General features: G+C 42.8%; 4 protein-coding genes across 4 annotated transcripts; 3 read left to right on the top strand and 1 right to left on the bottom strand.

Annotated features, from left to right (window-relative positions):
- Positions 1-7,735: 7,735 nt before the first annotated feature.
- On the top strand, positions 7,736-14,022 carry LOC309402777 (regucalcin-like; the record flags this gene model as incomplete). The annotated part of the gene is made up of 6 exons (XM_081996708.1): positions 7,736-7,901; positions 8,400-8,582; positions 10,024-10,239; positions 11,734-11,865; positions 12,543-12,697; positions 13,972-14,022. The coding sequence occupies 6 exons, from the start codon at positions 7,736-7,738 to the stop codon at positions 14,020-14,022; spliced, it is 903 nt and encodes a 300-aa protein (XP_081852834.1).
- A 26,972-nt stretch (positions 14,023-40,994) lies between these two features.
- PLCXD1 (phosphatidylinositol specific phospholipase C X domain containing 1) lies at positions 40,995-56,913 on the top strand (the record flags this gene model as incomplete). Its single annotated transcript, XM_082014272.1, is given in 7 exon segments — positions 40,995-41,106; positions 44,456-44,592; positions 47,833-47,961; positions 49,106-49,261; positions 55,369-55,552; positions 56,536-56,789; positions 56,791-56,913. Coding segments are annotated over 7 exon segments (1,095 nt in total).
- A 2,197-nt stretch (positions 56,914-59,110) lies between these two features.
- Positions 59,111-69,828, bottom strand: GTPBP6 (GTP binding protein 6 (putative); the record flags this gene model as incomplete). The annotated part of the gene is made up of 10 exons (XM_082012671.1): positions 68,795-69,828; positions 66,631-66,768; positions 66,147-66,217; positions 64,318-64,448; positions 63,536-63,606; positions 62,931-63,089; positions 61,719-61,927; positions 60,207-60,355; positions 59,744-59,896; positions 59,111-59,252 (listed from the first exon to the last, which is right to left on the bottom strand). Exons 1-10 carry the CDS (start codon positions 69,183-69,185, stop codon positions 59,111-59,113), a joined length of 1,614 nt encoding a protein of 537 aa, XP_081868797.1. The 5' UTR covers positions 69,186-69,828.
- Positions 69,829-70,150: 322 nt separating this feature from the next.
- Positions 70,151-134,551, top strand: LOC309409865 (cohesin subunit SA-2-like; the record flags this gene model as incomplete). Its single annotated transcript, XM_082006113.1, has 31 exons — positions 70,151-70,194; positions 75,248-75,332; positions 75,958-76,104; positions 77,541-77,637; positions 78,646-78,722; positions 84,083-84,154; positions 86,781-86,985; positions 88,069-88,229; positions 89,515-89,579; positions 90,057-90,180; positions 95,178-95,276; positions 97,290-97,369; positions 107,742-107,849; positions 109,844-109,952; positions 110,790-110,898; positions 111,802-111,905; positions 112,345-112,437; positions 112,523-112,612; positions 113,657-113,860; positions 115,291-115,367; positions 116,331-116,418; positions 117,442-117,519; positions 119,396-119,488; positions 120,203-120,371; positions 122,280-122,431; positions 126,520-126,621; positions 127,922-128,076; positions 128,172-128,300; positions 132,053-132,243; positions 133,242-133,416; positions 134,428-134,551. The coding sequence occupies 31 exons, from the start codon at positions 70,151-70,153 to the stop codon at positions 134,549-134,551; spliced, it is 3,606 nt and encodes a 1,201-aa protein (XP_081862239.1).
- Positions 134,552-136,327: the final 1,776 nt, after the last annotated feature.

Below are 136,327 nucleotides of genomic sequence, written 5' to 3'. Positions count from 1 at the left end.
GGACAGCATCAGGCATTCTTGGCCATTTGTGTTTAAAAGAAACCACCACCTGCATGTACCTCCTGCTGGACCAAACCCCATCCCGAGCAGCCAGACAGGCAGGAGGAGCCCACACGCCCCGGTGGCCACTGCTTCTACGAATGTGCAGGCAAGGGTTAATTTCTCCATAGCACTTCTTGTCAATGGCAAGCTTATTCACTGGATTGCTTTTTTTGTTGGTAACTTCAGGCCTGCATGTGCTTAAAAAACTGTGCAGTAGCTCAGTCGGTTTTTAAACTGCAGATTTTGCTCTTGGCATGGTACGTGTTCCCATGCTTGTGCACCTCCATCTGCCTGTGAAATAACTACCCATCCCCGTCCCGCTGTGTGAGTGTAACCCACTGACTGCCGCCAAGAGAGCCTGTGGCTATGCGTTTCCTCTGCAGGTAGCGCCAAGAATCGGTACATCATGGTTTCCAGCCCATCTCTGCAAGCCTGCTGGAGTTAGTTTCTCTCTGCTGGATCTGCCTGCGCCTGCTCTGCCCCCCAAGTGTGCAGTGGGCGACTCAGTAGCCGCCTGGCCTCCGTGCTGCTTTGAGCCAAGGGGCGTGCAAGTCACCGTTTGCCGCCTTTAAAGCGTGCGGTGTATGTCTCGGCAGCTGGAAAAACAGGAGGTTTAGGCAGCCCCACTTCAGGGCAGAAGACGACCGTGAGGCGGTGAAGGAAACCGGGGCTTGCTCTTTCAGTATCCGCTGTCCTGTAATGTGCTGCAAAGTAATCTCAAAGCACGGTAAAGGGAAAGTTTATGAATTGAGGGAGATGGTGGAAGTGGCAAATTCAGGGCTCTGATCTTACTGAAATCATGAACCTGGTGATTACTGCAGCTCAGCAACCATGCTGTAGGGCTGCTGCGGCTGATAGCTAATGGGCACTCAGAGACGCAGCAGAAAATAAGTAGGCATAAACACAGATAAGCTCCCTCTACCATCGCTGTCATGTGGCAGAAGTTTCTGCACCATGAGGTTTTGTACCTGTGCTCACCCTCACCTCACCGCGATGGCAGTAGGGTGATTGTCAGCACAGTACAGGGCATCTGCCAATCCTTTTCATTTCTTGTTGCTGCACTAGAAAGGTAACTGCAACAGCTCATATGGGCACAAAATCGCAGAGTTGCAGAATCACAGAATCATCAAGGTTGGAAAAGACCTTCAAGATCATCAAGTCCAACCATCAACCCAACACCACCATGCCTACTAAACCATGTCCCGAAGTCCCATGTCTACATGTTTTTTGAACACTTCCAGTGATGGTGACTCCACCACCTCCCTGGGCAGCCTGTTCCAATATTTGACCACTCTCTCAGTAAAGACATTTTTCCTAATATCGAGTCTAAACCTCCCTTGGTGCAACTTAAGGCCATTTTCTCTCGTCCTATCACTAGTTACTTGGGAGAAGAGACCAACACCCACCTCACCACAGCCCCCTTTTAGGTAGTTGTAGAGAGCAAGAAGGTCTCCCCTCAGCCTCCTCTTCTCCAGACTGAACAGAAGTTCTGGTCAAAGATTAGTTTGTCACCGCTGGCCAAGAGGGACCCGGGGACGCAGGGAGGATGTGGCTGCTGGAGCCCCTCATGCACACCTTGAGTGGGTGGCCCTGGGCAGATGTCTGCGGCACGCATGTCTGTGAGTGTGGGAGCGGGAGCAGGTAAAATAAGCTTCTGTAGAGAATTTACGAATAAATGCCACCTACTCCTTCTGTAAGATCACTCGCTTGGGCTTCGTCACGCTGGTTTCACAGGCATCACATGAGCAGGAAGAGCCAACTCTGCCAGGAGAGTTGTATTTTTAATGTTGCCAAAATGTCCTGGGAGCGCGCCTTGCCGCAGCCTCCGGTGCAGAGGCCATGGCTGCTTCCCGCGCCCCAGCCCCGAGGAGCCCAAACAGGCGCTGCTGGCGTATTTTGACTTGAGTCCCATGACGGAGCGCTGGATCTGGCAAACTGGAGCTGAGTGGTTGCCGGTTCCCTCAATTAGGAAGGCTTCCTGACTTTTGTTTAATCCCTCGCTTACTAATGGTGCTCACCTCTTTGATCAAAGACTTGCACTGATTTCAATTAGGGTTGAGCAAGAACCCAGTGACAGGAAAGGCTGTATCAGGAGGAACAGCTGCTGTGCCCTGAAGGGTTTCTTCACCCTTGTGACCAAAATCTATAGTCATAGGTGAAGCATATTTATTCCCAAGCAATCTGAAGAAAACTCAAGTAATCCTTTGCTGGCAAAATAGCTCTGCCAAAATAAAAGCAGGCTCCACTGACTGCCCAGGGAGCTCCTGTTCTTCGCATCTCGAGCGCTGGGGAGGGACCAGGCCCTTCCTATAAAAGGGCGAAGCCACAAGAAGGTAAGCCTTGGCTTCACTTTTGGCCAACGCTGTCAAGTGGGACATTGCTGGGGTGAGTAGCTACACCTGTGCCTGCCTGGGGTTTTTAATGACTGTGTCTTCATTAACTCTAACTCATGTCTGTTGTTGTCTCCAAGAGGGAGACAGCCACAGAAGAGGACTCTCTCTAGGTGAAGAATGACTTTAGAAGATCAGGACCACCAAATAATATGCAAAGTTGAGTTTTTAGAGTACTGAAAACTGGGATGGACCTTCAAGGGGAATAAGCGACACAAGTGTAATTTGGGGCATTGTGAAAAAAAAGAGGGGAGCAACGGATTTACTAAATATTTGTAAACCCACAGGCACAAATTCAGAGCTACTGTCCGAGAGCATGCCTGTAGGTAACAGAAGACAAATACAATTCTTTAAATACCACATTAATATATGTGGTGTGCTAATACCTTGATACACTCTCCCAACTACCCTATGTTGATAAAAAGTAGGGACTATAAAAAGAAGCGGTAGGAGTTGCGTCAGAGGAGAGCAAAGCAGTGGGAAAGGAGGGAGGGAGCCACCCCAGAAGGAGACGCTATGGTGGGGCATCAGCCAGAGGTACAGGGGCGTGTGCCTGCCTTTGGCCAACTTTACCTGAAGTTTAAACTTCTTTGCAACCCAGCAACATTAGAAACAAATGAAGTACATGGCGGGGGCAGGCTCTGTATGTTGTGGACAGAGTGCTGCTGCGGGGTTGCACCACTTGTCGACAGCACGTCCACAAAGCCTTTGAGATGTGCCTCCTCCTAAAGTGACTGACCTCTGGAAAGGTAGGCTCAGGGGATGCTGAAGTGGGGTGCGGAGGGTGGGAGATGTGATACTTGTCCTGGTAGTTCAGCAGTCGGTGAGGTAGGAATAAGAGATGGTGCAAAATGCTGTGGGGGCATCCCCAAAGCATTTGCAGCCACCCAAGTAAATCAGAGAGTCGTGCTCTGGTAGTGGTGTCCCAGCTGCTATCCTGCCTAGCGCCGCCACCGATCCAGCATCCCAGCCGCTCACCAGGAAAGCAGCGTCTGCTTTTGGTTTTTGATTGCGGCGAGGTGAATGCTTCATCCCTCTGTGTGACTTAATTTTACTTCGCCACGGTGGGGAAGTCAGTCAAGTCACCAGAAGAAAAGAGCTGAATGAGAAATGTGGTTTTCTCCATCAAAAGTCCTTTAGAAAAAATGCTTTGGGAAATACTTTGCAGAAAAAAAAATTACTCTTCTGCACCTGAGAACCAGTTGCTTTTCTTTTTAATTGAAAACAGTTAAAATTATTTTAGACCAGAATTTTCCTTTTGAATAGGTCTTCCAGCTGAAAATGCTGTTAAAAAAATGCATATTGTTCTATATGAACCTCCCTTCAAAGTTATCACTTAGGTTAAAAGAAGGAAAGCAGAGAGTAATGTGAAAAATGTTGCGAGAGCAAGCAGAGACAGAGGGTTTGTGCTGCAATGAGAGAGCCGACAGCTCAGGCTGGGAGCCCAAGGAAGGCTGAGAAGGGCCCTCAGGGCACCCACAACCACTTTGCTTGTAACACGGCGACCTTGGCAGGAGTTTGACTTGGAAAATTTATGGGCTTTTTTTGCTAGAAAAGTCTAAATTTGTTTCTGGCTTAAGGCTGTAATTTTTTAATCTCCAAATTTGGATCGATGGTGACTACGATGGGACAATGCGAGGTCTATCTTGGCTATTTGCTTATTTGGGAAAAATGTTCATCCCGTGAATCGCTTGAACATCACATTCAAATGTTTATTGAAGTCTTGCACGAGTAAAGCAGCGCGTTGCTCTCGCGGGCAGCTTTGGGGCCGATTCCTCCCCGCTGGCTTCTGCCCTCGCTGAGGGCGGTGGGGGCAGTGACCCCCACAGCAACCTGCCTCCCCCCTTCCCCCCTCGCTGCAGAGGCAGGACCCGCAGTGTCACCGAAGAGCTGAGGGTGGCTCTGGCTCGCTGCCCGGCTTGGACTCTGTCCCCACGGCGAGCCCCCCCTTGTCCCCACCTCGCTGGGCCAGCCGCCGGGGTGGACACCCGCCGTCACCTACCTCTGCTGGGCGGGGCTGGGCGGGAGGAGGCACTTGGCATCTTCTGCCTTCGCCTTCCACATAGGAAAAAAATGGCAGATGCCAAAGAAGGAAAAAAATGAAAGTCTTAAAAGCTGGGCAAGAAATCGCCATCCTGCAGCGCCCGTGGCCATGGCCGGGGCTCCCTGGCCAAAGCCCTTCCCCGGGCGCGCTGCGGGCAGCAGCTCACAGCTCTGCGCCGAGGCGGGCACCGGGCTTTGCGGATTCGGGGTGAGGAGCGTGGCGAGGAGAGCGGGTGACTCTGCACACCAGAAGGTTGTGGCACAGCTGGGAATAGGAGCCGGGTCTTAATGGCGCTAATATGCCTTAACGACAGGAATATTTCTTTCCTTACCATTCGAAGCGACTTGTAGGACAAAACCCTCCCCTGCACCTTTTATTAACCTCCCCTTTTTATCACCCGAGACGTTCATTTGCCACTAAATTTGGGAAGGCTGAGCTAGCCCTCGGGGCGACCGAATGGTGCAACATCTCAGCCTCTCTCTCCCACTCTCATGACATGAGAAAAATCCTGAGCAAGGGTTTTTCCCTATCACATGTTCTCTGCTGGCACCGCGAACCAGGCCGTTCAGAAGGGCTTTGGTCTGTGCCTCACCATTCATGTGACTGCTGACCGCATACGACATGTAGAAGGTTACCTGCTCCCTCCAGATAACATCGGCTATTGCACCTTTTTAATCGTCGCCGAAAAGAGCAGCCGGTTGCATTGGACCAGCGCTGGAAAAGAGACACCAACCCAGGTCTTGCAATATTTTCCTCAGCAGGTGTGTTTGCTGTTGTGATGAGCTGCAGAGTTTCGTACAGGTGTCCTCCAGCTTGGTGTAATATTTGGCTGTCGGACCGAGGGAAAATGGTTCTTAAAATTCCTCGGTTTACACAGATGGTTGTTTCACTGTGCATACGCTAAAAGCTTTAGCCGTCTGCCTGCTTATTCAAAGCTTCAGCTTGAAATTAAAAATTAAATCAACCGTGCTTGCACAGGGGAGAGAGGGAGAGAAACAGCAAAGAAACCTTTTAAGGCCAGTCATTTGTTTGTATTTCACCTGTATCTTAGGGGCACCGAAATGACCAATTTTTGTCAAGATCATTTGAAAAGGGATGTGGGCTGAGGGTTAGAAAGGCTATTTTCAAATAGCTACCAGAAAGAGGTTGTAGTTTTTATAGCAGACTAGATGTTTTTACATTAGTTTTTCATTCCTACCAGGACATTTTTCTTACGGTCTCCAAATTCTGGTAACTTTAAGCAGTTTCACTCGTGCGGCGGGGGCAGAGGGGGGTAAGCAGGCAGCCGGTGCGGGCGGGATGGCTCCTCCCCTGCCTGCGCCCGTGCAACAGCAGGCACCGGCGCGGCTGCGTGCGCCCCGCGGGGCGCGCGGGCCGGGTCTGTTCAGCAGTATTTCACCACGGCTTATCTGCCAGGCCCCGGGTTTGGTTGCTGCAGAAGCTGGAGAAGGGGCAGTAAATGGAACGGGAGCTGGTGGAAAAGTTTAATAAGGCTCGGTTGGGTCAATGAAACAACCGACGAGACCAACACACACCGGCTGCTGCAGAACCGGAGACTTTCTGCCTCTGTGGGAGCCGCGGGGGTGCCGGGCTGCCGCCGAACCCCGTTTTCCCACGGGAGCGAGAGCAGCTCTGTGTTTTCTGGATCACGATACAATAAAGCCTAGAACTCCGTGGCTCTATGAAAGTCAGTGTTGTGTCTCCAAGCCTCGGGTCCCAAATACGGCAGCCACGTGACACGAAACTTTAACCCAAGAGAAACTCCGGCTCGAGCGTATGGATTAACAGGTTTTAGGAGGTTTTGTCGGCGTCCCGCTGTGTATCCTCATTTACAGCTAAGACGGGTGCTGTTTGCCTGCGTGAGGCAGCTTGCTGCCCGGCCTTTCGCAGCCATTTTCGTTAGAAGGGAGAAACATACATTCGATAAATGGGTTGTTTGGACCTTAGCTTGGCTGCGGGACTCCTTGTCACGCGAGCCTGGGGTCGGGGAGCGGGGAAGATCCCGGGTCACCAGCCCTGGCGTTTCCATTCATGGTGATTACTGGCTCTTCCCACGTACTTTGAAGCGCATTAGTACTAATTAATTATCTCTCAACCTTTATCACCAGCTCACCTACTAGGCAACAATGCCCGCTCGGAGACAGTGATCCGTAGGAAGAGCGTTATGTCAGGGACTGGCTGCCTCCCAAGAAATATCTCTCCAATCTGTGGAAAAATTGTGCTGCGGCGGGTGGGTGTAGCAGCCGCGTTGCCGCCTCCATTAGCGGCACTGAGGCAGCGAGCGGGCCCCTTTCTTTTCTAAGAGCCGAACGGTGGAGGCTGTCGCCCACGCCCCACACCGCAGCAGGGGCAGGGCGGGCCCAGAGGCCGAGCTACCTGTTTTGGAGGGCATCAATGGGCTCCGAACACAAAGGCGAGGGACTGGGCACCCTGTGCCAGGGTGGTGGCTGGTGTCCCCGTGGGCACCCTGCCTCAACGGGGACGGGGGGACGGAGCAGCTGGGGCATGAACAGCCCCCCGGCACGAGAGCTTCACAGGCGGCTTTGCCCCCAAAGTAGCCCCTGGGGTAACTGCACCCTGCAGCCTGGCAGAGGGTGAAATCCGGAGCCCGTGGCAGGGGTTGGAGCCGTGGCTAGGGCGGTGAGGGGGTCGACGAAGATGAAATGCTTGGAGGGAAAACAAAGCAGCAGGATTTCAAAAGCAGGAGCCTTCCCCCGTGTTTGCATATTCGCACTGACTCGGTGTGGGAACAGGCCACCGCAGTGGCCTCGGTGGCAAATTGCAGTTGGTATTATGGGCGTGTGTATGTCTTCCTACGGAGCAAGTCAGTGCATCTGCGTTAATAAGGCAGAGCCTCGCTTTTCCACAAAAAGGCTCCTGACTCATCAGTGCTGCTGCCCACCGGTCCCTCCCCATGGTCTGGGAGACCCTTGGGATCACTGATCCCCAGCCAGCAGCGTGGTCCCGGCTCCGGGCCATGTCCCCAGCACTCCCTGCCTGGAGGCAGGTGCCTCATAGGCAGCTCTGGGTTGAAGCCTCTCACCTAGGAGGTTTGCTAGGGAGAAGCCTTGGCGCCTCGAGCTCAGTTCCAGCCATGAGGCCACGGCAATGTCACAGGAACCTCCTAAATTAGCTTGTCATGTGGGATTTGGAGGGTTTTGCCATTTACAAACTCTGCTTTTAAGCATTGTAGGCATGAAAAATCCACACAATGAGAGCTTTTCATTAAATCTGTTATCAGCTCTCTTCCCCTCAGATCATGTCCTCTTCTATCAAAATCGAATCCGTTGTGAAGGAGAAGAACAGGATGGGAGAGTGCCCGGTCTGGGAAGAAAGGGAGAACGCACTCGTCTATGTAGATATTAACTCACAGAAAGTTTGCCGCTGGAGCCCACTCACCAACGAGGTGCAAAGCGTGTCCGTGGGTAAGAGTCCATACTCACCCTTTCATCCTGGGAGTCTTCTCTGTCTGCTCCTGCCCATCCCTCCTGGTGGGAGTCCCGTAGCATGGTGGTCTCCCTTGCTTTCCATGGGGCCACACACCCTGTCCTCCCACAACGTGTTGCTGAGCATGGTGTGGCCTGAGCCAGCCGAGCAGAGGGGACTGTGCTCAGGTGTGGAGGGCCATGCGCATGTTGCCCTTGCTAAGCCCAAATGGGAAGGCACGTTTCATTTGGGACCTGCAGAGGAAAAGGTACAGTCCTAATGGCTGTGTCTGCCCAGAAGGTGGAAAGATCTGGGGAACTTAGAGCCAGTGAGATGTGCTAGCAATCCCAGGGGAGAAGGATCTTAGCATCAGCTCAGCCTTTCCCAGGTCAGGGATGTCCCAGTCAAGCCCAGATGCCCTCAGTGAGGTGGGGAGGGGTAGGGCTGACTGATGGCCCTGGAGCCACCCGCCATCTCCCACGCCCTCTCGCTCACAGATGCTCGTGTCGGCTCGGTGGCACTGCGGCAGTGCGGGGGCTACGTCATCGCCCTGGGGACCAGGTTTGCCTTCCTGGACTGGGACACCCAGGAGGTCACCACCATCCTCGAGGTCGAGCAGGATAAACCAAACAACAGGTTCAATGATGGGAAAGTGGATCCAAAGGGGAGGTTTTTTGCTGGTAAGTTCCTGGCAGAAATTTCCCCTGGAGCAAAGAGGAACTAATTATAGTGTATTTTTTATAGTGCATTTCATTCCATGGTCTCGATTCCTCTGTTGAGTTCCCCACAAAAATCACCGTCACGAGTGTGAGCTGTCTTGTGAACGCTCTGCTCGGTTACTGCCCAGTGGAGAAGGACAAGGGACCACACATCCTCTGACCTAAATGAGGACAGAGGCTGTTGCCAACAGCTGTCTGGCAGGAAGGCTCCCTTTCTACTTGGTGGAGGGTGTTTTTCAAACATCTGCCTCCGTGGGAGGTGAAAAGCTGGTGAAGGGCTCATGCAGGTGGGAAGGTTTCTGGAGGTGTAGAGGAGGATGCAGCTCCTACAGCAGAAGATGAGCTGTGGCTTGCACCCTCCACATACAGCCTCCCCCGCTTAGCCCGTGGGAAACAGGGATGTGGGGAGGGGTCCTCAGCCTCCTGAAGGCAAGAGGGACTTTTGCCACCAGTTGCAATGCAGCCAGGATGCCCCCATGCTTTTTCTCCTCCCGTGCAAATGATAAGCCAAGCATAGCAATCCACGCTGGAAGCAGAGAGTGACTGATGGGAGTGAAAACGGTTCTGGATTTGTTTTGCCAGCCAGCCTTTCCCCCTTACTTCAGATTTGCCAAAAATCAGGAAATTCGTTTGACTCATGGTTATGCTCGAGGGCTGACGTGTCACCGGAATTAAGGGCAAGAATAAGAGAGAAAAACCTGCTTTGCGCACCCGTTCCCAGCTGTGCATGGTGAATCAATGATTTCAACAGGGGTTTTGGCCAAGCATTGTAAAAAAAACCCATGAGGTCTTCTAAAATGGGAGGCCAACAGAGAGTCTGTCACAGTTAAAAGAAGGCATAAATGCCACCCTTGAGTGCTTCCCGTCCGGCCGCTGCAGAGCGCTCTCCTTTCTGGAGAAGAGGGAATCAGAAACTAAATAATGAGCATAACACTGAGGCATATATTCGTTAAGAAAAAGTCTCACTTCTGTGGTGTTCTCCACTTGCTTCTATGACAACCGTGATTTACAGCACCTGTATTTTAAGGTCACAATCCATTTAAATGATGAAAGTAGCCTACAAAGAGCAGCAACAGAAAGAGCACACGATGCTTGCCTGCATCTTGTCTCTTGCTGTGAGCAAAACCTCAGCCCCTGGCGTGTTGTGGTGCTCCTTTGGGTCTTTGGTGTCTACAGCTTAAACCTCATGGCAACGCAGAAACTCGTCCTTCTGTTGGCCAGGATCACCTCTGTGGGAGGCAGCTGCTCCTGACCTGCTCCTTTTCCCCCTTCTCATCAGTCTGATGGGACCTGGTTAGCCCCTTTCTCCCTAGGACCTTGTACTAACACTTAGAGGAGGTTTTTGATCAAGCATGAGGAACAAGCTTCTGCTTTCTAGCCAGCGCTCCTATTTCCCTTTCAGGTACGATGGCTGAAGAGACGGCACCGGGGGTCCGAGCGAGGCGGCAAGGCGCTCTCTATACCCTTTTCCCCGACCATTCCGTAATAAAGCAGTTAGACAAGGTGGACATCTCCAATGGTCTGGACTGGTCCCTGGACCACAGGACCTTCTTTCACATCGACAGCCTGGCGTATGCTGTGCATGCCTTCAGCTATGATGTGCACACTGGAAAGATCGGTACACATGGCTTTTCTAAATTCAGGGACAAGTAACACTATTACTCTTTCTGCAACAAGACCTGGGCATGTAAGATGTAGTGGTTTATTTGACAGATCTCATATCTTCTGGTTACAGCTTGTCAGCAGGCTCATTGTGATTTTTCTCAAATTTAGTTACACAGCAGGTGTGTTTGATGAACAAATTTTTGACAATCCTTTGACTTACTTTCATCTGGATAGATGGCTTATATTTAGACCCACTCAAGGAGTTTCAAGGAAGAAACCATTTATACAGCAGAGGGAGAATTAGCTTATAGGATGCTATTTATTCTTGAGTGCCATCTGCTGGAATACTTCAATTGTACTAGGTCCATAAATAATACAGAATGTGCATGTTTGTATATCACAGAAACTTGTTTAAAGAATCAAGTTATCATTGTGACTGAGATTTCACAATTCTGAAATTAAAATTGCGTTCAGATGTTTGGCAAATTTCACTTAAATTAATTTTCTGGACAAACATTTTTTATTGTACCTGCAAAAAGGAAAATTTAAGTGCAAGCAAAATGGATGTAACCTCATTTCAAAACTATGTGAAATATTTTTGTGCTGTAGCAACCTGTTATACTCCATGGGAATTTAAATGGAGGAACTGCCTTTGTACTCTGAGTGTGGACCTTATGTAAGCATGGGTGAAAAACCGTACAAAATAATTACATTCACTCAGATTTCATTTTGCTGAGAAAATCTATTTCTACAGATTTTAGTTTATAAGATTTCTAAAGAAGACTTATGCAACATTTTTTCCCCCCCAAATACAAAAATGTAATGAGTTTGAGCTTCCTAGCCTTGGCTCTATGCTGGTGACAGTCTATTTTTGGGTGGTGTAGTGGCCATAAAGCAGTGGGTCAGAGCAGGCAGACCGCTGCCCGTGAGTGCTGCTCCATGGACCACGCACGTGCCCACCACCCCATCAGCACTGCAGCCTAGACCGCTCGTGGTTGGTGTCCAGGCTTAATCAAAACTGGTAGCTTGGTTGGCCATTAAAAAGTAAAGTTTTTGATCTTTAGCTGGCAGAGATTGCTTATCACCAATGTTTAAACCCAAGTCATTATTTATGTGATGTATAGCTCATAAAACGACATCCAGGCTGCCAGGAGCAGTGAAAGCCCAGGAAAAGTTATTGCCCTTGCAGCAGTCGTGGTGTGGCGGGCAGCTAGTGGGTTAACAAGAGGGACAGGGGCGTTTTGTTCTCTTCCCTTGGGAAAATAATAGGAGCCCTCATTCAGTGCAATCGCAAACCGCGATGGCTTTACCGGGGGCTTGTTTCTGCCAAGCTAAGTTAGGCTTTTGACACGCCTGCGAAATGCCTGCGTGATAGACCCTTTGCAGTACGTCTTTCTCGCAGAAAACGAATCTGCCCGCTTGCAAGAGCGTGGAAGACGTTCGACTGGGATCTGACACAGGGCCGGTACCAGCCCATGTAACACCGGCTTTGTAACTCTCCCGGCAGCCTGCCCCACACTTTTGTACCATCTCGAAAAGGAGGAGCAAATGCCCGACGGGATGTGCATTGACGCGGAAGGGAAGCTCTGGGTGGCCTGTATTGATGCCGGGAGAGTCATTCGTATAGACCCAGAGACAGGTAAGGCCTCCAGCAGCACGTGCATGTTGAGTGTCACCTACGTGCTGCGAACACGAGAGGAAAGGCAGCCAGGAGGAATGGTTTGAAGGTGAGATAAGGAGGTGTCATTTATTGCTCGTTTCTGCCCCATGGGTTGCCATGAGCATCGCTGGTCCAGGCCCCGGTCACGTGGAGAGCGCAGCTCCCCGTGCTGCCTCCCAACGTCGGGTACCCCCGCGCCTGCGGTCTGCTGATGCAGCACACCCACTTCTTAATAATGCCACTAAAAAAAAAAATACTAAAAGGACTGCACATCTATCGTGAGAAATGTTGTAAACCTGCAATTGAAAAAGAAAAAAATCCTCAGCGTTGAAATGTTTAACTGGGAAACGCTGTTAGGGAACGACAGCCATCCCAGGCCAGGTGTCTCTGCCCTTCCTGGCTTCTCATACGGCATTGCTTCATTTTGAGAAAAGGAAACGAAGCCTCGCAGATAGAGGAGAGATGCTGAAAAATAGATGAGGCAGATGAAAGAATGTGATTTCCCCACAAATGGTCCTTTAGAATACGGCCTCCCTCTGAAGGGGAGATGCCTTCTCAGTAAACGCCACATCTGTGCCATGTGCACTAACAGTACATTTGTATTTACATGCTTCCTAGACAATGGACAATAGGAAACAATTGCACATTTTTCCTAGGAAAAAGAATCCAAACTGTGAGGCTGCCTACTCCGAGGATCACCTCTTGCTGCTTTGGTGGAAAAGACTACTCCGAAATGTATGTGACTTCTGCATATGATGGACTGGACGAGGCCACCTTAGCCAAGGAACCTCACGCAGGAGAGATTTTCAAGGTGAGCAGACTTTCTTTCTTTCTGTACATCAGACCTGCCAACCCTCGCGTGCCGTGAGATGCCCCCGGCTGCCCTTGCTCCTCCAGCACGCCTGATGTGCTGGCCCACACGTGTTGCTTGTTCCCTGGCCGGGCACAGCTGCTTTTGCACAGCTGCTCATGCATCTAGAAGGAAGACTTGGAGAAACTGCTAGTAATAGTGTGGATACGTTGGTTAGCCAAAGCTGGTACCCAGTCAGTGGATCTGGGTCTGCCCTGTATGGCGTATTCCGTGATACACTGTAAGGAATTGCGTCTTGCTCCTGTATCTTACTATACTTTCATTAGTTTTGGAAATGTCACTCCCTTAATTCTAATTTTTTAATTGTGCCAGGGTATCTAAATATTTACAATGCAGATTGCTCCTTTAAAAATTAAATGCTTCAATTCACCAGGGCAAAGCTTTGCATCCCAATCCCAAAATGTTGGGGATTTTTTTTTAGTCTGTTAAAAGTGATTGCTACATTCTAAGAATCTAATAATCCACATTTTTGTCCTGGTCTCTTGAATCCAAAACTTGTTTCTCTCTTCATTTTTCAGTCTATTAGCAAAAAGTACATCAGGAGAATAAAATGCAGTTCTTAATCAGCAATTACCATCATTCCCTGAAAGCTGACCACAGCATGAAAGGGAAGGGTTGTAAGTGAGGGAAAATGATAAAAACTGAACCATATTATCAGTCTGGCAATGGGATGAAGACATGTTCCAGGAGGGATGGGGATCTAATCTGGGATCTGGGACCTTCTAGTTGAAAGCAGTTCTTGGAACAGATTTCCCATGGCCGAGAACTGACACATTTCTCAAGCAGTGGAGTTTAGGATCCCACAGAAAAATTAAATACCAAAAGGTCATTATGAGCCTTGCCTTTTTTACCTCTGTTCCTCAGTTCTCCAGTTCTAGAAGAGAATCGGTATTTTCCAAACTCCCATTTATCTTACATGGCCAAAGCGCATTAAAAGACTAAGACTTGTTTGGTTAATATGGAGGTAAGGGCCACAGATAATGTGTAAATTAGCAAAAGTATTAAGTGGTGCCTGATAATCTTAAAGAATCTCATGTTAAAATGTTCTAACGAGCTCCATGTAATGATTCTTCTTGGGCTCCTCTTGAAGCTGGGGACCCTCCACGTAGGGGCAGGTTGCTATGACATTTGTTGTAAAATGTTTCAGCGTTTCCGTTGTACTCAGTTGGGGATTTATGTTTTTCCTTTTATTTATTTATTTATTTATTAAACAGGTAACAGGCCTGGGTGTGAAAGGGATCCCACAGCATTTCTTTGCTGCTTGAACATTGACGATAAGTAACGAAGAAGAGATGCTTGCATCTCGTAGTAACTCTGACAAGGAGAAGCCCAATGAACTACAGACTTTGTCTGTGTGAGGATTTCTAAACCCACATTTGAGAGCGTATCTGTCTGGAATTGAAGATATTCCTTCTTCTGTGGTCTTGTGGCTTGATGCAAAAGGTTAGAGAGGTAAAGTTAATCTCTGTTACACTTTCATAGCTTTTGTGACTTTCCAAAAACCTCTTCAAGCTCGAGCTTAGTTTTGTTGAACTTTCTGATGACCAGCTCTGGATTTTCAAGTCTGTGTCGTTCCCAAAGCAGAATCTGATTCCTGATTTGTCTTTTCATGTTACAGTGATGTACCAGCAATGATATGGCAGATTTTAGTAAATATTTTAAGAGTGATGACTTGAACTGGACTGCTCCTCTACTGTGGGACTCCCCCTGAGGTGTTTTCTTGGTGATCAGATCTATTTGTAGTATCCAGACTCCATTTTTGCATCCTTGCTAGCCTGTTTCCATTTGCCTTGTCATGAATTCTTCTGTCTTGTCTTTAGGACACCATTTATGCTGCTGAAAATAAACTATGCAACCATATTTAAAATATGCTTATGGATTTTTTTTTCTGCATTCAGATTTTACCATGAAAATGCTGAGTGACCACACACAGTCAGGGTACAAACAGGCTGTGGGCTACCAGGATGGCCTGTGATACCCAAAACTGATGCTCCGTAGAGTTGTCCTGTCGGGTCATATTTGCACCCACATGCATGGACTTCCCTTTGCTTTACATATGCTCTTAATGCATGCATGGCTTCACCTCCTTATTCCCCTTCTTATAATGCTCTTCCTCTCCTATTTCAAGTATTTTCCTCCTTTTTCCCTTTTCCCTTTAGATTCTCCTCTCCCCTCCCCTCCCCTCCCCTCCCCTCCTCTCCTCTTCCCCCTGAGCTTCTCTCTCTGCTTAGAGTAATCTCACTTTTTGTCAGCTTTCTTCTGTCTCTTTGTAGTCCATATTGCTCAGTACTGAGTTTGAAGTCCTTGTCCCTGCTGTCAGTGCTGTATATATCTGCCCAGGTTTCTCGCGGCATTACCCTCACCTCCTCTTTCTTCTCTGGGAGGCAAATCTGGCCTTTCCACATTTCTCCCTTCACCCAAACTGTGCAGGGTTTTCTCCCACATCAATGACTACACCAAATCTGACTCTTGAATTTGGGGTTTCCCCAAAAGCCTCAGCACACCTGCAGTGAGCCAGGTCCTGTTCCCAACTTGGTCAGGCTGAATGGGTGAGCAATGGAAGTGGAGAAGTTGCTCACCTCTTCCCACTGCTTCTACCGCGTGGTCTGCAGACAGGGCAGCATCTTGCATGTAAGTGAAATGCACTTCAGAAAATGCTGGCAGATGAGCCTGTGTAAAAACAGAGTGCTGTGGAGGGGGTCTCTCAATGTTTCCTGGCTTTGTGCAAACCTGGGCACCGACAAGATTATCCTTGCCTCCTACAACTCCATGACCTTCAGTTCTTTTCCCAGTGAGCAGGAGCTGATTATACCACAGTGGTGCAGAAAGCACAATGTCAAGGTGAATTTTTAGGGGCTATTTAAATAACGAGCCAACACTGTGCTGGATTCACCGAACCATTGTGATCCTTTCATTCTCTGAGAATGCTTAAGACCTGTAGATTTCCAGTGAAATCTAGCCTTTGCATTGAATTTGCTACTTTTTTACTGCCCGGAAAGATACGCAGCACATAATACGTTTTCAGATCCTTAATGCTGACACTTTGTGATGTTACAGAAAGTCAATAATACTCATCATTTACCAGACCAGATGTTTCAGCTTCTTTCTCTGAGGGATTTGGCCTTTCTACCACTGCTATTCAAAGCCTTGAGTTAGCTCTCAGACACTATGAGAAGGGAGTAAATACTCGATGCCTCATGAGGATAATCTCCCACAATAACCCATGCATGGAGGAGCAGAAAACTGTGGTTAGCCATTGAGAAATGTTAAACACAGTTTCCCTGGGGGTGTATGCAGAGTGCCCCTAGGACTAGCTGTTTTCTTCAGAACCAGCACGCCTCTCCCGGCAAGGGGTCCTTCCTAGCACTTTTGAAAGAACAAAACTGGGTTGATTTCTTCCTTTTAAAATACCCATAATGACCAACTCTCTGATGTGGTAGCCTTCTGGCCTGTCGACAAGCAGGAGATCTGGTTCTGTGCTCTGATCACGTGGAGGACAGGTCAAGCCACGTGTCCCAGGGCAATAGCCTACCCATTTCAAAGGGGGATGTGACATGGGGGAAGTAGGTGGTATATTTGGCCCATCCAGTTGAACTGGGCCACAGTGCAGAAAGAAATTTGAGATCCAAGGTGCCAAGAAAGGAACTTTACTCACTAAGCACTCTTGAATATACTTGGCCATTGAACAGGTTTTCCAAAGTGCATTGTTTCGATGCAGTTAGCTGAAGTCTACTGTAAAACCTGTGTGAGGTACTTTTTGGACACTTATTTACATGATTAATTTAGGTCATTATCAAGCATTTTGCTCCTGTGCTACTTGACCTGATAATCGGTAAAACAGGCTAGAGGCTCTTGGCTCATTGCTCTGCTTCAGTCCTACCTTGCCCAGGAACCAGGGAGGTAAGTCCATAGAACTGCACAAAGACAACTTGTTTGAGAAATAAAACGTTCAGCTCATTCTAATGTTTGCTCAACAACTGTGCTGTTGTTTATTTCCCTGGTCATAATTCCAATAGTAATTAATCTGCTGGGGGTTCTTAGAGCAAAGGTGTTAAATGCCCTCTGGCACCATGTCAATGCCAAAGAGGTATGAGGAACATTGACAATTATGCAGGATTTCCTGTCTACCCAGTCTGGAGAGGAATGTGAAGGCAGGATGTTTGGAGGCAAGTCAAATGTCCTAACCTTTAATTAAAAAAAAAAGGTAGGAAGTGTGTGCAGATACCTTATTTAATTAAAAAGACCCAATTATTTACAGAATTGCCTACCCACTAGGCTATTTGCTCTGCCAGAAAAGGAAAGCAGATCATTTTGAAACAATTTGCTCTTGAGAAATCCTTAATATGCTCATAATTTTTTTCTAGCTCTTCCCCAGGCATGCAGGCTCACTGGTTTGTAATTCTCCAGCCATTCCTTCCCTGATCTCTAAACGGAGACACTGTGTCTGCTGCTCTCAGACTCCAAGGTCCGAGTGCTTTGGGATCTCTCTCATCGTAGCACAGCTTCCCAAACTGAAGAAAGATTGGAAGATTAATTTCTCTCTGCTGCCCAAAGGCTCACTACTTCACTTCTCTTCAGATTTCAGAACTTAGTGTTTTGTGATTTTGCTTCCTAAGAAAAGTGTTGATTGAAAACCATGGTGGGACTATTCTCCAGCCTCGTTAATCAAAGCAAGGCAAAGGCCCTTGGCCTTGAGCAGGACAAAGGCATGAAGAAGGGGGTGTGGGACTGGGTTAATTCCCTTTGTGCGTGTGGGGAACAATACAGTGTCTGTAGTCCTTGGTGAGGATACACGCTGAGGCAGTTACTGGGTGACTGAGTACTTGGGTTGCTGTGGGTCAACCCCACGTGGTGGCAGGGAGGATGCTGCCCAGGGGGTGACCTGCTGACAGGGTATATCCCCAGCGCGGGTCACAGGCAGAACGTAGCACACAGCTTGTCAACAAGATAGCAGTGACTGATGGGAGCTGGCCTCCCTTGTAAGGGATTGCTCTCTACGTCCTGCCTTTATAAGCTTTTCTAAGTATTTACTATGCTTAATTTATATTTTATCTATAGCAGGCTGGATAAATCTTACTTCTCTTGCATACTTTTGTGTGTGTTGGCAATAGGCTTTCAGCTGGGAAGATTTTGGTCCTTGTGTTTTCTAGCCCTTGTGGGACAACCTGACTGCTTTTTCTTGCCTTCCCAAAAGGACATGTCTTTGAGAAAACCTATTACACCTAAACCGAGGGTCTCCAAATATTCATAAGTGCAGCTACGAAGTGAATGAAGCTGGTTAAACATCAGAGTTGTGCTGGCATTGCTGCTGTGCCCACATGCTGCCACAGGCCTGGAACTGGCAAATACAGGGATGTAGATTTTGTTCCACCGGCTTTCATTGTTGTTCCTAGGATGGCGGGCAGGAAAGAAGATATAAAAATATTTCTTGATCCTGGATAAGGAGACACAATCATCTTTCTAGCAATTTTTGTTTATCTATTTCTTGTTCTGATTATCATCTTTGTCTTAAAGAGAAACTGTAAAGATGGTCTCTGCTAATGAGAGAGGGGCCAGACACAAAGTAGTTGACTTTTTATTTAAAGTTCACAAGTGCTACTTACCGTGAGTAAATAGGTCCCTGGCAGAACAAAGACGTAGCTGCCCTGCTGAAATAACCTGGCTTTGCATAGTTTGTTTATTTTACCTTGACCCTATTGTGCTTCATATTCACATCAGTGTCAAACTCACAAACCTAACTTTGAATCTGGATCTTTGCTACCTTCTTGCTGATATTTGTGTCAATGTGGATTGAGATTTCAGAGGGTAATAATCCTTAAAAAGGACAGACATTGAACTTTGACCCTCTATACACATGAAAACATTCTTGGAAAATGAGAAGCTACTCACCCTACGAACTATTAACAAGACTACTGGATGACCTGCGGGGTGACTTTTGTGAGCAGAAGGGCCTGACAGGGAAAATGGCTGCAGGAGCAAGAGGCACCTCCTTAGGAGGTGTATGAGTGGGAACTGGGTGTCCTATAAAGAACAGCCGAGGGGCAGAAATAGCTGTAGATTAATTCATTTTGTCTAGGATTGTAGATTGCTTGAACTGCTTAAAGTACCGGTTTATTGAGCTTGTGCTGTGTGATGCAGTATTGACAACCTGGAAGCCTAATAAACACTTGGTGTTGATGTTAGGTTGTCCCCCTGCACCAAAACAAGTCTCACCTGAGCTATAAATGCAAGCAGCGATAACCGCTGAGGAGGTGTAAGACCTTCATCCTCATTCAGCTGCTGTCTTCTTAAAGAAGAAATTGTTCAACTCTGTGTTTAGCAGTACCCAAGTCATGTTAAGGAAGAGAAGATATGGGTAAATACCCTGTCAAGAGTGTGGTACCTTCTGGAAACAGTTGATATCACTGCATTGATATACTGGAAAGATTTTAAGATGAAGGGAAGGGAAAGCTATCAGAGGTGAGACTTAACATGGAAGCTGAGGTGATGATGAAGAGAAATGTGAAGGGGACATTTCAGAGATGCACAAGAGAGGGGAAGGACATGTTGCTGGCAGATGTGGGAAAAGGCAAGTGACAGGAAGGTGTGCTCCATAATTTGGAGTTAAAGCTTGAACTAGAAAAATTGTAACTGGAGCGACATTTAGGACTCGGATGAAACTGAAGATGCTTGTTCCATCCTCCGCAGGGCTTTCATTGCATGCTGATAGTTTCTTGTATCAAAAAGGGAGAGGATGGGGGGGAAAAGCTGAACTGCCCTCTCTCAATACTCTTTGCAAAGAACTTCCCTCTTTTTTAAATCACCTCAGACCCAAGCAGCTGGGCTGGTCCGCAGTGGACCCATTTGTATCTAACATGGTGAGGAGTGTCAGTGCAGAGTGTGGGACTATGGAAGATGATGGAGTTATCCCCATGTCAACACCATTGGGGTGACATGGACACATTAAGAGTTTGGAGAAGTAACAGGCAGGCCACAAGAAAGACAAGGAGTGTGAGGTTGGTCTGGAGCAGTTAAGGGGAGCCTTGCCTGTATTATGAAGTGCTGGGCTGGTTTCTGTTTTGGAATGCTGGGCATCTTGGGAAGCATTCTCCGGTCTAAGACTTTTGTTCTAGGAAAATGAGGGTGTATATGGACCCAGAAGCTTTCCGTGTTGCAGGCGCTACCAGTTCCTGCAAGAAAGCCTGATTGGTGGCCTTCGTCCTCCTGCTCTTCCCCATCTGTAAAGGCTTATGGGTGGGTTTTGAACTATCATCTCCTGAATGCCTTGCCAGATGCTGTGTGGCAGGGAAAGGGCAGATTAATTCTGTCCAGTCGTGCCTTATGCCATACTTTGTGCCTGTACCTGGATCTTCCTTCATCCTTCTTTCTACCCTCTCCTGCCCCAGCACTTGCACATGCTTCTTTGGTGCACCTTGGACTTGCTTATGTGATGGGAACTCAGGAAAGCCAGTACAGCCACAATCACTGGAAATATGACATAAAATAATCTTTTCAATGCATGTACAGAAAGCAGGTATTCCCTTTCTCTTAGGAGCTACAAACCAAGGATGGAAGCTCCAGATGACCTGGGATATTTCTGTGGAGAAAAGGAGTGAAAAACATGAAGATTAGCTTCAGATGACATTGTAGCATGAATGTTTTCGGGGACAGTGGGGTTTTTTTGAGTGATTCAGCATAAATTACTCCTTCTGTCAACAAAAAAAAATAGAGTTCTATGGACAAACTTGACTGTGCTATCTTGGCTTGGGGAAGGTTGTACTTTTGCTGACCTGGAACAATTTGGGATATGGAACTGTGTCTCCCAGTGTGGGATCACTAAATACTCTGCAGACAGTGCTCCTGGGATGACTGGCCACAGCTGTGTCCACTTGTCCCCTCTGCCAGTCTCCCACCTGGTCCAAGGCTCTCTCCCCTCCTCCAGACAACTTGTCTGTGCTCTTTGATGAAAGGTTATTGCTTTGAAACCAACACATTCTTCACTTTGTAGAAGAGAGAAACAGGCAGCTCTAGGTTGTAACTCAGCAGACTGACTTTAGATGTCTACTTGAGGCTAGTGAATTGTACTTTTTAATTATTTACTCCTTTTGATTGCAAAAGGAGTCTTAACTGGGTTGCGCAGACACCCGTAGACATCTACAGTGCGGATATCTGTGGAGTTGGATGAGCTGAATCCCACCTTAATGTTCTGGTGACCCGGACTCCCCTCGCAAAAGGTAGGTGGCATTGGTCACAAAAATAAAGTTACCTGGAACATCACTGAGTGATGGTGCAGGCTTGTGCCTGTGGGCAGTGAGGCTGAATAGTGACAGTGCTCATAGAATCATAGAATCATTTAAGTTGGAAAAGATCTTTGAGATCATCAAGTCCAACCATAAACCTAACACTGCCAACTCCCAGTAAACCATGTCCCTACACGCCACATTTACACTTTTAAATACCTCCAGGGATGGTGACTCAACCAGTTCCCTGGGCAGCCTGTTCCAATGATTGACAACCCTCTCAGTGAAGACATTTTTCCTAATATTCAGTCTGAACATCTCCTGGTGCAACTCAAGGCCATTTCCTCTTATCCTATCACTTGCTATTTCAGAAAAGAGACCGACACCCACCTCGCTACAACCTCCTTTCAGGTGCTTGTAGAGAGTGATAAGGTCTCCCCTCAGCCTCCTCTTCTCCAGACTAAACAACCCCAGTTCCCTGAGCCGCTCCTCAGAAGACTTGTGCTCCAGACCCCTCACCAGCTTCACTGCTCTTTTTTGGACATGCTCCAGGACCTCAATGTTTTTCTTGTAGTGAGGGGCCCAAAACTGAATATAGCATTCGAGATGCGGCCTCAGCAGTCTTTCTACCTTCCCAGTGCTTAGAGGTCTTCTGTAAGCTCTGTTCCCAAGAGGAGGTTTTATGTAGGTTGGCACAGGAGTCCTCTCAGTTAAGGGATATCGGAGTCTGGCATTACTCAATTTTTTTCCCCTCATTTGACAGGAGCCTAATTTTTTGTGATTAATAACCCTCTCTGCAGCATGTGATGTTCATTATACTGCTTGTATGAGAGCGGGGTGTAAAGGACGCCAAGGACAGTTGGTACCCTGCTAGGGAAAACTTGCTACAGACAGACAAAGACGGTCTGCCTGGAAGAGCTGGAGAGAGATCAGCACTATCATCTCTGCTCTTGGGTAACTGAGGCACAAAGAAGATGATTGCTTAAGAAATCTTTAGCAGATTTGGAGATCCCCAGCAAAGCCTCATCTGCTGCCTCCTACTCCACTAACACGTGGTGGCTTTTGGCGACGCGGGGACTGCAGTAGGGATTGGTAATGGGAACCAGTGGGAGTAACTGCTGAGAGAAGGGAATACAAAAATTAATGCCCAGGAAAGCCGATAGCAAGCCCTGCAGACTCCGTCTTTCCTCCTCTGGTTGCTGCTGCTGTTGCTCCATCCTCCTCCCACTCACTGCCGATGCCAATGAGGTCTGTTTGCACCCACTTTCACAAGAGTGAGTGGGAGTGACATGAGTCAGCTCTAAGTGTGTTCTTACCACTTCTTCAGTGTAGGTGATCTCTGCTCAGCATGCAGGCACTGAACCTGCCAGGGGCGGTTTTGAGGTGGCTGTCCTAGGAATTTGCTCTTGATTTTCCTTAAGAGGCAGAGAAAGAGTTGCTATTTTCTACAGTCTGACACTAGGGATTTCTCAGGAGGGCAGAAAGTAAAAACCTCCTCTTTACTTTAACAAATGGCTTTATCCATTTCAACTGCACATTCCCACGTACAGTTGCTTGTTGATGCAAAGACAATGTCCTAAGGTGAGCTGTAGTTCATAGGGTAATTTTCCTGTCACGTTAGTGACCTTTCTAAACAATTAAAACTACATAGGGTGATCTCACAAACTCCTCATTTATTTTTAGCATCTGCTTTAAAAGTTTGTGTGAAGTTGAGGTGTGGAGGAAGAAGAAATGTCAAAAAATGCTAGGTTCACTAAAGTTCTTTCTTTTCCTTTAAAAATAGGGAGTTTTGTTGTTCTTTCTTCTCCTACTATTATTCTTTGGATGGGCTAATGACTAGGATGATTCCTCTTAAAAAATGTTACTTGCAAATATGTTTTAAATCACTTAAAAAAAATCGTGATCTACAAGGTGACCTACTTTTACCAGATGAGATTGAGAGAGACTGAGTTATGGTGATGCACTGACCTCTGTTGGCATCATCCTTTCTTACCGAAACTCCTTTTAAATGCTGAATTTGATACTCTTGAAAATAGATGATACATCTGAGACAAGACTTGAGGCAGAATTGGTTCATGATGAAGCCATATTCTGATGCCACAGTAAATCTAACAATGGGACTCTTCAACCAATTCACGGTTGTTGGGCATAACGACACGCAGTGCCATTTTCCTGAAAAAAAACCCCTCAGTTAGATGTTTTAAATGTGACAAAAAAAGCTGGGTGGTTTCTCTTGTACCAGCAGGCTCTGTGATGGACCAGGTATTGGCTGTCTCTCCCTCTGTGGCTGCCATGAAGGCAGGCTGTAAGGAAAAAGCATGCACAACATCTCTGTCAGATGCTCTGGCTAAAGGCGAACTGCGTGCCCATGCCTGACTCCAGCGTGTTTTGTACTGTCATATCACCTCGTGGGATGTTGATCCAACGTGAACTGTCAGTCATGACTGTTCATGCAGTGTTGGCCTGCTGTCAGCAAACTTCTTCTCTGCAACACCCTAAAGCAACTTTGACCAATTAGCTCCAATTAGACCTTCTCTCCTGAAGATTGCTTGTCAAGGGGGGATAGTTGCCATAAGCATTACGGGAGCCTGCTGGAGAGAAATGGGCATTTCTAGGCTGCAGTTTGTCCGATTTTAGTTTGGGATGGGATGATGTGCTCTCTAGAGGTTGCTCTCTACAACAGCCTCTGCCGTGTGGCTCCGACCCTCCGGCAGGAACTACTTCCAGGCGCATGCTAGGTTTGCCTCAGCCGAAACTCCAGGTGATGCCAAGATCTGATGGGTGAAGCAATCAAAATACTGATAAAGAGCATAATACCCTCAGGAAAACGAAGACTCTGTGTGTGTAGGGAGGGATGACAGTGGGAGATGGCTATGTGAACTTTGGCTGCCCTAGTATGAGGAGCTTTCCTTTGCTGTCTACCCATACAAGGACTAAATACTCCGGAATCTTCCATTTAGGAGACATCTGTATTCCTCTCCATTCCCCTCGGGGCACCTGCAAGCACAATGTGGGGGTGTGTTGTGTGTATTTAAGAAACTCCCCAGAGACTTCTAGCTTTACTGAGTAACTGTCAGAAAATACATGGATCCATATTTCGTTTGTACTTCTGTCTGCACGCATTTCAAAGAGAAGCTGTGCCTGTTGCCCATGCGCTAGCCTTTGGAGACAAATCTTAAAGAAGAGTGGAGAAAGAAACAGGGTCTCCAGCCTGTGTTTCTCATGTAGCGAGCAAAATTGTTAGCTTTTGTTTTGGAAGGAAACCTGCCTAATCAAGACAAGAGGGACAGTAATATGCAGTGACATGCCTGCTCATGCGCTGCTCAAAGTGAAGGCTGAGACTCAGCTGCTCTGTCAGAATACGTGAGTCATGTTTTTATTTGTGTTTTTCTCAGTCTGATTCAAGAAAGCTCATGTAGAGAAATGTTACTGCCCTTGACATCACTCTGTAGTTTTGCAAGACAATAGCCTGACATTTTGCCCTAGGTGTTGGATTAAATAATAACTGGAGATTGTGCAAATACTTCTGCTTAGCCGTGATTATCATGCCAAGGCCTTGCGCAAGCTGGGGACTTCTGCTGTTGGGGTGGTTCCACTAATACATGCCATTAAGATAGCAGCTCTGTCTGTCTGTCTGTTGTACCACTTGTGGACACAACAGTGGTTGTACAAGTTGGCTCTTCTTTGAAAGCACTGGTAGAAAGCCCACATGGGAGGAACTGAGGGAAGAACCACATCCTGACCACCAATGCTTGCTATGAGACTGGTTCTGGGTGGCATAGAAAGCCCGTAATTAACACCTGAGCAAAGGTAAGCTGCACGTACGCTGTTCTCCTCTTGTACACAAGCATTTTGACCCAAGCATATCCCTGGTCTTGGCGCTCTAGGGAGTCACGCTCTGGTAAGCAAGGCAGTGAAAGGGAACATAGACTGATGCATAAATACTCTGGTCCAGCTGTATCCTACATTTCCTCTAGAATTACCCTCCCCTAAAGTCTGTCTGTCATGGCAAAGGGATTTGAGACTGCAAGAGCACAGGGACTTGCATTTCTCAACCTCATGCTAACAAACAGCCACAAGCCTGAAATCATTTGGGGGATTTTATGCTCACTTTCATTGTAAAAATGTGGAAGCACAGGACTGCTGGGTGAAGAGTGAGTGAGCCTCACATATTTTGATGTCTTATGGATATATTCTCAGAAAATTTTTTATCCTTTGAGGACCATTGTTTTCTCCTTTGCCCAGCCCTACGGTGATTTCATAGCTTTAACTAATGATACCACAATCTTCTTTCAAGCTGCAGTAGTAGGAACATGGCACCAGCACTTTCCCTTCCCAGTAGTCCTCTTGGTGGGTAAAATGCAAACGCAAAGTCAACAGAACGATGTTTCATTTTCAGCTGTCTACTTGCTCTCCAACTGCCAGCTCTCGCCTGTGCTCCACTCTAGCATGGTGGTATCATGATGCCTTGTTTCCCTACCTGCCTTACCGTGCCAGTGTGAGCCATCATGGGTGACTGTTTTAAATTTATCATACTTCCCATCATGGGCAAAAATCTTGCAGTGTCTTTGGCTGCCTCTGTCGTGAAGTACAGGCTCTTCTCTCCTGGTTGTCCAAATTAAGGGACCTGCTCCAGCTCCTTGTATAGGAAGGAGAAGCACACAGGTTTGTGTGCATGGCTGGATCTCCCCTGGACGTGGGTCTGGAACACAACCCTGTTGTACTCCTCAACCCCAGAGCTGAGAAGTATCTTTGTGTCCCAAGCTGTAGACATAGTCCTTGCAGATCACAGGATCCAATGGGAGAAAGCAGGTTTGGAAAGGAGCAAGCTTACATGTATAAGGCATCCTTTGGTCAATTGTACTAAGGAAAGCAGATATTTTGAAAGATGACAGAGTTTCCTTGCAATGAAAATGAAAAGCAGCAGGAAGAAAAGTGAGGTTGGAGATCACGGTCATTCCACTGAAAAAGTAAGGGCACCTGTAATGTAAGTCTTTCTTTAGTGGTGTGCTTAGGAAGGGCTTCCAGGGGTTGGAAACCAGTTGGAAAACTTTGGTAGCAGTATGTCTCTGAGCCAATCTGAAATGGCTTAGCTGAATGGCACGCTAGATGTGCTTTTATCTCTGTTGACTTTAGAGGGAAGTTAGCTTGTATTCATAAATTGCTGGGAAGAAAGAGAAGGTATGATGGGACGAGAGAGAGGTGTACGACAGAGCGGCTGCATATACCCCACCTGCTAAAAAGAAACCCAATTTAAAAATCAAGTTAGTCTGGCAAGGTGTCTGTCCCATGAGGCTAGGATTGTTTGGCTTTAACTGTGTTAGCCTCCTTCCAATTCTGTTTGCCCAGTCCTGTCTCCTGGCCTGGAAGGTGGCCGCAGGCTCACAGCGCAGCTCTGGCTGGAAAAGCCCTTGAAGGGGCCTCCAGTCCAACGTCCTGCCAAAGCCAGGTAGCTCTGGGGTGGGATGGGCTGCTCAGGCCTTGGTCCACTTGGTGCTGCAGCACAACTACACGAGGAGATGACTGCAGGATCTCAGGTGTAAAGGCTGATAAGCAGATGTTTAAAGCTGAATCACTGGGACCTCTTTCTAGACAGAGTCCCAGCAGCAAGCACACACTATGGTGTACAGCTGTCTGCAAGGCGATCAGCCCCCTCCAGCTATGGCAGAAGGAAGAAAGAGAAAATAAACTTTCTTGAACTTTCTGCCCTCTTGGTCCTACTGTGTGACCTCCACAGGAGACAAGCAATGTCCGCTCCTCTGGATTTGGCCCAAAACCCAAGGGTCTGTTCATAGAATCATAGAATCTTTGGGTTGGAAAGGACTTTTAAAGGTCATCTAGTCCAACCCCTCTGCAATGAGCAGGGACAACTGCAACTAGATCAGGTTGCTCAGAGTCCCGTCCAACCTGACTCTGAATGTTGCCAGGGATGGGGCATCTACCACCTCTCTGGGCAACCTGTGCCAGGGTTTCACCACGTTCATTGTGAAAAATGTCTTCCTTAGATCTAGTCTAAATCTGCCCTCTTTTAATTTAAAACCATTAACCCCTTGTCCTACCACTACAGACCCTGCTAAAACGTCTGTCCCCATCTTTCTTATAAGCCCCCTTTAAGTACTGGAAGGCTGCAGTAAGGTTGGTCTCCCTGGAGCCTTCTCCAGGCTGAACAACCCCAACTCTCAGCCTGTCTTCATCAGAGAGCTGTTCCATCCCTCTGATCATTTTGGTGGCCTCCTCTGGACCCGCTCCAACAGCTCCATGTCTTTCCTGTGCCGAGGGCTCCAGAGCTGGACGCAGGACTCCAGGTGGCGTGTCACCAGAGCCGAGTAAAGGTGCGAATCTGTTAATCAGGTTATCAAAACATTAAAGGAAGACTTTTTTCAAGAACCTCATGCTATGGCTGATATAATTTTGGTTGAACTCAGCTTGTGGTTTAAAAAGTGCTGGGGGTAAGAAAATAGGAAGAAAGACAGTACAAGATAAGGCAACTGCATAAATCTCATTTCCATAAAAAAACAAAACCAAAACCCCCTCCCCAAAACAAAAAACAAAACCCCTAGTTGCAAATTCTATTTACTATAAACCACCAATTGTTTGGGTTTGTGTTAACCTCCTTTCCCCACTAGCTGACCCCTGAGCTTTATATGAGTTTCCTTTCAGCATGGAGCAGAGACTGAAACTAAGGGTCTAACCCTGTAGCCTGATAGAAAGGTTTGTCTCTATCAGAGGACCTGAGGACCATTTCAGGATCGGAAATGCTTCAAATATATTTATAGCTGTGGTTGTTTAGCCCCAGCCGGCAACTAAGCCCCACGCAGCCGCTCGCTCACTCCCCCACGGTGGGACGGGGGAGAGAATCGGAAGGGTAAAAGTGAGGAAACTCATGGTTTGAGAAAAAGACAGTTTAACAGGTAAAGCAAAAGCCGCGCACGCAAGCAGAGCAAAACAAGGAATCCATTCACCACTCCTCATGGGCAGGCAGGTGTTCAGCCATCTCCAGGGAAGCAGGGCTCCATCTCCCGCAACGGTTTCTTGGGAAGACAGATGCCATCACTCCCAATGTCCCTCCACCCCTTCCTTCTTCTTCCTCTCAGCTTTATATACTGAGCATGACATCATATGGTATGGAATGTCTCTTTGGCCAGCCTGGGTCAGCTGTCCTGGCTGTGTCCCCTCCCAGCTCCCTGGGCACCTCCAGCCCTCTCACTGGCAAGGCAGCACAAGAAGCTGGACTGTCCTTGACTACTTAGCAACAACCCAACACATCAGCACGTTATCAACATTTTCTCATCCCAAATCCAAAACACAGCCTCACATCAGCTTCTATAGAGAAAATTAACTCTACCCTGGCTGAAACCGGGACAATAGCAATGTCTGTATCTGTAGCTGATGGTTCTCATCACACCCATGAACTGTATGAAATTATCTCATCTCAGTAACACAGCTATTCATATAAAAAAACTTAAGTGCAACAGTGAGCAGTGGGCACGCAATCATATTCTTCATTTGTAACCAGGAAACAAGAAAAACTTGCATTTCAGCTTGCTGCAAATGTCCTTGCTCCCTGCAACTTCTAACATGTGTGCTGTAATAAATGTGCTCATATGCTCCTGTAAGTGAGATTTCTTACTCTGCTTTATTACTATGAATTGACACATTGCCATTGCCATGATCACTGCAGGTAAAATAGATATGAAGGTCTATAATTGTAAGAAAAACCAGCTTTGTTTTTACAGCAAAACCTGACAACCTGGAACATCCTAATCCATGGAAAAGCCAATTGTCAAACTAGGTAGTCTTCAGACTTTAGTGTTCTGTAGGATTTGATTTGTTTATAAGATGAAGTGGTTTTTTTTTTTCCTGACAGGACAGGGGGTGGTTAGAAGAGCCTTTGTGCATCTTGAGTCCAACTGGAAGAAAATTGCTGTGGAAAATTAACTCATGGGAGGAAACAAATGACAGTCAGGTAGGGTTTGGTCACTGCTAGAGCAGCTCCTCTCTTATCTGCTTGTCTCTCCTTCCTCAAACACAAGCAGTGACATTCATTGACAGCTGCTGAGCTTCCAGTGCATTGGGGTGGCTTTTTACCACTGCTTTTAATAGAAGGTGGTTTGTTAACATCGTATTTTGAGGCTTGGCAAATCTGCTTTTGTGGCCAGCTGTCCGTATGTTGCACACAGCAGTGCTAGCAACATCCCCTAACTAGGAATGCCATATAACAACTTGAAGGGTACTTATTATATTGTTTGTATAAAGTTTGGGGAAGGTGGGCAATGCTGTATATCTGGATATTGATCAATCAGTTCTGGCAAAATAAAACATAACACAGACTTGGTCTGTAGGTGGGAAATGTTAACTGGAAAGTTTCTACATACACTTCCAGCAGAGCTGCTGTCCTGAGTGTGCAAGAGTGGAATTCCCCCAGTAGCTGCAGCCCTTGTGAATCTTGTGCAACTTTTCAGTTCCACATTCCTGACACAAGCTTTCTGCAAGTACCAATGCAAAATAATCCACCAATAAGTGGTGGGGTTTAGGCCACATTGATAGAAAAAAAGGTGCAGTAATATATATAGTTTATAAATAACTATGCTATAAATTACTGCCCTGTGGTAGTGTGGGAGGTCACTCTGGTGCTTTGTTACTCTGTAATAAAATAAATAAATGTTATAAAACATAAAGTACTTTCTTAGGTTATCTGTCCCCTTTGGAAACTGCTCAATATGTCATTTTTCTGTTGTAGATCTTAGCCTTTAATAGTAGCAATGTTTGACCCAAACTGACATCCTGAGCAAAGCTGCTACCAGCCCGGCACCTAAATTTTCTGCCACAGATGATGTTTGCAGTTCAAATTCCTGCTGGAGGATGAACCTCTACGCAGGTCACTGCAGATCACACCTGCACTGCCCAAGACATTCATCCTTGCATGTTTTTGCTCATCTGCCCAGATACGTAAGAAATGCACGCAGAGGCCAAAGAGAAGCCCCAAGCCTATGAAACTGCAACGGTACAGCTTTGCAGGGCATGGAACAGGGCTGGTTCTGCACTGAGGACCCAGCTTAGCTGACCTGTATCAGCCTGTGAGTCGTCTCTGTGCTGAAGTGTGGCCCTTAAAAGGACTTGCTCCACAGCGGGCTATGGTGACGTTTGACAGTACAAACCAGTACTGGGTAGGGGAAAAAGAACCCACCAACTTCAGAATAATATTCACAGTTATTCCTCAATGATCCATTAGAAGACCAGAGCCATCAAGGCTTAACCTACATGAGATCCACAGGAGTTAAGGTCTGGATGGCTTAAAGACCCAGGCACTCTTAGGAGTGTCCACTCTTAGGACTCTTTGCCCTATGTCAAAGGCACTGGAAATTTGTCCCTGAGGAACAGACACCTAGTTTTCACAACTGATCACAGGAAAAAGGTGGGATGTCATTCATGGCTGCTGAAGGACACAAGATCTGCTCCCTCAGCTTCACCATACTGATGAATGTAAGCATAAAAAGAGTCATTCCTCCTCCTCCCCATGGTCTGCCACCAAGTTAGGAGCTGCAAGCAGGAAAGACATGGGCAGGGCACAGTGTCTTGGTGGCCCTGCCTTTCCCAGGGTAATGCTGCAGCCACTCTCCTGCCCCGGCTGCTGCCACTCTGAGAGCTGCCTTCTTGAAAGAAAGGTGTTGGTCTACATTGTCGCTTCAGCTTCTCCAGGGATCAGGACATCACAGCAGAGGGCTTTGTTTCTGACCTGCTGCCAAAAAAAAAAAAAAAAAAGAAAAAAATTAATGCAGAAAGGAGAGTATGGTTAGAAAACAGCTCAGGAATTTCTCTCGTTCACACAATTTTGAAGGACTAGGTAAATTAACAGAGGAAAGGGAGGAATGAGAGGAGGATAGGAATACATTTATTTCTGTGTCTCCACAGTTTCTCTCTCTGTTGGAATGGATTCTACCAACAAAGCCTTGTCCTCCTCTTGCTCATATCTTCTCAGACACTGGGTTTGAGGAGAGAGGTTTTTTTATCTCCCCCTTAAGCTTCTCATTTTAGCAGGACATTATGAGCAGCTCTCCTGTGCTTCCATGTGCCGTTCCTTTGTGATCTGCTGATGTGATGGCCCAGTGGACAAAGCTGATTATCTGCTTGCAAGATGACAAGAAGAACCAGTACCTCCTCATAGTTCCTCTCTTTCCCTGACTAGTAGAGCTGGCTTCAGCTGTGGGACTCCTGCAGACTTGCTATCACAAAGCGACTGGGGATGAGGAGACCATCAGGCAATCAGCCCAAAGGCTAGCCCTGCAGACCTAACGTGGCCATCTCAATCCCTTTCCCCCTGATTCTCCAAGATTTACTTCTGTTCCTGAATATATTGACTGGTCTGTTGCAGGAGTTTCTTGCTTTTTTTCCCTGAAGTGCAAATTTTTTTTTCCCCTGCCACCAGTCTCAAGGGCAGCCAGTGTGTCTGTGGGGCAGCGGAGCCTCAGCCATCTCCTCCTGCTCATTTCTCTCTTCCTCTTCTCCTGTCTTCCCTCAGCTCTGAAACCACAGAGGGTGCCTTTGCTCATCAGTGGGCTATCAAGAAGAGGAATCAGTGTTTGTGAAGGGCCTGCAAGCTCCTAAAAGGGTGTGCCACAAGAAAGCACCGTTGTAACAAGAAGGTTGCAAGAGTCTGTCCCACGGGGTGACAAAACATATGTCATTTCTCCAGCCCTTCCCCTCCTCGCATCACACACCTCCAGTTCTCAACCCATTTTGTAGCTGACCTCTTGGAAGGACTTTTAGTGTCTTGTTTTAAACACTGCTTGTGCCAGACATGAAGTAAACTGGCTTTACTAGATGTTTTTTAGGGCATTTTAACCCCTCTTGTCAACACTGGTGTAGTTAAGTTAAAATTAAAATCTCAGTTGCTTCTGTTTGAGAGAAAAATTGTTTTGCCTGGACCTTGCTCTAAGCCCACTGAAGACTCAGTTGACATTGGTGGGACTCTATCAAATCGGAGGAATTTGAGGAATGTTTTTCCAGATATTTTCCTTTAAAAAAAAGTCAATTAAAATTTAGCTAATAAAATTAGACTCTATTTTTTCTTCTCTGTTCTGTTAAAGTAAGTCAAAACATTTCCCTCATCTTGCAAAACTCTGATGAGAAAAAACACATCTCACATAGCCCTGGCTTTCAAGAATCCACTATGTGAAGGGAGCAGTATTGTACCCCTTATCTAACCATCACAGCAGCATTCTTACCAGCCACTGAATTTTGTCACTGAATTTGCCTGTTGAAAATAAACCAGGGCTGTTTCTTCATGATGGCACTGGCATGCCACAATGTGTTCGGGCAACCGAAAATCCATCCAAACCCTTCTGCCTCAGGTTCCCTGCTGGCCAGTGCCAGGTTGAGAGGCATCTCGCTGACAGACAGCCCGAACGTGGGGATCAGGTGCAAAGGAGGACTCCAGACTGTGCCTCCCAGCCTCACCGTGGTCCTGCTCACAGTGCTGCAAGCTTGGAGTAGCCATCGTGCTCCGGTAACCCCAGAAGCAAACGCGGGGAACCAGAAAAGAGCTCCCAGCAAGGTCTGGGCTGCATCTTTCTTCCCAGGTCTTTTTATCGCTCAGAGTGACCTCCCCGGTGCTGCCGGCTGCCTTCTCGCCGATTCCCCCGCTCTCAGGAGCCATCGTATATTGTGTATCTCAGGAGATATACAATCTCCTCTCAGAAATATTAAGCTGCCTGTTTGTTCCCAAAGACAGAAATTAGGTGAGGGTTGAGAGGACTTATCAGTAAGTTGGGGCAGGAGCAAACGCACGCATTGCCAGGGTGTTGCAAACATCCCTAGAACAAACACGCCAAATCCAGGGTATTCAGGTGAGGTTCTTTAAATGCTTAATGGCATGCTACAGTATAAAGAAAGGAGTTTCTCTGCTGTGTCTGAAAATAAAAAACTGGGATGGAAAAAAAAAGTCCCCCACAACATCCCAAATATTGTAACCATTCAAAAAAACTCATAAATCTCTAAGTCCTCTGAAAAACCAACTGATTTCCCTCAGTCTGGGTGTAGCATATTTTAGGAAGCCAAAGCTGTTTAAATGTATAAAGTCCAGTTTAAGGCTCTGTGACTGGTGTCACTGTGACTAACAAACCAGAAATATTCCACTGTGATCCACAGCTATACGTCAGACCTGCATTTCCATCAATGCCCACGCTGAAGCTTCTGTATCTGCCTCTATTGACTGTCTCAGATGCTACCAGCTTCAACCCTTTTCACTATGGAATGCTTCAAAATCTGACAAGCTTCTTCTGGGTAAGTTCTTCTTTGTCCAATACTTTTGAACCCCACTATCAGTCTTTTTAATGTAGACATTTATTTTGTGATTGGGGTTGAGAAATCTCGGGCTTTTTCATCCCGCTGCTTCCTCATCCTGAAATCTGCTTACCATTATTTCTGCAAATCTTGCTAAAAGTTATCCTTGCCTTGACCCCTCCTCAGGAGAGATGCTTATTTAGGGCTTTATCGCTTGCTGATTAATTTCCTGTCATCCCTCATTTTATGGACTTCCTAAATCCCTCTAGAGAGATTGTGATCTCAGGACTAAACCAGGAGCAACTCTCTTGACATCTCTAGTAATTCCAGTGCAAATGAAGAAGAAATGAGACCCAGACTCAGACTTGAAAGGGTGGGAATTAGGAAGGTTTGGAGAGGGCTTGAGATTTTGTGACAGAGTATTTCCATTGAAGTGAGACCTGCAAGATGGTTTCCACATCAGTCAGCAGATACTTCATATTACTATGGTGTAAAGTCCTGCTGTAATGCCTCCACAATAAAATGTTTGGGGATTTCAGTTTCATGGTTCTTTTTGAGTTTTCTGTTACTCATTTCAAATCAACACAAAAACAACTTTTAAATTTTCCTTTCCACCATCATATTTTCCCCGCTACTCCCAACAACTTCACACAGGTTTGCTTTACAAGCCCAGAACCATGTCTGGCTGTACTGTATTTGTCGTGGCAGTACCCAGACGCCACCTGACTGCTGTTTTGTCACACCTCCATAGTCTTAACTTTCTAAGTAAATGAATGAATAAAGCTGATTTTCTCTGATTTTTCCTCTTAACTTTTCCTGTTTGAAATACTTGCCCATTTATTTCATTCCATGAAGAGCACAGTAATACTTCTCCTGTAACTGTTCTCAGCTACTTTCTATCATGGCAGTGCAAAACCCTGCAGCCTTTAAATAGCACCTTTTCTTTATTACCTTCTCCTTTGCTCTACTTCATCCCTTTTGGCATTTTGTCCCTTTTGTGCTGAGCTTTACAACCTGCTGCATGTCTGTTCTGCAGCTACCTCCAGCAAGTTTTGTGATACTCTCCAAGAGCTGACACATAAGCAGCAGCTCCGTGACCGGGGACTCACTCACCAACGGGAATGACTCGGTTAGCTGAATGTTTCATAAGGTGGAACTTTACCACTTACTGCATCTGTATTGACACATAGGTAAACTCTTGTGTTCAGCTACCTTCTTGGCAAAGACCAGATGTTGTGCCCTGTACAAAGATTTTTTTTTTTTTCTGCTTTTTTTCCAGAATCAAGAACAGCTTAGAGAAGAGGATTCTGATTTTATTCTGAATGATGGTGACCTTACTGTGACATATGGTGATACTACAATAACGGCAAACGGTTCTTCTGGCCCCCATACAGCTACCACTAGCCTTGACGGCAGGAGAACAAAAAGTAGTTCAGAGGAAGCACTGGAACGTGATTTAGGAGCAGCAGATCATGAAGTTACAAGCAGGGGTACCCGGCTAGTATTTCCTCTGGAAGACAATGCATGATTACTGACTCAGTAAAAATAACTCTTGCTCTGTGGATGGATCAAGGAAGACTGCAGGCCACTGTGTCACTTGAGGTGGGGATGTTTATTTAAACAAATTAACGTGCGTAAGTGATTTTACTAGGATCTGAAGATGTCACCTATTTTTTACTCAAGATGCTGACAGTGGGGTTTTCTAAATGTCTGAAAATAGATGAATGAGAAAACCGATCATTCTCTCTTCAACTGCATATTGAATCCAAGTATAACTAGCATGCTGCAATTGTCTTGTTCAGCTGCAGCAGCTCTCTCTGAAGAGAGGTACATGAAAACATTGTCATAGAACTGAGTTTGTCTTGGCTTAGCTTGGGAATGTGAAAGAAGAAATGCAAACATGATAATTATTATGAGATAAAAAAAGGATGTGTGCTTATCTGAATGTGGAGAGATCCATTGTTAACTTCTCTCGTGAGGTTGAGGAGACTATAAGGTAAAATGGGACAGTGTACATTAGGACTACAGGTGCATTAATGCAAGACTCCACGGGCAATCTGTTACTGCAAGCTGTACTTAACGTATTTCAGGGAAAAAAGGGAAAAGAAGATTTCTTCACTGGCCATATGTTTAAATAGGAAGGCAATGAGACCTACTTGTCCCTTCAGCTTTGGGCATCTTGACTATTACTATTAGCCGCTGTTTTGTTTTGCTCTGTACAAGAACACTGCTCTTCCTTTTGCTCTCCCTCATGCAAAAATGAGAGAGTGAAAAAGGAGTAGCTGGAAAATACACCCTTCCATTAAGAAGCACAACACTGCAGCAGCCTGAATTTTCCTTAGTCCTGACCGCGGGATGATGCTGGAGCAATCAGATCCCAGTTCCGCTGCAGGTGACCCTCTAGGACCACTGCCCTGCGGAGGGGAAAGGGAAGTTAATCTTCTCCATCCATTCTTTCCACTGCCATTTTGGCACATCGTTCTTTATTTAGGAAACTGCGTATTTCAATGTGCTTTTGGAACAGGGTGACAAAGTACGGGAGCTTCCTCCACCACACCGGAGAGCCTGTGGGAAGGCTGAGAAGGCACCCGGCTTCCAAAACTGCACCAAGGATTTGCATGTTTGCCCCCACACGCCATTCACTCCCTTGTTTACCTCCTGCGTCCTTACACAGCAAAGCTTTTAGAGGAGCTTGCCTAGATTCCTGCCAGGTGCCATACTAAACATGAGTGAATCTCATCCGGGATGAGGGGCTGTACAAGCTAACGAGGAGGGAAAGAATTAGTGAACTGTGTATTAGCTCTGCAAACCGAAGAAACGGAAACTCTGTTGGACAAAGCAGGCAATTAAGGTACTAATATACACATAAAGCGCTTTTTTTTTTTTTCTCCCCTGGTATTAGTAGATTTTTAAATGCAGCTGAAGGGCGGCTACATGCTGTTCCTCGGCGTCCCCCCGGCATTCCTTCGCCAGTCCCCTGCCCGCAGGCTGCTCCCGAAGCAACGCGCCCTCAGCCCACCCCGCGTCCCGCCCGGGCGCTTCAGGCAGCGCCGCTTAACCAGAGCCACCTCCCCTCTTCTTCCTCATCTCTCTCGCCCCTCCTTCACCTTCCTCCAAACCTGCGGTCACTTGACCCGGCCGGGGCGGGCAGGGCAGGGCAGGGCGGCCCCCGCCCGAGTGCGGGCAGAGCGCGGGGCTTCTGCCCGCTGCGGGAGCCGGGGCCGCGCAAGTCTCCCCGAGGAGCTGACATGGAAGCGAAATCGTTCGTCGGGGTAAGTAAAACAATTTAAAAAAAAAAAAGAAAACAAAGCGGGGGGGGTGAGGGAGGAAGGAAGGAAGGAATCCGTCTCCCCGGCGGGTGCCGGCCGCGCAGGCGCTGGGTGCGGGGGGCGCCGAGCGCCTCTCCCCGGGGCCGCCCCGCTCGCCGGCGGGACCGGCAGGTGGGTCCTGCCTGCGGGCCTTCGGACGGTTCTCGTCAACACGTTTCCTGTGGTTCCCGTGACGTCAGTTAGCCTTCTGGGTCGGCTGCAGCAAATGTTTTAATCGTGTCATCATCGAACGTTCATTAATTATATCTGCTTCCCGGAACTGCGTGGTGTTTGGCCGTCGCCCCGCGCTGCGGGCCGGCGGGGCTGTGCGTGCGAAGCACGCTTTGGGCATGACCCGGCTGAGACCCCACCCGAGGGTAGAGGACGGTGGTCTCTAGTGGCTGTGCACGTTTCCATGTTTTATTACTTGTTTATTGTTCGTGTTCCGGTAGCGTCCTCAAAATGTAACTAATTGCCTGCACCCAGACCACCCGCGGTCGGGTTAGGGAGCTGGCGTGGATGCAGGGGGAGCGTGCTGGTTTCGGCTGGGATAGAGTTAATTTTATTCACAGAAGCTAGTGTGAGGCTGTGTTTTGGATTTGGGATGAAAATAATGTTGGTAACGTGCTGATGTTTTGAGTTGTTGCTGAGCAGTCAGGGACTGTCCGGCTCTTCATGCTGCCCTGCCAGCGAGAGGGCTGGGGGTGCACAGGGAGCTGGGAGGGGACACAGCCAGGACAGCTGACCCAGGCTGGCCAAAGGGATATTGGGTACCATACGACATCATGCTTAGCATATAAAGCTGTGAGGAGGAAGAAGGAAGGCAGCAGTGTTCAGGGTTACGGTGTTTCATTTTCCCAAGTGACTGTTACATGTGACGGAGCCCTGCTTCCCTGGAGATGGCTGAACACCTGCCTGCCCATGGGGAGTGGTGAATGGATTCCTTGTTTTGCTCTGCTTGCGTGTGCGGCTTTTGCTTTACCTATTAAACTGTCTTTTTCTCAACCCATGAGTTTTCTCACTTTTACCCTTCCGATTCTCTCCCCCGTCCCACCGTGGGGGAGTGAGCGAGCGGCTGCGTGGGGCTTAGATGCCAGCTGGGGCTAAACTGCGACAGGGAGCGAGCGTAGTTAATCACGGCAGCAACATGGGCAGGGGTGGACTTGCCATGAGGTTTCCTGGAAGTGGGGAATAAAGACACGGTTCTCCTTTGTGGAGTTTGGGATTTAGTCATGAGAGGCTGTAGCTAAATGGTTGTAATGTCATTCCTCCAAGCAAGCCTCTGTTTCTTCCTAAAGCCTATGCCACATCTCAAGACAAGGTAGCAGCTGAGTTTGGAGATGATGGGGTGAACATCTAGGGCTTTGCATTGTGCAGGGGATCAGACCAAAATCTGGTCTTGTCACTTCTGTAGAGGACTCGATCAGCAGACGGCCATGGTGCTGCTGCTCCTGCTGTGCGCGCCCAGGGGCTGCCATCCCCAGCCTGAGGGTGCTGCGGAGGGAGGTGGGAAGGAGGAGAGGAGGATGAGATGTGAATCTTTCACGTGTCTGTGTCTGCAGGACCGCAGCATGGGTTAGTCTTGCTGTTTCTGCTTTCTGCTGGCTTTCCCCAGACCCAGCAGGACGTTCCAGCGTCCTGGTCCCGCAGAGGTCGGGGCATTGATGGCAGCTTGTGCCAGGCTGAGAACCCGCTTGCCTGTGGGTTTTGGCCAGGCAATGCCGAGAGGTCTGTTGTACAGGCCAGCAAAGCCGATCGTGGGGCTTGCTTCCTCAGCGTGGGCCAGTGCTGGGCTGTCCTGACTCGGTGGCGAAGTGGTGTAAGGAAGTAGGATGGCAGAAAACCAGCTTTTTTCTGTTAGCTGTGGGACCATGCCCGCATTAGCCCAAGTGAGGCGGCGGGAGGACGTGGTGGGAGGAGGGGGTGGCGGCAGGTACATCTGCACCCTCGGACGCATCCTGGGGGTGCTGCCGGCGCAAAGGAGCTTGTGCCGGGCCGGGGTCCGGCGGGTCGGCTGGCGGGGCTTATGCGTCCCTGCTGCTCACCGCGGGGCTGCGTGCCTGGTTCGGGGCGGGCACGTGGGTGGCTTTGGGGAACAGAGGAATTAGGCAGCCCCAAAGGCTCTGGAAAAGGGAGCTGCGGATCCCAAAAAAGAGGAAAAGCAATGCTTATAGTTAGGTTTCTAGTCTGTCTACAGGATGCGCGTAAGTGCTGCCATGTGCTGGAGCGTTGCATCCGCAGAGCTCCCGTCAGCGTCGGAGCTGGGGAAGGGGGAAGACCACCCCGTCTTTTGCAACGACTAAACAGCAACGCTGCTTTAAGCACCTGCAGCCCCCGTCCCCGCTGACGCGAGGTGGCACATAGGCTAGAGCAGAGCAGCCCTGGGTGAGCGGTGGTGTGCAGTCTGAGGGAGCAAGAACCACAGCAAAATGGGACAAGGTTAGCTGCAGGCCGCCAGAGCAAGGGGTGTGCCAGAGCAAGGGGTGTGCAGGAGGCAAAAGCTCGGCATGTTAAAATGCAGAGCCAGAGGATGGATGAGGTGGGCTGCCCGAGATCTGAACTTCTTTCCAAGAATAAGAATACCAGCTGTGGCATATAGAAACCATTTGCTTATGCAGGACAAAAAGATCTGCACCTTCTTTTTCTGAATAAATCCATGGGAGTTTTTCCATTCGACTTTACACTAAGCCCATCAAATATCTGCTTTTTTAAAATATAGAGACAAAGGGAGCGAGGTGGGGTTTAAACCACTTCTCTCCTGCTTATGCAATGGCCTTGTGTGTGTGGATAACCTCGGCTGTTCTTCACCAGGAGGAAAGCCCCGGGTTAGACACCAGACACATGCACCAGTGGTGCTGGGCATTTCCCTCGGCCGGCGTGGTCCCACTCTTGACTTAACTGGGGTGGCCGTACTCAGAGATACCAGTTCAGAGCCACACCGAAGGCAGAGCGAGGCAGGCTGGACGAGTGATGCTACGTGAATTGGCAAATATGAAAGCGGTTGTATCTGTTATGTGTGGTACAGACATAAAACTTAGGAATGCAATTCCTAAAGTTGCCTTTCAGATGACCCGATGTGACTGCCAAAAACCCCCAATCTATTGCACCATGTTTAAGGAAATGTTCTTTGTATAAACAGTATGGCTCACTTGTAAATCCAGAAAAACTGACCACCTCCCAAAAGCAACACGACAAATATTTTGGGGAGAAACACTCTCAGGAATTAATGTGCCAAGATGCAGCAAAAGGGACCAGGCACCAGTGAGGATGTTTGGCAGAGTATGAAACCTGCACAAATACATATCTGACTGCCATTGCTGTAGCAGACAAGAAGGAATCATTCACAGTAACAGCTTTTTTAAGAAGGATTAAAAAAGAAGGTGTGATATTAATATAGGAAATAACTGTGCCATGATCTAACAGAAATTGTCCCACTACATAGCTGTGAAAAAATAGCTAAAGCCTTGAAAACAGTGAGAAGAAGGAAGGCTGTCATCCCCAAAACCACCACCTGAACTTTAGGAACATCCTAACAAAAAAAATGGCATGAAGAGCTCATCTTCATGTTCTGCATTATCCATGAGAGCATAAAATGAAAAATGAACACAATAACTCTAGTAGGCCCTGGTGATGACCATGATTTCTCAGTTGGGTTTCATCCACTGGGACTCCTGTATGACCAGTGCAAATTTTGCAGATGATCCCAGAGATGCTTGTATCTAAGAAGAACAGTTCCAGAGCAGTTTTCAGGAAAGTCTGACCAAACTGAAGTACTTGTGATCATGGGCTCAGTAGGGATGATAAGAAAAGACATCAAGAGATCTCCTCAAAACAGGGAATAAGAAGATGGAAGTTTTCCTCTGACCCCAGAAGCCAGCATGACCTGAAAATCCAATGTCCTGACGTCTTTGTCAAGGCTTTTCATAGAGGTATTGTTGTGGCAGCTGAACTCATGCTTCAAGTGTTCTCCAGGGACCTGAGGGTCACCTGTCCTGGCCTTGCCATTGGTCCCACTGCCATGCTTCCGGCGCTGCAAAGGGTCAGGGAACAGACGTTGTTTCACACTGGAGATAGGTTACTCCTCAAGATGTTGCAATAGCCAATGTAGACAGTCATTTCTCCATAGCAACGAAGCTGCACATATTTGTTTTGGCTCTATTTTTTCCTTCAGTTGGTCAGTTTACAAGACTAAAGCTGGAACCCTCCCCTGACATTGTGTTGGGAGACAATGTTATCAAAAGCAGTGTGTGTTGTGGCCGAGAAGCTCTTGACATTTTGCTACTTGAGAGAAGGGTTGACATTTTATAGCATGTATAAATCCATTCTGCACAGGTGCAATGGCATTAATTCAACCACAGTATATGGAATGGTTTACTCCTTTTCTTTTTCCCTCCCAGAACACCCTATGAAGTCCTAGAGCAGGCACTGATGGAAGGCCCTTTGCAAACCTCTGTTCACATGTGCCGTGAGAATGGTCAATGGATGTCCCGGTTACCAGAGAAGCTCTGGGATATTCCCCTCTATAACTTAGCTCTTCCAGGTAAAGATTAACTTTTGTTCTCCAGTCTTTTGTTAGCGTGTCATTTAAGCATTGGAACATCCTGTTTGTCCCACTTCAGGATGGCTACGTTTATTATTTGGGTCAGTGTGTGGGAGCAGGGCTTGGGGGAGGGTTCGTGTGACATGTGCATGCATGTGAATACTTTTTAGTCTGCAATGTTTGGGCTTTCTTGGAGGGGAAAAAGGATTTTTAAATTTTTTTTTATTGAGGGAAGGAAAGAAAGAGGGACTTCTTTGCAGTCCGTGTGCATTATCTTCTCAGATCAGTGTTAACAGCCTGAGCATTTGCTTATCTGGGCAATGGTGAGATTTTCCTATTTCATTCTCGCCACTTCCTACATGACAAGATGGCTCCAAAAGGAGAGAAATAACATTTAATCTTATTATTTGTTTCTTTGTACTGTTTAAAAGAGGCCATGAGGGTATGAAAAAAGGATGATGGAGACTTTCAATTAACATATGTTTTTATTAATTTAGAGTGTGACTTTTCTGCATTACCCTGCTTATAAAAACTGGATTTATCCTATTATGGGTAAACACAGCTGCGCTATAGCTGGTGTCCTCATTGGTACTACATTCAGACCTGTGTATCATTAGCCTTTCTTCCGTCATATTTTTGCTTCTCTCTGCTGCCTTGAATAGATGTTTTTTTAATTTTTTAAATTTTTTTTCTCATTCTGCCCAAAGAAGAGAGCCTGTTTGCACTGCCACGTGGGGAGGCACTGGAGGACTGTCAGCTCTTGCGTGGTTTCCTTTGCCTCCACAATGAAAATGATACTAAGGAAAAGTCTAGCGCATGCTTTCTCTCACACCTGTAGATGCAGCAGGTAGTTTGGGTGGAAAGCAGCACAGCACGTAGATGAATGTTTTATGTAGGGTACAGGATCCTAGGTTAACTTTAGCAAAGGCATACATTTAGAGATAGTGGGAAAATCAAGTCTTGTCTTCAGTGGGTGGAGTCCAAGAACCATGGTGGATTTTTTTTCCCCTGCATTTGTGAACTAATGGAGTATGGAGTTTTGATTAAAATTGAAAACCAGGAACTTATTTCATGGTGACTTCTTGGACAGGTAATTTAAATTTGTGTTAACATCAAAACAAGCGCACCTCTCAGTTTTGCATAAAGCCTATGTAAGAGGACCCCAGAACAGATGTTGTAAAAGAAAATCTAAATTTCTTATTTAGCTGTTGAGAGAAGAAAATAAGTATCTATCTTATGACAGAAGAAGGTCATGTTGTAAAAAGCTTTCACAGAGATGTTTCTTGGATGTTGTAGAAAGCTGAGAACCTGCTGATGTGTGCCTTTGACTTCCTGACTCTTCCCATTACACTGACCTTGTTATTCTTTTGAATGTTTGTTATTTTTGTGAGTATGCCTGCATGGAGAACAGGCATGAAGAAAACAATAGTTGAAGACAAGCCCCTTTCAGCAAATATTGGAGGACTTTTACAGAGCATTGCAGGCTATCAGCTTGGAGGATATTGGTGGCTGTCCAACTGACCTACAGAACTGGTCTAACCTAGGTCAGAACAAAAGCAGATCAATACCAACTAGGTCAAGACAGCTCTGGCAGGTTTTCAGAGGGAGTAATGACTGGGGGAAGCCCAGTTTGGAAACGGAAGCTTATCTCAGACAAGACAACAAGGCATGCAAGAAACATGAGAGAGCACATTCTGAAAGCATGATGAGGAGACAGAGGCAAGTCTCAGTAACTAGTGTTGTGTTTGCACCAGGTTCGGCACAGTGCTGCTGGGGAGATGTTGCTTCAAGCTCTGAAGCTACCTGGTTTGGTGCTAGCTCACTATCTTTGCATCATATTCATTGTGTCAAGGATATACCCATCTTCCTTTCATTACTGTAATTCACTGACATCACAAGAAGACTCCTAAACGAAAAGTTACTATCTGTTTGCTGATTGGCATCAGTAGGTGCAACACCCAGTGATGGAATCCTGTTCACTTCTCTCAGACTTGGATTTGGTCCATGGGTGTTTAATGGGTTGACTCTTACATCTTGTAAGACAAACGTCTTTGATTGCATGCCCTCATTATCAATCTTTCATCTGGAGTGAGCTTGGTTGGGTTATTAATGCGGGAAAATAAACAGAAACCAGATTTTAAAAGGTGAAAAAATTGAGTGCGACATTAAACTGTAATTGACAGTTTCATGTAATTTTCTTTATTTCAAATACAATCTTGGCCTTTTTCTTTGACTACTGGAAATACTGCCATTGGCACCAGTAAGACTGACCATTCAAGAAGGCAGTTCCTAGCACCAGTGAACGATTTGTTTGTTCACTGAAGACTTAAAAGCCAAAATGCTATGCAAATTCCTTGCAGGTACTTTGTAAAGATCCCAGCAAGTGACTTCACTGAGTTCTTAGCTTTTCTTATCGATGCTTTATAAAATTAAAAGAAATAATGGAACAGAAAAAGCTAGCAAAATCAGTAGCTGCCTGTCCTGAAGAAATCATGAGTTGCAATAGAGTTTCATCTAAACATGATGCAAGAGAGAGGTCAGATTTATTAAGACTTCAAAGAATTCAAATATTTGTGCAGGCTGTACTTGGCTCTGATGCTTAACTTGCCCCTGTGTAATTCCCTGTGCTAGAAAGAGTCAGGTAACTTTTGTATTCCATCAAAGACAGATCTTGTCCATCTATCACATGTAAACTTAGACTTGATTTTGTCTCTGAAACTTTCAAGCACCTACCTCTTACGTTGTTTTTGTAGGGGATGTGGGAGTTTAGTTCAGGACGGCATTTTTACCAAATATTTAAGATATAAATGGTTAAAGTGCCAAGTTAGGAGCTGGTCCAGTCAAAGGTGTAAGAAGATGAACTTCTGCTTTCAGTCATATTTTCCTGTGCAGAGAAGACGGGATTGGAGTAGGAAATCTTTCATTTGGACAACTCTGAGAATAGGAAAAGTTCTAGATAAATTCAGCCTACAGCTATTTATTCCCTGAAAAAAGTGGGTTTTCACGTCAAGATAATTATTTCAGTGGAAGGTGCTAGTTGAAATAGGCCATTTTATTGTGGTTTGAGGCAAACAACAATGACGTGTAGTTCAGATGGGGACTGCTTTACTGAAAAGCCTTGATGCCTTCCCTTCATGAGGATTTCACACTTAGCTTATTAATATCAGGTGAGCAACCTCTGTAGAAGAGCCCACCTTTTTGCCATAACTACATAGGCTGTCAGGCAATATAGGTGTGTGATTTGGAAATGGTGGCATGTCAGGTGTGTGCATGCAATGTAACAGTGTATTGTGGTGCTTGAGTAGTTAAGAAATGATGTTTCCTGTACGTTTATTTTTGTATTCTACAGGGAGTCACGACACTATGACCTACTGCTTGGATAAAAACTCTGCTGTTAGTGGCAATGAATCCAAGCTGGTGAAGTTTTTAAACAAATGCATGCCCTGCATTGTGCACCCCATTATCATGAAATGGTCTACAACACAGGTAACTGTTGTCTAGCGTTCTTGTCTTTCCTGGGCAAAGTTGAGGCTTGTGCTGCAGTGCTGAGAGTGCTCACGCTCAATGAAAGAATAGCCCGCTGCACAGAAATCGGCGTTCTCATGAGATACTGTGCTTGGGTGTCATGGTTTAACTCCAGCTGGCAACTAATCCCCATGAAGCCTCTCGCTCACTCCGCACCCTGGTGGGACGGGGGAGAGAATCAGAAGAGGAGAAGTGAGAAGACTTGCGGGTTGAGACAAAAACAGTTTAACAAGTAAAGCAAAATCCACACACAAGTGAAGCAAAACAAGGAATTCACTCACCACTTCCCATGGGCAGGCAGATGTTCAGTCATCCCCAGGAAAGCAGGGCTCCCCAGGTGTAACGGTTACTTGGAAAGACAAACACCATCACTCCAAACATCCCACCTTTCCTTCTTCTTCCCCCAGCTTTTTATTGCTGAGCACGATATCATATGGTATGGAATATCCCTTTGGCCAGTTGGGGTCAGCTGTCCCAGCTGTGTCCCCTCCCAACTTCTTGTGCACCCCCAGCCTCCTCGCTGGTGGGGTGGGGTGAGAAGCAGCAAAGGCCTTGACTCTGTGTAATCACTGCTCAGCAATAACAAAACCATCTCTATATTATCAACACCGTTTTCATCCCAAATCCAAAACATAGCTACTATGAAGAAAATTAACTCTATCCCAGCCAAAACCAGCACATTGGGGTATGAGGTAGGTGCCATACATACCAGATCTTCTTTTGTGGGGAAAAAGCATGTAGGTGAGGCAGGGATGATACATAGACAAAGAAGTTGCTTAAAGCTGACCACTTGGTATTAGAAACTCATCTTCTTTTTCATGTTTATTGTTGTTATAAATAACATTTAATATAACTATAATCAAAAGAGGTTTTTCTTTTGCACTTCGTTCAGAAGGTAATGCTTGTCATTTTTACTATCACTGTCAGTTATTTTGTCCATCTGTCTTGTCTCAGCAGAGACAAAAATCTTGTTGAAGGGAATTTTCTTCCATAAAGATTAAGAGAATGAAGGTGTGGTCCCTCACGGAAGGCTTAGTTAATTTTTTACAATGTCTAAATATTAAGCCAGTAGTTATCTCTTTTTTCCTCACAAATGTATGTTAAAGACAAAATTTGGGCTCATCATTTAAGCTAGAGCTTTTGACGATTTTTCTGAAGAACAGACTTTCTTGGCATCAAAGAGGTACCTGAAGTCTTTTCACTTTTGTTCTTACTGGGGGAGTAGTTCGTTATTAGGGAACTAAAACTGAATATTTGATAAATGGCAATAATTATGCTTAGGCATCTTTTGTTGTGTTTGAGCAGCCCTAGTAGCCTGGAGTCTTAGACACTGTCAGATATCGAATATGTAACGGCAGTGATGAGTTGACGTGGAAGGGCATTCACTTAGCACAGCACCTCATGTTGAGCTGCTTTTTGCTTTGGGACTTAAGCCAATGAAAGATTTAGAAAACCCCTAACTTGTGGATTGCTGGCCAGCGAAGTGACCCTGTTGGTGACAAACAAGCTCCTTACATCATTATAGTTATTTTCTGGTCCAAACCCAGTGTCCTGACTGGGAAGTGGCCCGGCGCTGGTGGGAAAGAGGCACGGCTGCAATCCTGCCCTCCTTAGCTCTGTGGTGCTCGAGTTATCTTTGCGAGGAGGTGACTCCACCTGTTGGTATCCAGAACAGAGATCAAGGAGCCCTACTGATGGTGGGACCCACAGGTTCCTGGATGGCCCAGTGCCTAGGACGTGGTGCCTGGCTTGAGCCCTGGCTGTTATGGGTGTCAGTCTAGTCCAAATCTTTCCTGTGCGATGGCGGGCGTCAGGTGTGTAACTTCCACTCATCGGCGTGAGATTGCAGCACTGAGCAGCATTGCTCCCCAAGGCTTCCTCTTAAAGTTTTCCCTTGGAGGGCAATGTTCACGCTGCCTAATTCAGTATCCAAACCCAACTGACTAACCAGAGTGTCTAATTTGTCTAGTTTTCCCATGCAACGAACAGAAATGAATTAATTCACCCAAAGGGCAGTTCAGAGCAGCTGTTTCATCTGGCGCTCTTTCTGGCTACCAAGGTTATACATGACCCACAACCATATATGCTCCCATCTCCAGCATGTTCCAAGTGACGGTGGGGCTTGGGCATGGATCACGCCTTCAACTGCTCCTGTCTGCTGGAGACCAAGCAGGCACAGTTGGCCGGAGCCACCACACCACCTGCTCCCCAGGGCATGTGGGGCTGGGCTGCTCCCAGCCCTCCAGCTCAGGCACAGCCTGGGGAGATTAAATTCCCGTTTTAAGAACAGGGAGTTAGATGGTTAAAGCTAGGCGGGGTGAGCATCCTGCCATCCCTCTTAAGCTCTGTCTTGGCCCTAAAGGTACAAATGTGGTTATTCAGGCGCAGCCCTTGTGTTGATTTAGCTTTTGTTGAATCCTTTCTGACCTAAACCTGTACAGTGTGTTCTTTCTGAAACATAAAAGTGTGTCCATAGCAGGTTGAACTGAGACAAATCAGTGTTTAAACCTATTTATTTAAACTGATTATATTTTCTTATGCAAAGGGAGCCTTGATATAGATAAGAGACATATCATTTGGGACTTTTTGCCCCAGAAATTCAGCTTTATCCCCTGTTCTATCAGCCCTCAAATCCAGTAGGAGAAGTTCAAGGGAAGAGTGAAAATACAGGAGGACCTCTGTTTTGTGGGACTTCTACACGTTAATTAAAATTTTTGAAAATACTTTATCCTGAAAAAGAACAATAGCCAGTACTTTTCCCTGTTATTTTTTTTCCCCTCTGTTGGGCATGAATGAGCTCCGCAGAGACAACCATGATAAAGTCTTTGATCTAATAAAATAAATACAGCATTTCTAAGGTGCTGATCCTGCAATTTTTTTTATACGAATAGTCTTGTGAAGCACGATTGTGTGTTTATGCACAGGTTAATGGATCTTTAACTTTTAGAACACAACAAGGACAGAGGTCTGAAACTAACCTAATCCGTACCTGCAGTATACGCCGTAGGGAAATTGGGATCTCTTTTGTCAGAAAGATACTTCAAAATTGCAAGGTGGTGGTGTACAGTGCCATTTTAACTATGAAAGACCTGTGAAAAATGTCATAGGGCTAACTTTGTACACCTCTTTTGGCTTTCTAAACAAAAGAAGCAAATCCCTTCCAAGCTCTCGGAACCTTTGCCTTCTCTTTCACTCTTTCAGGTACTGACTGTGATGGAGCAACTTGAGGCCGGAGTTAGATATCTGGATTTCAGGATTGCCCACAAGGCTAACGATCCATCTATGAATCTGTACTTCGTGCATATGGTTTACACTACTGTTACTGTACAGGTATTGTCCTTACCTTTGGGATGGCTATAAAGCCAGTACTGTTTCTTTTATTCAAGAGCAATCATAATCTGAAAATGCTGGGCCAAGTTTTCCTGAGTAGGTTACTTGTTTTCCTAATGTGAGGACTTCAAATTAGAGAAAATCAGCAGGGCTGGAAGTTAGTTTTTGCACCTGCAAGTGAGACTGGAGCATCAATCAATTCCTCATCCTGAAACGGGAGTTGCTGTGTCTTGCACTCCACCGCCTGTCCGCACCAAGTGCCTGATGTTTCTGGGATTTATCTTGTGTTGTCCCAGGATGCTACCCAGGGCAATTCCATTTCCCCAGTAAGGAGAGACGTTATTAAGAGAAGAGGGTACTAAAAGCTTAATAACATCACAGAAACTTTTTTTTGAGGAAAAAGTGTTTCACTGAAAGACAGAGAGGCTTAGATCTGGATCCCATGATCAAATTACTGTCAGCTACTTTGAAGAAACTACTGTGAGTTGCTCTTTGCATGTGGTCTGTCACTGTGGAGTAGTTTACATCTTCCTTCCATTTGCTGGGACCTATACAGCCAGAGACAGCCAGCTAATGCAGCTTTTCATTTGTAGACTAACTGGCTAAACTCAGCTTATGAGTCTGAACCCTTCATGCCTTGAGATTTCATGGTGACTGGCATGAAAACCGTTAGGTGTAGTGCCTGGCTACCCTGCTAATGACACGCACTTTTCAAGGAGTTGTCATTGCCCATAACAAATGCGGAAAACAGGTCCTGTCATGTTTAAACAAGCACAGAGCTTTTCCCTGATGTTGAGTTTGCCACTAACACATTCTTTGTCCTTAAAGAAGCTCGGGAAGATGGGTTTACTGCTAACGGGCCTCTAGGCAGTAGGAGTTTCATGGATATTATCAAAATACAAAGCTGTTAAGTGTGGTGTGCTAGACCCACACCCAGAGCAAACCTGCAGAAAGTAGGTTTTTCCTGGAGTCCATCTCTCCGCAACACCTTGCGGGCTGTCAGATGGCCATCCTCCAGAAACCTACGTGGATTTTTATTATTGGGATTGCGAGTCTATGCTACCATCAATGCTCTGTTGGTTTTAAGTCCTTTCCCCTGCATAGCATAGATGACTTTCTAAGATGCCATGGCTCTCTCTTGTAGGATATTCTGTGGGAAGTGTTAAGGTGGTTGGAAACTCATCCTCAGGAAGTTGTTATCTTAGCCTGCAGGAACTTTGACGGATTAACCAAGAAACTTCATCGTCATCTTATTGCCTGTATAAAAGAGATTTTCCAGTGTAAATTGTGTCCCAGAAATGTAAGTATGAGACCCTTTTTCCCCTCATTTTTTAAGAAGTATCTATTACAGTGAGATCTTTGATTCTAATTTTTAGATATATTCTACTTTCACTTACATTTTTAACCTAGGAAAAGTTACATTTGCTGCATCAGAGATAGGGCTTTATCTAATAAAATTGAAGAGCTAAAGCAAATCTACATCTCACAGTGTGGAGGAGGGAATTAAATTTGTCATGTCTGTTGAGTTGTGGGACAACCACCTGATTTCCTTGCTTGACCAACTGATTTCCTGCTTGACCAACCTGATTTCCTTCTATGATGAGGTGACCCACCTAGTGGATGAGGGAAAGACTCTGGACGTTGTCTACCTGGACTTCAGTAAAGCCTTTGATACTGTCTCCCACAGCATTCTCCTGGAGAAACTGATGGCTCGTGGCTTAGACAGGTTTACTCTTCGCTGGGTAAAGAACTGGCTGGATGGCCGAGCCCAGAGAGTTGTGGTGAATGGTGTTAAATCTGACTGGCGGCCGGTCACAAGCGATGTTCCCCAGGGCTCAGTTCTGGGGCCGGTCTTGTTCAATATCTTTATTGATGATCTGGATGAGGGGATCGAGTGCTCCCTCAGTAAGTTTGCAGATGACACCAAGTTGGGTGGGAGTGTTGATCTGCTGGAGGGTAGGAGGGCTCTGCAGAGGGATCTGGACAAGCTGGATCAATGGGCAGAGGTCAACTGTATGAGGTTTAATAAGGCCAAGTGCTGGGTCCTGCACTTGGGTCACAACAACCCCATGCAACACTACAGGCTTGGGGAGGAGTGGCTGGAGAGCTGCCTGTTGGAAAAGGACCTGGGGGTGCTGGTTGACAGCCGGCTGAACATGAGCCAGCAGTGTGCCCAGGTGGCCAAGAAGGCCAACAGCGTCCTGGCCTGTATCAGAAATAGTGTGGCCAGCAGGAGTAGGGAAGTGATTGTGCCCTTGTACTCGGCCCTGGTGAGGCCGCACCTTGAATCCTGTGTTCAGTTTTGGGCCCCTCACTACAAGAAGGATGTTGAGGTGCTGGAGCGTGTCCAGAGAAGGGCAACGAAGCTGGTGAGGGGTCTGGAGCACAAGTCTTATGGGGAGCGGCTGAGGGAACTGGGGTGGTTCAGTCTGGAGAAGAGGAGGCTGAGAGGAGACGTGATCACTCTCTACAACTACCTGAAAGGGGGTTGTGGCGACGAGGGTGTTGGTCTCTTTTCCCAAGTAACTAGTGATAGGACGAGAGGAAATGGCCTCAAGTTGCACCAGGGGAGGTTTAGATTGGATATTAGGAAAAATTTCTTCAATGAGAGGGTGGTCAAGCTTTGGAACAGGCTGCCCAGGGAGGTGGTGGAGTCACCATCTCTGGAAGCGTTCAAAAAATGTGTGGATGTGGCGCTTCAGGACATGGTTTAGGGGACATGGTGGCGCTGGATTAATGGTTGGACTTGATGATCTTGAAGGTCCTTTCCAACCTTAGTGATTCTGTGATAATAGAAGGGACACAACCACCGTCCACTGCTCTGTCTGAGTTTTATTGAAGAAAAAAAAATTTAAAAAGGTGTGTGCGTGTGTTAAATACAGTCTCTACTTTGTTTATAGAATTTAAAGAATCCATTTTCTGCCTTTTCACAGAAATAATTATAAATGAACTTTCATGCTATTTACAATAGTTTAGGTTAGAAGTGAGGAATTCACCTCTGGAGGTCATCTGGTCCAACCCCACCATGCAAAGCAGGACCAACTTCAAAGTTATGTTGGGCTGTGTCCTGTCCACTCTTGAATATCTCCAAGGGTGGAGATTCCACAACCTTTCTAGGCAGCTTGGTCCAGCGTTTGCTTGGTCCAGCGTTTGCCCACTCTTGCAGTAAACGTGTTTACCATCTGTCTATCTGATCAGAATTTATCTTGCTGTAACTTGTGTCTGCTGACTTTCATCCTTTTGCTATGCATCTCTGAGGAGTGCCTGCCTCTCTCTTCTATACATCTGCCTGCTAGGTGTTTGCAAACAGGAGTAAGACCTGTCCATAGTCTTCTCTTCTTCATGCTGAACAGAGCCAGGTATCTCAGCCTATCCTTGTTTGTCATGTTCCAGCCTCTGCTCATTCTGGACTCACTCCAGCATATCAATGACTTTTTTTGTACTGGGGAAGCCAGTACTGGACACAGTACTTGAGAATAACAAGATATAGGACAAGAGGAAACAGGCTCAAGTTGCACCAGGGGAGGTTTAGATTGGATGTCAGGAAAAATTTCTTCACCGAAAGGGTTGTCAAGCACTGGAACAGGCTGCCCAGGGAAGCGGTGGAGTCGCCATCCCTGGAGGTATTTAAAAGATGTGTAGATGTTGTGCTTAGGGACATGATTTAGTGGTGAACTCGGCAGTGTTAGGTTAACGGTTGGTTTTGATGGTTAAAGACGATTAAAAGATCTTAAAGGTCTTTTCCAACCTAAATGATTCTGTGATTCTATGCAGCCCCACAAGTGCCGAATAGGAGGGAAGAACTCCTTGTCTTGACCTGCTGTCTGTGCCGTTGCTAATGCATCCCAGTTTGCAGTTGACCTTTGCCACCAGGGCACAGTCCTGGCTCATATTCAGCTTGGTGTCAACTAGAACCTCCAGGTCCTTTTCTGTAAAGCAGCTTTCTACCCACCTGCCCCCAGCCTGTCCTGGTGCATAGGGATAGTCCAGGTGCAGGACTTTGCTTTTGCCTTTGTTGAGCTCCATGAGGTTTCTGTCACCCATGTCTCCAGCCTGTCAAGGTCTCTCTTAATAGCATCTCTGCCCTCCGTGCCTTTCAGGTGGCATTGACTTTCTTTCCTGGGTGTGAGCTGGAGCTGACCTTCCAAAAACGTAATATGCTTTCAGTCACCCTAATCTCCAGAAAAGCTTTAATTTAAATAATCAGAAATTATTTGATTGCTGATTTTTAGAAGTTGAGCTTTTTAGCTTCCTCCTTTTTACAAGGTGTGGAAGCTTTTAGCAGTTGAACAATTAACATTTCAAAGATGCATAGAAACAGAGGGTTTTCTCTGGAGATGTGAGGGATACACGATAATGATGACCCTCTTTGCGATTCGAATTCAGCCTTTGAAGCTGGTGTATCGGTAACGGGTGAGTATTACCATTTCAAAGCATTTTGTACAGCAGAGTTAAAGTAGAACAATTCCCAGCAAAACTAGGGGATTCTGAATATTCAGGCCTCAGCTGAATAACTGAAGACCTGAGTGACACTGTTTTATTGTTTCCCCAAATTAACTGGAGTGCGTAAGTCGTAGATGAGCAGAGCAATACTGGAGAAGATGGTCAAATTTGCTTTCGGACACATGGCTAGCTCTCAAAAAGAAAAAAAGTTATTAATTGCAAAAGGGGCAAGCTGCTGCTGATAGTTTGTTGAACGAAGGTGATGAACGAATGGTTTGACATCACCTGACTGAAGAAAGAAGAAAGAAAGTTTCTGAGGGGTGTCCAGGGGGAGGGAGGAAGGACACTGGAGAACAGAGAAGTCAAGTATTTTCCTCAAGCAGGAGGACTTTATTTCTATGGGGTCTGTGACCAGCACAATGGATCTCACCACTTCTGCAAGTGATATTGTTGCAGGTTAGGTAGCTGTGGGTTTTTTCAGGATTTAACATCAAATAACCAAGTACTTGCTCACTTATTTTAAAATAATAATCTGTTATCTACTGTCTTTCAAGACTGCAACTTTGGCGTCGTACAAAAGTAAGTGTCAAAGTATTTATGAACCAACTGCTCTAAGTAGAGGTCTGTATGTAGTACTGGCACAGGCCACAGCGTGACAACATTACGTTGTGTTTAAAATTTTAATTGCCTTAACTCTTCAAGGTGTCTTGCTTTGATCTGGATTACTAGGGTTTAAAAATCCCTTGTTAGCCATCTACAGTTTCACTCCTGCTTTGTTTGCAAAATAAGCACCTGTGCTCATGTACACATTTGTGGTAGGGTTTTTTTTGGCTCTTATCCCAATCCTGCCCCTTTTTTTTTTTTTTTTTTTAAGAAAAAGGCTTCAGCTTTAGAAAGGCAGCTGGAGTAAATCAAAGGCTTCTGTCAACCACAGATTTTTGTAGTTTATGAGTAGCTTATGTCTTAATTTTGCAGCATTTTCTGACCTAATTGGGGCTCGCACTCTCTTTCCTGGATGAAGCAAGAGGGATTCCCTTGTTCATTCAGCCCTTGGCTCTCTTCAAAGATTTACATAAAAAATTTTCAACTGCCTTTGGCTTTTATTATAATTAATAAGTTAATTGGAACATCAAAAAGCCACCATTTTCTTTTCACAAGCAACAGTTACAGCTTTTAACCACCAAAGTTCTTAAAAAAAACAATGCCTGTATTAAGTATGTTGGTTTTGCAAATAAAACTAGTCAGATGGTAACTTTTGAGGATTGGAAAATGTCATTTCATATCAAAACACTTAAATCTAACAACAGACCTCTTTCAGCCTGTCTGTTTGTCTTAGAAGATTTCTGACTCAAGTCTTCCCTTCTGTCAATTCAAAATGTCTGGGGCACCCCGATTTCAGAAACTTTTCACTTAGAGAAATCGGAATTTATTTATCTCTTGAAAACTTACATTTAGACTTACCAAGTCTTAAACAGTTCAATTTTCATTTTGGTCAACAGCTTGATGTTCAAGCAGAGACCAGTAATGAGTGGTGTTCCTCAGGAGTCGGTATTGGGACCGGCGTCGTTTAATATCTTTGTTGGTGACATGGACAGTAGGATTAGAGTGCATCCTCAGCAAGCTTGCTGAAGACACCAAGCTGTGTGGTGCGGTCAACACGCTGGAGGGAAGGGATGCCATCCAGAAGGACTTTGACAGGCTTGAGAGAGTGGGCCTGTGCAAACCTCATGAAGTTCAGTAAGGCCAAGTGCAAGGTCCTGCACATGGGTTAGGGCAATCCCAAGCACAAATACAGGCTGGGTGGAGAATTCATTGAGAGCAGCCCTGAGGAGAAGGACTTGGGGGTGTTGGTTGGTGAGAAACTCAACATGACCCGGTGATGTGTGCTCGCAGCCCAGAAGGCCAACTGCATCCGAAGCAGTGTGGCCAGCAGGTCGAGTGAGGTGATTCTGCCCCTCTACTCCACGATGGTGAGACCCCCACATGGAGTCCTGCGTCCAGCTCTGCAGCCCTCGGCACAGGGAAGACATGGACCTGTTGGAGAGGGTCCAGAGGAGGCCACCAACATGATCAGAGGGATGGAACACCTCTCCTGTGAAAGACAGGCTGATAAGAGTTGGGCTTGTTCAGTCTGGACAAAAAGCTCTGGGGAGACCTTACAGCAGCCTACCAGTACCTAAAGGGCACCTACAAGAAAGCTGGAGAGGGACTTTTCACAAGGGCCTGTAGTGGTAGGACAAGGGGTAATGGCTTTAAACTGTAACAGGGTAAATTTAGGTTAGATATAAGGAAGAAATTCTTCACGATGAGGGTGGTGAGGCACTGGAACAGGTTGCCCAGAGAAGTTATGGATGCCCCATCCCTGGAAGTGTTCAAGGCCAGGCTGGATGGGGCTTTGAGCAACCTGGTCTAGTGGAAGGTGTCCCTGCCCATGGCAAGGTGTTGGAACTAGATGAACTCTAAGGTCCCTTCCAACCCAAACCATTCTATGATTCTATGATTCATTAACGTCTACTGCAACAAATTTGGATCAATGTCGGGCATTTGCCAAAATTATTCCTGTTTCTCTGCATCTGTATGTCTATAGCTGGGTGTAGGGCTTTGCTCCCCTCCTACCTCCTTTTACTGAAAGGGCTGTGTCTTCCTCTCTCAATAAATTTTCAGCAGTGGTATGTGCACGAGGGCTGATACGGGAATGGTTTCCTGTTGCACAGGTGTAAGACCTTGAGTTATGTACTTCACTATAGTTGAATTATTTGAGGAAAAGAAGAATCTGCTGAAGTTTCCAGGTTCCTATTGCCCCTGCAGCTTGTAACCCAGCCAACAACCTATTTGGCTGTACGTTTAACAGCATTATGTGAACTGAATCGGTGCCTCTCTATCAAGGCAGCTTCACATGTCAGTATTGGAACTTTGGGAACGCTGCTGTGTTGCTGACTTCAACCTGGGCACGCTTTCTCTTAGGTGGTGCCGACGCTGCGGACCCTGTGGCAGCGAGGCCATCAGGTGATAGTCTCATACGAAGAGGACATGGCAGTGGAGGAGCACGGTGAGCTCTGGCCCGCAATCCCATACTGGTGGGGAAACAAAACTGCCACTCGTGCTCTTATCCAGTATTTGGAGCGCATGAAGCGGATGGGCCGTCCAGGTAGGCACGGGGAGTTGCTGGGAGGAAACAAGGGTCACGTACAACGGCACAAAACAAATGGGAGGTTGGGCAATCGTAGCGTTACGGGATATAACCACTTTGTGCACGCTGCGTGCGTGAGGCGCGCCCAAGTTTGCTGCGTGGGCAAAATGGGCCAGCGCAACGTCCATCTTTGTTGGTGCGAATCTGCGCGTTGGTGCGTGTGCGCGCGCAGACCTCCTGAATTGTGGCAGCTGCTTCACTTGCGTGATCCTGTGGAAAAGCAGCCCTCAGCACAGACCGGCTCGCTGTCGCTGTCGCGCTCGTCTCACAGGTAGGAGGCCGCTCCCTCGACCCAGCGCTTGCCGCTTCGGGCCGCGCTGATGATGCGGGCAGCGCGTTACGCTAGCCTTGTTGTGAAAAGAAGCCCCTACAAGAACGGCGCATAAAGGCTGTCGCTACCTCGGGACGTAGCGGCGCTCAAGTGTGCTGGCGTAGTTTTAAGCCGAAAGGAATTCGGTTCATAACCTCTGGCGCAGCTCCGCGGTGTGCGCGCGTGGGGTGACGAAGGCAAGAGCCGCTTCAGCAGCGTACTCCCTGGCCGAAGGAAGATGCTCGCGTAGGTGCGCCCTGTGTTCCCGTCCGTCCCCGGGGGCAAGGCTAAGCGTTTGGGAACCAACCCTTACAGAAACAAACATAATTTAGAAAGGAGGACTAGTTAGTGGAGAACCTTTAGTCTGCAATGAGTGATGTAGATAAATTCAGCCAAACTGGAACGGTTTGATAACCGAGCTGGGTTTCGGTGACTATTTACTACCGCATGCAGTTGGAATGATGGGAGAGACTCTGCTGAAGCAGTTCTATGGATACAAAACAACAGAGACTGTAAAGTCAGTGCTTTAATGATCCCCAGAGGAACGAGATCTGGAGTTAATGCAATGCTGAGCAGTTTCGGTTCTCCTCAAAGGAATATTTAATGTGTCATTTTCTGATTTTTGTTTCAGAAAAATTCTTTGTAGCGGGGATTAACCTTACTGAAAATTTAAGGTATATTCTTGTACACCCATTTGGATCACTGAAGAAAATGACACTTCGGAGTCTTCCATGCTTGAAAATCTGGATAAAGCAGCAGTATCCAGGACCAAAAAAAGAATGTATTAACATCATTGCTGGGGACTTCATAGGAAATGATGATTTTGTCAAAGATGTGATAGAACTTAACACAAAAATTAATCCTCTATTACACTGTCAAAGTAAAGGAGCTGGAACAAATAGCATTTCATTCTCAGCTTCTTAATCTGCAAAACCTGAAAAGGCTTTGTCTGCGTTTAATGGGTCCTGGTTTAAATATCCTGGATCCCATAAAGGTCCAGTTAATGTAAAACAGGGGTGTTTTAAAGATTCAGTAAGAAAAGTGCTCTTAGCCTCATCAGGGTTTCAAGGCCTTTTCACAGAAAAGAGAGCAGGCAGACCTGTCTGAAGTCTCTAGAGAACTATGGTATCTGTATAATTTACTTGGAGGTGCTCAGACTCTGTAGCAGTTGGCAATACTGAAAGTCCCAAGAACTTAATCCCATTTTATTTTATATATGAGCAAGGAGAAATATGTCAGTGGCTGCATGGATTATTTTGTGGTAAGACTGTTATCTTTCTTAGAATTGTAAAGATATTCTGCACTACTTGCAACCCCAATTCTCAGTGTATCAGTGTGAAACTGACTTTTCTGTTTTCATAGTTTGTGTTAAATATACAAAAGGAACAGTTTAAAAATATTTTTGATATATCAGAGATACTATATTGACAATCCTATTTGACATGATTTTTTTATATACATTAATACATCATTAACATTCAAGATCTAGAAGCTGCTGTACTGTTGTTGTGTGACAAGTATCAGTTATGAGCCACTTCACTTTACCAACAGGGCAGTCACAAAATTCTTCACGATTTGCAAGAGGTATATGTATTTGAACACTGATTATTTTTATCAGTCATTCCAGTTCTGCAGTGATAGGCACCTAGACAGTTTTGTTTGTGGTAATGAAATCCATTTTATTAGGTGTGCCAAAATATGCCTTACACTGAAAATGAACACATATGAAACAAATTCCTTCTCTAAACTCAGATTGCTCTAAAAATCCAGATTCTTGGCTTCTGTAATGCTCATTTGGGGTTTCACAACTGGTCTTTTATTCACCTATTCTAATTATAGTTATTTTTCCTCTCAATAAGTGTTTTTTGCTTGTGTAAAAACTAAGGGGTTTATGTTGTTTGCCACTGCATATCAATTCTATTTTTCTGTTTCTTTAAATGAACTGTGCAATAACAGATGATCATGAAGGTAAGAGAAATGGCAAGCATCAGGACTAAAACAAAAACAGGCATTGTATAAAGGTCACTATGCAGCTTCATCAATATACCTCACTTTTGAGATGCACCTTATATGCAAAAGCTGAGTTCAAATGTCTGGCAAGATGTTCATATTTGCAGTAGGTATTTGCAGGAGTTTGAAATCAACTGCAACCTGACAACAGATCAAACTTGCCATAGACTTCTCAGCATGAAAGGCAAAGATGCTACCTCCTCATGTAACCTCTTGCAATTGCAGAATTTGTCAAGAGTAAAATCCCAAACATTCCATTTATACTTGTCTCTATGTACTTCACACTGAGCAGTCATTCAGTTTTGGGTTTGGTGGTTTTTTTTTAGTCACTACCTGCATGAAGTGTTATGTTATACATACTCAAAATGTTTTTCTGCCTATCTTTTGTACCCTCTTGTGACTCTATGAAAACTTGATCTCTTTGTGTAATATGGAGTGAAACAGTTTTGCTTCTCCTTTTTGTGATACTGATTGGTTCATTGGTTCCCAGTAGTAATTCATAACTTGGGTAATGGATCAGGTTTTGTTCTTTTTTTTTTTTTTCTTTGTGAAATAATTTCATACAAAATCCATGGTTTGCTGTACCTAAAATGTTTTCTCGTTAAGAACTGACACAGTAATAGGTAGTGTGGATAAATTATTGTAGGCAAGAAAACTGTATGTTCACAGCCAACTTTATTAGTTGCTTAAATATGCAAATCCATGGCTTTTTGCTTCACTGCAATAAGACATGGCAGTTATTTTACTTAAATATGTATTAAAGCAGAATGCATGAACCTATCTGTATTATTTATAAACAGCCAACAACATTTTGTTCACTAATTTTTATTTTCCAAGAACCGCCTGGGACACCTTAACTACAATAAATACTATTTTATTCTGAAAAATGGGGCAAAAGGCTTTATTTATATAAGAAACTTGGTACTTTTCTGAAGGTTAATTCAGATGCCATCCAGTGATTTCCATGTGTTTGAGGTCCACAGCTTATAGCCAACAACTGTTTTAACATTAAAAATTTAGTGCTGTCCTTGCACTTGCCGACAGAATGAAGCTCAAAGCTCTTAGTTTCCTAACAGAAGTTTTCTGAAACAATGTCCATTTCTGAAATGTGCCAAAAACATAACTCTTCATGTCATTAACTTCATTTCACATCCTCTTAATGAGATCAGTTTCTTTTCCTAGAAAAAGATGCGGTTTCATGGCATAAAAATCTTACTGTTAGGGAAGAGGTTCTTGTATCTGCCAAAAGCAGCATCGCTGATGATCACCTTCACCCTGGCTGTGCTGTCCTCAGGCATGACTTCTACTTCCTGAACTGTTGCTTCTTTATAGAGCCAACTGTAAAAGTAGAAACATATTATCATCCTAAAAGGTATGACATACTGCATAAAATGTGATCTTTGCTTTAGGTCAACATGTTCCAATCTAGGTAACTTAAGACTTTAAAAGATGAAGTGCTTCACTTACTTTTCATTTGCTACTTGCTGTTTGGAAATAGGGTATACTCTTCTCATAAACTTTTCAGATTTGTGTTTTTATCAGAAATCTGGCTCCAGGACCAGTGGCTTGGTCTTTCAGGAAGTATGTTTTATTGTACTAACACACAGAACTCTGTGAAGGACACTCAGAAGCAGACTGTAAGGTATCTAATGGGGATATTTCTTCTCAATAGGTCATAAAACTTTGATAATTATCTCTGTAATTCTTGTCAGATTAAAATCAGTATGATATGATTTGGAAATTTTAAGACATGCAAGACTATGCAAGACATTTAAGACATGCAAATTTCATATTTCTCTAAGTCCCCCTTACAATTCAAAATTACTTACCTTAGCTGAGGTCCCTCTAAGTTGACATTAACTATCAGAATCTTCTTCCCTGTTGCTGTCAAAATTTTTTTCTCTATTTCTTCCTTCAACTCTTCTAAACCATGTCCATGTAGAGCAGAAATGGCTAAAGCATTTTCTTCAGTGGGTTTATATCTGAAAGGTAACAATTGCTAGCACATTTGTGCATGAAGATTAGGTTGTGAAAATATTCCAAGCAGTGACAACTTAACTGTGTTACTTTATACTGGCAGCTTCCTACAGAGGCCACTTCTTGTATAACTCAAGTGATTTCTTTTGTAATTAAAAGATAATTAATTCTTTTTAAGACCATAGTTACATATGTAAAAGATTGAGAAACACTATTAAATGTACTCAGAAGTGTGAGAGCTTTTTTCTAGACTAAGAATCTAAGAGCTGCTGGGACATAAGAAATGTTTAAGTACACTTAGCATCTCCTGCTTACCTTTCTATCAAATCCACTTTGTTATGAACTTCTACCATCGAGTCCAATAAATGGCTGGGAAGATTAAGATTCTTCAGAACTGACAGAACTGTTGCTTTCTGGAGGATTGTTTCTGGATGAGTAACATCCCTCACATGAACTATCAGATCCTAGCAAGCATCAATACACAAGACAGTGACTTAATGAAACACCAGTTACCACGTTGTAATTGCTAATTCATATAAGATACTTTCCTATCCATTAGATAGTACACTGGGAGGTTAACACTGTAAAATGAACTACAAAACAGTATTAAGCCAATACTGTCTTTTGTACCATGATGAAAGAAAATCTGTAGCAGCTTAGTTTTTTCTCTCCACAGTGAGTACGAATTGCCTCCAACAAGCCTGAAACAAATCCTGTCAATCAAGCTAGTTACAGAATTCAGATTTCAAATAACTACTGATCTAATTTTTCAAAGCCAAGGCTGTGTAAGAATAAGGCTTCAAAAATACTGGAGAAGAAAAAGACTAAACTCTAAAAAGGCTTTAGAAGAGTAATGGCTAAAAAACTGTTTGAAAAAGAAAAAAACCCCAAACCATATAACTTGTAATTCTATTTTTACATTCAAAATGCAGAAGATTGTCTTTATTCTTAGCTCTTGAGATACTATTACTGGTGCTTCACTTAGAAAGCTTTATACAAAAGACGCCAGTTTCAAGTGCATACACAATCATGTTTGCCATGATAAAAACCAAGCAACCAAATTCAGTATTTGCATTCAAAATGTTTTGTCATCTTTGCTCAAGATTGTGCTTCAAACTTCTGAAAATTAGTGAGAAGTACATTTCTTGCCTTTCATTTAACACTTCAGAATAAGAGACAAACAAGATAGTTGCAGCCAGATTTTCAAAGTCCTATTATTGCATGGTGAAGAGTCCAATCCTCAGAAGCATTCCAGCATCCAGCTACCACTGAATTTCATTACCTTTCATGATACAGGCCTTTTGTTTAAATGTCTGTGTATATGCAGCTTTACACTTTGCTATAATACAGGAAACTAGTACATTTCTGTTTATTAGAATGCTGCCTGCATCACATCACAGTCACCCACTTTTAGTGCTATAGGAAACTCTTAAGTTAAAAACAGATAATTCCAGAGGCTTTATTTCATTTTTAACTCTCAAGAAAGCGAACTTCAACTTATTCTGATGTACTAGGTTTAGTTTAGGTTTTCATATATTTAATCAGCAAAATCTGACTTGTCTGGTTTACATATTATGGAGAAGGACACATATACTCCAAATAAACCCTTTCTGAAATCTCTTTGTATCTATATATTCTATATAGTTTCAAGTGTCAGAAAACTGGCTTATGGTAAGATATTTACCTTGTTATCTTAGAAGACTACTAGAGCCAGGCAGATCCTTCACTAAGAACAGCATGCCAATTAACTTCCCCCTTTTCGAAGGGGTGAGGATTATCTAAAAGGAAACTAATTTGATTTCTCAGTTTTTACAGTCAACTACATACCGAGTAAGCCACTTCTTCTAATGTAGCTGAAAAGGACTCAACCAGACTATGTGGAAGATCAGTCAGAAACCCAATAGTGTCAACATAAATAACTGCCATATGTGAGGGCAGATAGCCAGCATGCGCTGTAATATCAAGAGTGGCAAACAGCTGATCTCTGGGTTGAAGACCTGCTTCCCCAGTCAAGGCTTTGATCAAGGTAGTCTTTCCTAATTAAAGAAAAAAAAGGACAAGATGTTAGTGCCTTATTTTAAGTAAAAAAAACTAATTTACAAGGCTCCGGTGAGTTATATGATGTAACATATCTTTTCATACCTATTTCACTAATTTAAATCTAGCCTATGATTAGTTATCTATTACAGACACAGTCTTAACTTTTGTAACTTGGAATTGGATTTAAGGCCACATCTGGAAGCTATGCTGTTAAATCACAAGATGATCAAAGACTGAACTGACCTGCAAAGTGACCTACCCACATCTCTCACCTTTAAGACTATCTGAAGAGCGCTGCCATGACAGCATTAGGAAGCATATGCTTATGCACGCTTCAGTGCTTCTGTTGTCAAATAAAATTCAGTATTTACTAGTTAAATCCAACAACAAACAGAAGCACTAACATGTAATTTATTAGGTTTATGCTTTTATTGGGCATTTTTCATGAATATAATACTATTGACATTTATTTAACTCAATGAGAGTTGAAGAATTTAAAGAATTGATGTTGCGAGTCACAGAATTTAGTCATTAAAGTGCTCAGTATATAGCCTAAAGTATTTCAATTATATGTACAAAATTGTAATATATACATACATAGTTGAATCTTCAGTTTTAAAAAATATGGAAGTATGACATTTAAGAAAAACATACAGTGTAATCCAAATCTTTGCATATATAACTGATAACAAAATTAGTGCAAGTTAAGTTGGGATACTAACAGTACAGTCTTCAGCACTATATATAAAATCTTTTTGGCACAATAGGTGCTAGGCATTTCTCCAAAATGTGTCTTCAAGACTGGGGAAAGAACCAAAATGTAACTGCAACAAGCATAATTTGCTTTCCTAACTATACCCTAACTGACAACTATTCATTACACAACTTAAATCCTAATTAAAATACGAAGCCTATTCACACCGAACTGAGTTTCTGGGTAAAGTTTCTAATTAAAAATTAGACCATGTAAGCTCTTTCATGTTACAATTTTTTGCTTACCACAGTTAGTATAGCCCATTACTGAGATAATCGGAAACTCGCGTTTTCTGCGCTGAGTTCTAAGTAAAGACCTTTTTTTCCTTAGTTTCTCCAGGGCACTCCTAATTTTAAGTTCTTTTTCTTTCAAGATACGATGCTGTGTCTCCATGAATGTTTCACCTGAAAAATACAAATGAGTAATTGGCAGAAAAGTCTACAAGAGCAATAGTAAACCAAGTGATGTTGTGCATTTGGAAATCAAGTGAGCTAGCATTAGAGAATATGAAGTTATAAATAACCAACTACAACTATGTTTTCTTGCCTAAGAAGAGTCTGAATGATAAGTAATTATTAAAACATATGCAAAGCACTCTAGAATAACCATGTACACTTATGATAAACCTCTGTAGCAGGAAATACTCTGTCCATGGTCACTTACTGAGCCAGTACAAACTAAAACTTTAAGTTACTTTCCAATAAATTTTTGTATGTTCACTTAATTAGATGCAGAACACAAACAGTTTCTCCTCCTGGCCTCCTCCAAATAAAATAAGATAAAATTAAATGTGTTTAAAGGCTATGGGAGAAAAAAAATCTTCTAATTCATGAGAATATTTAGACTTTACCTGAGCCCATGATGTACCTTGATCCACCTCTCTGCTGATCTAGCCGAGACACCTCATTTTTCAGATTTGACCTGTCAGTGGAGTAACAGGTAATTAGAAGCAACTTTCTTTAATCAAGCTATCCTAAAATGCCTAACAAATGTGAAGCAGTAGTAGATATTCTAACAGTACGAATAAACCCACTGAATGACTCTAAATAAAACCTGCTCATCACGAGAAGCCTGATGAAAAAATCCAGATTTTCCTGTCTCCTCAGCTGTGGTTTGAAAAATCATGCAACTCTCTTAGCAAATTATAATGGCTATTCCAAAATTTCAGAGAGCCAAAGATGCCTCTGATACATTCACACAACTCACATCAACAGCCACATACAAATATTTCTATGCCACGTAATGTAGAAATGTGGAAAATTCAGATACAAATTAATGCCGTTAATCTTTCTTGTTTATAGCTTTCCTTATTAAACCCATCAAAATTATAGATGGGATACACATACCCAATTCCTACACATTCTTGCAATCCATCTTCCACATTAGAAAGAACCAGGACCTTTTAATCAGAAATATATTTTGCAAGATTATTGAACACTGTCTGGTTTTGCCTGTCAGCACTGCAGAAGCTTAAAACAATGACATTATAGCAAATATTTCTAATGCTCTAATCAATCATTGAGCATACTATGCAAGCACTGAAACAGCATAGTATTACTGTTTTTGTTACTGTAAAGAACTAGTCACTAAAATATGTAAATATCAGTATGTGATTTGCACAGCTTGAGGTACCTGAGAAGTGGAATTTCAGCCAATGCTATCTGAAGTTTTGCTTCTTTGGTCCGGGCATTACAACGAAAAATGTGAAGTACAACTGTGTATCTGTCAAAGACTTTCACGCCCCAGGCATCTTCTAGTTCTTTCTTTAGCCATGTAAGACAAAATAACCTAGATGTTTTCTGTCTGCCACAGTATCAATACATCAGTTCCTACACAGCACTACAGCTACGGTTAGCTGATGGACACTTGAACTCAGAGGTTTTCAGGATTCCATTTCATTGGATGGGTAAGGATTATGAGCATAGAAAGGCAAAATTTGGTTGACCACAAAGAAAGGTGAAAAAGAGTTTAGAAGGTAGAGCTTTATGTCTAGGCCCATCAAATTCCAAGAGAATCCTTCCATTGCCTTTAAAGGATTCTGACAACAGCTCTTACAGTATGTCTCAGAATCAAGAATCTCAGTTGTTAAGTCCTTGCAAAAAATAATTATGAAATGCTGGTGTAGGAAAGGATGGGGATAATGTAGGAAATGAAAAAAAGATTACTGAATTAAAAAAAAAAAAAGAAAGGGAAGAAAGCAGGAAAATTATTTCATAACCAGCTTTTCACAAAATACTTAAGCTCCAACCAAACAAAAACCAAACAAAAAACCCACCCTTGCTCTAATTCAGCAAAAGACACTTAAAGTATGCAGTAGTTCCCCTCTGCCATGTCTAAAATCCCGAATGTTTATGTTTTATACACATTCTCAAACACTTTCTTGAATCAACCCTGTTAAACTGCTCTTAAGATCTAGATTTGCAAAAAGAAAAATTTTTTACCAAATCTAGGACTAAAAGAACTCATACTGTAAATCAGGGAATAAAAACTAGGAAATTGAAAGGAAACATTTTCAACTTCCATTTCATCAATAAATTGGAACAGAGATGGTAAATATCTCTAATAGGTAGGTATCTCAAGCATAGATAAACCTATGTAACTTATTAGGTTTATGCTTTTACTGGGCATTTCTTCATGAATATAATACTATGCTATCTCAAGCATAGCTACCTATTAGAAATATTTACCATCTCTGTTCATTTTATAATCAGGGAAAACATTCAAAACTACCAGCAAAGCATTAATGCTTGCTTGCAGAATTTGCACGCGCTTTACACCCTGCATGATGCTGTACATGCAATAAATCTAAAAAGTATTTATTTCACTTTATCTAAGCATTTCAAAGAGCATCTATAGTTCACGCACCAACTGTTTTACTGCCAGTGTTAAAAAAAGTGAAGCATGCTCCTCCTCTCAACATAATGCATCAATTTAAAATATGGTTTCTTTTTAAGGGTTAGGAATGGAAGTTTAAATATCTGAAACATTCAAATATAAGCTTGCTCTGAATTTACGCCTCATATTCAAAATATAATACAGCATCCACAAAACTATAGGAAAATAAATGCACTATCCATATAGGTATAAAACTTGTGCATATAGCTAATCCAAAATGTTGACATTCTTCATAACAAAAGCTGTGTTACTGCTTCCATTTTGTGAAAAAGACCTTGAGTAGCTTTTCCAACATTTTAAATAGTGCCAGTGGCAAATACAAGTGCAGAGTCTATACTAAGTTGCTATTAGGCTGCTGGAAAATTTCATGCATGAGAGCTGGAAACATGTATCAGTGGGACAAATGTTATAGGAATTAAGTTTCCTTTCGACAAAACTCAGTCCAGGTGGCTTCACACATTACCATATGCAAATTTAGAGTCTTAACTGACCCTACTTCTCATAACATCCATAGCTTCCAAACAATACTGATGTAAACAATATGATTTGATACTGTATTTAATTACCTTTGTTAGTGAAGATATTCTTTCCACATTCAAGAAGACAGCTGTCACATGGGGCAATTTTTTAATCTTTTCTAAAAGATGGATAACCATTATAAAATAGCGTTAAATGTCAATTCTTTTTAAAATATACAGAATATAAAACCATTTTGCACTGAGCAGAATGCTCACAAAATAGCAAATGGCATCATATTCTTTGTTCACAGAACAGCTGTATTTGCTTTAATTCAGTACTATGTAAAACAGCTGCCAGTTTCACTTACGTCAATGACATAAACATAGGGATTAAGTTGCCTCACACATTTTCAGTTAGCATGGGTTATTTCTATACTAACCTTAAAAATATTCAGTGAAGTCTGTTTGCAAACCTGCATGATAGATGAACAAAATTCTCTCTCTTTTCAGCTTTCATACCTATCCTTAAACAGTTCAGCTGCAGAAGTCTTCCATTTAGAATGATGCAGTGCTTAAAAATCTCAGTCCTTACCTGTCAAAACCTGAAAGTTTCCTTTGCCAAAAATAAACTTCTTGTCAGGATTTTTTGTAGGAATAATTATTTTATCTAAAACTGTCCAGTTCTGAAGGGTGTCTACAAGAGCAACGGCTTCAGCAATCTGTAATTCAGCTTTAGGAACAGGAAAAAAAAAAAGATTATTTTATATATGTTAAAAAAATATATATAATACCATCATAACTTTGCTCAGATTTTCAATAACTACAGTATGTGCATGAACAGGGAAGGCTTAGCTACACTGAAATTCTACTAGGGTATTTATTTTAACCTCTAGCACAAGGACCAAAATATCTTACCTCTAATCAGAGTAATTAAACTTCTTGTTTGATGCAATTTAACCACACAAAGCATCTTTCTGCCAGTACAAATTATTTCTATGGTTGTTGATTTAGAAGAATTTTTAATTGTATTGTCAGCAAAGAAGTTACCAAGCTTTTTACCCCAACAAGTGTCATGAGTAACTAGTTGGAAAATAAATCGTTACTTTAGATAAGCACAAAACCACGCGATTAATTCCTTGGTGTTTTGCAGCAACATTTAAAGCATTACTAATACGGAATATCCTGCTGCTAACATCACTGGTACTTATTCATAAAGGACCTACATTGATTTCTAACTTGCTAAAACCAGCAGATTCCAATCCTGTATTTGGGTTCATCAGTCACTTTTTTTTTTTTTTTTAAACCTCTACATGGCAAAACACTGCTTTTTGAGGACTTTGTGAAATCACGAAGACTACATGGGCAGATGGATCAGCAGATCCAGTTTTGATTTGCCAGACTGGAATATGAGCCTCTTTTTCGTAACAGATTTGTAAAGTTTCTCTAGATAGCAAAACATAATTGATACATTAAATAGATTACCTTGGTCCAAAAGGTAATATATTTAAAAAGATAACCATGATCCTCTTTCTCCTCATATTGTTAGTGTTCCTTGTAAAATGCACAGATTTCCTGATGTACCTGTGGTGTTTCAACAATCATTCCAAAACATTTGTTCAGGCTTCAGGCTCTTCATCTGGAGGGCCTAAATAAATGGAAAGGGACCACTGCTATTCTTCTGTATGTCTGGACAGAAATGTGCCTTTCTTTTTTGTTTGGCTTTTTTTTTCATTTGTAAAATGGGAATGCTTATGTAAATTCTGAAAAGGCTACAAACTTTATTCTGCAAAGTGACAATTTGTTATAATTAGCAGCACTAATAAAACTAAAGGAGATTTACCTTCATCGCATGATAAACTTGAATGCAAGGAGTATTATATGTAAATTGACATATATATAAAAAACTAACTTACAAAACGTTTAATCCTTTCTACTGTAACTGTGTAATTAGAGAAGCGTTTGGAGAAAACATCAAGCCAAGTTCATAATACATTTTAAGTATGCATGATTAATGCATACACATTAGCTAGCTACAAGGATTTCTGAGGAGAATCTAAGAATAGCAATGCTAATTAAGGTCCTTATCAAGGAATTATTGGCGACTGCATCCCTCAGTAACTACACAAAAGCACTCCTTTAAGTCCATGACAGGACTTATTTACACAAGACCTCACTTCACTACACTCTCTTCTGTGGACAGGAGAGTGTTGCTGCTCTTCAGCCAACATCTGGGAAGCCTAAGGCTGAAGGACTCCAGCCTGCCTGGCCAGGCACCACTGTTGAGGGATGAAGGCTATTAACGTTCAACTAATAAGAGAGGAACCCATCAGCACCCTGAACACTCCATGCACCGAGTGGTTTTATTGTCCAAGACCCAAAGTTAGCGTGATTTACGAGTCAAAGCACAGATCTGCCAACACTCGCCGAGCACACACTGTCTTTTAGAGTTGTCACACAAGAAAACGGGGACCTAGACCTTTTACCCGAGTTTGTATTTCGCTAGTCCAGACAGCATTTCGCAGTTTTACCACTACAGCAACAGCTCTGCTTGACACCACCGGCACCAGTTCCCTCAAACGCATTCCTGCAGGCCTCAGAGGTCTAGAACAGGCGGAAACCGGGAAGGGACGCGGACAAGGGGAGCAGGAAAGCGGCGCCGCCGGAGGCGCGGGGGCCGACCGGCCCGCAGCCGGCGAGGCGGCCCGATCCCGGCCGGTGGAGCCCGCCCGCCCGCCCAGCCCGGGGCGGCCACGCACCCGTGGTCAGCGGCGACTTCTTCGGGCCCCACTTGACAGCCGGGTGCACCACGGCCACGCGCTGCGCGCCGGGCTCCACGGCCAGCGGCGAGGGGGCCAGCAGCTCCTCCAGCTCCGCCTCATCCTCATCTTCATCTTCCTCCTCCTCCTCCTCCTCTTCTTCATCCCTGCCGGCGCCGGCCACCCCCTTCCACCGCCCTCCGCCGCCGCCGCCGCCACCCGCCCGCGGTGGCTCGCCCCGGCTCGGCGGCCGCTGGGGAGCTCGCAGGCGAACGGCGGCGCTGAGCGGGCGGACAGACAACGGCCCGTCGCGGCAGTGGGCCGCGCCGAGCGCCGCCGCCGCCCGCCGGCAGCGCAGCAGGAGCGACTGCACGAGGCGGCCGGGCCCCATCACGCTGCCGCTAGCAGGGCCTCGCCACCCCCTCCCCCGGGCAAGGCAGCGGGGCGGGACCGTTACAGGGCGCCCCCTTCCGCCCTCGCCCGGCTGCTACGGAAGCCCCAAAGCACCGGCACCTCACCAGCCGACGGCGCCCGCCCCGCCCACTTGCGGTTGTGGCCCACGTGTCAGCGATTCCTGCCTATGATAGGCCGGATCGCGCCCAGGGACGGCTGTGATTGACGCTGGGCCTGAGCCGCCGTAGCGGAGGGGGGAAGCGGTGTTGGCGCGCGCTCGGGCCGGGGGAGCGTGTCCCTGGGGCAGGTGAGTGGCCGGTCCTGCGCAGCGCGCACGCACCGCCGGGCTTCCGTCCTCCCGCCGTCGGCCTGGGCCGCGGCCGCGCCCCGCCTCTCCCGGCGCGGCGCACCCGACTCCAGCCCGCAGCCGCACGTCCGTGTGTACGGCTGGGTGGGAGTCCCCCGCGTCCCGGGCCGGCCCGCCGCTGCCCGTCATGTCCCTCAGGGCCGTGGCGAAGCCCCTGAGACAGCTGTCCTGTGGGGGGTGCGGGGCGCGGTGCCGCCGGCGTGACGGGGGGTCTGCCCGAGGGGGAGGAGGGTGCGCGGGCCGTAGGGCCCCGGGCGGCTCTCTGACGGCCGGCGGTTTGTACGCCCGGCCTCACCAGGGCCCTCGCCAGGGGTGCGGTCCCACCTCTGAATTCTTCTTTGAATTAATTTCTTTCTTCAGGTTGCATCCCTTGCTGCGACTTGGTTTTGCCGGGGGACTTTCTGACTTAATTTTAGGGAAATACCTAGAATTAACTCTATTTATTTTCTTCTCTTGACAGTTTTTGGCTGCTGTTTCGCCCACAAGAGCCAAAGCTTTGTTAAGTTTTTAAGACCACCGATCTTGGTGAATTCTCCTCAGAAGTGGTGCTGATCATGTTAGCGTGCTCTCTGTGCTGCTGAAATAATGTAGTGGAAATGATAGCGGAGCCCAACACAGCCAGTAACCTTTCCAGCCAAAAGTAAGACCTGGTGCAGGTTGTCTGTCAAGCTTGTTGGTAAATTAAGGTGCTGTCCCTTAATTTGTGCCCCATGGATAGTGGGGCAGTCTACAGTGTGTCATTTTGGGTGGGAGGGAAGAAAAAAGGGGTTTGCTCTGCACTGTGTCTTTTTACTAATGTCTCCATTTTATTCCCTTTTATGTATCGTTTAGCATCTTTTTAACATAGTGTTTTATGCTGATTGACAGGGACCCTGGCCTTACAAGCTTTTCTGTGCCTTATTCACCACAGTGTAAATGAACCTACTTTGAAAAAAAAATAATGAGCAGGTTCATAGTCAACCCATGTGTTCACTTCAGTGGTGAGCTTGGGGATGCTAAGGGGGAAGAGTGCCAAGTAATCTGTAGTCTCCCTGTTGGCATTGAGGGGGGCATTACTTCTCTATAGCTGCTTTTATCAGGGATACGTCAGGTCGTCTCCCTTTCATAATGTATGTTTTTAGACATCAGCTGGGATGGCCTGTAAGCCAAATGTATTCATGTCCTTGTTTACAAATGGGTTTTGGAAGTAGAAAGAGCAAATATAAATAATCAAATGGTGAAGTTAAAACATTTGGGCATATCTTGTCTAGTTTCAAAGAATGAAGGTTCTTAGATGTCCAGTGTTGCATGCTTTGACTCATTGCAGCCCAATCCTTGCTGATCCTGTCACCTTTTGAGCAAGTCTGCTCCAGGTCTTTAGCTTCATTAAGCTCCAATGAAAGCTGAGAGGTGTTTTCCATGTAGTCCATGAAGACAATTAATATAGCTTCCCATATGTTCTTTCCAGTATGTTTCATCCGAAGCCAGCCTCTTAGTTTCAGAAGTGTCAGGAAGGCATGTGGCAATTAGAATCATAGAATCTTTGGGTTGGAAGGGACCTTTAAAGGCCATTCAGTATTTACCTGTACTTCCTATGTTGCTTCTAAAAGATGAAGCAGTTATATTGAAATTTATAATTTTAAATATCTACAGGTAGTATTCTTCCAGTAACATAGATTAATTGTTCCTTTTACAGAGCTAAAGGAATATGTTATCTCTTTGTTAAAGAGGTAGCTTGCTTTTTAAGTGTGAGTCACTAAATCTGCTCCAAATGTTTATTAAGATGAGAAAACTCAATTTAGAAATTCTCACAATAGTATTGTGTTTGAGGTGTTTGAGGACTAGACGAAGGACTTTGCTTTCTTCCTACTTGGAGTGTTTTTATCTCATCAGTAATACTTCAAGTGCTAGTGAAACGACCATATTGTGTCAGGAATGCGAGGTAAAAATGAGTCTGTGAGCCATATGTAACAGGGTATAAAGGCGAAAATCAGGATGAGATAGGAGTGGTATTCTGCCTGTGCTTTCATACTGATTGCTGATGGAAACAAAGTAAATGGCTGAGAACTGTTTCTTACTAGTGCATGAGGCAGTGAATTTAGGTATGCAAAAATGCTCAATATGGTGTAGACTAATAGAGGGGAGCAAAAAAAAAGTTCAAAATTTATAAAACCTACTGTTGAACTCGTATAGGTGAAAATATGTTAAATGGAGTTATGTATAAGGATTGCTGCAGAAGTGATCACATGTCATCCTCAAGTAAATGGAGTGGTTCCTATTTTGCTCAAGAAGATAGGAGGATGTCTTAATCCTTTTAACAGTTTCTTCAACAGAAAATTGGTTGTGCAAATAAAAACTCCATTAATATATCTCATTTAATTTCTAAGTGGTTTCATGGGGTTCAGTTTCTAGGCTCTGGTCTAGTTCCTCCAAATGTTTAAGTACCTGCCTTATGAATAACCTTACTGGAAGCATCAGTATTAAAAGAAAAAAAAAAAAAAAAGAAGAGAAAGGAGAACATGAGTATTGATAGTATCTGGATTTAAAAAAATCTCTACTTTTATGTAGGTTGTCTGTTGTAGCATGGTGCTTTGTGTGGCATCGCTATGTGCTGTGGTGCACTGATAACCAAAACAATTCAGAAACTAAATGGGTTTTTAGTATTAGTGTTTAGTGCTTAGTTACATTTGTTGAGTGTTTAGGAGAGATGCATCGTGCATGTGTGAAAATTACTCTAAGTGGTTTCATCACAAAGATGTTGTTTTACATAGTGGTGTTAGCCCAACAAGAGGAAGCTGTAGATCAACGGTCTTCTCATTCTTGCAGGTTTTGGTGAGCTTTGGTAAGCATGTTGTTCTCTATACCAAACATTCCCTTGCTTTGAGCCCCTTTTACTACAGGTACATTTTGCCTGGCATAAGCTGACAAAGTAAGTAGCATAGGGCCAGCAGATACCATCTGTTGTGCCATGCTTCAGGATGTTCTTGGGAAAAGAGATGTACGAGTTAAAGCTTCAAAGGAATGTATTCTAGACAGAGATAGTAAAAGCAGTACATGATCAGACATGCTTGACTGAACTGTCTTGCAGCAGTTCTGATTTTTTCTTTATTTAAATGTTTTAATTAAATTTGGACTCAATTATAGCTGCTGTAATCAAATGCAATGCATTTATTTTCATTATGGGATGGAGTAAGTTACTAAATAGTACATGCACACAATTAATGAAAATTGTTTGAGAGTGTGTTGAGTGTTATGTTGAGGTGTAATGCAGAAACAGGTAACACGTTACCACAATGTTGGCTGCCGTCTGAGTTGTAGTTCTAGTGAAACAGTGCAAGTGAGAACATGTTAGTCCAGCCCCATAATATTGCATTCTGCTTTGAAAACAGGACCGAAAGGATTTAATCACATAGGAGAAGCAGCTCCTTGACAAACGTGTTTGGATTCTTTTTATTTGTGGTCTGTAGAAGGATCTGGGAAGAGCTAAGTGGCATCAGAAAAGGAATACATGTTGCTATTGTTTGCTGCTTGTTATTTTCAACTAGGAAGTCTCTGGTGGTGCTTGAGATACTTAATCTCTGTGGCTCGCAACTACAAATCAAAGAAAACATTTGAAAGCTTTTGCAAATTATTGCTTATAGCATGCGGACTCAGTTGTGAACTATAGTTCATCCCTCTCTTTTCTATAACATGCATAAGTCTAGACAACTGATGTAAGGACTGGTTGTTCCCGAATTATTTTCTTGGCTTCCATCTGTCAAACACTGTGGCACATTTTGAATTTTTCTATGACAAGACATTAATTTAGTTTAATTTTCATGGGACTTTTCTCTGTAGGAAAGTTAAGCATTTGCATAATTGTATTTAGGAATTTGATATATTTTTATAGAATTTTATATTTATATAGAATTTTTGTAGGAGACTTTGGAAGCCTAATTTTAGATTGCTTATGGTGAAGTGTCCCAATAGATTAAAAAAGTAAACAGAGATGTGTTTAAATAAAACCTTCTGTCTGCTCTCACTAACAAAATAACATGAGATTGATGCTATTCAGGCTTAGGATTTGCTTTGCAGAGGCAAAGTCTGACTGAAACAGTCTTGGGAAGAACAGCAGCAATGCTTATCAGGTATTGATAAACCAAGCTGGAGTCAAGCTGGCTCTGCATCCATAGCACAGTTAATTCTCCATTTGGGTTAGCCAGCACTGGATATTGGAGAGTTGACTATACCTGATGGTGTAATACAGTTTTTTTCTTTGTAAAGTGGTCAGTTGTGTTGATGAGTTGTCTTTGGCTGGATGCCAGATGCCACCAAGCCACTCTATCACTCCCCTCCTCAGTAGGATGGGGCAGGGAGAAATTAAGATGGAAAAAACCTATATGGGTCAAGATAAAGGCAGTTTGATAAAGCAAAGGCTATGTGTGGAAGTAAAGGAAAACAAAAGATTTATTCTCTACTTCCCATCAGCAGGCAATGTTCAGCCACTTACCAGTAAGCAGGGCTTCAGTATGTGTACTGGTTGCTCCAGAAGACAAACATCATAATAACGAATGCCTCCCGCCCCCCACCCTCCTTCTTTTCTCTTAGCTGTTATTGCTGAGCTGATGTCATATGGTATGGAATATCGCTTTGGTCATTTTGGGTCAGCTGTCCTGGCTGTGTCCCCTCCCAAGATCTTGCTCACCCCCAGCATACTGGTGAGGGGGGAATGTGGGAGAGACAGCCTGGATGCTGTGGGAGCACTGCCCTGCAGTAGCCAAAACACTGGTGTGTTATCAACACTGTTCTAGCTACCAGTACACAGCACAGCACTGCGAGGGCTGCTGTGGGGAAAATTAACTCCATCTCAACCAGACCAGATACAGTTAGTACACTCTCTAGTTGCAGCAGTATCACGAAAATTAACGTAACTGTACACTCTCATATTTACTTTCTTTTTGTGCCTTCTTATAGTACAAGTCAACTGGCTTCATGTCCTGGCCACTGTAGTTTAAAAGGAGGCCATAGCAGCCAACTACCAGTACTGGACCTGCTGCACAAGTGGGATCCAGCTCGTCTGCTCAAACATGACCTTTGGCAAAGCATATTGTTAGCATTGGGGATGATGAAAAGTGGCATCATTTCATTGCAGATAAATGTATGGCTTCAGATCTCCCAGAAGGTGCATCTTTGTTCATAAAATTATTCCTACATCATAGTAGCAATGACCTGCAAATGAAATTTCTGATGTATCTTTTTCTTCAGCATGTTTTGTAGACAAAGTAAAACTGTTTCTTCCTCTCATTTTAAATTGTGGACCCATCAAATGTCATTACCTTGTCTTGTTTAGAGCACTCATGAAGTGAATGCATACTTGTGTTATTGATTCCTAGTGCAAAGCTCTTAAGTCAACAAAGGCTGCCTTAAGTCAACAGCAGCATTCTGTTTCATTTACTTACTTTCTACTTCCTTGATAGCTTTGATAATGTTGCTAGTTTTCTCATTATCTGTATATCTTACAGGAAAGACAATAGTTTGAAAAAGGCTCCAAATTTCTGTTGTACTTTTGAAGTTAACCGTTCGGTTTTTAGTAACAAAATGACATAACTTCCAAATGATTCATTAAAAATAACAAAAAACATAGATATGCTTTTATTTTTTCCTGTTGTTTGTACTGAAGTGTGTAGTTCTGTGTTTTTGTTGCTAACCCCTTCAATGTCTTTGTTACGCTTCAGAGAGAATGCTGTCCATGATGAGACTGTGCCCGAGTCTGCTGTGCAGAATGGCAGCTGCGTGAGAAATGGCAACTTGAAGACACCAGTAAGTTGATTTTTAAATTTTTTAAAAAATACTATGGAATTTATTTTCTGTCTCATTCGATTGTTACAAAATTCCATAAAACAATCACAATACAGTGCATCTAAAATCTAATCACTGGGTATAGCTTGACCCCCCAAATTCCATTGGCATCAGAGCCTCAATGCTGGCTTTTGAACAGTCAGTTCATTTCAGCATGTGTTTTTCCCTAGCTGTGCACTGTGTGCAGCAAATATTAAACTGCAGGTTTTGTGTTTACCCTTTGAATGAAAAGATGTAGAAGAGCTTCTGTGCTTGCTGTCTATTCTTCAGAAATTACAGCTGCCACTGAAAAGTGCCTTCCAGGTAGTACACGACTGTTCAGAAGCTTCTTTCCTGTTATACCTTCCTATGCTTATGACTCGTTGAGAAAAAATTCAAACTGATAAATCCTTTCTTTCATCCCCTTCTAGTATGGTCATGTTTGATAAGGCTTTATCAGTGCCCTTGAAGCTTAAAAGTTAGCACCCTGGGGAAGTCATTACAATGATAGTAAAATAAACTTGTTATTAGGGGTAATTCATGTGTCTGTGAATGGCTGTTACATGTTGCATCTTCTTACATACTTTCTTTGCTTGACTCTTTTCAGAGAGAGAAACGGAAGGTCCGAGAACAGTGTGAAAACATAAGGAGAAATTCTTCCAGTAGCAGAAGACTGAGCCAGCTGCAGAATGGAGAAGTGGTTGAGGCAGTTACATTGTTCGAAGTGGTTAGCATGGGGAAGCAGGCCATGCAGGTATTTCTAGCTCTGAATTCTGAGAGGAGTTGGTGGAGGGAAGATGGATAAAGAGTGGTCATTTCAGTTATACTGTGGAGCACTGAAAATTTGTTCTGTTTTGTCATAGGTGGGGAGGAAACATGTTTTACTGGAAAACTGTTATGAGCATGGCTCTTGAAAAGAATGCATCTTTGAGAAATTAGTGAAAAAATAGCTGTCAGCTATTTAAAAAGAGGAAGGAAATACATACCTAAACCAATCTTCCTAAAGCAGTGTCTGAACACATGAACAGATAATTATTTTTAAAAATACAGAAAAGGTTTAACAATAGAAAATTTTGGTTGTTCAGGATTCTGAAAATCAGGCATTTTATTGGGAGTAGCTTGCCTTTTGGTATTTGTCTTTTACCCCCATTCCAATGCAGTTTGACAGCAGTTTGTACAATAGTCAGGTTCCCCGTGCAACTTTCGTCAGTGTGGGGAAGCCCACCTCCCCATATTCTTTGAGCATATGTGTATATTATGTTTGTATATGTGTATGAAGCATTAAAACCTGGAGCCTCAACTATTTTTATACAGGTTTATGTATATGCCTCCAGTATGTAGTGTCTGTATGCAAAGTGTGTATGTACACACCTGAAAAGTACATTTGTATTTTGGATGCAAGACTTTAGTTTTCCAAGATGTTAGCATGGATGGACTTTTGTGATGCTACAGCTGTGTTCCCATTGGTAGAGGTCCCGGAAGAGCTCAGCTGCTGCTGTGCAAAGCATGATGTGAAAGGCTTGGAAAGGCAACAGCTTGAGTCCAGGCTGCTGCTGCTAGAATTCATTAGACCTGGGTGGCACTACAGGTGGGTTGAAGCCTGGATAGCTTTTCCCAGCAGGCTTGTGTCACATACAGGCTGTAGGCTGTACTGCTCTAAAAATGAAATGTGGAGTGTGTGGGTTTTTTTTTTTTTAGCTTAGTGTAGTATGTGAACTGTTTCAGCCTTCTGCACAAACCAGGTGATAGAGAAGAAGAGAACTTCCAGGGAACATGGCTAATACTAAGTATTAGATCGTGCGGAGGTTAAATTTTTTTTTTTTTAAATGAAACTCTTACCTCAGTGGTAGCAAGAAATCAGAAGGACGATGTTTTGGTTTTTGTATATTAAAATCATGAATTATTAAAATGTGGTTATTTTCCCTGTTAACAGGGAGCAAAATGTCTGTGAGTGGCAGCATTGCCTAGAGCAGAACTTGTGAATGAGCAGTTCAAGACTTCGTTTTGCCCAGAAGGAGTCTTTTGCATGTACTATTAGAAATGGTGCAAAATGGTGTGGAGTTTATTCTAATTTTTATAATTTAATGGAGATGGAACAGTGTTAGTTGGTGTCTTTATTTTGGGTGTCCTCAGTGGAGTGCAGCATGCTGTGTTCAGCTCCTGACTAACGAGTTCTTTAATCTGTTCTAGTCTGTAGTAGATGACTGGGTTGAAGCTTATAAACAAGACAGGAATGTGGCACTTCTAGATCTGATCAACTTCTTCATTCAGTGCTCCGGCTGTCAAGGTAATTTACCCTCTTAGCCCTTTCCATTGTCTGTGGGTGAGAGTAGTCTGAAGTGTCCTTCCTAAAATGGAATTTTTCTCTCCAGTAAATTATGTTCTTATCTGTACTGTTAGTTAAGACAAACTCCAGATGGGCAGGACTAACAGTAAAGAATGTTGCTCGTTACCAATGTAATGTCTTTGTCTCTGTGTTTACAGCATACCAACTCTCAGAGCTGTATTTGAACACGGTTTGCAAGGTCAGGTTTCTGAAGTAGCACATTGCATCGCTTTGCAGAATCCCCACATAGGGAAGATAGTTTTGATGACTGTTCTAATTAAAATCCAGTGTTTCAGTTGCCGTTTGTTTTGTAATTTCCTAGTATCTTTTGTTTTGCTAGCATCTTTGTTTGCAAGTAAACAACTAGCAAATTGAGCTTCCTGCTTTGGCGGCTAGAAAAGCAGTATCTTGCCTCATTGGGGTTACTTTTACCAGAGGGTTGTGAAGCTGTTTCATAACAAACATAGAGACACAGTGACTTCTTGGGACAGTTTGCTAGCGAAACGCTTCAGGATGGCATGTAAGAGTTTTAAGAAGACTATTCTGTTGGCTTGAAGCTTCTATGTGTATTTAAGCAGCTAGAACGTCCCTTTTTACACTTCAAGATTTTTTCCAGGTCTTTGACTAATATGCCTTCTCTTGTGGAAAATGTTTTGGGGCCTTAGACTAGCAGTGGGCAAAATTTTAGTAAATCCTTGAAATAAATGAATGGACAGAGAACATAGCTATGCCAGACAGCACAGAGCAGATTTCTCTAATGTGAATTTCAGTTTTGGTTCATCAGTATTTTCTACTACAGATGAGTTTGTATCTCCCTATATATATGTTGCACGTACCAATGTAAGCAGAGATAAGAGTCCCCCTTTCTTGGTGTTTCTGAATTTAAAATAAAAGCCTTACTGTGGTTTGGACTAGATTAATGTAATACAGTTGTCAGTAATTTTTCTTTTTAAAACATTACTTTTCTAGGCATGGTAACAGCAGAGATGTTTCAAAGTTTGCACAAGAAGGATGTCATGCGAAAAATGACAGAGACCTTTGATGAGGTAGGCACAGCTTTGACTTTGTATAGCTTTTTCATATAAACAATAGGTTTTGCCTTAATAGCTGACCTGGACAGAGTTCCTGCTCCTTCTCAGGAGCTGTGTCCCGTTTCCTTAATTTAGAAGAATAATCCTGTTTTTCACAAGAGAAATTTGGTGTTGTAATGACCCATTTTAGCAGCAGGAGGATATATTTTGTGTAAGTAATTTTTATTTTCAGAGTTTTATTAGGGCTATCTAACTGCAGTCTTCCTGAATCTGGCCTTCTCTTAGGAGGTCTTTTCATAGTGACTTTATAGAAGTAAATATAACCCAGCATTGCAGCAGTTAAATGGTTCCTTTAGTTTTTGGTTGATAGGTCCTTTTAAAAATATTATTGTGGATTGCCCATGAGCTAATTCAAAGATATGTGTTAGCCCATATTTTTATTAGAATCTTTTTCTTCTGTTTTACTGACAATATGAGCTTTTTATAGCTGTATTATGTCATATGAAAGAAGAAAAATGCATTTCTGATTTTTATATCATTGTCAAACCAATAGTGAATATCTCATTTCTTGAGGATTGTTAAGAAAAGTGCATAACTTTACAATACTGTTTCTCTGTTTGACTGCTCCTTGGCTAATCTTACCAACGTCAGATTTTCTACAGTGCTTCTGTGTGTTTTTTCTGTATTTGCCACCTCTGAATTGATTTGTCAAGCACCGGCCATCAGCCTTGCTTTAATTGAGCATCTCTCAAAGACCAGCTGCTGTAGGAATTCCCACAGAGGATGAATTTGCCAACATGTTTTTCTTCATTTTAGAAGTGTAGTAGCACTTGGGCTAATTTTTGACAGAAATAATCCAATATGTGTCTGGCCATATGAATTAGTAATCTGGCGCTTCTTTCCTAACTAAATTAGCCCTGAATAGCACTCATGATAGGGTAGGTGCTCTGGGAGGTACAAAGATGTGATTATGGTTATGATCAGCCTGGATGTGTCATAGCTCCCTAACCTTTTCACCTCTCCTGGTGGGCAAAAAGGAAGGTTCTACAGTTGCCTTAGAAGCTGTATTCTGTATGCTAGAAAAGCAAAGTAACTTTGTTTTTGGGGCAGTATTTTGACATGCTACTCTAATGAAGCTTTTTATTGACAAAGTGAGGTGATAATGCCTGTGTTAGGTACTCTGTATCTCTGTCTTTTTTTTTTTTTTTCCTTTTTTCTTTCATGCTAAATCCAGTGAATTCTGAAATTCTTTGTTTTTACATAAACAGACTCTAAAAAAACCACCCCTCAACTCCTGAAATGATTTATACAAAATTAAGTCTTTTTAAAGACAGTGTCTGTCAGCTTGTTTAATTTACTCTTGATATGTTATGACTAGTATTAAGCCAGCATTAATATAGGAAGAAAAAATGTCTGAGGCAACCGTTTTTGTTATCCACAGTTATTAGGTGGTTGAAAAAATGCTGGAGGATTAAAACAATTTCTTTTAAAGCAGAACTAGGGTAAGAGCAAAGCAGTTTGTTATTTTCGAATGAGTTGTTTCTCTCTTTGTGTTTCTTTTCACATATAGTTCTCATCTTTTTCATAAATAAGATGTAAATGTAACTTGGTGATTAAGTTGATAAGTAGTGCCATATAGGACTACTATTATTTTGAAAATATTTTTTGAAAACAAATTATAATAATAGTGAAAGTAGTAATGAGAGTGGAGAATATTACCAGCTATCTGATCTACCTTATCTTGCCTTTTGATTCATGTTGTTTCTTTACAATATTCAGAGGATTGGAAAATTAAAGGTTTTTTCTATAGGTCTTCATTCTTGATCATTTCAGTGATTCAGCTGCTGCTTTACTGTTCAATTAATTAATTGCAACACTATATCCATGTACCAGTGTTTCCTCCCAAAATTCTCTCTTAGTGTTAGTGGAGTTGAGTCTGGCAAGAAATGTGAAGGGCAACAAGAAAAGATTCTACAAATATATCAATAACAAAAGGAAGACCAAGGAAAACATGGCCCACTGCTAAATGGGGTAGGGGCCTTGGTGACAAAGGACACAGAAGAGCCAGAGGTACTCAATGCCTTCTTTGCCTCTGTCTTTACTGGTAAGACTGGCTTTCAGAAATACCCTGGCACCAGAGAGAAAATCTGCAGCAAAGACTGCTTACCCTCTGTGGAGGAGGATCAGGTTAAGAAACACTTAGACAGACTGAATGTACATAAGACCTTGTGGTCTGACAGAATATACCCAGGAGTGCTGAGGGAGTTGGCTTATGTCATTGCAAAAGTTGTAGGGACTGGGAGAGATTCATGAAGACTCAAAGAAAGCAAATATCACTCCTGTTTTTAAGAAGGGCAAGAAGGACGATCTGAGGAACTTGGGCTGGTCAGCCTCACTTTGATTCCTGGGAAGGTGGTAAAGCAACTCATTCTGGAAATAATGTCCAAACACATGAAGGACAAGAAGATGATCAGGAGTAGTCAGCATGGATTTACAAAGGGGGAATTGTGCTTAACCAAGCTGATTGCCTTCTATAATGAAGTGACTAGCTTGGTGGATGAGGAGAGAGCAGTGGATGTTGTTTATCTTGACTTCAGTAAGACTTGACACTGTCTCCCATATATAGACAAGCTGATGAAGTATGAGTTAGGTAAGTGGACAGTGAGGTGGACTGAAAACTGACTGAACAACCAGGCCCATGGAGTAGTGGTCAGTGGCACGAAGCCCAGCTGAAGGCTAGACACTTGTGGTGTACCCCAGGGTTTGATATTTGTGCCAATGCTGTTTAACATCTTCAATAACGACCTGGACAATTAGGGCAGAGAATACTTTTAGCAAATTTTCAGCTGGTACAAAACTGTGAGGAGTAGCTGCTAGACCAGTTGGTGGCTCTACTGTCCAGAGGGACCTCAGCAGGCTGGAAAGTTGGGCAAAGAGGAACCAACTGAAGTTCTATAACAGGAAACCCCATGAACCTGTGGAGGAATAACCCCATGCACCACTATACACTGGGGGTTGACTGGCTGGAAGGCAGCTCTGCAGAGTAGGATCTTGGTGTCCTTGCGGATGACAAGATGAACACTAGCCAGCAATGTGCCCTCGCAGCAAAGACGACCAATGACCTCCTGGGCTGCATTAGGCAGAGCATTGCCAGCAGGCTGTGGGAGGTGGTCCTTCTTCTCTACTCATATTGGTGAGACTACATCTGGAGCACTGAGTCCAGTTCTGGGCTTTCCAGTAAAAGACAGATGGATTTACTGGACTGAGTCCAGCAAAAGGCTACAAAGACTATTAATGATCTTTGATATGAGGAGGGGCTGAGAGAGCTGAGCCTATTCAGTCTGGAAAGAAGGTGGCTCAGAGAGATCTTATCCATGTTTTGTTTTTTTTTTTAAAAAAAAGTCCTGATGGAACTGAATGAGGAAGAGGAAGCCAGACTTTTCTCAGTGGTGCCCCGTGAGACAGTGGGCACAAAGGCAAGCCAAGAGGCAATGGGCACAAATTGAAATGCATGAAATTTCTCCTGAACACAAGGAAACACACAACTGTGAGAGCTGTCAAAAAGCAGAACAGGTTGCCCAGAGAGGTTGTGAAGTCTCTGTCTGTGGAGATACCACAAAGCTGACTGCACACGGTGTCACCTGCCACTGAGGGGAGAGACAGGTTCTTCTAGGGATCCTTGACAGAATGATGACAGCGCTAATTGTAGTTACAATTAAAGCTTTATTTTCTTAACAGGATATTATGGTTAATATAGCAAAGAATTTATGATCAGAATGGCACAGGGTTTCTACAAGCAGGATCAATATAGTACAGTCTATAAAGTAGCATAATACAGAATTTATAACACAGCTTATGATTTCTAATCACCTGGACCCTCTGCAGATTGGGTCAAATCTTAATACATGATTTGCTGTATCAATATAACAATCGTAATCTAGACTTGAAAATCATGTAAAAGAATGAGTCACTCAATCTTTGGAGGAAGCAGAGGACAGTGGAGGCATCCCTGGCCACTGGGAGGTCCAAGGTCTCACTGTCCAGCAGCAGCTCTGGTCCAGGTTCCCCACTTATGCCTTGTAACGGCTTGATTTTACAGACAGTGCTCTGTGTACTGCTATGCTTCCCTGTTCTGTGATGGGTTCATCACCACCATCTGGTTGACCGGGTGCCTAAGACTTTCAAGGCCAGTGAGGAAAGGAGTAATTGGCCTGGCGCCTAGGAATCTCGAGGCTGATAGGAAGGAGATGAAGAAATCTGTCTTGTCTGCTTGGTTCACAGGACCTTCAAGGCCTGATAATGAGGGAGGAAGGAAGGAAGAAGTGACCTCGGTCACACAGAATGGCTGCTCGCCTCATAAAATGGTGTTAGTTATGCTAACCACATTACCAGGGCTTGGGAGCAGAGGGTACTAGTCATACACAGCCTGCTCTGGCTGAGCCTGCTTTGGCAGATGATGTTGGATTAGATGATCTCAGAGATTCCCTCCCAACATCAGTCTTTCTGTCATTCTGTGAAAACTTGTACTGGCATTGGAAGCAGAAAATGGCTTAATATAGTCATTCAGGGGCATTTCCTCTTTCATGGGCCATGGTATTCCTCAGTGGAGAGACAGGCTTGTCTTTAGGACCAATGCTTTTTGTCTTCCCTCTTTCTTAAACTATTCTGTTTCTCTCTTCTGCTTTTCTTCCCATATGTGGCATTTTATTTGTTGCACCAGCATTTTGTTCTTTTGTACGTTTCCTTCCCTCTCCCGTTTTGTTGCTGAAATGTTTAGCAATGGAGGACTTAAGTTTGATGCATAACCGTACAGCCAGATGTACTACTTGTGCTTCACTGAGCCTAATAAAGAACTCTAGATTTCATGCCTTTTGTCTTGGGATAATTGCAGAGTTGAGGAAACATCTCTGAATCAAGTCACACTAGTACTGAAAACAGTTCTCTATAATTTGAAACACTCCGAATGATTTTCTAGAGTTTAGTAACTAGGTACTGTAAAACATCTAAATGTTGGAAAGGGATATATGCTTAGACTTGCTGGGGAGGCATATCTTAGAATTAATAATGAGGATTATACCTTGTATATGTCTGCTTATAATTTTTAAAAACAAGTTGCCTCTGACTTGTAGCAAGAAAACTCAGGTTTTATATAGATGAATGTTTTTCTTCTGTCATTGGTTATAAATAAAAAATGAGATGAGAAGGGATTAGATTTTGTTTAATGTGTAGGATTGTATAAGCAACGTGTAATACAAATTGTCTTAAGTTTTAATAGCCTTTTAAATATGATACATGGTTTGTGATGTTCCTGTCTTTATGAATGAATGGTGCCATTTCATCAAAAAGCTTTTAAAATTTTGTCTTGTGCTTTACAGGAAACTGGGTTGCAGTACAAGAAATTCATGGCCTATCCTTGGATCCTAACAGTTACTTGGCCGGTGGACATGGTGAGGTTCTCTTGTAGTTCTCTGCAACTGTAATGTAGCATTTTCTGTGGCTGCATTTCCTGTTTTCCAGTGGAGGCAAATACATCAGAATGAGTCATCTTAAATTGTGCATTAGTGAATGGAGATAATCATGTACTTCTGAGGTCTGCTTCATCTGATCTGTGTTAGACCTCTGGTTTGGAATGAAAACATGCTTTCAAAATGCCCGTTTCTTGCTATTGATGTCAAAGGGAGGTGAAGGTGACCCACCGAGTTGGACGTGATGAATTGCTCGTATAGCATTTTGAACAGACTGTTGTGTGTCACAGAATCACAGAATGGTAGGGATTGGAAGGGACCTCTGAAGATCATCTGGTCCAACCCTCCTGCCAAGGCAGAATCACCTAGGGCAGGTTGCACAGGAACGCATCCAGTTGGGTTTTGAAAGTCTTCAGAGAAAGAGACTCCACAACCTCTCTGAGCAGCCTGTTCCAGTGCTCCATCACCCTCATAGTAAAGAAGTTTTTCCTCATGTTGAGGTGGAACTTCCTGTGCTGCAGTTTATGCCCATTGCCCCTTGTCCTGTAGAGTTGTCAAGTTGCAGTGGTGTTCAAGAGTGTTCCCCATCCCTTCCAGCAAGCTCTACACCCACATGTGTGTGCTGGTGCATGCATACATGCACGCAGGCTATGCACATAGAGGTTTAGGCAGACAGATTTGTTCATTTACGTTTGCAACAGAATATTTTCATGAAACAAGCTTTTGATTGGAAGAATACTTTGAGAACAGAAACAGGTTTACTGTAATGCCTCTTCTCATACAACACTTGCAGCATTGTGGGGAATTCATCTTAACTCCTTGTTGGCACTTAACTTTGACTTTCCTCTCTTTCCATAGACTGTGTATGAAAGAAACATTTCAGGGATGAGTCAAAGCAGGAGCCTCAGTTGAGTGGTTTGAATGGTTCTCTGGAAGAACCTGTATTAAGCGCCTAATCTGACTTGGTTTCTGGAAGCAGAGTAGCTTCTCTCTACTGGGTATGGAGGGAATCTAAGAGAATCCCAAGTTAGGTGCCCATTTTGATGGTGTGCCCATTCTGCTGTCTATATATTTACAGTATGCATATTACCATTAAACAGTATGCTGGTATGATGTACATGGACAGTAGAAATGCTCTTAAAAAGTGAGATGTCGTCCTGTGTTTGTGCTGCTTTTCAGATTGAGGAGTAAGCTACAGTGATCAAGCGGGTATTTCCTGAAGTTGTAGGTTGTCTTTCTGCTGTCTGTGTCATGATCAAGGAGCCTTTAATGGGGCCTGCTGGTGACTTCCTTTTCTGTCTTGGCATTTGCTGCTACTGTTAGGGTCTGAACTGACTCTTGCAACCTGATCAGGAACGTATCCCAAATTCCAAACTTCAGATTTCCAATGTGCACTGGGTCATGGACATCCTTGAGATCAGTCTGTGTATGTGTTTATTTTTCAAGAAAGCAGTGAGTCCTGTGCTTTGGAAACAAAGTTACAAGACAGGAGCATAAAGTGCATTTTGTGAGTACAGGAGGTTATTCCGGGTGTGAAGCTGTGGATTAGAATATGTCTGAGAAGCTGTCTGACCAACTGTGGGACCAGTGGCCTGCCTTCAGGATGATGTTTTCCATACTGAGTGAAGTTTTGGAATTACCTGGCACCATTCATACCTGGAAACTATCAGGATGCAAATTAATATTCAGAGCCATTCCTGGGATCTCTGAAGTGCAGATGGAATAAATGCCTGAAGTTGGCATCTACAAAGTCTTCCTAGTGTGCTTTTCACGAGGTGCACCATTTCATGTGAGAAGTCATTTGAACCATCATCTCACTGCTTTCTTCCTGGCAGTATCAACTGTACTGTGAACACTCTTGTGGCTTTATTGTAACTTGCTTTTTGTGTAATGTCCAAGGCATTGCCTACTTACTGTTTCTGTGAAGGTTTTCAGAGACTTAGGTGCTGGTGGTATAGGTGACTCAGTATTTGTCATTAAGCTGTAGGCTGATAAACCCCTTAAGCTGGCAGTGCTGCTGAGGAACACAGTCCCATCCTGCCCCGTACCACAGTTGTTTATTTTCACTTCCCCGGTGTCAGATCTTTTGTTTAAGACATGTTTCTCTAATTACATGCTGAACTGCCTTGGGAAACTGATGCCACTGAAAAACAATTTGGCAAAGTAGCTGTTCTTTTTCAGTCGCTTCAGTTTCCTCCTGGGTTTTACCATGCGCTTGCAGGAACAGGAAGGATGGGGAAGTGGAGGAGCACTACTACCTGTGAGGAAGTAGAAGAGGGCAGGAGTGCTCATGGTTTATGCCAGTTAAAGTTATTCAAGGTGCTGTGGCTTCACATGCCCTCTCCCACCTGTCCCTGCACAGCTACCTCGCGTACATTACTTTCAGATGTGAGCTGTCATAACAGTGTAGTGCTAATGAGGCCAGTTTGTATCTGTGCTTGCGTGTAACCTATCTGCATGTCCCTACTGTTGTGTAATAGCCATGAACAAAGTTTTGGGGTGCTGAGGTAAAGCTGTCAGCAAAACTCTGATGTTCAGTGGGAGAGATGTAAATGGTGTGCACAGACAAAACTAATTAGTGTGTTTTCTCTTGACTCTTCTTGTGCAGGACAATGAAGACTACCCGCTGATCAGAACAGGACCCTACTGGAAGAAGTTCAAGGCCAATTTCTGTGAATTTATCGCAGTGCTTGTCCAACAGTGCCAGTGCAGCATCCTGTATGATAGCTATTTGATGGATACTATCATCTCACTGCTTACAGGCTTAGCGGACTCCATGGTCAGAGCATTTAGACACACAAGCACTTTGGCAGGTAAAATAATACAGAGTTGCTCTAGATTGTGAATTTTGTTGACTTGTTTACAAACAAAACTGCTCAAAATTGTAAAGCTCTCTTTACTGGAGCAGTTGTTCCCTTATGCACTGGTAGTGCCTTCCTCTTAATGTATGTTACCGTAATATAAATTATTTGTACCCATGTGTATCTGAATGGAATTTGGATGCTCTAGATATGATAGATCTAGGCCACTTTTTCTTTCCAAAGAAAATTTCTTTTATGTCTGACATGACTAACTTTAGAATTATGCTGTGTTCCGATTCTTTTTTGTTTTTTTTCAATAATTGATTTTTCACAGACAGTTTTCTATTTTGTTGTTTCCCTCCCTCCACTAATTAATGTGATGACATTGCATTAAATGCTTCACCTATAAAAGCTTCCTTTTGGAGAGCTGCTATTTTTGTGGTACCTGTGCTAAAAAGAACATTGCTTGTTACACATTTTTGTTTCATGTAGCATGATGATACTAAAACTATTACATTTTTCTTTTTTCCCTAAAGCCAGTAAATACCCTCTCTGCCATGCAAAGAATACTTAAAGTATAATTTGTTCTAAAGTACGCTGCTTGCTTTGAAGGCTCAAAAAACCCCACTTGAAATCTATGCAGACCATTTAGTGATCCTTAGAGGGACATGAATTTTTGTCAAGTCAAGTAAAATACTGAGATTCCCAGGCTTTTATGGGCCAGCTTCACTGTTGTTTTTCTTTTCTTTTTGTTACTGAAAATCATCTGTTCCACAACTCTAGATTCTTTTGCCGAAAAATCAAAAATACATAAACTAAGGAGAGAGTTGTTTAGTACATTACTTCTCTGACTAGAACTCTGGCCAAAAGTTGCAAATCACCAGTAATATCACTAAATTTTCTTTTTTTGGTCATTGTCTGCCTTTAAAATAAACACTGTATTTTAAAACAAATTACTGTAATCTGGTAGAGCTCATATTTTGGATAATGAACTGGATTTGGCTAACCATATCCTTTTTGTGGTAAAGTGGTGAATATATTTATGCTACGTATCTCTAAGCTAAACTAAATATGTTTGGTTTGTTTCCTTCTTAGCAATGAAACTTCTTGCAGCAGTTGTAAGTGTACATATGAACCTTGATGTCAACAAGTACAATACTCAAAGATTATACGAGGTGGAGAAGAAGAAGGTAAGTGGCAAGAGGACCAATTACAGACTTGACCAGCTAGAGGGAAAAGGGAAAGAGGTTAGGCATGTGTCTTTTATGGGAGATGCATGAAGGTGTAAAAAGAGGGATTGCTGACAGTTTGCTATTGGGTTACTGCAGTTCTTTGAGGTCTATATGTTTATCAAATGCATGGTGCAGAGCAGGTGTGACTGACTAGATTAAGTGGTACCAAAAACGCTAAGGTAATAACTTGTGATGTCTGTCTTACTAATTGCTTATCTAAATTGGCATCATTAGGCCTTGATCTCTACACAAATACAAATTTACACACGCATGTAATTGCATTAGTAGCTCTGGTGGTGTGGGAGTGCAGTTTTGCATATGTTTATACAAATTATGAGCCAAAATGTTAGTTCTTGAACTGAATTTCAATGAATGGAAAAGGACACAGGATAGCTGCCATCTCTGTATAAGTAATGCATTGTAAAAATAGTCATAACTTCAGGTATGACATGTATCTTTCTTGCTGTTCAGTTTCTGCCATTTCTTCCCTGCTTAGGCAGACAGCTCCTTACCAACTCCCAGAGACAGGCCTGTATCTGTAAGAAATAATTCTGGCTGGAGGGTCAAGGTGATATGATGTATGAATATCAAGCATAGTTCCTTCTCTCCTGACCTTAGAATCAGTTCTGAGCTTTGTATGCCCATAGACTTCTCTGTTACAGAAATAACCTCTTTTTCTGTGGGAAGAAGTGTTTGGGTGGTAACAGGGTTTTTTAGTATCATCTTAAGTCTGATCATATGGGAAAAACAGAGGAAATGTGGGTGTTGCGGCAGGGGTGGGACAGGACACCAAACTTGTCCCTCTTCATAATGCTGTTGATGAGAGAATGTTTTTATTAAGTGACTTAGGTTTCCAGAGGTTCAAAACTAGATTTTCATGGCTTGGTTAAAGTACATGCTCATTGTGGAATAGGTGCATTTTGAAAATTCTCTTGTCTGCCTGTCTTCCATGTCTGTTTAAGTGCATAAAAAGAGAATTTGGACCTATATGTAAAGATGGCTTAATAGTTGTGCTGTATCTTTCTATGTATTGGTAGCTCAAGACTCAATATATCAAACATGGTATGTGCTGTACGTTGTTATCCAGGCTAGCAGTTGATATCTGGTAAATCTTTCATCTGGATGTAGCTTCAAGAAGGCCAGTTGGTAGTGTAGGTACAGACCACTCATTTTATGTTGATACCATGCAAAAACACTAGTGATTTACACCACAGTGGTATTTTAAGTGCACTGATGCAAATTTTTCCTGTGTAGTGAATTGTGGGACCAATGTTAACATTCAGTTTTCTTTGTATTCCAGTATGAGCAGAAGCTTGTAGAGATACAGAACATGATGAATGCTATTTTCAAAGGGACGTTTCTAAACCGTTACCGGTAAGAATAAAAATAAAACTGTGATGTGTATCTGCATTCCAAAGTAACTTTTGCTCATAATGTCCAGATATCAGAATCAACTTGAATATCCTAGAGGCATTTATGGTGTCAAGGAAAATGTAGCAGTTAAATTATCTTAAAGAATTTATACAAAAGAATATTATAATAAAGAATTTTATACAAAAGGACCTCTCTCAAGTATGTTTCTTAAATTCTTCCTACTGGCTATATAGCAGTGCATTTGTGATTGAGAAGATATCCAGAATTACAGAACAATTATTGTATGAAACATTTGTAGCTAAAAGTAGCCAAATTGTTGATTGAAGACTAATTTAGAGCATTAATATGAAGATATTTTTAGTATTTTGGATTATACATGCTTCTGCAATTCCAGAAAATAAAAATATTGAAAATAATGTAATGAATACGTATTAGGCATTTTAAATGTATTAATGTTACAATTTTATAATTTCACAGTGATGTGATCCCTGAGATCCGAGCAACTTGCATTGAAGAAATTGGCAGCTGCATTAAAACATACCCAGATGCTTTTTTAAAAGATAGCTACTTAAAATACATTGGGTGGATGCTGTATGATAAGGTAAAGTTTTAATTTTTTGTACTGGGGACAGTAGATGGGATTTTTTTTTTCCCTAAAGAACCCTAATGTTTAAATTCCTGAGAGTAGGTATTTAAGACTGTGGTGGTACAAAAGACATTTTATTTTCTTCCCTATTTCAGGTTTTATTTTTAAAACCATTGTAGCACAAAATAGCAGAGAACATTTTTTCCAGTACTGTAGCAGTGTGTGTTCCTGTGTGTACAGTTATTTTACATGTTACTGAATTGGGAACTATTACTAAGTTGTAAAATGGCCTATGTCCTTTGAGCACATGCAGTGTTAAACGTGGACTAGAATTCTGCTTTTAGTTTTGATTGCTACATTCAAAATTTTGTTTATTTTATAAAAATGAACAAATAGATACTACCTTTACTAAAATAGTCTTCTTCAATATTGCATTTCTCATTTGGATTTAAATGGATATAGAAAAGACAGAAAATGCAGTCATTTCCTAAAGGGTTTTCTCCTTTTCCTTACACTTACTTTGTTTTTTCTTCTTGAGTAGAGGCACATTTGAAAAAAAAACAACAAAACCCTCACCAAAACCAAACCAAAACAATCAAAAGAAAGCAGTAACTCAAAAATATGCTTTTTCTCATGCTTCTAAAATCCGTGAGAGATTTTAAGGCAATAGGTGTATTTATTGTAAATGGCTAATCACCGAAATTGGCACATTGTACTTCTGCAGGCCACTTTTTAAAGTGTGTATAGCTTCTGTAAAAATTCTGAAGCGTCCACAGTTTTGTGTCAGCTTTAGGTAATGTTTGTGTTCTGTGAATAAAATCATAGTTTATCACAAAGCCAGGAGGGGGAGCACAATGCCTCTTTTTTTTTTTTTTTCTCCCCTGTACTACCCTGTAAAAGTAGTATTTGGATATTTAGAATAACAAATCTTATCAAGAACTGTCATCTTTTCCTGCATAAATTTTATCTGATCAGAATATCTTTTTAGTATATGTTCAGCTGGGAGAATTCTCAAAAGAAAAAGTCATTTTTTGAAGACTATGTGTCTTCATTCCCAGTGCTGTACAGTGAAAATTAACAGCTGGTGTCTCTGATTAATGCACATAGCTCATCCAATGTTGTTTACTGGGAACTGCAGATAGTTGTTTTTCTAAAGCTTATTATCTGAAAGCAATGTGGATGCAAGCAGGGTGAGATAAAGTGAGTAGTCTTCCATATTCCACGTTTGGCCAAGACCTGGTAGTGTGCCACTACTGGTGGTTGAAGTCCCGGCTGTGCTTTGTGATTTGCAGCCACTGTGAAATTGCCCGATTCCAAAATGGGAGCAGGGCATTTTTGGCACCAACAGGGGCAGCAGTGCTTTTATAAACATCTGAATGTTATTTCCCACTACTCCTCCTTAATAAACATTTCCATCCCATCTTGTTGGAGGCGGACGGCAAGAAACGGGTATCTCCCAGACCCAATTTTCTCTTAGAATATAACATAGAGAAGTTTGCCAAATAATGTAGGCCCCAGAGTGGAACAACCACAAAAGTGTTCTAACAGTGGAGGAAAACCTGGCCAGGATCATCTACAGTGCTGTAAACAGAGATTAAGTTCAGTCATTTGGGAGGCTTTAAAGTGGTGAGGGGAGGGGGAAATAAGTATAAAATTAACATTTTGTCTTCAAAGTCTTTTATTTGAATTCTTTCTTCCGCATGAGATACCTGTTTGCCATTATACCCTGATGTGAAACATTATGTTATTACGTGAAAGTTTATTTCCTAGGTGCAAGAAGATGCTCCAGATTCAGTGGTAATGTGCTCGAAATTGCATATGGGCCCAGTGAGAGTTGTAGAACAGTGCTGTAAAGATAGATTTTTTTTTTTTTTTCAAGTAGTTATGTTCATCTGCTAGAAGTAATTTAACTTTTTATTTTTGAAGCTGAAGCAATGGTTGATACTAAATCTGACAGCTGTGTGCATTTGAACAATATTATATCTAAGACCCGTCACCTATCAGGTGCCTGGGTTTCACAAATGCACAATGAATTTCACAAATTCACAGCACTCAAAGGCACTAGTGTTCTTCCAAAGGAATATATAGGTACTAAATGAGCATCCCGATCCAATGAAACCAGTGCTGGTCTGAGCAGCAGGTGTTGAAGGCAAATTCTGTCTAGAAAGTTCAGAGTTAAAGACCGGAAAAATCAAGACAATGAAGAATAAGGGGGAAAGTGGAAGGCAAAACTAGCAGACAGGAAGGCAAAGACGATGGAGATCCGCACTTGGGACCTCCTACCATGTTAAACTGGCTTTGTCTGGAACTTCAGGGCAAGTTGTTGAGGTTTTCTCATTATTCTAGGAAAAAAACGAAGAAATCCAGTGGAAGCAGGAACTTACTGTTGAACTTCTGTGCACTGACCATGTGATCCTCCTGGCCAATTTCAGGGTTTTGAAAGAGATTTGGTTTTGCTTCCCATTCAACATGGCTATAGAAACTGATCCCACAGTTACGGCTACTTCTGAAATACTGCTTTCTTCAAATGGTCCTGTTAAGAGTGGTTTTCTGCTCCACAGGTCATCTCTGTGCACATGTACTCATTTTTTTTTTTTTTTTTTGTGGGGGAGGGCAGTGTTAAAAATTGTTTTATCTCGACAGGACAGGTAAGCTGGATTGTCTTCGCTGTTCAGGAGTAATTCAGAAGCAGACCTAGTTTTCCCAATTTATTATTTGGGGAGTGTTGGGGAGGAAAAAAATGACCCAATGACCCCACCAAATCACCCAGGTCCCAGCCTGTATTTGTAAGGTTTATTGAATGGCCCCATCTTTGTGATAGCGGTGAGGCCGAAATCATAACTGAATGCGTCTAAGCAGTGTTGGAGCCCATGCAGAGCCCTTTGAGGTCACTGGAGCTGCCCACTGTATTACTGATGTTTTCTGCCAGTCTGTTTGCAGGTCAGGGTTGAAATATACTGTGATACAGCTGAGAGACAGTGTGTGTTCAGAGTATCCTGAAAATGTGCTGACATAATTCCCCTTCACTCTGTCACAGGTTTGAAAGACCAGAGAGGCAGGTATTTTATAAGATTAGAATGGTAGTTCTGGTGAGGGAAGTAGATGGCTGAGTGTTTGTACTTGCCTCCATTACTGTTGAAAGGAGATTAATATAAGTAGTGAGATAGTTTTAGAAGGATGCGAAGTAATTTTGAATGATCAAGAAGCTATGAGGAGTGATTAATCTAGAAAAGGAGAGGTGGTTGAGAAGGAGAAAGTGCAGATGAAAACATAAGAAAACAGCAGAACTAGTCATAGTAGAAGTAGTTATTTGTTCATAGCTACTAGAGTTAATTTTCTCAACACTTAAAAGAAACATACATATAGGGTTATGACTGATAGCTTTTGGGTGGGAACAGGATACCTTAGAAGGCAGGTAGTATAGTTTAATGTATTAAACTTTATATCCGCAGACCTGATATATATGCCACCTGACTGGCAAATGCAAATGACATTACTAGCTGCATGCCAAGGGCTATATGACCATCCGACAAACCATCACAGACATTTTTTTTTTCCTTTCTTGTTTCCTTTTACCCAAGCACAAATGCAGTCCCTATTCACAAGCAAAGTCTTGTGATGAAAGGCTGAGGGCAGCTGAAGCCAGGATGGCAGTAATTGACTGAGCTGAGTTTGTGCCAGTGTGCAGCAATGGGTACCAAGTCGGGACTGTTTGTGAGTTCTGTGCTGTGGAGCCCTTGTGGCTGTGGCAAGCTGCAGGTGTGGGCAACAGTCTCTTTCTCAGACAAGGCCTTTAATTTTAGAGTACAATAAAGAATACATACTGCTGTTGTGTCATGGGCAGAGTAGAGAGCAGTACTCATCGTTACCTGTTGATACTTCATTTTTGTATTTCTAGCAAAAAGCTGTCTTATGCAAAACTATTGGTCAAAGCCTGCTACTGGGAATCATCTTGTTTTCCATCTAAGCAGGTGAACAGGAACTTGTAGTAATGGATAGCCTATGTGTAGGTGGTCTCTGTTCTTGGGTTTCCTTGATTATTCTTACTTCTATTGTTAGCAAGAGGAATTAAGGAAGAAATATGAAGAGACTGATTCAAAACTTGCAGTTCATTTAAGTGTCTCTGCTGATATCCTCAGCATTTTAAGTTTACAGAACAGAGTGATTTTTCTGTGTTAGATCGTCAAAATGACTTTCTTAATGACATTTAAAGCTTTGTCGTTTGAAAGATTTAGCAATATGCATGAGAAAATTTAAAAGTTCGTTACGAAAAAGTCCTCTTTGAGGCATCTGTGAAGCAGCAGTTCTAACTATGAAATAACACCTTGCAGGGGTAAATATATTTTGCCTAAGTTAGTTAATCAGGCGGAATTCAAATCAACCTTTCTCTTCTTACAATGCTTAAAATATAGTGTTCCAGTATAAAACAGAAACAGGGAGAAGGCATAACATTTGAGACTGTATCTGTGAGAACCCACAATGATAAGCTAGTGCATTTCTGAGCTGTACCTCTTCCTCTGGGAATTTTCACTGGACCAGAATTTTTTGGAATCCTTAGTGTTTAACAATTATCCGAGTCAAATGTTGAAAGGAAGCAAACAGTCTGATGTATGGAAAGTGCTGATTGTATTAAGTAGATCATCCATACTCTTTGTTTAACAGGTGAATAGCACAATTCCTGCATCTTTTGCATTCTCTTGTGTTTTTTTAACTGGAAGTTCTGTGAGTTTCTTTGTTTCTTAGAGAGCCTAACATAAATTTTGTCACCTTTGACTCCCTGCAGGCTTCCTGTGTGTGTGTGTGTGTGAGAGTGAGAGAGATACATGTGTGTGCACACACAAACAAAATGGTACTGGTATCATTAATAAAGATGAGTCAGTATTTGGGTAGTCTGCTGTAGGCATGCACAAAGAACACAAAGAACTCTTATTTACATAATATAAATGCCAGTAGTGAGTAACATCAAAGGTACATATTTTTTTACTGTTAGCTGATGTCTCTTTCTCTTGTAGCAAGCTGAAGTGCGGTTGAAGTCTCTTCTGGGACTGCAGGGAATTTATAGCAGAAAAGAACTTGTTTCCAGGATGGATCTCTTTACTAGCAGATTCAAGGTAAATATAGTACTGTTTGCTATTTTTAAGTCTGGGTTGGGTGTATACACAGGATGTAATGTTTTGATCAGAGCTGATCTCCCCACTTTCTTGACTGACATGAGTTTAGAGTACTGCAGAAACAGCCTGCTTGACTGAGTGGATGAAGGAGTTTTGCAGAGATGTTTCCCTCTTTCAGTGGAATTTTCTGTTTCACTTTAGTTTGTGCACAAAATGGTGTTAGCGTGCACTGTGGTCAGTTATCACCGTTCATCCCGAATGGCACAGACTTTTTTTACAGGATCTTCTGCACATGGCAAAGAATTTCAGACTCTAAAGGTCCCTTTTTTTGAGACTCCTGATAATGGGTTAACCTTGTAGATACTGGACTGGCTGACCATGTATCACACTGATGTGGGAATGGCTCTCTGTTGATCCACCATGTCATTATGAATCTCGAAGAAGTATCCCTTATCTCCTTTCTGAACAAGTCAGATGATATGCTGTAATTTTTAGAGCTTGTTCTATGACCACACTGACCCGATACACTGCTTTTATCATATTCCGACATCCTGACTCATTTGAGAAGTAAGCCCTTTACTTTTTTAATCTTGCCCTAGATAATGATTTTATCAGCTACTCTTATCCCAGTGGGGCTGGGCCTTTTTGATACTTGAATAAGAAAACTCAAAATGCTGGGATTGGTATATCAGTCCTTCTGAATTGGTACATAATCAATGCCTGCATGTGGTGGTAATTCATGTTCTTTTTGCAAAAGGTGCAAGGGCTTACCCATATGTCAAAACAGTTGCTATAGCACATCCTCAAAGAACAAGACATAGATTAATATTGGTATCTTAAGTATAAATTATTCAGACAAACTTGGCCGTCTAAGATTAACCGCTGTTTTAAACAGTTTTGTGGTGGTCCTTTATCTTTCTGGTTAAAGGAAGGTGTAAGCTGCATAACCAGCTGCAGGATTGGTATTCAAAAACTGATGAAATAGCTCCCATGTGTTTGTACTGCGATCTCTCTCTGTGTGGAGGATGCTATATAAATGGATTATTGCCAACTCCATCCCTCAATCAAAAAAACCCAACCCAAGCGCATCACCTCCTTCCCAAACAGCTACCCACAAAATACAGACCAATCTGGAATAGTCCAAAGTTTAAATCATGCTTTCTCAGTAATTATATAACCATCAATCCATTTCCCACAAGTGGGAGTTGCATGTGCTCCCTCTGTTACTCGTGAGTGTTCAAACTCAGGATTCATGGACTTCTATACCTTGCAGCTGGGTTGTGAGAATAAGGAAGGTGCAAAGTAAAATGAATCTAGAGATTTAGAAATGATACGTTAAGTGAGAAAGCGGTTAGTTCCAAAACAAGCAAGTCCAAAGGTTTAATATGCCTTAAAGATGTAGGTTGCACTGAGGAGTGCGAGTTCTTGGGTACATCGGACAGCAAAATTTCCAGTGTTTTCTGAGGTGTTTGCATGTGTACCAAGTTACAATAGTGTGAATTCTGGAGGTCAGGAATATTGCTGCTACTCCATGAAGTACTTTTATGACTTGAGTCCTAATTGTCTTTCCAGCAAGGCACTGGCTTCTGTAATGTGTAGGTACATGCACTTTATTGTTGATGGGAGAAACTGATTATATAATGCTTGTAATTTGAGGCTTACCTTCATTTAACATACTGAAGTGCCAGTAGTAACATCTTGGAAACAAGTTGTCAGTCACTTTTAATTTGTAGACTGTAGTTGATTTCTTGTGAACGCATACATTACATCTATAAAAAATATCATATTACTGCATGATTAATTCAGTTAAAAAATTAACATGCTGTTAATTTTCAGGGGATATGGGGAGCTACTTGGTAGTAATCAAGTTGCCTTATGTCTCTTAGGAAATAGCTGCTGAAATAAAAATAAATCTCTGCTCTGCTAGTGTAGATGATCTAGCTGTAGCAAAAGTATATGTTTATTGAGAACAAACCATGTTACATCTTTTTATTGTCATTTTACATCCATTAGGATCGAATTGTGTCCATGCCTCTGGACAAGGACCATGAAGTAGCAGTTCAAGCCATGAAACTCTTGATGCTTATGTCACAGTAAATAATTTCTTTTTTAATTTACTGTATTGTTTTAATGGCAACAAGATCCGGATACAATCCTGATGAATCTCCCTGTAATCAATTACATGCTAGGAAACAAATTGCTCCTAGCAGAATATGAGTTACAGTTAAAGCTGCTCAAGACATGGCATTTTCTTTCTGTGGGAAATACCAATGTTAAGAAAACCCTCGTGCTGAGATTCAGTATGAATTCAGTATTTTTTATATCTTTATAATTCCCTCTGAAAGAAAATTCCACGTTTTCATTTTGGCTTTTCTTAAATAGAGCATCTGCCTGTCCTGGGGGAAGTCCCACCAAAGAATCTTCTGTCGCAGGGTTGCCAGGCGTTGACCAGGAGCTCAGGGAACTCTGCCATCTTCCCTGTCTCCCCATCCAATGCAGGAAGCCTGTGCTTTGAGGTTGCTGCTAGAATTTGGATTTCCAGATTCTTGACTCTGTGGTGGAGAACCAAGAAGCTATTGAACCCACAGCAGGCTGACTGACAGGGAATGAGCAAGTGTACAATATCTTGTTTTTGCTGAAGTGGAAAGCTAACAGAAGAGTTTTCTTGCAAAATTATCCATAAGCCATATTTGGTAGGATAATGGCAAGACGGAAGTGTGGGGAAAAACTAGACTAATATTGCAAAAGTATATGAATCCTATTTTGATGCATCCTTAAGCAGCATGTTTATTTTAGAAATGGCTTTATTTGCAAAATATGCAAAGAACAAATTATCTGTCCCTCTTTTTCAGTGCAAAATAAGAATAAAGAACCCACTGCATTTCATTGTTAATACAGTTGAGATGTTAGGACTCAATAAGTGTCTCTTCTGTCTCAGGGTATAAGTCGAATTAATGCAGATGCTTATAAGTTGAATTCTGCAGATGCAGATGCTTACTTCCACATACAGCATGGTGCATTGTCCAATAGCCTTGCGGGATTTGCTTTTCCATTTAAGCCAGAAGTATTGGTCATTGCTAGATGAGGACATAGACCTTAATGGACCAAATAACATGGTGGTGTAGGTATTGAAATGTAATGTAAAGTACGTTTGTATATTGAAGTGCTGCTTTATTGCCTGGACTCACTCCTATCTGACCTCAGGCTCGGTTGATTTGAGTGGCTTTTCTCTAGGCCTACTTCAACATACGCATCAGAACAGCATATGATTCTGTGAACATAGTATGACTTTCTGAAGGGAGTAGCATTGTTCGGGCCTCACTAGTAGTAGCTAGGGTTATATTGTTGCTGTGTTTACAGTGTCCATCTCTACACCCCTTGGTTCTCCATGGTGTGTAGCTGTTGGAACAAAGCACAGTGCTATGTATGTGTATAACGTGCCCTGTGCTAGGAGGAGCAGCACACCATTGTTGAAGTACAAAGATGCTGTATACCAGTTATGGCTGCCCTTGTTCTGTATCTGAACTAACAAGTGCTATATTAGCACTGCAGCTGTTTATCGTCTCTGGCTTTATTATAAGGAATCATGTTCTCATTAATGCAAGCTGCAGCTATAAAAGTTTGATCAATGTTTCTTTTTCCCTGAAGCAATTTTTTCCTGTTTTTTCTTGAATATGATTTTCAATGTGAATAAATGCCTTCTAAAGTTTTCTGAATGACCTTTTTCCATCATAAAATGTAGTTTTCATAAGTAAAATTAATAAATTTTGAAATTGTTTTTGATTAGGCTGTGTGGAGGCCTAGTAAATGCATGCTTCTCTCTCTTTTTGCTCACCTGTTTCATAGCCATCCTCCTTTCTGCTTCCCTTCCCCTCTAGTTGCTCTGAGCCCTGCTGATTTGGCTTAATTATTGGAGTGATGAAAGTGGGCATTGGGGACTCCATAAGCAAATGGAATGACAGCTCTTCTCTTTAATAAGACTAGTACTGACCAGTCTATAAAACCTGCGTGAAGAGAATGCAGACAATGTATAGACAGTCACAGGTACAGGCTTCTTAAGAGGTTGCATCAAGATGCCTTTCTAGGAGCAGAAAAGCTTATGCCTCAGTACCTACAACAGTGTCAAAAAGGACTCGCTGCTGGCATTGCAAGAAGCAAAGAAATTTCAGGGGCAGTGTGTCTCACATAGGTGTGTCTCATAGGTCAAAACCAGTATCTGGATATTGAGCAGTAATGCTGCTTGATACATGCAGTAAAGCATGAAATGGGGTTGTGGACAGCAACTCCCCTGCCTTTAAAGAATCATAAATGACAGCTTGTATAAATGGCTCTTCTACTTGCATGTATTAACGTAGTCAAATTTTTAGCTGCTGTTGTGATGCTTGGCTTCTCAGTGGATGGCTCACTTTTGTCAGCTGCAAACTTCACAACTTGCACATTTAGTGAGATCTGAAAGCCCTTTCAGATCAAGTTTCCATTTTTAAAGCTATCTGCAAGAACCTCTATCTCATGAACTCCCTATATTTGATTTGGAAGAGTGAATTATTTTTAACAAATAATATAATCTTAACTGGTCAGGTGCTGACCTCTAGAACATGTCTCTAATCTTGGAATAAATCTTTTGTTGTTTCATGACATGTGCTGGCAAGAAGCAAGGCCAGGAGTAACTTTTTTCCTCCAGTTAGTCCATTGAGTGCTCTGTGACTTTCTTGGGAAAAATTTACTATATCAGTAACTCTCTTTTACTGGCTTCCATAATTGTCTTTTGGGTGAGTATATTAGCAAGACCTCATTGCCAACTAATTATTTTTGTGATGTTTTATGGTTGCAGTGGAGCTGTGCTCCGTGTATGTTAGTAACAGCTTTGACCATCTCTTAACCATCACTGCATTACAGTCCTGTGGAATATACATTGACTACTCTGCATACTACTGGCCCATAAAACTGCTATGGGGGCCTTTACATTCCCTCTCTTGCTAGCTAGAGAGGCAGTGAAAACACTGATCTTTTCAATTCACTTAGATGTGTTACATTATTAAAAAAAATTCCAGTGCTGACTCAAAACCCTCTTGTCATGCATATACCTGTTTTTTCATATCCACATTTGTATTTTCATCTTGTCTATCTCTGTGTGTTGCAATTTTTTGTTTTCTCTTGTTTGTGGCATGTTGTCTTAATTGAATGCCAAGGTCTTTGGCCTAGTAGATTTCTATTTTTATACAGCATGAAGTGATCCTCAAACTGAAATGAGCCTATGAGGTTTAGCATAATAGAAATTATTAATGATACTGAATTATGCATAATTGTTATCATTAATGTTGCAAGGGATCTGAGAGGGAATAGAACTAGGAAGGAAATAAAGGGAGAAAACGTGAGCGACAATGAGAGGCCAAGGAATCTTAGTGAAAACATTGCCCTTTAGGAGTCAAATTAGTTCAGTGTGCCTGCTTGCCAGACAATTCTGTTCATTTGTCTACCTGGGCTTTAGTAAAGCCTTTGACAGTGTCTCCCATAGCATTCTCCTGGAGAAACTGGCAGCTCGTGGCTTAGACAGGCGTATTCTTCGCTGGCTGGACAGCCGAGCCCACAGAGTTGTGGTGAATGGAGTTAAATCCAGTTGGTGGCCAGTTACACGTGGTGTTCCCCAGGGCTCAGTTTTGGGGCTGGTCTTGTTCAATATCTTTATAGATGATCTGGATGAGGGGATCGAGTGCTCCCTCAGTAAGTTTGCAGATGACACCAAGTTGGGCAGGAGTGTTGATCTGCTGGAGGGTAGGAAGGCTCTGCAGAGGGATCTGGACAGGCTGGATTCATGGGCTGAAGTCAATTGTATGAGGTTTAACAAGGCCAAGTGCCAGGTCCTGCACTTTGGTCACAACAACCCCATGCAACGCTACAGGCTCGGGGAAGAGTGGCTGGAGAGCTGCCTGGTGGAAAAGGACCTGGGGGTGCTGGTTGACAGCCGGCTGAACATGAGCTGGCAATGTGCCCAGGTGGCCAAGAGGCCAACAGCATCCTGGCCTATATCAGAAATAGCATGGCCAGCAGGAGTAGGGAAGTGATTGTGCCCCTGTGTTCGGCACTGGTGAGGCCGCACCTTGAATCCTGTGTTCATTTTTGGGCCCCTCACTATTCACTACAAGAAGGGCATTGAGTTGCTGGAGTGTGTCCAGAGAAGGACAATGAATCAGGTGAGGGGTCTGGAGAACAAGTCTTAAGAGGAGTGGCTGAGGGAACTGGGGTTGTTTAGTCTGGAGAAAAGGAGGCTGAGGGGAGACCTGATCGCTCTCTGCAACAACCTGAAAGGGGGTTGTGGCGAGGTTGGTGTTGGTCTCTTCTCCCAAGTAACTAGCGACAGAACAAGAGGAAATGGCCTCAGGTTGTGCCAGGGGAAGTTTAGACTAGATATTAGGAAAAACTTCTTTACTGAGAGGGTGGTCAAACATTGGAATAGGCTGCCCAGGGAGGTGGTGGAGTCACCATCACTGGAAGTACTCAAAAAATGTGTAGACATGGGACTTCAGGATATGGTTTAGTGGGCATGGTGGTGTTGGGTTGAAGGTTGGACTTGATGATCTTGAAGGTCTTTTCCAACCTTAATGATTCTGTGATCCTGTGACCTATGATTTTTGTGTGCTTAACTACCTAAAAGAGTAGAGGGATTTTGGAGAAGAGCAGGAAAAGTAATTAGGTAACTGTAGTAGATGAATGAGGAAAGGTTACAAGTGGTGCAGGTAGGGGCACAAATCTACAAATAGCTTGAACATGTAAATAGCAAAGGGGAGAATCACTTAGTTAAGTGTTACTGAAAATTAAGCTGAGTTTTAAACACAAAACTCTCAAGTTTGAAATCTGGAAGAGCTGCCTTAGTGAGAACTGTGAGTATATTGCACTCATTGAGGACTTCACATAAATACTTTGAAAACTTATTTAATGCAGCTGATAAATGCATTAATTCTCACCACAGCACCTTGACAGGGGTCAGTAGAGGTAATCTAACTTAGAAATCCAGAAACTGAGGCTTGTAAGTTCCCAGTGTCCTGCTTAGCACAAAAGGCCTAAGTCAAGTAGGGGTACATCACTGTTGTGCTTAAAAATCGTAGTCTCCCTTCTGACTCTCAACTGGACTGGGGAGGATGTTTTAGCTTGAAGAGGGAGGGGCTACACTGTAGAAGAAATTTGAAAACTGGATTTGGCAAAGTATGCTGTGGCAAATAATAGAATATGTATTACTAATTCTAGTGGTAGATGTAGTTGTCCCATGATAAGTAGTTTAGTGTTAGCAGAGAGTTGAACTCTGTGATTCTGTAGTGTTCATTCATAGCTAGGCCATGGACTTCAGAGGAGAAAGGGAGAAAGTGACATTTGATAGGCAAATACATTGCATCTAGCAAGGTTATTCAGACAAGCCATCATGCAGAAAAACAGTTAAGTTGTATTGAAGGCTTAAGTGCTGTTATAAGAAATGTTTTCATGTGATTGTAAAAAAGTAAGCTGGGGAGAGAGGTATGCTTTGCATACAGATAAGGCAATTATCTACCTTTGTCTTGTTTAGTGGCTCTTAGGAAAAATAAAGAAATGTTGTAATGAAGTTGGTAGAAGTAGCCTATGAAACAGTGAAACAAATTATATAGTGCAGTTCTGATTTCTTTCATCAGTAACTTGATTGTAGTAGATTACGTACTATTAAAAGGGAATGGCATGGAGCTCCTTACAGCTCCTCTGTGATTCCTTCAGGTCCACCACACGCCTATTCAGGTGGAGTTACGGTAGTGCTTTGTCAAGCCTATTCCAAACAAAAGTGAAAGACCAAAATGAAACAAAGACATGTGCTTTCTCCTCTGTCTTCTCCTCTTTTCCATCCTCTTAGGTTTATGGTTTCTTGGAAGTTACCTTCAGCAATTTTCTGCCATCATGCACCTCTATTCAAGAACCTTGAGACCTGTTCTGAAATCTTAACCTTCCAGTCTGAAGAGTGAACAAGAAAAAATAAGAATTGCATGTCTCCTAGGGTTACATTTCTTAACCAAAACAGCATACCATACAGTATCTATTTAGTGTGCATTTTCTTGCTTTCTGTCACAGCATAATCATAGAATCAGTGTATTGCAACATACTAATCCTATTTTAAAGAGGATGGGAAAGGACTCTTGCTATATTGTAGTGGCAACCGTGTTATCTTTCTGATCACTAGAGTGTCTTCTTGAAATACCTGCAATGACAGCAGGGTAGAAAGAGGGAGGTAACAGAGCAGATTATCCGATTTTTCTACTTAAAAATTTTGCCTCAGACATTAGAATACTTTCAACATATGTTTTTTGGTTGGTAGTGCTCAGTGCATGAATAATGTTTTCACAATGTATTTGCAAATGTGTGTATTTAACTTGAATTAATTTTAAATGCAAAATTAACAGATTTTTTCTTTTGCTTGAGATGCTGTACCTTTGACTACCAATGTCCCTATAACATGTGCCAGATCTTTCCCTGCACAGCCATTACAAACACAAAGAACAAGGTAGCAAAACGTTGTTCTGCGTATGGCACCTAATGCACTTTGCAAAGTGCTCAGCGACCTTCCTCTAGAATATCGCAAATTCTTCTTTGTGACATGTTCACACTGAAGTGCAGAGAAAATGGTATGTCATGACATTGGTATGTGGATGGCCATGCCTGTTTATTTTTAGGCACCTAAACACTGGCAGGCACTTCTGGCTTAACCTTTATCTGTTGCTTGGCATTCTGAGCTCTGTAAATTCACAGCAGTATTATTGCTGTATTTGAAGTATTCTTTGAATGTTTGATGATTGGCTTACATATGTAAAAAAGGCACCCACTTATTGTGGTAGTATTAGTGGTAGCAGGTGTGGTCAAGTGCTGCTACTTCCAGAGGCAAGTAAACCCCCTAGGCACTCATCTGAGTGGGAATTAGGAGTATAAACCCCATTGTAACACAGAGAGTAGTGGTTGAGCAGTATGTGAAAAGTAGTAGTAGTAGTACATACAGGTATTCCGTCCCATTCAAGAAAGAAAAAAAAGATCAGGTGCTCAAGTGGTGTCATGGTTGTCCATCAGCTTGTGTTGCAAAGTAATGGGCTGTGTTCCCCTTCTTTGCCTTTGTGCTATTGAAGAATGCTTCGTACATGGCCAGAGCTTAATTGCATCTGACCTACTCTTATCTTGAGGAGGGAGGAAATAACACTGCTGTACATTAATGTAACTGGGGCAAATTCCTAGCTGCTTTGAAGACAAAGTTAAAAACCAGGAGGTTGGGATTTCACAATCACAGAATGGCTGAGGTTGGAATGGGCCTCTGGAGGTCATCTGGTCCAAGCCCTGTGCTCAAGCAGAGCTACCTAGAGCCAGTTGTCTAGGACTGTCTTTTGAATATCTCCAAGGATGGAGACTCCACAGCCTCTCTGGGCAACCTGTGCCAGTGCTTGGACACAGTAAAAATTGTTTCCTGATGTTTGGAGGGAACCTCCTGTGTTTCAGTTTGTGCCTATTGCCTCTGGTCCTGTCACTGGGCACAACTGAAAAGAGCCTGGCTCTGTCTTCTTTACACCCTCCCTTCAGCTACTCTCATACATTGATAAGATCCCCCTCTCAGCCTTCTCTTCTCCAGGCTGAACAGTTCCAGCTCTGCAAGCCTTGCCTTACATGAGAAATGCTCCAGTCCCTTGACCATCTTTGTGGCCCTTTCCTGGGCTCTCTCCAGCATGTCCATGTCTCTCACTGGGGAGCCCAGAACTGGATCCAGCACTCCAGGTGTGGCCTCACCAGAGCTGAGTAGACGGGAAGGGTCACCTCCCTTGACCCACTGGCAGCACTCCTAATGCAGCCCAGGACATCCATTAACCTGCTTTGCTGCAAGGGTGCATTGGTGGCTCATGTTCAACTTGGTGTCCACCAGGATCCGTAAGTCTTTTTCTAAGGAAAGGCAATTTCATTTGTGCTGGAAAGGTGGAGTCCTTAATTTCTACCCAAAGGGGATGGAAGGCATGCTGCTGTGTACTTCAAGCTATCTGAACAATTTAGGCAAGGAATTTTTTTAAAAGTAGGGAGACACAGGTGTTGCATTCACTATTTCCATAATTGTGCTAAGAAGAGAAAACCTGAAATATAAAGCATAAAAAAATCAAATATAAAAAAATGTGTACACTTGACTGGCATGTTCATACAGAAAATTCTATTTAAGCATAAGAAGAAAGTTTTTTATTGTGGGCGTGGTCAGATACTGGAACAGGTTGACAGAGAGATTGTGGAGTCTCTGTGGATATTCAAAACCTGACTGGACACAACCCTCAGCAACCTGCTCTAGCTGATCTTCCTCTAAGGAGGGGGTTGGACCAGATGATCTCCAGAGGTGCTGTCCATCCTCAGCTGTTCTGTGATCGTGTATTGACCCACTCTAGATAGATCATGGTGTATTTGTATAGAAATGTTGTCTTTTTCAAGGTGTCCATATTTGGTTGGGTTGTTTTTTTTTTTTTAATATGCTTGTATAGAGAAAATGACAAGGACAGTTTCATAGAAAAAATGACAAGGACAGTTTCATAGAAACTAGTGCTTTAAAAGAACTAAATAATAGATTGATATTAAAAAGAATGTAAGCAACTTTGCCAGACTGCTAGTTTATTTCAGTAAATTGCCCATAGCCTTTTAACATAAAGACTTGCTATATCATCCATTTTTACTACTGTAAGTGCAATTTGTTGTCAATCTTTGTTTTACTCTCACTTACTAAACTTTTAGAAATTTAATAAATTTGATACTTCATTTATAGCTTCATGTGACACAGCAATGCTTATTCATATATTCTAATGCACCATGTTACCTCTTTCAGATTCTTCTGGTTTAACGTCAGTAAACACATTTTTACTCTATTTTCCCAGTTCTGTAGATGGCTGAATGACAGTCACAGAAATATTTTCTGTTATGCTGATTACATGCTATATGTACTCGGAGCGCTTTCTATTTGTCCTATTACTGCAAATATATGCTCAAGGGAACTGCATGTTAAAAGAGGCCACCAAAACTTGTCTCAAGTATGTAAGCTTTTCTTTTTCGTTGAAGGCGAGAATTATCTCACAAGATTGACCCATCACTTCTGGAGACACACCATCAGCACTTCGATTTAAAGATCTTTTTACTGTTCCAGTGACCAGTGTAAGAAACCACAGAAAAACTGTAAAAAATTCAGGTTATACATAAGTAAATACATTGTGAAGATAAAATTCATGAGGTACCAACTCCTATAAATGAGAGGCTATTGGCTTTGAGAAATGAGTGCTGTCTTCCTTGCCCCGCCACCCCGCCTCGGTCCCCCTGGCTTGAAATCCCAGCCAGTGCTAAGAAATATGTGCAATGGACACTCCAGTGATACTCTCACCTAATGTGAGCTCACGTTTTTTCAGTCAGGTTGGAGGATGTTTTGGGGCTTTGTGACTTGTGAGGATGCTAAAGGATGCAATGGGATTGGAGACAAATGGGCAAGTGCAGGAAGGGGTGCTCATTTTTGTAAGACATCACTCCCAGTAAATGAAGAGCATGAATCCTCAGTTTTAGAGAAGGTATTGGACCACAGCTATAGATGGTTTTAAACTGTTACTACCTGAGGACTGAGCACAGTAATAAATAAAAACTCTTCCCCCTTACCTGGCTGGAGTAAGTGGAAGGATCTCATATGTTGCTCTTTCATTCTCTGAAGCAGTTTAGTCCAATGACATTGCTATGGCAGTAAGAAGCAGGCATTTTGAAACTGTAATCCTTGCTTTGGGCTTTACTCCTCTGATGTCTCTTTGGTGGGTTATTCAACCTTGATGCTTCAGTTTGCTTTTTGTAAAATGTTTATATTAATACCGTTTCTACCCCTCATAGTATTCTAGGTTTACTAGTTGGCATGTGGTATTCTCAAGATATGTAGCTGAATGAAAAAAACTGTGACTTCAAGTGTGTTTGTGCAGAAGGGTCACAGTCATAAGCGTGCTATCAAGAATATGTTTTGATTTCTTTTTACACGTCACTCTATAAGCCTAATGCAATAGAATATAGGTTTTAAAATACTGTAATAAATAATTTAAAAATAATTTGTACTGCAAAATGAAGGATGCTTCTTTATTACCTTTTATGGTGAACATCTAAGCATAAAGTAAAGGCATGAATTTCCTGTTTTATTACTATTATTCTTTCTACCGTGACCACTAATCAACCTTAATTATACTTTAAATTAATGTTCATGTCCATGCAGTGGGCCTGATTCGTCATGGCTTGCACAGACCTCTGTTTCTCTACGAAGTGAGTAAAAGAATGCTGACAATTTTGTTTGATAGCATTTTTAGATATGTCCTACAAAAATGTAGCTGTTGCACAGGTTATGGAGAATCAGGTCTAGTAAAAGCAAGACATAACATTTGTAATCTTTGCAGATAAACCTGAACTATAACTTCCGTTGTTATTTTTGCCTAGGAACTGTGAGGATGTGTTATCAGCTGAAGACTGTGAAACATTATACCAGTTTGTTTATACCACGCACCGTCCGCTTGCAGTAGCAGCTGGGGAATTCCTTTATAAAAGGTATCTCTGCCTGCATGCCTGCCTACTTCTTGCATACTCTCATTTGTTGCAGAATGAAGGTGGATTTATTTAAGAGGGACGTTAAGCATTCATTTTTCTGCTGGAAGTGTGTACCACGAGGGTAGTAGCTGTGCTTTCTTCTGCTGATTCAGAAGAGAAATTCTGTCTGGGAGTAATCATTTGTTCTCTTGCATAGACCTGGCATTATAGGCATGAGGAAAGTTGCAAGACTAACATAAAGAATGTGAAACAACTGACTGATCCATAGATGCCATGCTATGTTGAGAGCATACCTACTTTCTTTCTACTTTCTTTTCCTGTTACTTTGCTTCTTACAAGCTAATTCATCACCCGGCATCTGCTGGATTTCCATAGCTTTGGTGATTAATCACAAAAATGGCCTCCTCTTCTCCCTTTGGAAGTTGCATTATACATTGTAAAGGCTTTGAATAATGAGAGATGCAGCAGATTAAAAAGCCCTCCCAATTTTCTGTCAGGTTAATGAAGTACAGGGTTTATCTTTCCCAGGAGTAACTCTTATAAATGGGCTTCTTACAACAATAGTTGCATGAAGTGAATGGAATTGGCATGCTAAAAAGAGAAGAAATAAATATTCTGTCTCTACGGCTGAGAGAAATAATTTTGCCTTACAAAGAGGAATGAAAATAAAAATATTTTGGCAAGACTTCTGTGGGGAAACATCGAGAAATAATAATGATTTGTGTTTCTCACATGTGCAGAATCTCCTCCTAGCTGTCTCTTCATATCTAGCTGAACTGTTGACATTCTGGGGTTTGTGGAGCCAAGTCCAACAGAAAGACAAATGAAGACAAATTTCTGTTTTGATGAATCTTCTATCACATCTGCTAGTCTTACTTAGTCTTTTGTGTTGGTCCTAATATTATATCGTAAATCAGCTGTTTTTCCTTTCAGAACACTGCTGCTTTTTGCCATTGAAGTGGTTGCCCTGATAACTTTACTTATTCTATGCAGCTTCCGAGTGCAGTGTGGACACCGACCCTGTAAACCTTATCCTTGTTCTTGTTTGCCCAGTTCTTCTCTCCAGCACTTTTGCCAGTATAGAAAAGTTCATTCTAGTGTGATAGAGATGTTAGTGACACCACTCACCACCTGGTCATACTGGTAAAAGTTTTAGTATAAATACTCTAAGCTTCACCCCTGCCCCCCCCCCGCTTTCTTCTTGGTTTGCATGAAATCTCCTCAGTGTCTGCATTTTTAACTTAGGTTACTTAGGTGGCAGAAATTATACCAGCAGAAGCACTTGCTGAAAGTATAAGCTTTTAGTGACACTGAGTAGTGAGGTCCTGCTCTTAAATCCAAGCCATTTGGGCCTTCCATTAATCTGCAGGGATGGCCTTCCTGTATTTATTTTGGGATTAGCACTTTTCGTGAGCAGTATGGTCACACTCATTTGGGATAAAGAGGGAAATGGAAATTGAAGTGTCATATTGTGCTTCATACTTCAGGCAGAAGAGGAAGAACAGCTTTCCACTGTATTTGTGAAGTTGAGTAAATTGCCTCTTATAAATACAAGATACTGTGCTTTCTTTAAGAAGCTTCAGTTCCAAAGTGTACCATGATGTGAATAACATTCAGGTAGTAATATCTCTACTCTGTTGTTAAGGTTTAAATTCAGCCTACAGCAAGCCCCTTTTCAAACATGAGCAAATGCCTACCTCATTATATGTTCAATGCTGTGGAATCTGCATCTGTTGTCCAGAAAGCTGGCAGGGTACCTGTGAAACTGTCAGAAATAGTCTCTGCATCCACAGGGATAGCAGATCTCTCATAATGGAAAACAATCGAATCTCTTTTCCTTTCATCTGATAAAAAGTATAATGTAATTTGGAGTAAATAAGTGGACATTTAGAAGAAATACAATCCTTGGGATCTTGACAGAATTAGTGTTACGTTGGCAAATGAGTATAAGGAGAATGTGGCAGAACTGGACTGACTTCCTTTTCTGTTGGCAGGCTGCTTAGTCATGAGGGAGATGAAGAATTTCAGCCCAAAGGAGGAGGGAAGTTTGGGGCGAGTACTGACCAGTTGAAAAGATTAATACGTTTTTTCCTGGAGAGGGAGGTGAGGAGAGCCCCTGCAGTAAGCCTTTTAAATCCAGTGTTGCATATTAAATCAAGTATTGGCTTCCTTTTGAAAGCTATTTCTGGTGGCGAGCTCTGAAATGTTTGGCGTTTGTGATGTTTTCACTCTCTAGGATGAGTTTTTAATGAAGACATTTCTGTTCTGTTGTATTAAAACTAATTTACAGCTATGCTAATGGAGAGAAGCAGTGCTGAAGCTGCTTCTGAAAACAACCTGAAAGACTAATGCCACTGAGTGAAGGTTTTTCGGTATGTGTCTGTGTCTTTCTGCAGGCAGCTATGCGTTGCTATACCATGGCTCTATGCCGACTAAGAACTGCATAGTTTTGCTGAGAGTTTTATCAGCTTAAGTGCTGTACTTCACTATTTGGCTTTTGCAGTGGTGTAGACCTACGTCTGGCCCAAGTGACTCGGGCACAGCAGTTTTGAATCTTTCTGCAAAGAATTTCACATTGCTTAAAATGTTGACTCGTTTCTAGTCACAAAGATTTTTAGTTGTTATGATCAGCAATATAAAAGCAATACAGAAGCTAGTTTTAGAAAGATTATTTAAATTACAAAGGAAAAGTATCCTAAAAAAGAAAAGTTTTTTTCCCTGCTTTTCCTGCTTTTTTCCTCCACTTTCCTGCTTTGTATCACATTGAAGACATGGCATTTAACTGTTGATTAGCCTCAAACTAAATATATTGGAATACTGTATGTGAATATATACGTGAATGACAAAGCATTGTAATCGGAAAAAGGGAGAGGAACTTACGAAGCTGTATTTCTTTTAATGATGTGTTTAATTCTATAAGCTTGTGTTTTTAATCCCTAGCTACACAAACATGTTGCATACCTCATAGACAGCTTATGGGACTGGGCAGGCAAATTCTTGAAGGACTGGGAGTGCATGACCACTCTTCTATTAAAAAATGATGGAGAAGGTGGGTAAGCAGAAAGCTTAGTTTTGTCTGACTGAATCTCTTGATACTGGTTTTTTGAACTTTGCTTTCAGCTAGTTTAGGATCATTCCATTTTGCAGTACCCTTTGATCCCAAATTGTGGTCCCCAAGGGCTGCAAAGCAGATGCAACTCAATGCACTGCCAATGTGATATTTATATCAACATATTTGTTTTATTTAGTATTCTGTATTTATGTAATGTTACTTTAGAAACTTTGCAAGAATACTTGCATAATTAAGCTGTAATGCTTACGTAGCAGTCACTTGTTTTATTTGTTGTCTAAAACTCAAGAATCTAAAAGTATTGATTGAAGTACAGTATTGTTGGGCTATTGTTCATGCCTGAAAAGAAAATGAATAATGTGTTGAGTTCATTGACATCTAACAGTCTAGAGGATTGGGATTTTTTATAATTATTTTAAAGTGAACTTGAAAATAAACCTTTAAGGTCCCTTCCAACCCAAATGATCATACGATTCTATGAATACTTTTTGTAGTACAACTAGAGTTGGGTTTGTGATTGAAATCAAAGTTTGTAGACCCAGTGGGTTAAAACAGTTTGATACTCAAAGCAGCAGGTTTGTCCTGAACAAGATAGTAGTTGTTAGGAGTAGGCCTTATTAAAGCTGCCTGCGTTTTTGGGAGCCCAACTGCCCTAAAAGGTTTAGCCATGAGAGGCATAACTGGTTTTGTGTTCAGTAAAGGTAGAAAATAGTTTTCTTCAAATTAAAACAAGCACTAGGTGTTTATTTAGCAACACTGCATCTTTCTTTCTGTAGTGTCCTTCCGTAGTTGCTCAGATAAATGAGTAGGCTTTACATTAGCGGTTGCTGCATCTGCTTTTTTATTTTGTGTGATACTGAAAGGAGACTATTTTACTTACAGCACTGAGTGATGCCCATGAAAGTGCTCTCATTGAAATTATCCTTGCAACGGTTAGAGAAGCAGCTGAAGGTCATCCTCCAGTGGGCAGAGGTGCAGCCAAAAAAGTTAGTGCATCTTAGTCTTATTGTCCTGTAATCATATTCTCTTTGCCTTATGTGTTTTGCCAGACAGCATGTTCCCAGTGGTAGGTATATTTTCAGAACTAAAATGATTTACTTTTATGAAACGACACAGTATCTTTTGACCTCTAGATCTTATTAGCAGTGGATGTTGAAGGAGACGAGCATTAGAGGAAAGCCAGATGAAGCATGTTATTGACAAACGGTGAGCATTTTATCCATGAGATATAGCTGTTCAGCGATTTGCATCTAATTTAAGGTTAACGAAAAAATAAAAAAGGATCTGGTTGTCTCCATGGAAAAGTATCTTTATCTTGGCTGATATGCTTTAGACAAAGGCATGTGAGTTAACCTTGGGTTACATGTAAAATTCCACTCAAATCTAAGAGTTTTTTATAATTGAAACAAAATGCTTTATCTGCAGATTCTGTCAGTAAAAGAGAAGAAAGTACAATTGGAAGATTGTACTAAAATTACTGAACACTTTATTATGGTGCTTCCTCAGCTCTTGGCAAAGGTAACTAACAGCTGCTCTGTGAATGCGTGTTAAATATTTCATTAAAATTCCTGCAGTGTACTCATATCCTGTTTTTTCTCTGCAGTATTCAACAGATGCACAAAAAGTGGAAAATCTTCTGCAGATTCCTCAGTATTATGATTTAGATGTTTACAGTACGAGACATCTAGAGAAGGTGAATAGGAATTGGAGTAGTTGGTTCATGCAGAATGTACTAAATTTATGTGACAATGTACAGAGTTTAGTGGGACTTGGAACAAGTAGGGGACTGTTGAAGTAGAAAGAAATGGCCTTATACCTGGAGGAAAGTGGCCTTACTCAGGCTTTACTTTTTGATTTGGGGCTGCCAAAGAAAAGCCTTAGTGCTTGTCAGTTCTGATATGCTGTGGCTGGCCCTGGCACATAATGATTTGTGGTTTCATGTGGTAGGCCCGGCCTTGGGTTTTTCATTGTTGGGTGGAGAGAGGGTGGGTTATGCCATGTGTCTAAGCTGGTGTCTCCCAGGAGCTTACTGCAGAATAGGTTTCATTTTCCTTGAAGACTGACTCTCAGCTGCTGGGGAATGACAGTAACTGAAAGATAAGAATGGAGATAGTATATCTGCTGATGGGAGAAACGGGTAGATGAAATGCTTGAAATAGCTTACTGTATTCTTAAACAGGGATGTTTACAGGGGGGTAATGTTAGGTGAACACTCCTAAGTTAATTTCAGCACAAAACGTTAACTGGAAGAGAGAGAGTCAGCAGAATGGCAGAAGTTACCTCCTCTCAGTAAGAGTGAAGACCCCATTGCTGACATGATCTGAAACATTTTCTATCCTCTGCTGCCAAGGGAGACAACTTCCATCATTTGAAACTTTCCAAAGTTTGTCCTTTGGAAAGGCATTTTTTATTCCCTATCTTTGTCTTTTATTTTTGTGTAGTGCCAAACGTGTATTGCTAAAGTAGGACTTAAAGTAGCTGCTTCATTCTTTAGGAAGATCCAGAGAAAATAATAATGAAAAAGAGCTATAAACACAGAAAAAAAGTTGTATCCTTTAATCCCGCCCCTCTGCTCCTTAGACTGGCGTTTATTTTATGTTGGTTGTATGACTTATAGAGGTCTATGGACGTAGTGAAATGTTTCTAAAGTGCAAGTGAATTTTTGTACAATTTACCTATAATACCCCTTATAGGTATTATTATTATTATATTACCAATACCCTTTTATCACTTGCAGCATTTGGATGCTTTACTGAGAGAGGTAAAAGACATTGTGACCAAACACTCTGACATGTCTGTCCTTGAGGCTTCCTCCAGGACTTATTATATTCTCTGCAGTGAAAAAATTGCCATCTACAACCAGGTGGATTGTGCCCGAACTCAACTGATAGATGAATTGATGGGACAGCTTAACCAGGTACTAGAGGGCTTCTGGCAAAAGGTGAGTGTGACTCACTGTGGATACAAACAGACTGTTTCCCTATGAAAAAAGAAGACAAAAAAATTAAGGGGAATATGGAGCTATTCTTTGCCTGCTGTTTCTCTGCTTAAGGGGAAGAGAACTTTCAGAGATGGTTTGCTTCTCTGAAAAGATTGACTGTTTACATTTTAATGAAGCAGATGTATTTTGGCAGGAATAGAGTGGGAAAAATAATAAATGAGGTAGTCCACACTAGCACCAGGGCATTTTATGTCTTCTGAATATTCTGGATCTAAGCTTCATAGTTGCTCCATTACTGTGCCAAAGATACTATGTGCAAGATCAGCTAAGAAGTGTTGTGGATGTATAGGTGATGATACTGTTCCCCAAAAGGTACAATTCTGTATTTCTACATATTTGACTGTACACAAGATGCCCTTTGTGCTACTATTTCTGCTGTAGAGATAGTACTAGGAAAAAAAAATCAGTCTGTAATGCAGATTGTATAGCTTTGGGGTGTTTGAAATGATGACTCCCCTTGAAGGAGGACTTCAGAGTCTCCCTCAAAGTTTTTCATTAGTTCTAAAAAGCAGAAACAGCTGGTGGGGATATGAATAGCTTGCTGGCTGAACTGAACAACAGAAGCCTGCAGCTGATCTGATCAACAGTGCCGTCATGAACAGGTGTCATGCCATGGTATGAGAGTTAACACTGGCAGGTTTTTATTGGACGCTGGGATATTGTAAAATGTGTCAAGCCAAAAAATCCCCTAACCTCAGATTGGATTTATTTTGTTGGTCTTAAATAGATATCTATGTCAATGTGGGAGAACGTGTACTTACGAGAAACAAGATAAGTGCTAGACCAGGGATTCTTCAACTCCTTCGTAGGGTGATCCATATCTAAATAAAGAGATTTTCTCCTGGAACCCCTCCCTTCTAATTCCTGGTTGTATATACCATCTTGTAGTATACTTGTGGAAACTACAGCAATTGCAATTGCATCTATGGGAAAGTATTTAATATATTTTTAGCTATCTTTGAATGCGATCTGGCAGCTGGACATAAGGAGAGTCAGCACCAGTTAGCTTTCCAGAGATCCCTAACAACTGTGTGAGGGACCACAAATGGCCTGTGAGTCTGGGGGTTGGCACTTCTGTGTTAGCCTAATTGCTAGTTTTTACTCTGTGTTAGCAATACTGTAGTCTAGGGAGTCTGCCATAGGTATATTAATGACAGGGACATTTCCTTATATGAAATTTCTGTGCAGTCAACGTGTTGTTTTCTTTTTACTGTAGAGGAAGAAGTGAGTAGCATGGTTGAAGGTGAAGGGACTGGGGAGGGCTGAAGGAGAGTAGTTCAAGCTTGTGGGTTGGTTGGGAAGAGAACATAGCAGTTACCTTGCCCCACACTGGCTAATTCCTTTCTCTTTCCCAAACTTGCATAATTTAGGAAGAAGGATTTTGTATGGATGCAGGAGAAATTTCCCGGATGCACTCTGCTTTGAGAAGAGTAGCAGCTTTTCATAAGTGAGATGTTTGTTTACACAATTCACTTTCCCATATACTTAAGTGTCGACCTAACAGGTGCAAAGTGAGAATTGCTCTTGTTTCTTCGGTTTAATAAGATTTTTCACAAGAGAATGAAAGTGATCCCTATGAGAGGTGCTTCAAGGTTTAGTTTCTTCTTAACAGAACTGTACTCTTGGATATGGAATTCTTTTTTGACTTGTTACTGAGGTTGGAACATCAGTCCTAAGGTGGCTAAGAAGTGTATGCTACAGAGTTGGGATGTCAGAGCGGACACATAGATCCTCTCTGTGGTGCCTCCCTTCTAGCTGGATGCTGTTGTGCTGCCTTACTGTCAACACTGGTGGTCAGTCTGAAGAGGGTGTAGTGAATGCAGTCATTTTGTCAGCAGATGTAATCTGCTTTGATTGTTTTAGGTTATTTGATCTTATTTTTCTATATTTCTCAAAAGTTTAGTTCTCCAGGGATTTTTCAAGTAAATTGTCATGCAAGATGGTAGAGGGTAGGGAATTTGGCTGCCTTCTCAATGTGTCTTTTAGCTATCCTGCACACTAGGGCTGCTCTGTTTTTGCAAAGAGAAGTCTAACGTTAAGTTGCGAACACTTGAGTATTAGAAACACTCTTTTAAAGTGGGATGGGGAAATTGTTCTTTAGACCTTTTTGGGCACTTTGAGAGTGTGACTGAGTATAGGAAAAGAGACAGAGCTCAAGTTTCTTTTTCCTCTCCTCATGACACTGGTTTTATGGTAGGAACGTGGACTGTAAAGCTATGGACTAAAGGTTGCAGTGTTAGATCATGAAAAACTTAATTTCATTTTTCTTGCCCTTATATTAAAAATTAGTTGTTTAAAGTTATTGCTGTACATCAGATGAAGGTGAAAATAGGATACATTTAACCTGTTTGGTCAGGTGGGATTTCATTTCTTACTTAGTGTATCATTATTGTTTCTTTTTCACTTGCAGTGCCCATGATCTCACCAAGTGGAATCTGTATGACAAGACTTCAAGGTTGCTGGTGTTTGAAATGGAACATGGAAGTTTGCCTGTTCTGGTGAGTTGTTAATTTAACATTGAAAGAAGTTTTTCTTGTTGAAAGCAGGAAAATTAGGAAATATTAAATAAGCTTATATATCAGTGTCCTATGAGACAAGAAGATATTGTTTCCATTTCTCAATCTGGTAAACTGAGGCTGCCTTTGGTATAACATTATTGGAATCAGTAAATTCATGCCTTGGATTCATTAATTTTGAAGATTCTCCAAAGCTATGATAGACTAATCATCTGACATCTGGATTGATCCTTTGTCAAGCTCAGTACTTCCCATTGATTGCACAGTCTTGCCCTCAGTACATGAGGTTGTTGGGACTGTGAGGAGGCCCTTATAGATTGCATGTAAGCAGAAATTGGAATATTTTGGACCTGTGGCTTGCAGATTTGACTCTTGGTGAAGATGGTTTGTAATTACCGGTTGTCTCAACTGCAGCCTTTTGATTGTCTGATTGCCTCAACTCAAACATAGGCAGTGCCAAGATGGAGGTATATCCTAGGATTACAAGGTGAAGTACTCTAGCAGTCATGGATGTTAATCAGCCCCCATTTTCAGGAGAGGACTTGAGGTTATTTGGAAACGGATGAAATTTAGCTGGGTAGAGAGAGCTTGCAGCCAGTGGGTAGAGGTGGACTCTTTTAGATGGAACATCAGAGCACCAGGGTTTGGGTTCTGCTCTGCTGTGGAGGAGTCTGCCTTTCACCAAAGACTGCAGAGAAATCCTAAAAAGCTAAGCGAAATTTAGCTTCTGTGAACACCTTTTTTAGTACATGGTTACTTTCCACTGAACTCACCAAAGTGTCAGAGTTCTGTGGAAGCAGCACCTTCGTAATAAAGTTTCTCAGGAGGCAACATTTGCTTGTATATAAACTTATTATGTTTATTTTGAGGGTCTAAATATTTTACAGTGCAGAAATGGTTGTGGAAGCAGCATACAGAATATCAGGATTGGATGCTTTGTTTAGTCCTAAGCTTTTTGCTGTTGAGCCTGTCATGTAAATAAAGGACATGTGTTTCTATTTGCAGATCATACTGCCAGCTCTCCAGTGCACATATTTTTCTCTCCTGTGGCAACTAGCTGCAGTTTCGGAAAATTCTCCTAAGGTTGGCCACTCCACATAATTTTGAAACCCAGGGTTGTGCTTCTAGAAGTTTAAGTTGCTTTTCTGTTCTCGGATTGCCAGAAAAAATCCAAGCTTTCTCAAGAAGATAATTTGTATGTTTTCTTGAGGGACCAAACTGAGTTGAGGCATTTTCTCTGTCTTGTCTTTTTTTTTAAAAGTGTTTATGCTTTTTCAGTCTGCAAGAGAATAACTGAACAATGGGTCACCTCTATTTTTACTGCAAAACATGTGCATCAAATTCCTGGGGCTTGATGGAGATAAAGAACTTGTTCCACTGCCAAACAGTTTGTTGGTTTCTTGTGTTAAGCAACAAAGAATATTTATTGAAAACTCCAGGAAGTCCTGTTGCTTTGGTTTGTTTTTATTTTCTTGTTTTACTTACATATTTCTGGCAGAAAGTTTGAGGAAAGCTTTTTTTTCTCATCAGCTGACTACTTATTATAAAGTGCCAGGCTCTGGCAGATATTTCAGAATACAGTCTAGTTTAAGACACCAGAGAGGAAAGCTCTGTTATGTTTTGGTTCATGTGTGTGTACCTGTGCAGCTCCTCCTTAAGGTGATTTCTGACTACGCTGAGTGCTGCTGCTTCTGTCATTCTGTCCCCTTCCCCGGTGCTCCTGTTTGTACAGAACAGGACGCTGACACAGACGTTTGTTTTGTGTGAGAAATGCTAGCTGGGAGTTTACCCGTTTGGTGACTGATTCACTATCTATTCCCGTCCCGTTCCATTCCTGTGTGGATGTCCGCATCTCTCACTGCTCTAATATGTTCTGCCTCTCAGTCCAGACGTGTAGCTTGACTGATAATGGGGCAGTACATTTTTTAATTTGGCCTTTCGTATGGGAGCAAATTTTGACTGGAAGCACAATGTTACAGCCCACTCTGCAGGGAGAATTCTGGATATTAGCAGAGAGAGAAGTTCCAAGAGCAAAAAAGAACATTTCCAGGACAGCAGCTCTAGGACTCTTTCCTCCCTTCCCTCCTCCCCCAGCAGCGTTAAGGCAATGTTTTGCCTCCCCCCCTGCTGCTTCTCAGCATGCCCTAGGATGGATCCCCTTTCTTATGAAGATACGGTTGCATAGCATGAAATCCAGCCCTCCTGTAGGGCATTCCTCTTCTATTGACTGCTCAAAGCTCAATGCAGTGCAACAGCTGGGACTTGGTGAAGGATCAGAAAGTCTTTTATGTGGCTGTGGGCAAATCAAATAGTCTCTCTTGCTGGATTAATCTTAACAAATAGAGGTGTCTAAGTTTCTGAGTGCCAAGGTTAGCCATGCAGTTAAACTGTGTTTCCTCTGTAGTCAGTAGAGGGAGAGAGAAGAGCAAATCCAGAAGGCAATTCACACTGAAAATTAGGTGGGATGGACCAGAGTTTTTATGACTCTACTTCCACCTCTAAAGTGGAAATCATTATCACTGCTTTATAAGGATAAGCTGAAGTGAATAAATGAATAAGGGAATACATGCTATTAGAGCTGTTTGTCCTACAGATGGAGAAACGAGTTTGTGACTTGCTGAATACCACTAGCCTCAGCAGCAAGAGTGACAGATGCACATGTCCTACTAGTATTTGTCACATTTCTGTACTGGGGGGGGGAGAAGTATATATTTTTATGGATTAACCTTTCTATCCCAGATATTATGCATGAAAACAAGACATTGTTTTAAAGTTGTTTGTAGCTTGTAAGGTGCTGCTACTGTGAGATGTCATCTTCTTTCATAATGTCATCATCTGTGCTATGGTAAATGAACAATATCAGTGGAAGAAAGATGCAACTGTTGTTTGTTCTGTAATTTTCTATTGAATCATAGTCCCTAACATTTTGTCTTGTCACTTTTCCTAAATATGTCTTCAGGAGACTCTTTTTGCACTAAGAAGAGAGTTGAGACGTTTCAGTCAGATTTGCATGCGCTTCCTCCACCATAAGGAAAAAGATGTAAGAGAAAAGGTCTGTATTTCTCCATCGCTTAACTGGCATTCATCCTCATTCCTCCTTTTAAATGCCTGCCTTTCCTTTCATACTAGTATTTCCTTCTGATTTTGGTTTTTTTTGTCTCTTAGCAGAGAAATAACTTTTAAAAAAAATCAATCTTCAACTATTTATTTTAAAGGAGAATTAAAGTTATGTTAGTTAAAATGCTAGAAAAGTTAGTGCTTTAATCAAGTGTAGATCTATGTTTGCCTGGGTCCATTTGCAGAATCAAGTCCTGAATATGAATTACTCAGCTTACCAGTTGATAATCATTGTGTTTTCCGATTAGACTGATAGGTGTACTGGTTGCTATCATTGCTTTATCAATGCCTTGCTATGAATATTACTTCAAAAATTAAAAAAAATGGAGAAATTGTCCAGTGATTCATGTGTTGAGAGATATTGTAGCATAATAAAGCTCTTCTTCCTTCCCATGGAAGTTTGAAAATCTTTAGGTGGTATTCATGTATGATTCTTGTATATACTATATCCTAAGGTAGAAGTTCTGGAAGGGCTTAGCTGTGACATTTTACCACAGGTTGGGGCAAACAGGAATCTTTAGCTTGCAAGGGAAAAGTGGAATAGAAGCTAGATTGTGACTTGTGGTGTTTGATGGAGACGCGACATGGAGTTGGCATGAAAAGTAATATGGTCTCTAAATCCTACTTTGGCTTTGTTTGCTTGACACAGGTCTTCATGATACTCTGTGACTGGTTGCTGATTTTGAGTCATCAGGATTCAAATAATAATGAAGAAGCAGTTGGACTTCTGGATTTTCTTCCTAACACATCACTTCAGGAAAAACTGCTTTTGTTTATCCAGGAACATGTTTTCATGGAGGAAGAAGAGGAAAGCAAAGGTTAGACATGTTCATCACTGGAGAAACAGTCTGACACTTCTGCTGTCATTTGTTGTCTGCACTGAATGTATCAGGAAAAAGGGCTAATCTTTTTTTCTTGTTTGGTTTTTTTTGGTTTGGTTTTTTTTGTTGTTTTTTTTTCTGGTAGAGCCCCTTTACAAGCAAAGTGGCTCTCCTGTTGTTCACTGATCTGCACCCACTGTGGATCAACCACAGGAAATAGCTGCCAATTTACTCATAGGTTGAAAAGGTTGATGTAATGTAGAGATGGGTGAGAATGTAAAAGTATTTGGTAGACTGATGTTGGTGGTAGAGATGATGGTGTTAGCCACCTCTGTGGAAGGCCTTGCAGTGTTACAGTGTGACTCTGTCAATGCAAGGACACTTCTAAGCCATCAGAGTAAAGGACTAGTGGATTTTGGTTTGGGAGTGCGCATTAGATTTTGTGGGAAATAGCTATGTACTTGTTGCTCTGTTGCCTTTTTCAAACACATTCCGATGCTAAATTGAGGCTGTTATGGTGAAGGCTAGTTTCTTTTGGGAGTGTTTTGAAATTAGATTGTTAGTTAATTGTGATTTTGAGGCTGAGTTCGAGTGTCATGTTTTGAAAAACGAAGCATTGTTCTAGATTGTGTCCAACTCTTGTCCTTCAGCTGTTCTGATGGAGTTCTGTGTTCAGTTTTGGGAAGCACACTTTCTAAGTCACACTGTATATGCCAGAAGAGATGGGCTTAAATTGCAACAAAGGAGATGGTAGAGGAGAATCCTTAATGGTCAAGGTAGAGACACAATAGAAAATATTGCTCAAGTAGGTTGTAGTATCCTAGTCTTGGGAGTTTTTGAAGCAGGTTATGTTTCAGGTCGCATATGTTATGTATCTGACAGTGATTAAGTTGATCCTGTTGGGGTTAGATGGCCTAAGATCTGTTTCAGACCCGTTTTGTATAATGCTTTCAATATCTCAGTCCTCCCCACAAAGTATCCCTGTCATCCCATTGCAGATTCCTTCCTGAATGAGTGATTCTGTCATGCTATGGGTGTGCTTGTCAGTGTACACAGCTGGCAGCTGCTCCATTTTAGTTTTAACTCTGATTTGCAGATACTTCTGATCAGTCACTTGCTTTGTTTGTTTCCAGGCCCACAGTCATGATAGAAGCAGAAACAGTCCACATAAAAATTATAGGTCGAAGACTGAAGCCTTTTGGCAGTTGATAGCTTACATTTGCAGCAGGAAAGAGTGTATCTCAGCTCTCCTGCTGCAAGAAGCTCCTCGCAAGCACCTTTGTAGCTGTGCTGGGAGATTCTTAAGAGTATTTGTTTTCCACAAGTTACCCAGCTAGTAATTAACCCATGTTTCAGAGACTTAATATGTTATTAATGATATGAAATGACTTTTTTTCTTTCACTCTTGTTGATAGCCACTTGGAGAGTTTCACCTGAACTCTTCTTTTCTTGACTCTGTATGGCAACTTTTGTAGGGTTTCTCATGAGTCATGTGCTCGTTTTCTAGCATCTGTGTTATTCTAGGAAAAAAAATGTGGTTGCAATTTGTTTGGTCTCTTCTATTTGGTGTGTTTGTGCCTTTTATTCTGTACTCCGTTTGGTTCTGTTCTGTAGCTGTGAGCAGTGTTGTACAAGGAGATTCTGACTAGTAGAGATGCAAAAGCCCTATGAAGATCAGAACAGAAGACTGTGAAAATAACTCGTTTTCATTGTCATCAGCTGCAAGCTTTGAAATGGAAGTAAACCTGAGTTTTCTCATATACCCAGGAATGAGTGCTCACATCTGTTGCTCAGTGTGTTGACTGAACAGCTGAGTCTGTGCTATTTGGATGAAAGTTGGTCATTAAAATTGAGATATCTTGAATAAAGTAGTAGAACAAAGCTTCAATGCTTTTGTTTCCCTAGACCTGACAGAAGAGGAGGAGAGAAAGGATGAAAGTTGCAAATTTGACGACTTGCACAAAAAGCGGAGTCTTCTTGCAGCATATTGCAAGTTAATAGTGTATAATGTGGTAGAGATGACTGCGGCTGCTGAGATCTATAAGTACTATGTGAAGGTAATGTTTTAGATGAGGTTGCTTTGCCTAGCAGTGCATTTTAGTTTTTGAAAATGAATCCAGTGTTGGTGAATGATGTGGAGTTAATAGTCTTATGGCTCAGAATCCTTGCACAATCACAAAAGGGCTATTAAAGTCAAACAAATATTTCCTCTTTGCTCTGCAAAGGTACCTCGCTGCAGACTAACTGAAAATTGAGTAGACACTTATGTCTGTCTGAACATCTGCTCCTCAGCTTCTCCAGGGAGGCCATTGCAGAGAAGCAGTTTATGGCTGGGAGTGTTTTAACTACAGAGATTCTCAGGCTGAAGTTGTCAACTTACTTAGAATCATAGAATAGTTTGGGTTGGAAGGGACCTGTAAAGGTCATCTAGTCCAACCCCCTTGCAATGAGCAGGGACATCTTCAACTAGATCAGGTTGCTCAGAGCCTCATCCAACCTGACCTTGAATGTTGCCAGGTATGGGGCATCTACCACGTCTCTGGGAAACCAATGACTTACCACCCTCATAGCGAAGACTTTCTTCCTTATATCTAATCTAAATCTACCTCCTTTCAGTTTAAAGCCATTACCCCATGTCCTATCACTTCAAGGTCTGCTAAAAAGTCTGCCCCCATCTTATAAGCCCCCTTTAAGTACTGGCAGGCTGCAATAAGGTCTCCCCACAGCCTTCTCTTCTCCAGGCTGAACAAGCCCAACTCTATCAGCCTGTCCTCATAGGAGAGCTGTTCCAGCCCTCTGATCATTTTGGTGGCCCTCCTGGACCCTCTCCAACAGGTCCATGTCTTTCCTGTGCTGAGGGCTCCAGAGCTGGATGCAGGACTCCAGGTGGGGTCTCACCAGAGCGAAGTAGAGGGGCAGAATCCCCTCCCTCAGCCTGCTGGCTACGCTGCTTTGGATGCAGCCCAGGATATGGTTGGCCTTCTAGGCTGTGAGCGCACATTGCTGGCTTATGTCCAGCTTTTCCTCCACCAGTACCCCCAAGTCCTTCTTGGCAGGGCTGCTGTCATCCCCCAGCCTGTGTAGATACCAGGGGTTGCCCTGACCCAGGTGCAGGACCCTGCACTTGGCCTTGTTGAACCTCATGAGGTCCACACAGGCCCACTTCTTGAGCCTGTCCAGGTCCCTCTGGATTACATCCCATCCCTCAGGCATGCCAACTGCACCACTCAGCTTGGTGTCATCTGCAAACTTGCTGAGCGTGCACTTGATCCTGCTGTCTATGTTGATGAAGATATTAAAGAGTGCTGGTCCCAATACATACCATCTCCCCCTGAGAGACACCGCTCGTCACCAATCTCCATCTGGACATTGAGCCATTGACCACTACCATCTGGATGTGACCATCCAACCAATCCCTCATCGACCCAGCAGTCCACCCATCAAACCCATCTGTCTCCAATTTAGAGAGAAGGATGCTGTGGGGGACTGTGTCAGAGGCCTTACAGAAGTCTAGATAGATGACATCCGTGGCTCTTCCCTTGTCCACTGTTGTGGTCACTCCATCCTAGAAGGCCACCAGGTTGGTCAGGCAGGACTTGCCCTTGGTGAAGCCATGCTGGCTGTCTTGAATCACCTCCCTGTCCTCCATGTGCCTTAGCATAGTTTCTAGGAGGATCTGCTCCATGATCTTCCCAGGCACAGAGGTGAGGCTGACGGGTCAGTAGTTCCCAGGGTTGTCCTTGCTACCTTTTTTAAAAATGGGTGCAATGTTACCTTTTTTCCAGTCTCCAGGGACTTCACCTGACTGCCAGAACTTTTCCAGTATCATGGGGAGTGGCTTGGCAACTACATCAGCCAATTCCCTCAGGACTCTGGGATGCATCTCGTCAGGTCCCATAGACTTGTGCATGTTCAGGTTCCTCAGGTGGTCTCGAACCTGGATCTTCTCTTATAGTGGGAGGGACTTTGCTCCTCCAGTCCCCATCTTGCAGACCGTCCCCTCAAGAGGTGTGGGAAGAGAGATTTCCAGTGAAGACTGAGGCAAAGATGATGTTGAGTACCTCAGCCTTCTCCTCATTTGTTGTTGCCAGTCTTGTTCATTGGGGGTTTTACGCTTTCTTTGACCTTCCTTTTCTGGCTGACATACTTGTAGAAGACCTTATTATTATTATTTGCATCCCTTGCCAAGTTCAGCTCCAGCTGCTCCTTGGCCTTCCTGACCCCATCCCTACACAACTGGGCAGCGTCCCTGTACTCATCCCAGGATACCTGTCCCTGCTTCCACTGCCTGTGCATTTCCTTCTTGCCCTTCAGTTTGCTCATCAGGTCTCTACTCAGCCATGCTGGCCTCTTGCCTTCCTTTCCTGATTTCTTGCACCTGGGGATCGAGAGCTCTTGCACTCTATGGAAAGTGTCATTAAAGATCTGCCAGCTCTGTTCTGCTCCCTTGTCCCTGAGGGCAGTTTCCCAGCGGGTCCTATTGACTCACTCCTTGAAGAGCTGGAAGGTTGCTTTCCTAAAGTTCAAGGTCCTGTCTTTACCGTTTTCTTGCCCTCTATCCCTCAGGACTGCAAAATCCAACAGTGCATGATCACTGCAGCCCAGGCTGCCTCCAGTCTTGATGTCACCAATTAGCTCACATGTGTTGGTGACCAGCAGGTCCAGTATGGCAACCCCTCTGGTAGGTCTGTCTATTACCTGGCACAGGAAGTTATCCTCCATGCACTCCAGGAGTCTTCTGGATTGCCTACAGCTCGCCGTGCTACTTTCCCAGCAAATGTTGAGGTAGTTGAAGTCCTCCACCAGGATGAGAGCACGATGCCTCCTGTACCTGGAGTGAGAGGCTTTGTCAATAAGCTCCCCTTGATCAGGTGGCTTATAGTAGACACCAAGCACAAGGTTCCCTTTGTTGCAGTGGTCCCTGATTCTTACCCATAAGCTTTTGACCTGCTTGTGGCTATTCTTCAGAGCTCTTTGCACCCCTTCCATTTCTTGATGTAGAGGGCAATGCCTCTGCCCCTCCTTCCTCGCCTGTCTCTTCCGAACAGCCTGTAGCCATCAATAGGCGCATTCCAGTCGTGGGATTCGTCCCACCAAGTTTCAATAATGGCAACAAGGTTGTTAGTTTTCTAGCAGCACAGTGGCTTCCAGCTCCTCCTGTTTGTTACTCATGCTGCATGCATTGGTGTAGAGGCATTTCATCTAGGCTGTTGGCCATGTCACCTTCTTAGAGGAACATCCCTTAATTCCTTTGAGATATTTCACTGGTGTTTCCCTGTTGGGGCCTATTACTCACAAGCCCCTGGCTCATCTCTGTAAGACTTCCAAGTGTGCTGCAGTGTAGCCAGCACTTGTCCGAGCAACAGGCTGAGGGGCCTTGCTAGCACCCCGTCCCTCTAACCTTGGCATGTCAACCCACAGCTTGTCATGGGTCAGCCTGGTATTATCCTCTCCTTCTTCAAGTCTAGTTTAAAGCCCTGTCAATAAGCCCCGCTAGCTTGTGAGCAAAGACCCTCATCCCACTTCGTGAATCCCATCTGATGCCAGCAAGCCAGGTGCCATGTAGACCATTCCATTATTGAAGGAAAATGAAATTGTGGTGGTGACACCAGCCACGAAGCCATGTATTAATAGACTTCATACAGCTCACACAGTCTACATGCAAATGGCCTACATTTCACATGGGGTCCCCATGCTTAGACAACTGGTAGAGCTTCAGCCACTCTGAAGTGGGTTTCAGGAAGGCTGAGAACAGCACAGAGTGGGCAGTTGCCTTGAGTCAACTAACAGGACTTTGGAAATACCTGAATATGGATCTTGTTCTTTAGTTCACTGGGCCCAAGGCAAGCATTAATTAAATACAGAAAACTCTTTCCCTTGTGAGTAGGCTTTGTTCTTTTGTTATAATAAATACTTACCAATTTCAGTGTAACTTTAATCCTCGCATTACTCTTAAAGGAGCATACCATTGCTTTACATATGAAATAATATAAAAATTCCATTTTTTAATCTTTTACTTTGGGTGTTCTGACATTGAGAGTGTTTCATGAACTTTTTGTGTAACATGAAGAGTCATGTGTTTTGTGTACTCCTAGTGCTAAATAAAGGAGATGGTAATTCTTATTTGTTTTGTTGCTGTTAATAGACCTACAATGATTTTGGAGACATAATTAAAGAAATGTTAAGCAGGACGAGGCACAGTAACAAAATTCAGAGTGCCAAGACACTGATTCTCTGTCTGCAGCAGGTAAGGTTGAGATGAAAGCAAGAGGCTAGTGGCTCTTATGACAGCTGCATTTGTATTGCAGGCTTCTACCTACCTTGCCATAATTATTAAAATTAATTAAATAACCTAGTGGAAGAAATCGTTTCCTTGCCTGCACTTTCTGTGTGTATGTTGTTTTTGCATGTCATAATTAAAGTTCCTTTCAAATCATTATATCTGTTTTAAAATTGTAATTTTGTGCACCATTTTTTTGGTCTTGTTTTTAATCTTCAAATTCATGGTGTTTTAGGATTGATGTGAGATTACAGAGTGTCTCTTAGCAAAGGTTAAGGATATTATTCTATGTTTTACAGACTGCCTCAATTCCTGTTGACTTGGAGGAACCACAAATGTGTCTGTGGCTGGCCAGCTCTAATCCCCAGTATTTTCAGTACTTTTTTTCTGGAATAAAGTGGGGTGCAGCCCTTCTGAAGGGTCTCAGTTGCTGGGGCTTGCAGCTGCTGGCTGATGAAGCCAATTAGCTATTTTAGCAGCTGCTTTTGCCAGCTCTGCCCATGACCAGAGCTGCTTCTAGCTTGTAGTCGTGCTGTAAGCCACAGAGCAGGCTCCTCCCGGGGTGTACTGATACATGAGCTTTGCTTATTTCACAAACATTGCCCGGGGCTTAGATCTGTGAACTAGCCCCTGAAATACGAGCTTAGATGAGGCTCAGCAGCATTTGGCTACATATATTCTGCTGACATAGTCAGCACTTTGTGTTTAGGTATCACATTGACAACAGGCCCTTTTTGGCCCGTGCTTGACCTTGAGTTAACAGGTTGAAGGGAACAAGCTATCTCCATGTTCTGTTAGGAAAAACCCCAAAACATAGTTAGCTGGGCTTGAAACAGCCTTTTGACTCAGTCTCGCTTGCAGAAATTGGACTGCGCTGCTGCCAAACTTGCAGCTTTATATCTGCATTCTGATATTCTGGAAGCCTCTCAGGCAAGTGAGGCCTCTGGGGCTTGATTCAGAAGTCCCAACATGAGATGGGGTCAGTGGAGCCATCATCTTCAGGAATCGGTTCTCTCTTTATGCACAACATTTTTAATTTCTATTTTTTAATTTGTGCCTATCTGTTAAGCACAACAGTGTCCTTCGTGTCAGTTCCTTGTCATTGTTCCAGTCATGTGCTTCTGAAGCACATGGCTTACCTGCTCTTTTGTAAGGCTTCAGTCTCTGTAAGCTAAGTGTTGCTTGCTGTGCGTGTGTCTGAGTCCTCCTGGTGCTTTGCTTGTCTATAGGATTACATATGGTTGCTTACCTGAGCCTTCTTTTGCAGCTGTTTCAGACACACGCAGAAAGCCAAGACAGCAGTAGCGGTGTGGACTTTTCCTCCTCTTCCTTCACAAATATGAAAGAACTTGCTCGTCGCTTTTCACTAACATTTGGCTGGGACCAAGTGAAATTTAGAGAATCTGTAGCCATGATACACAAGTATGTGCCACGTAACATCACTTTGTCCATGGTCATTGCTTTTCTTAGTTGTCTGTTTTATTACTCTGCTCTCTCTCTATTTTTTCTTCCAATAGGGAAGGGATTGAATTTGCTTTTCAAGGAGCTACTGGAGTAGACGGAAAATGCTTGCCTCCTAACTTGAGCTTTTTGGTAATCATCAGTGAATTTTCCAACAAACTGCTAAAGCCTGACAAAAGACTAGTGTAAGTTAAGTTCTTGTACAGTCATACATACTTTGTGTTTTGTGTATCCTTGTACATGGGACACTTGACCTTCAGTGATGCAGAAGTTGCTCAAGGGCTTTTCAGAGAGCGTCTGAAATCAATCCACCCCTGAGGCTGTTAGTTTGAGACACTTGTTGAATTTTGTAGTAGTAGTTATTTCAGGTTGTATGTGTAGTATACATTCAAGATCTTTTTTAGGCATAGTTGTGGCCACATGTGGCAATTCTTCTAAAGGAAAGATGGCGTTAACTCGGTGGAAGAGATTTTCACCTTGGCTGGCTAGTGGAGTGGCAGGAATGCTTATCTGTACAGAAAAGTAAAGCAGAAAAGATTGAGGAAGAGGTAATGCCTGGATCATTATTTTGTAACGATCTAATTCCATAGTTTTAGGACTCAATTATGTGAGTTCCATGGAATATATTTGGAATAGAAATACATATGACGCTGTTCAAAATGGGAATATTTAAATTCAAGAATTTACTATTTACAGGGCAATATACCCTGATCTAGTTGGGACCCTGTGATTACAGTGGTTTAAGTATTTACATTTAATAATATAAGAATGATAGCCTTATCTTGGTCTCATGGGGCATTATCATCTGAACAGAGAGATGTATGATTATGGCTCTTACTGCCTTCTTCACCTGCCTCAACTCCAGTCATTTTTGGAAAGGGAGTAATGTTCTTCCTTCTGTTTTACCTTCTTTCTGTTTGCTGCTTATTTGGGATCTGGATCTCTGCACTTCAGTCTCCTATTTACAGATACTGTAAAAACTATTGCAAAATATATAACAGGCATTTTCATTTTCTTGAGAGCATCTATGAAGACATGGGAATGTAAAATGAAACATTAAGACACATCTGCCCTTTTGAATTTCTGAGCAAATCACTCCAGTACCTGACAGGAAAAGTTATGCTTTGGAGAAGAAGTCATCAGAAATGGAAAAAAACCCCAACAGCCACATCTTGCTGAGCCCTGTGTAATTTGTTTGCTCCTGTGTCACTCCACTTAAATTGGAGGTTAGCTTGCACAGGGATCATCAACCAGTTTTTACATAGAAAGCGTCAAGAGTGGCAAAATGACTACTTCCCTGTTACTTTTTATGAAAAATACAATTTATTAACAATTGCCAGCTACCCAGACAATGTATTCTAAAAAATGGGTTCAAACACAAAATACGGAAGAAAAATATTTCACATATACTGATTATAACCCCGGTAAATCTAAAGTGAATAATCTATAGGTAGTGATAGCTTCCCTTGCTGCTCTTGCATTTTTTTTGGAGAGGATTTTTGAGATCTATGACTAGAATTGGTTTTGTACAGTTTCTGTACATCCAGTTGTCTGGATTTCAAAGAGCCATTATCATCTGTGTGGAGACACTTGTGCAATAAGTAGATTTCTGTTAATCCATCCTTGAAACACTTTGTCATTTCATTTTCCTCCAAGGAGTATTTTTTTTAATTAAACAAGAGGAAAATATTTCATCAGTGATGTGGGCAGATTTAAAGCTAAATCTGGATGATTGTTTTTTTAACTAGGGCTATATTTAACAACTTGACCAGTGGATATATTCCAGAAGTATACTCCTGAATGTATTAGGTACATTCAGGTAGGTTTATTCATTGAAAACTTTTGTGGGAAATATTCCCTCTGCTGCTGGGAACAAACGGGAAACAATAAAATTCACAAGGGGGGAAACTGCAATTTTATCCACAACTATATTCAGACTGTTTCTAGTGTAAAGTTTCTATTCTGGGAGGCCTAAAATGCCTTGCAGGGGCTGGAGATTATATTTCCTCTTAGAAATATTTAGGTTTAGCTCCATCATAAATTACTGGATGGAATGTTTTAGGTCAACATGAACTCTTAGAAATAAACATCTGGTTATTTTCATTTTTATTATTAATCATAGGATTGATGTCCAGGTCTGTATGCTAACATATGTGAGTGTACCTGTAACAGATGAGATACAGAATATGGGCATTTGTTAGAAAGGGCTATATTTCAACACCATCAAAGTATATGGATTTTAACCTCCTCCCCTGTAATTGCCCAGGTCGTAGCAGTAAAATATCTGACTTGTCAATTGCTCTGTGCCACAAAATGCACACCAGAAATTAATTATTGAATAACAAGCAGCATGAAGGGCCTGATTCCTGAATCAGTAGGAGTCTTTCCACTGACATTGATAGCAGTTGGATTAGACCCTGAAACAGTAGTTACAATACATGCTTGTTTGAAACCAACAAATTCCATTACCAGGGGTTCTTGATCCCTGGGGCCCCCAGGGTCCATGACTCTAATTGTTTCGGAGTTGGTGCTTACCCTAACCTCGTCCCACCACTAGTTTTCTGTTTTGCAAAGCAAATGAAATGTCTGATATTTTCCAGGCCACACTCCTAATCAAAGAAAGAATAATATACTGTACAGACTGGCGTTAAAACTGTCACTTCTGGTATTTGCTAAGGTGGTGTCTGTTTTAACAACACTGGGCTTGATTTTAGAGTGATGAGCTGTAGCTGAAATGTAGTGAATATCCCGTTTCTAATCCTGAATCAGACTTTGGCTTTCTTTTCTTACTGTTATGAAGTAGCAATGGTCAGAAAGACTTTGTCAGAAATGTCCTGTTTTTCAAAAAGAATGTTGGAAGGAGACCTCTCTGTTCCAGAAGAGCTGATAGCTTCACCTGGGATTCAGGCCCAGTGTCAAGTCTCTGGACTGAATCAGGTAGAACAGGGATTTGAACCAATGTTTAGAGTCATTTAGATTGGAAGAGACCTTTAAGATCATCAAGTCCCACCGTTAACCTAGCACTGCCGAGTCCATCACTAAACCATGTCCCTAAGCCCCACATCTACACATCTTTTAAATACCTCCAGGGGTGGTGACTCAACCACTTCCCTGGGCAGCCTGTTCCAGTGCTTGACAACCCTTTCGATTGAAGACATTTTTCCTAATATCCAATCTAAACCTCCCATAGTGCAGCTTGAAGCCATTTCCTCTTGTCCTATCACTAGTTACCTGAGAGAAGGGACTGACACCCGCCTTGCTACAACCTCCTTTCAGGCAGTTGAAGAGAGCGATAAGGTCTTCCACATCCCATGTGTTGTCGTAACTGCAGAGTTGTTAACTGCTTCTTGCAGACACTTGAAGTTCTATTTGGAACCTGAGAGAACGGGATTGAGTTCGAGATGATATTTCAGAAAAATGGTTTTATTGGTTGTTCTTTTTTCTTTTAAATTTAGACAAAACAGGCACTCATGGCATAAATGTCCCATTTCCTGACCTGCTGTACTATTGAATCACAAGGAGCCTGGGATCCTCTTTACGTTGCAGTCCATGAAGCAGAAAAGGGCCACCAGGAGGAGGGGTGCATCCTTGCAGAGTTCTGCTCTGTTCAGACTGCTCCTGGTAGCAACAATTGGCAGTGACTTTTCCTGCACAGCAAGTTCTTTCTAGAGACTGATGTAATTCCATAATTCCTGTGAATCTAGTGTTGTTCCTAATGCTAAAATTCAAGCACTCTCTTAGCTTTGAAGGCATTTGCATTTTAAATATTCATTTTTTTCAGAGATGTCAGAAATAGGATGAGAAAAAGGATGCTCTTTCTTTTTCTTTGACAATTCTTTCTGCACCTTTGGATAGTAAAGGGAAAATGCCTTTCTAGCAATAGGTGTTGAGGGGAAAGATACTGAGTTTTCTTATACTTGTGTTTGGTTTTCTCCAGGTACGCTTACTTACAGAGGTATATAGCAGAACCACTGCCTTGCAGAGGAGACGGATGGCAGCCGTTGGTTTGGTACAGAAACTCTTTATTGGCAAATGAAGATGAGGAGAACTCTGTCCTCAGCAGTTCAGGAGAGTGGTCCCCTGTGGGCACATCTAAGACGTCGTCTTTTAAAAGGAAATTGTCTAATGGTATGAAAACTTCCCTGTTCTAGATTAGCTGTATTTGCTTTGTCCCAGCAAAAACGCACTTCATGCTTTGCATTAGCAGTACCACAGTATGTTGGATGTTGTGGCCTTTCCAGTTTGAACTGTGGCTTTTGCCTTCAGCTTTGTTGTTGTTAAAGGTCTCTTCTTCACTCAATAGCAGGAAGGTTGGTCTGGAGACTTTGTGTGAGCTGAATTCAGATAATCTTCACAGGCATTTGTCTGTGCCGTTGAGTCTTGGTTCATTGCTGTCAACTGTTAAGGGCATTGTTGCTTTAGGCCGTGTAGATAATTGAGACAGGAGAGATATTTTCAGAAGTTGATTCAGATCTTCAGCCCAGATGATCAGGGCCAAATCATCTCATGGGGTTTTCCTCTCTATTGAATTTCTAGGGAGCCTGTAGTATTATACTCCTAGCTTAAAGAGTTATAGTTAGGGAGACTGCATACAGGCTGTAGAAGCTCTCATGGCTTTACAATCCGTAATGAGGTATTCACCACTCTGATATGGTGGGGCTTAGTTAAATGTAGTAAAGCCATGATGAAAACAATTGCCAGTAAAACTGCTAAGTGCTATGGACATATGCAGTTTTATGTGGAGGAAAGGGAATTTTTCCAGAGCGTCCTTTAGTTTCTTCCTCAGAAATTTTCTTTTCAGTGACCTGCCTTCAGAAAGCTTGTTCCTTTGTGTCCCAAAGGTCCTCCTTTCTCGCGGGTTATACAGACTCAGCAGTACTGATAGCACTTATGGACCAGGGCCAAGATCCTACATCTAGATTGCAAAAATGACTAGTGGGCAAGTTGAGTGGGTTTTCTTTTATGTGGCTTTTAGCTGGCTTCTTCAATAAATTAATGCTTTGCTCCAAGTCTCTGTTTGAGCTTGGCCCCACTGCTTCACTGCTGTGGAGAACATGTTGGAAATGTCCATCTCAAGACCTCTGAGGGTGAGGCTGGAGAATGAGTCTGTTCACTGTCTGTTACAGGGTCTTTGCTTGAAACCAGCCAGGCTGAAGCTGCAAGCAAAGCTCCAGACCTTCGGTGTGCTTCCCAGCTTGTCTCTGCAGCAGGGAAAGGCAGAAAGAGGCTAAAATCCCAAGAGATGCACTTGCAGGAACATTTGCCGCTGCTTTGTCCACGGGGGCTCCAGAGAAGATACAGGTGAGAGTTTTATGTCTTACAAGCTCCTTCGCTTCTCCTGGTATTGACAGTTGGAGTGTCTCTATCCACCTTTGCTTCCATTTTTTGTAATACTTCCATGGGCAAAGGACAGAGGGTGTGTGCCCCTCCTGTCTTTCTTATGGGCTGTGTCCCAAGGACAGGTTGTGTTTTTTGTTTCCTCAGTCCAACATTTGCTGCTTTAGCCTGATTGTACCCCACTGTCACAGGGCTTCTGTGCCTCTTGGACTAATACCATGTGTGCAGAGGAAAAAGACAAGGAAGGAGGAGGGTTTCCTGTCCCACTTCTCTTGTCGCTGGTCCTGATTAGAAGGCTGTGGTGTCGGTTACTCCCTGGCTGTTTGCTGCAGCCTGATGATGAGTGTTTTCTCCACATCTGAAAATGAAAGAGGATTCTTGTCTCAGTAGATCTGCTATTAACTACTGTGTAACTGGTGACTTTCTTTTAGAGAGGTGCATGTCTGCGTGCAGCATGCACACATGCTTGAGTGAAACCCCACAGAACTTGGATGTAGGAGAGGTATTGCAGAAACAGGGAGTCTGGAGTCTACTTTTGAGCTCTGTGAAGCACTCGCAGTGCTCAGTTGGGATATTTTCCTTTAATATGGTTCATTTATTGAGGTGTTAGGTGCCATTTCCCATATGGGTAGGTTAAAAGATGAAACACAAATCCTGGAAAGATACATGCTTTTCCAGGTTTTGGGACACTTGCTGACTGGACCTGGTGAATACAAGTAAAACAGAACAAAAATTTTTTAAACATGTAGGTGATTACAGATCCAGCCCCTGTTTAAATGAATGTTTTGTTTCTGATCTGCTTTATTGGAAATTCCTCAGAGCATAACCTCTTTCATATCTGGGAAATACTGGGCCAGAAACTTTGGGCTACTTTACATGGAGTATGTGAACTACTCTGCCTTAAGCACACTTGTGCAATGTGCAACCTCCTGTTATAAAGATTGTCAGGACTTACCTGCTTTTCTTTTTTTCCAGCAAAGATGAGATTAAGACAGAAGATGTCTCAGAGGAGGGTCAAGCAGAAGACACAATTGAAGATGTCAATGTTGATGTGGTTGGTGCAGACCAGGTAATTCCAGCTTGGGTTTTCCAGCTCTGAGGACAGCTGTAGTTGAGGTGGGTGAATGTGAGTTTGGAATCTCATGCGTACCCATCTAACAGCAAAGGGGCTGCTCTTCTGTGGCCCCTTTCTGGATGAGAAAAGAGGTTCTCCTCTCTTCACTTTCCGCCTGCAGCTGTAGTCTCCTTCAGCTTCATTGGCATTTTTAAGGCAATTCTTATTGTAGCATCTAGACACCCTTAGGTACAGTGAACACCAGCTAGGATGCATTAAGAGCAGGATCTAGTTTCCTTTTTCCCCATGCTGTGAAGCTCCTTGATTAAGAGCCATTTGTTGCAGTTGCTTCATGTTACTGACACATTGCAGAGATGGCACTGCTGCACGGCCTGCAGGGAATGCTTGCTTCAAAGATGGTGTTTGCATTATGCTCTTTAGATTGAAAGACTCGGAATGTGTCTGATCACTGGTCAGCCCAGGGCTCTCGCTGGAGAGTCCCTTGTTTCTTGCCCTTTTCCAGCCAAGGCTGTTGGGGAGATTAAATTGTCCCCAAACCAGCTGGGGATTTGAAGGGAAGCATGTGAACGTTGTGGGCTTGGAGTGGCAGCCAGCGTAGCCTGAGGGTTGTCTTGTGGGCACCAATTGCCTTTGGGATCAGATAATAGCTTGGCAAAACTGCAGCTGTCTGCCTGGGTCTCAGCCCAGCCCTGGCATGGATACTCGCAGCAGGGAAGGACTTTTTAGCCCTTTGGGTCAGTGGAGTGCAAGGACTCAAATAGGCCGTTGCATAGTGGGTCTTGCAGCAGTGACTACACTGAAAGGGGAGGAAAAATAAAGAGAAGCTGTTTTCCTGTGCTGCAGCTAATCCCTCGCATCCTCTAAGGTTTGCTGTGTCAGACACTGCAAGGGGCTGAGCGGTTTCTTCAGGTTTTTCTCCTGTATTTCCCCCTGCTCTCTGAACTTCTAACAGAACGTAAACCCAGTGTTTGGCAGACAGGTTTTTTTGCAGTGATTCAGACCACCTCTTAATTTCCAGTGGCTCTTGTTATCTGGGATCTAAGAGTCACATTTGAAGACTTTGTCTGATTTTTTACTTTTTGAATGAGGTTTTTCTTGTAAAGTTGAACAAATTGTTTCTTTTCATATTTGAGTGATGGGTTGTTTGTTTATTTGTTTGTTTTTCCCCCAAGAGGACTAGAAGGAAGAAGGGACTTCTACCTTTTCTTCCAGTTGTATGCCTTTTAAAATGTAGGCTATTTATTTGGACTATATGCTTGGAGCAGCTCCTATTGAAGAGGTAATAAAAGAATTTAAAGCTGTGGACCAAGACCGAAGCCAAACATAAATGCACTACTTCTCTAGTATGTGGCCTTTCCCGGGCTCCTTGTGGTATAGAAATGCTGCTTTCCTTTTGTGGAAGATAAATACAGTGCTTTCCAAGAGCCCTGTATGGCCAAGCGGCTCAATGGTTAGAGGCTACGCTTTTATTCTGATTCTTTATGTACTTCTATATGTTTTCTGAATAGTGTGAGGCTGACTTAATCTTTTTTCTTCTCGTATAGGACCGTTAAGAAGTTGAGAGGATAAATGGAAGTGAAGAACACACTACCATTTTTTTTTCTGCAAATTGTTTAAGTGAAAATGGGGTTGTGATGGCATCAGCCAAGGCAGCAGGAGATACGGGTCGAGTCAAATCTCTGCCTGTAGGCATCCACCCGGAACCGGTTAGGTACTAGCATTGTGGCTGATTTCTCTACATTGCTGTTCATGGCATTACTGGGTTGGCTGTTGCGCTCCTAAGGGTGTGGGAGTTACGAA

The sequence above is a fragment of the Phaethon aethereus genome (assembly GCF_964289735.1).
Source record: "Phaethon aethereus genome assembly, chromosome: 1".
NCBI classification, from domain to species: domain Eukaryota; kingdom Metazoa; phylum Chordata; class Aves; order Phaethontiformes; family Phaethontidae; genus Phaethon; species Phaethon aethereus.
Note: the sequence above shows the minus strand (reverse complement) of the source record. Positions and strands in the feature narration are given on the sequence as shown.